Source organism: Centropristis striata, chromosome 6 (genome assembly GCF_030273125.1).
Source record: "Centropristis striata isolate RG_2023a ecotype Rhode Island chromosome 6, C.striata_1.0, whole genome shotgun sequence".
In the NCBI taxonomy this organism is placed as follows: Eukaryota; Metazoa; Chordata; class Actinopteri; order Perciformes; family Serranidae; genus Centropristis; species Centropristis striata.
The window spans coordinates 39,367,453-39,511,631 of NC_081522.1; the positions used below are offsets into that span (position 1 = coordinate 39,367,453).

Sequence of the window (144,179 nt, forward strand, 5' to 3'; positions counted from 1 at the left end):
AACGAGCAACAACGAGTTAAACGACGAGTCGACGAATCATCGATAAAAGCCTGGAAAAGTTCTGTTAATGCACTTTTTATAAGAACTTGTAACTGGTTGTCCTTCAGTGTTTCTGGACATGTTTCCTTTCTATTTCTGACCCACTTCCACCTGCACGTTTCTACTGGTATTAACCCCGTGAGGAGCTCTGAGGCGTGTTTACTGGTGCAGAACGCCTCCACTGCTCCCTCTGGAGGACTGAGCATGTCTGTCATATGAGCCAGCAGTCTGTCTGTCTGTCCACAGGGTCTCTGGTGCAACCAACACTTTATCATCATTTCAGTAAATATCCAAATAATGCATCGTTATGTATCAGCAGTGGAGAGTGTTTAGTGTGATGCTGAGCTGCCTGTGCATGTTCGATTTGGAGCAGAGATACAGAAAGTATCGCTGCTTTTAACGGTTACCAGCGCATGTTTACAGTCTGGAAACTCCTCCAAGAATCATAAAAATATTTTAAAAAACAGACAAAAAGGGCCATTAAATATCGCCATCCCATTCAGCACGACTACATGGGAATTAGGAATGCATATTATTGATTTATATACAACCTAAAATGCACTATTGCTGCTGCTGCCTGTTGCATATTTATACAATTTGACCCGAGTTGACACATCCACGTAGGGCTGCACCATTATGGCCAAAATGATCATCACGATTATTTTGATCAAAATTGTAATCACGATTATTAATCCTGATTATTCATCATGTTAGGGAAAACATCTGTATTTTTATTGCACTACTTTTAAACAAACAATAAGAACAGTTTTTAGTATCCGGTGCTTGTTGTAAACAAACAGAGATCGCTAAGTGAACACCTCCTGCAGCAGCAGCACATACACACTGTACTGCTACAGAGCTAACTGTTAGCCTGTTAGCACATACACACTGTACTGCTACAGAGCTAACTGTTAGCCTGTTAGCACATACACACTGTACTGCTACAGAGCTAACTGTTAGCCTGTTAGCACATACACACTGTACTGCTACAGAGCTAACTGTTAGCACATACACACTGTACTGCTACAGAGCTAACTGTTAGCACATACACACTGTACTGCTACAGAGCTAACTGTTAGCCTGTTAGCACATACACAATGTACTGCCACAGAGCTAACTGTTAGCCTGTTAGCACATACACAATGTACTGCTACAGAGCTAACTGTTAGCCTGTTAGCACATACACACTGTACTGCTACAGAGCTAACTGTTAGCCTGTTAGCAATTTGCAGACTGGACGCTAAGAGGTTAACATCCCCTCCGGCTCTGCAGCTGAGAGAGACTGCTGCAGGAGCCCCCGCGGCTCGCTAAGAAGAGTCAGAACGAGTCTCCAATAACATCAGAAGGTCGCTGGATTTGTCGCCAGTCACTTTTTTTGGGAAAAATAGTCGCCAAGGGGGTCTGAAAAGTCGCTAAATATAGCAACAAAGTACCTAAGTTGGCAACACTGCTTCGCCGGCTTTTTTCCATTTTAACCCATTTAAGGCGGGAAAGCATTACCGCATTTCTACCATTAAAACAGGGGGCGCTGTTGCGTTATTCTACCATTAAAGCCGGGAAAACGTATTCATTGTTTTGTAGTATTTGTAGTTTTTTTCCACCTATTTTCAGTCTCTTGGCCAATGAAATGCATCAGAATACCCTATGATATTATTAAAAAACTTTATTGAAGGTTTGGACAAATAAACTCAACTTCTCATGAAAGCCACATATAGCTATAAGCTCTCAAATACTTTATGAATTTCTTTTCTATCTGCTACAGAGGCTGAAAAATCTATTATTTAGTAGGAAGAGTTGACACTTCTGTTGAATTTCCAAAAAAACTTCAGGTTTTAGGGGCTTATTTTAAAATCGCACAGAGGTTTTACAGGCATTTTTTCCAGGCGTTTTAGGCCTAAATGGGTTAAAATGGAAATATCGCCAACGATCAGGTTAATTTAATCGTGATCATGATTAAAATGTGATTAATTGTGCAGTCCTACATCCACGTCTGGTACAGTTGTACAACTAAATGCTGCATTGAGTTTTATAGTGTTATCGGAACAAACACGTCTGTATTTCTGAGTATTTGAAGCCAAATTTTTTGCAGACTTTGCATGTTTTGTTGTTTGTACCGATTCCTCCATACGTGACGTCACATACTGTATTATAGACTGAACATTATGACATCGTGAGGTGGTTTGTTGTCACAGTTACATCTCTCGTGGCTCCGCCCACTCTATCTCTCTCTCTCTTTCTCCAACATGTTGGAACAATATTGTAACTAGATTATTTCAGTATGGTGCAAATGTCCACATCATATTCCAGCTGGTACCAGGGTCAATCTGACTTCAGTCAATCATGAAGTGGATTTTCTTCTTGTGACAGTTTTTATAGGTTATCTTGAGTAGAATATTTGAGAATGAAAGCTCTATCTGCCTGCCAACCTCCCAGTGAGTTCACATTTATCTTAATAGTTGAATGAATGATTGATTGCAGTGAAATGAGCCACGCTGGAGAACATGTCCTGCTGCAGGTGGATCTATAAAATGAGATGGAAGAATATGAATATAGAAAGATGTTTATAGTTACAATCACTGCATCTTTTTAATTAAAAACCATGACCTCACATTCTTCTTCCTGGATCTCTGAAACTGATGTTTTTGTCATCAAATAACCTTCCGTTAACGTCATTCCCATGTTTTAATTTATTAATCTTGTAGAAGTTGCCGTTTCAAACATTATATGATTTTGAATTCACATCTTTGTTACTGATCTTGTTTCGAGTCACCTTCTAGTTTTAGTTCTAGTCCAGAACTTTGCACACAAATTGTTTTGTTTTTTTCTCACGTCCTTCAAATGCACACACACAAACACACGAAGGCCACGGTGTTTTACTTTAATCGTTTTGTTTGATTGTAGTGGGAACATTTGTTGGAATATGTTTCTATAGAGAGGGCATGGTTTAGCATTTATGAATATGGTTTTTGTTGGTTTTGTTGTAGCCTGGGACTGCAGAGAACATGTGTATGTAAAAGTGGTTTAATAAAGCCTTGTTCCATTACTACACCGTCTGAACTGACTGGTTTTTTGTGTCGCATTTGTTGTTTAAACCCGACAATAACAAACAGACTTGTTCAGGTATTTACAACTAAGGGACTCTGCAACAAAGCATAAAGAATGGATTAAAATCCTAGAGCCCACCCCAATTGAAGAATTCTTGATAAAATTACAAATTGGTAATGAAAATAAGAAACTTATTGGCCATTTTTACAAAATAATTTTAAATATGAATTCCAAAGAAACTCTTCAGATTAAAGAAAAATGGGAAAACTAAATGAACATAGGTATACAGCAAGATGGACGGGAGGAAATATGTCCAAAAGCACACAAAGTAACTAACTGGAACACATGACAGGAATTCAGGTGGAAGGTTATAATCAGATTTGAGCCTCTGGCCCCCGCAGCTCGTTAAGAAGAGTAAGAACGAGTCTCCAATAACACCAGAAAAAAGTCGCTGGATTTGTCTCCAGTCAAAAAGTTGCTAAATATAGCAACAAAGTTGCTAAGTTGGCAACACTGCTTCGCCGGCTTTTACAAATGGCGCTTAGCGTTCTATCCGATCAGCAACCAGGCTGTTTTCAGGGGAGAAAAAAAGACCCTGCTCTTCTACAGGGACGAAGAAAGTCCAGAAAAAAGCCGGCTCCGGACAACTCATATTCAAATTAGGGACGTTTCGGCGAGTGAGACTCTCATTCTGGGTATTGGACTGTAGGGGAAACAGTCCTAATGTGTTGACTAAGGTTGTCAAAAGTATCGATACTCAAAAAAGTATCGATACTAAAACGTTGTATCCGGATACGATACACATTTTCAAAAGTATCGAGTATCTGAAGCTTGTTGTTGCAGTTTCTTTTTGCACAACTGTTTTTTATTATAAATATTTAACCTGTGGTTCTGTTCATTTTTACATGTTGCATTTTTCTTGTTGATAAAAATATTTCTGTTAAATTTTGGAGTCTTTGTTTTTATCTTTGTGGTATCGAAAATGGTTTTGAGTATCGAATATTTTCCTGAGTATCGGTATCGAGTTGAAAATCTTAGTATCGTGACAACCCTAGTGTTGACTGAGTTCAGACAATCTTACTAATATTGTGATACTGACTGATTCAAATATTCACATATTTATTAAGCACTAACCAGCCATGAAGTAGAATTTGGGACACACTGTGCAAATATAATACATTTATTAGATTCTTTAGTTTCAATAAAAATATTCTTTAAAGCTCATGGAAACCTTGAAACAAATTCAGATAAAAGTACAGAACATTTTCTCAGTAACTACACAAACTATATACACAATGTAAAGCACGTTTCCTCACATTAACGACTGGAAATCAATCACAATCACATTTTTTAACACTCAGGCTGTCCACTAAAGAAGTCGACTAACACTCATACAATTATGGCAAATAATTTGTTATTTGACAGATTTGTTGAACTGAGTTTTCTGTAAAGAATAATGCAAAAGCACCATTTTAAATATTGTGTTATGCAGAGATTTGCTCATACATTTTTTTGGAAGTAAGTAATTCAGCATTAAACAAGCAAATCTTAGTCCAAAACGACAAATTAGAATAATAAACTAAGAAGAGGCAATAAATGGTGAAGAAAGAAGCAAATAACCAGCAGATTTAACCCTCTAGGCTCACTTTAATTTAACCCTTTCAGAACCTTAAGGATGAAAATGCCGATAAAAACTTTACAGATTAATATTTTTTTCTACTTTTTTCTGCATAAACCTCTTAAAGAAAACAAATTCAAAGATTTTGAGGGTTTTAAACCTTTAAATGCCAGTTTGATTGCACAATGTCACTGATGTTTTTTAAGGGAGAAAAAAAAACACAAAAATTTAGTTACTTTCCATATAATAAATATTTTTTGGCTGGTGCATTTGTTTTTATCACAGCCTTAGATATGTCAAAGATTAAGCACAAAACAGATTTTGATGCATTTTTTGTATTTTGTGTAGTGGATATATACCGTATATCAATATTCAGACTAAGTATATCTGGATATGGCTTTTGGTCCATATCGCCCAGCCCTACCTAGTGGTCCCAGAGGGTTAAACAGCCGTCTTAAAATTCCTATTAATGCAACAGCGCCTCCTATATACTGTTCAATCTGTTCAATATTGTGCAATAAATCTAAGTGCATGTTTTTGGTCCTATTAACATCATATGAACTCTGATCTCACCTCTCAAAAGCCTCCAACAGCTGCTGGAAGGATCCCAGCTGGTTTTCACTGGAGGAAACTTCAGGAGGACCAGCAGCCGTCTGGGTTTGTTCAGTTAAACCAGGGATGGGCAACTGGAGGCCCGGGGGGCCGCATACGGCCCTCACCCTCACTTGAAGTGGCCCTCAGTACAACTACATGCATTTGAGCATGAAATCTTAAAAGTGCTGTGTAAAAATGCACAAAATTACTTCTTGCAATTAATGTTGGTCTGCTGATTATTTTTTATTTGCTTATAAACCTTTTGTATTCCTATTTATACTGTTATACATGAGCATGAAATGTTTTTGTGTCTTTTTGTGTCTTTTTTAGTCATTTTGTGTCTTTTTTGGGTCATTTTGAGTCTTTTTTTTTCTTTTTGTGTCTTTTTTAGTCATTTTGTGTCTTTTTTGGGTCATTTTGAGTCTTTTTTTAGTCATTTTGTGTCTTTTTTTAAGTCATTATGAGTCTTTTTTGAGTCATTTTGGGTCTTTTTTTGGGTCATTTTGTGTCTTTTCTTGGGTCATTTTGTGTGAAATGTCTTTTTTTTGGTCATTGTGTCTATTGTCATTTTTGTGTCTTGGTCCTTTAGTCCAACATAAAATGTGATTTTAAATCTTTTTTTTTCTGATCTTAAAAGTGCAGTGTAAAAATGCACAAAATTACTTCTTGCAATTAATGTTAGTCTGCTGTTCTTGCACTGAAAAATAAAGAAATCACAGTAAGTGGTTATTTTTTGTTTGCTTCAAACCTTTTGTATTCCTATTTATACTGTTAAACATGTATTTGAGCATGAAATATGTTAAGTTACTGCACTGTAAACATATTTAAAATTGCAGTTTCATCATATCTGGTTAAGTGCACGCTCCTATATGTGGCCCTGTGGTAGTGAACATGAAACATTGTGGCCCCCTGCAGCATTTAAGTTGCCCATCCCTGAGTTAAACAGTCACACGGTGAGTTTCATGTTTTCCTTCGTGTCCTTGTCTTCTTTGCTCTCTGAGAGCTTCACTGTGTGTCTGAAATGTTCCCACAGGGGGCGCTGTGCTGCTGCCCCCCCCGCTCCCTTTAGGTGGAGCAGCAGGTTTGAGTCCCATGGTGTCCAGGGTGAACCGGTGCCTGCAGACCAGCTCTGCTGTGGGCTGCAGCACGCTGTAAAGAGCCTGTAGAGCCCGAACGTCCTCCAAAGCATCATGGGCCTTGTAGTCCAGCCCCAGCAGCTCCCTCACCAGGTTCTCCTGCCGGAAACTCTGGAGGCCGCGCTCCTTCAGCATCTCGCGGGCCAGCGGTAGAGTGTCCACGTAGCCCGAGACCGCCGCCTCGAACTCCCCTCTGAGGTCCAGCTGGTCCAGAGCCCGGGCCAGCAGCGGGCAGTCGAAGCGCCGGATGTTGTGTCCGATGACGAGGGGGCGCCCCAGCATGTGGAGGAAGGCGATGAAGGAGACCAGGACCTCCCGCAGAGAGTTGGTGAGGACCAGCCGGCGGTGCAGGTAGAGTCGGTGTCTGCGGACCCTGAAGCCCGTCACTCTGGCTGCTCCTCGCTCCATCCGACAGCGAGGGATGACGTAGAGGTTGAGAGAGTGACCTCCGCTCACTGCAGCCAGCTGGACCATCTCACACGTCTGACCTGCTCAGAGACAACATCACGCCATGAGCTTCAGAGGGTTTTATTCACGGAGAGACACCGAGGGTTGAATCAAAAAAAACTTTGATGATAAGATCTTAGGCTGACTCACGAGCTGTGAGTACGATCATATAGGGCGGGGCGATATATCGATTAGAGCTGCAACTAACGATTATTTTCATTATCAATTTATCTGTCGATTATTTAAACGATTAATCGATTAGTTGTTTGGTCAATAAAATGTTGGGGAAAAAAATGAAGACATGAAAGGGTCACACTTTAATCCGTAACACCGGTGTCCAAACAAAAACCCACAAACAATGAAACTGTTTGGACAGCTCGTAGGATTATCACCATAGGAGTTAAATAAATTAGTGTCTGATGCTGTGGAAACTTTAAAACATTACCAATATAGTTTTAATCATCATTACGCTGGGGACCGGGGTGTTCTGGATTAAAAAGCGACCCTGTTAACAGGAGACTATTACCCAGATGTGCCTGTGGTTCGGTTGTCATGGCAGTTGATGAAAACAGAAGAGAATAACTTTACGTAGCTGTCTGGTTTTTCAATAAAAAGTCAAAATTAGTTCCAGTAATTCACTGGAGTCTGTTTATTGAGTACGTTTATGAGCCATCGGCCCGTTTAGACGTTAAAAATGCAGTTGTGGTAATCACCTTTTAACAGGGTGGCACTTTTATCAGTAACACCGGTGTCCAAACAAGAACCCACAAACAGTGATTATCACCAATTAAATACAGTTTTTCTCAATGGCTTTGGTGCATTTCTCACATCAATATTAACATTTGCACAACAGTTAGTTCAACCTTCACAACATTTAGTCATTAGTACACATCATAGCAGCAGTTTCTCCTTACAACAAATTACATATGCTTTTGGACAGTCATCAAGAGCTTTCATACAACTCTCTGCTGTTTTATAACTTTATCATTTGCTCATGTCATGTCAGTCAAAATTAACTATACTTGTGAATGCTGAATAGTCATTCCATATAAAACTAATAGTCCTCATTTCATTGCTTGAGTCATTACATACAAAAATGTTGAACTCGTTGTCAAAATCTGTCAAGCAAATTTTTTATATTTTTTCACAGAGACACAGAAATGGAAGGTCAGCCGCGTGGAGGAGGGGTGAGAGTGCGGGGAGGAAGAGGAAGAAGAGGCCAAGTACATAGGCAGATTACTGATGAAATCAGGGCTACAATTGTGGACCATGTTGTTAATCACGGCCTCATAATGGCTGAGGCTGGTTGAAGGGTGCAGCCAAATGTTGGGAGAACCACTGTAAATTCAATTATAAAAACATTTCGTGGGGAGAACGGGTGTGTATAAATGGACAGTAATTCAGCACTAAACAATTTGCACTGCACTGCTGTCATTGTGTCATTTGCCATTTTACGTAACTGTTTTTTACTCTGCACCACATAGGATTGCAAGACAACCTAGTAGAGGTGGAAGAGGGCCCACTTTTACTCCACAACAAGAGGAAGCCATTTGTGCAATGGTGGTTGCAAACAATGCAATAAGGTTGAGAGAGATACAAAGTGCTGTTAAAGAGGATGACATCTTTTAAAATCGCTACAATTGAAACAGAGTATACAAGAGTGTTCAGAAGAAATTAAATGAGCATGAAACAATTGTACAAAGTGCCATTTGAACGGAACAGCAACAGAATAAAGGAGACCCGTCACCAGTATGTACAGGTAAGACATGTATGTGTTCTATGCATACTCTAATGTTCAGTGCTGTAAACTGTTTACTTTGTGTAGTGTAATGCACTACAATTACATGACAGTTCTTTGTATGTGTATTTACACGACATACTGTACCATATGTTGACCAAAATGCATTATGTTACACAGGAAAAGTTATAGTTTTTCTCGCCCTCTCTTCTTTTATTCAAGCGTGTAGGCTGCTGGAGCTGGAGGCCAGGGAACCGCTGCACACATTCATATACCTTGATGAGGCAGGTTTCAATCTGGCAAATGGTAGAAGACATGGAAGGAATCTCATTGGACAGAGAGCAACCATCGATGTCCAACCAGGAGGGAATACTACAATGTGTGCAGCCATCTCAGAAAACGGCGTCCTATTGAGAACGTTTATGAGCCACCAGCCTCTTTAGACGTTTAAAATTAAGTTGTCGTAATTACCTTTTAACAGGGTCACACTTTAATCCGTAACACTGGTGTCCAAACAAGAACCTACAAACAATGAAGCTGTTCGGACAGCTCACATGATTATCACCATAGGAGTTAAATAAATTAGTGTCTGATGCTGTGGAAACTTTAAACCATTACCAATGTAGTTTTATCTGTCATTAATCTGGGGACCGGGGTGTTCTGGATTAAAAAGCGACCCTGTTAACAGGCGACTATTACCCAGATGTGCCTGTGGTTCATTAAAAAGTCAAAATTAATCACAGGAGTCTGTTTATGAGCCACCAGCCCGTTTAGACGTTTGAAATCTAGTTGTCATAATCACTTTTCAACAGGGTCACACTTTAATCCGTAACACCGGTGTCCAAACAAGAACCCACAATCAGGGAAAACGTTTGGACAGCTCTTATGATTTTCACCATAGGAATAAAAATAAATTAGTGTACTGATGCTGTGAAAACTTTATACAATTACCAATATAGTTTTACCTACAGATATATGACATTAATCTGGGGACCGGGGTGTTATGGGTTAAAAAGCGACCCTGTTAACAGGCGACTATTAACCGGATGTGCCTGTGGTTCAGTTGTCACGGCAGTTGATTAAAACAAAGGAGAATAATGTTACGTAGCTGCTCTCTGTGTTTCGTTTTATATTAAAAAAAAAATCAAAAATTAGTCACTGGAGTCTGTTTATTGAGTAAGTTTATGAGCCAAAAGCCCGTTTAGACGTTTAAAATGCAGTTGTCGTGATCACTTTTTAACAGGGTCACACTTTAATCCGTAACACCGGTGTCCAAACAAGAACCCACAAACAATGACGTAGTCGCCATTTTCACTTCCGGACAGCCATTTGGTAATCACGCCCCCTTAACGCGTCATCACAATCACGTGACTGAAACCAAGCTATTATCACCATAGGAGTTAAATAAATGACTGTACTGTTGCTAGGTAAACTTTATATCATTACTAGTACAGTTTTATCCGTCATAATATCTCATATAAAGCATAAATAGATCTTCTCACCGAGCCCGGTGGTCTCCAGGTCGAAGAAAACCAGCGACCGTTGAGACTTTTCAGCTCCGTCTGAATCATTATTTTGCATCCCGCCGCGGCCAAAGTGTCAATAATGTTTCTGAAATACAGCAGCCACAGTTATGTTTGTTTAATAAACCACACAGAGACACTTTAGAGACATTATTCAGCGTGAACACTGGACACTTTCCCTCCGTGTTTTTAAATACCTGCCGAGCCGGAAGTTCAAAACTCCTTTCAAAACAAAAGCCTCGCTGAAGATGAATTGAACAGGAGAAATAAATTGTAGTTTATTGCTGTTAAACATGCGCTGACTTAAACATATGTAGATATAATATCAATGGTGTATATTTGTAGTAAGTTAAAGTAATATTTTCCGACAAAAAAACAAGAAATACAGCTTCGAAATTTTATTTATATACAGTCTATGCTTCGAAATGATTTTTCTGTGAAATTATTTCTTCTTTTGTGAAAAATGAACCCAGTACAGCTGTCTCAAACACAGTGCTGCCCCCCGCAGGATACAGGTGGAAGTGCAACGAGCTGGTCAATAAAAAGCATGTTGTGTAAAACATTCAGTGTGCATTTTATTATGCATCAATCATTTTAAATATATACACAGCAGCTCAAAAGTCTGGGGTCACTTAGAAATGTCCTTATTTTTGAAAGAAAAGCACTTTAAAAAAGTAAAATAACAGTCATTTTATAAGAATTTTTTTTTCAAAATATTTTTATTGTCAATTTTCAGAGTAACAAAGAACATACATACGCAAATAATAATAATAATGATAATAATAAAAGGTAAATAAATAAAAACTTGACACAAACTATGATATTTTAAAACAAAGTATACACAATATAATGTAGGAATGTTGAATGTCCACTTGAGTGCATCAACTGTCACAATAGGTACTCTTCAAGAACACATGATAATAATAATAATAATAATAATAATAATAATAATAATAATAATAGTAGTAGTAGTAGTAGTAGTAGTAGTAGTAAAAAATAAATAAAATAAAATAAAAAAATAGATAAACAAATAAAGAAACAAGACAAAAAAAAACTTGACACATACCATAACATACCAAAACAAATTACACACAAAGAGGCACAATATAATGTCAAAATTGTCAATAAATATGTTAGAATAGGTACTCTTTGGGGGGGCTAACTAGAGTTTCCAGTGCTCCAGGTCCAATTATTCCTCAAACCCAATTTGCCCACGTCAGCACATAAAACATGTCCAATCATACACTAGACATGTCCAAGAACATTGAAACATGTTTGATGACACACAAAACATGCTCCTTAAACATACAGTATAGCCATAAGAGAGACATCTGAGCTACATGACTAGAATTATCCAAAAACCCAGGTTAATGTAATTTTTATAACAAGTCATACAGTGTAGACCAGGGGTCTCAAACTCAAATTACCTGGCGGCTGCTGGAGGTAGTATCAAAGTGCCAAAAAAAGACACAAAATGACAGAAAAAAAACTAAATTACTTAAAAAAGACACAAAATGACCAAAAAAAGACAAAATGACTGAAAAAGTACTGAATTACTTAAAAAAGACACAAAATTATTAGAAAAGACACAAAATTACAAAAAAAAGACACAAAATTACAAAAAAAACAACACAAAATGACCAAAAAAAGACACAAAATGACTGAAAAAATACACAAAATGACCCAAAAAATACACAAAATTACTTTAAAAAGACACAAAATGACCAAAAAAAGACACAAAATGACCCAAAAAATACACAAAATTACTTTAAAAAGACACAAAATGACCAAAAAAAGACACAAAATGACCAAAAAAAGACACAAAATGACTGAAAAAATACACAAAATGACCCAAAAAATACACAAAATGACCCAAAAAATACACAAAATTACTTTAAAAAGACACAAAATGACCAAAAAAAGACACAAAATGACTGAAAAAATACACAAAATGACCCAAAAAAATACACAAAATTACTAAAAAAAGACACAAAATTATTTAAAAAAAGACACAAAATGACCAAAAAAAGACACAAAATTACAAAAAAAACACAAAATGACCAAAAAAAAGACACAAAATGACCCAAAAAAATGCACAAAATTACAAAAAAAAAAAGACACAAAATTATTAGAAAAGACACAAAATTACCAAAAAATACTTTAAAAAGACACTTTTTTTTAAAAGACACAAAATTACTTTAAAAAGACTCAATTTTTTTTTAAAAAGACACAAAATGATTAAATGACAGGTCATAGAAACCTGGGTCTTTTGGTTCCTGGCAGCTTTATACTGTACTATAATTTGAAAAAAATTAAACTCTGACTGATAGCCAATTGTTTGTGGAGAGAAAGGATGCATGTGATGTAAGGACAGACTGGAAGATGCTGAACACAGACAGAAATTAATGCAGAGGAAGTTGATACATTTGAACCAAAATCTCCTGGACTTGAGAGGTTTAAGCATGTGTGCTATATTACTGATGTCCTGTTGTGTAAGTATCTGACAACACAAGGCCACAAAGTGAAGAAAGGAAGTGGATAACAGTTGTCAGTGATGAAACAGAGTAACTGCCTGCTTGTGTCAGTGTGAGAATAAGGAAGTGTTCACGTGTGGAGAGCATGAGATGTGTGACTGTGTTCCTGAAGGTGAAGAGGACCAATGAAGACGAGACAACACCTCAGAGTAGTTACTTCATGTTAGAATAGGTGGGACGGAGCGTATAAAAGGCTTCTGACAGTCTCCATACTCACTAATCCAGAACCAGAGACTCTGGTGCACATTTCTGACTCATTGTGATCAATAAAGTGGTGATCAGCTGTGAGCTGAGCTGCATCCTTTCTCTCATCAAAGGACGAGTGGAGTGGGTGTGTGGATTGAGGTAATTCTCTCTCTATTTATTGAAAATACGCGTTTTATTTACAGTAATAACTTTATTTATATCTGATATGTAGACAAGCTGAGAAAGCCAGTTAAAGTTCAATCATAGGAGCTTTCACAGTGTGACATTTATGTTTCTAGACCATTTTTAAAATGTCAAATTTCTTTCTACAATGAAAACTATTACTATTTTTAATTTACATGCAGGTACATTTCCATAGAAACCTGTGTCTTTTGTTTGTATTTTGGGTTCCTGGCAGCTTTATACTTTGTTAATTAAAATAAAATGAAAAATCAGAATGATAGCAAAGTTTGTGTGGAGAAAAAGGAGCCATGCATGTGATGTAAGGACAGACTGAAAGATGCTGAACAGAGACAGACATTAATGCAGGAAGTTGACAGATTTGAACCAAAATCTCCTGGACTACAGAGGTTTAATAGGCCACTCATTGAAATACTTGCAAATTCCAAATTTCAACCCGAGAATATTGGAGGATATTACAAACTGCCAGAATGTGGACTGTGTAAAAAAACACATGGACCCAGGGGAAAGGGGGGTCATATTTTTTTAGAAAAAAGTTTACAAGATTAAAGTGGCAAATCTACAAGAAAATAAGTTGCAGATTTATGAGATTTGAAGTGGCGAACCTGCAAGAAAAAGTTGCTTTTTTCTCGTAAATCTGCAACTTTTTTCGCGCAGATTTGCCACTTTAATCGAGTAAATTTTCAACTTTTTTTCTGGAAATATTACCCCCTGGGTTTGTATTTTCATTTTTATTCATACTTAATATGCCCTAATATGCCATCATAGTCAAGTTCTCCTCGTACAAGTCACTGAATAATAACTGAACTGTTTCTTGCAGATTTTTTTCTAAATTTTCCACTTTTACATTGGAGGTCCAGGTCAATAAAGTTAATATTATTATATTACTATCATACTGATTGGTAGCAGTTTGTAATAGTTTGATGTCCACTGAAGTTACCAAATATAGTTCTTCGCCCGATAAAGGGTTAAGTCCCTATTTAGGGAAGTCTGGAAAACATAGTAGATTGTTGGTACCCATAATTGTGGAATATTATTTAGAGTAAATTCTCCTCACACCTTCCTCCAACACATGACAGCTGAAATTTGGTGCAAACTGTAATTTAAATAAAAAAATTTCAAAGTTGTTGAAAAGAATCAAATGAAAGTTTAATGATTTTTTATGGGAAAAGGTGTGTTTTACATACCATACTGTTTTGAAATGAAATGGAATGAACTGAATTAGATTTTCATTTTTTTAGTAATCTCAGGTTGGCTTGTTAAATCGCTTGATGACGTCTTCTTTGTCAGGATTCCAACGATTGAACAGTCGCTCCAGCCTCTTGGCGTCCTCCTTTGCATCGTGGACATCGTAGGTCTCTCCCAGGAAGAGTTCGACCAGGTCCTGCAGCTTATGACTCCTCAGTTCAGGATAGAGGAACCTGCTTAGCGGCAAGGTGTCCACAAAGCCAGACACCACCTCCTGGAACTTCCACCAGTGATGGCAACTCCGCAGCACTCTGGCGAGAATGCGTGCATCAAAACTCCACGCGTTGTGGGCGGCCAGCCACACGGGGCGTTTGAAGGAGGAGAGGAACTGGATGAAGGACTTGATAGTGCGATAAAGACCAGTAGTTGGTCTACGTATCCCGTTTCGAAACAGAAGGCCATTGTGGACGGTGAAGCCGTTAACTCGAGTGGCGCCCTCATCGATGGGACGGAGCGGGAGGATGAATTTGTCAAAGACTTCTCCACCACAGACGGCCGACAGCTGGATGATGTGACACGAGTTAGTTTCTGAAAGCAGAAAAGGGAAGGGTTGAAGGAGGACAATCAGAATCAGAATCAGAAGCCTTTATTGTCATTGCAAATAGTAACAAGTACTAGTACAACGAAATTTGCCACCAACCCGTCCAAAACGTACAAAAACACACATACAATATGATGGAGGTGAACAGGACAGGAAGACAGAGATGAAGAAAAGAAATACAGCACAACGTGAGGAGAGGAGAGGAGGAAAAAACTATGAAAAAAACCTCGGCAACATAAGCACAATACAATACAATACTGGACGTAGACCAGTTTGTCTCGCTGGGGGTACGAAGCGTCGAAGGCGTGGGTTGGGGAGGTGGTTGGGGGGGATGTATGCATATCTGTATATGTGGAAGTTTGAGTGTGTAAGCCTGAGACCCACATTTGCCCAGTACTTAATCAGTCGCTGGAATGACAAAAAGCGATAACATAGCGGTTGCTATGGAGACAACCTTATAGGCCCCAGACAGTAAGACAATTCATCTCATAATTTTGACTTTTTATCTCATAATTATGACTTTTTATCTCATAATTACGGCCACGGGGCAATCGCACAGAGCACTTGCCCCTACAGCAATAGCTGTAGCCCCGAGCACTATTGTTATACTGTGGATTTTTTCTTCTTCCTCTTCTGGACACAATTTTGTCCCGCTACAAATTATACATCAAAATGTGCGGTTTGATCGGGATCGGTGTGCTATTACTTGTCTCTACGGAATACAAATTTTTCGCAACGTAAGTTGCGAAAAACTGCCCAAAATTTTGCATTGAAGTGAATGGGACGGCTGAAAAAAATTAGCGAAAAAGAACAATAATTGGAGATTTTTAAACGTCTACTTCTCCGGCATAATTTCACCTAGAGACTCCATTTACACTTTAAACAGTAGAGATACGTTTTGTGTATTGGTGTATTAATCCACGTTTTGATAGGTCATATAGTTTTTTATCAATCCCTGTTCAATGACCATGATCATTTTTGGAGAAATTCTGAGATTATAATGGGTGTGTATTGCACGGAATGTTCGTGTCACAGTGTGTGACATCATCGCCAGAGTGTAGAGGGAGAGAAAAAATTGTCAAAAAATAAATTTGAAAACTGCGCTCCAGGCCGCAAATTCCACTCTACAGAAATAATTTATACATAGAAACGAAGGAAAATTTGTCTTCTCACTCACAATCCTCTGGTAAAGCTGTCAGAGTTATAGTTTGGGCGTAGGACGTACAGATGCGCCACCAACACGCACCAACAGCCTCATTGACTCCCATATTAAAAACACAGGAAGATTTCTGTAAAAAAGCATATTTAACAGTTTTTCAGATCGCTCTTACAAAGCTATTTCTTCCTTTTTCTTCACAAAAAACATATGTAGACGTTCAGGAAGAACTCAGGACGCTCAAAGTGAAGTCGGATCAATGATAGGTATTATGGTTTTGCCAAAAATGCTTTCTGTTCGAGGCCAGAAATTCCAGTCTGTCCACCACTGGCTGCTGTCACTGTTCAGGAACATTGGCAGTTAATTCTGTTGATTGCTCTGCTCTGATTGCCTTTGATCTTTGCTCTGATTGCCTTTGATCTTTGCTCTGATTGCCTTTGATCCTTTGATGTGATTGCCTTTGATCCTTTGATGTGATTACAGTTACAGATACACGCACGCGCGCACACTCCTCCAGATACACGTTTCACACATTTTGAGGTTAAAGGGCATAGGTTGCTGTAAAAATAAATACTTGAAAAGGAGGTTTTTTTCTGCATTTCTCAGAGATCTACTGACTGTGTGTCGTAAAAGTAACTAATATGACAAAATGAAAATACCATGATGTGATAAACGTAAATAAAACTCAGACTCTAGTCTCGGATCGACTCTGAGTCCGAGTTTAATGATTTTTATGGGAAAAGGTGTGTTTTACATAAAATACTGTTTTTAAATGGAATGGAATGAACAGAATTAGATTTTTCTTTTTTAGTAATCTTCAGTCGGGTCGGTAAATTGCTCGACGTCGTCTTCGTCAGGATCCCAATAGTTGAACAGTCGCTCCAGCATCGTGGCGTCCTCCTTTGCATCGTGGGCATCGTAGGTCTCTCCCAGGAAGTGTTTGACCAGGTACGGCTGCTTATGACTCCTCAGTTCAGGATAGAGGAACCTGCTTAGCGGCAAGGTGTCCACAAAGCCAGACACCACCTCCTGGAACTTCCACCACTGATGGCAACGCCGCAGCACTCTGGCGAGAATGGGTGCATCAAACCACCTCGCGTTGTGGGCGGCCAGCCACACGGGGCCGTCGAAGGAGGAGAGGAACTGGATGAAGGACTTGATAGTGCGATAAAGACCGGTAGTTGGTATATAATTCCCGTTTCGATACAGATAGCCATTATGGACGGTGAAGCCGTTTTCTCGAGTGGCGCCCTCATCGATGGGACAGAGTGGGAGGATGAATTCGTTAAAGACTTCTCCATCACAGACGGCCGACAGCTGGATGATGTGACACCAGTCAGTGTCTGAAAGCAGAAAAGGGGAGAGTTGAAGGAGAACAAGAGGGAAGAAGATAGAAATAATTACAGGCTATCATATTCAAAAAATTATAAAACCATTCTATTTGTACAGACCGGTCAACACTGGGCGGATCCTCTCTCCCAAGCCACACCCATAGCGGCTCACTAGAGCAGTGATTCCCAACAGGGGGGGCCGACCCCCCAAGGGGGGCGCCAAAGATCCATGGGGGGTCGCAAAGCCCTCTTGATTTTAAGGGACCTAATGAATCTAATGTGTTAAATATAGATGAGTCAGCATTTAATTCATTAGTGGGACAAAAACAACTAAATAAGGGCTACATTAAACGTTTATTCATTTATTTAAATAGAAAAATCACTATAGAAAAATGTAAAAAATAAAGGCTATATCGCGAGAATAAGGACATGTGTAACATCCCTCCTGCAGTATACACAGGTAACCTCACCTAGTGGTAACCTCACCTAGTGGCAACCTCACCTAGAGGTAACCTCACCCAGCAATAACCTCAACTAGAGGTAACCTCACCTGGCGGTAACCTCACCTAGTGGTAACCTCACCTAGTGGTAACCTCACCTAGAGGTAACCTCACCCAGCAATAACCTCAACTAGAGGTAACCTCACCTGGCGGTAACCTCACCTAGTGGTAACCTCACCTAGCAGTAACCTCACCTAGAGGTAACCTCACCTAGTGGCAACCTCACCTAGCGTTAACCTCACCTGGCGGTAACCTCACCTGGCGGTAACCTCACCTAGTGGTAACCTCACCTAGCGGTAACCTCACCTAGAGGTAACCTCACCTAGTGGTAACCTCACCTAGTGGTAACCTCACCTAGAGGTAACCTCACCTAGTGGTAACCTCACCTAGTGGTAACCTCACCTAGCAGTAACCTCACCTAGAGGTAACCTCACCTAGAGGTAACCTCACCTAGCAGTAACCTCAACTAGAGGTAACCTCACCTAGTGGCAACCTCACCTAGCAGTAACCTCACCTAGAGGTAACCTCACCTAGTGGTAACCTCACCTAGAGGTAACCTCACCTCACCTAGTGGCAACCTCATCTAGCAGTAACCTCACCTAGAGGTAACCTCACCTAGTGGTAACCTCACCTAGCGGTAACCTCACCTAGCGGTAACCTCACCTAGCGGTAACCTCACCTAGCGGTAAACTCACCTAGAGGTAACCTCACCTAGCGGTAACCTCACCTAACAACAGAAACACAGAGCTAATAGAAAAGTGGCGGAACGTCAGGGAGACGAAAATGCTGAATATCTCAAAAATAAAAAGAGAGGGTACCATGAAAGTCACATTGAGTTCGGCTTCATAGAAGCAATGGACAATGGGGGGTCGACAAAGTTTACAATGGTAAAAATGTAGGACCCTCAAGAAAAAGGTTGGGAACCACTGCTCTACCTGATGGAAACACCTTATGAATTGTGCTGACCAACGGTCTGTTCTGTTGTTCAGGTTGAAGATCTGGTAGCTTTTTTTATCAGCAAACTGTTCATTGTTGTGTTTTTTTCTCTGCATTTTTCAGAGATCTACTGACTTTGTGTCGTGACAATCATGGAGTGACTGACGGCGATGGAAAATCGACTGGATCGATCCGGAGACCAGTATGGACATTTAATTATGGACAAGATGAGTAGCAGAAAGTTGTATGCTGCCACTTTCGTCTAAGCCCAAATTCCAGTCTTATCTGGCCTCCCCCAAACAGCCCTGGCTCAAGGCCGTTATGGATAAAATTCCCCTGTTGAGCGCTGCAGTGAGACTCTTTTTTTCATAGTTTTTTCCTCCTTTCCTCTCCTCAAGTTGTGCTGTATTTTTTTCTCTTCATCTCTGTCTTCCTGTCCTGTTCACCTCTTTCATATATATATATTTTTCTATTTTATTTGATAGGGACAATGCAGTTAGCATAGATACAGGACATGCATCTGATGTGCTGCATATAGATTTATAGCTTCAGCTAATTTTCAACTCCCGTCCCTAGTTGGGCTTTTACAACTACATACAAAATCACAATACTATAAAAATCCAATATACAATTACCCCATCTACAAAATAGTATAAAATTACAATTACAATATAGATTTACCCTGAGAAAAAATAGATAAATAAAAAATAAACCCTGAATAAATATAGCTTAGAGTTTAAGATCATCATAAATCTATACAACAATAAGGAGAAAGAAAGAAAAGAGAGAAAAGGAGAAAAAAAAAAAAACAATCTTACATACCAATCCAAGGTAACTACTAATACTAATATATACAATAATAATACAAAGGATAAAAAGAAAAACATTACAACCCAATGCAAAATAACTACTTTGACTATAAGACTTTAAGAATGGGTACAGCTCTGGTTTGCTTTAAGCCACATATATTGTATATGTGTTTTATACGTTTTGGAAGGGTTGATGGCAAATTTTGTTGTACTAGTACTTGTTACTCTGTGCAATGACAATAAAGGCAATAAAGGCTTCTGATTAAACCTCTGAAGTCCAGGAGATTTTGGTCCAAATTTGTCAACTTCCTATGCATTTGTTTCTGTCTGTGTTTAGCATGTTCCAGTCTGTCCTTACATCACATGCATGGCTCCTTTTTGTCGACAAACACTTGGCTATCAGTCTGATTTTTCATTTTATTTTAATTAACAAAGTATAAAGCTGCCAGGAACCCAAAATACAAACAAAAGACACAGGTGTCTATGGAAATGTACCTTTTTTTTTTTTTTGCCATTTATACACACAAAAACAGCAGAAAAAAATATAAATAATAAAACTACAACACAGTCTATGTGCATGTAAATTAAAAATAGTAATAGCTTTCATTGTAGAAAGAAAATTCACATTTTAAAAATGGTCTAGAAACATAAATGTCACACTGTGAAAACTCCTATGATGCACTTTCAACTGGCTTTCTCAGCTTGTCTATGATATGATATGTTATATAAATAAAGTTATTACTGTAAATAAAACGTGTATTTTCAATAAATAGATGGACTCCAGAGGGTTAAAGTGACTAATATGACAAAATGAAAATACCACGAGGCGATAAACGTTAATAAAACGAGTCTCGTCTACAGATTGTCTCAGAAACGGTGTGGCGTGTTCTCTCCTGTTGGGCGGTTGCTGGTTATGAGTCAGATGAGGCTGATTGTGGTTTTCATGAGAAGAGTGCCTTACAGTTGTCAAAGAGGGATTTACAGCATTTATTGCGGTTTCTAAATTCTTGTAGATGACGAGATTTTTGAAATTCTTCCAGAAACACAAAAGCTCAAACTCAGACAACAGGAACCCCGACGGACTGTTGAACAATAAAACTTTAGAGCATCCTCAGTTCCTAAAGAGTGAATATTAACAATAAACAACAAGGTTTATCAGTTTGAACATTAACTTATTGTCTCTGTTCAACGTCCCAGATTTTTTACAATCGGGGTTGAAGAATAATGCGTGTAATAATAATTAAATTTGAATGTTCCAGCTGTTAAATAAGTGTGACTCATCTCAACCTGTTCCACGGGATGTGGTTGGTTTGTGGTTTTGGGCAGAAATGATCCTCTGCTTATGAATCTGTTGACGTCTTTAATGCCAGCTCGAGTTAGACAATCACAGCCACCACCTTGAATAAAAAGACGCCTGTCGTCTCATCAATCGTGACGTCTTTGGAAATGAATGCGTTTAAAATTCCACTGACTCATGTTAGAATAATCAGTGATTCTGTCTCTGTGGATGTTGGTCACTGTCTATGCGTGCGTAATTCACTAACTGTGTCTGTAACTGTGTATGTAAAAGTAATTCACTAACTGTGCATTTATAGATGAATCATGTAAGATGCTTTGATACAATGCTCATGTGCTAATATTGTTTTAACACTGTGATTACTCTAAATACATCCATAATTAATACAATTACTCCATCTGCTCAAACTTTCTCTGTCCTACTTTGAGTAAGATTCTATAATCACAAAAATATATATTTTATGTTTTATATTTTATATACACATCGCAAAATCTGTGTCTCCAATAATATCTCTGTAAGTCATATCAAGGCAGGAAGTGGTGATTTGAAAGTTGGTTCCAGGTCATGGACATGGTGTGCTGAGCAGAAAGATAGCTGTCTTCTCTGCTCGGTGACATGCCGTGTCCACAATATTGATTAAAACTGACAAATCAATGGATCGGCGCAGAGAAATAGGTGAGGATTTTGTGTTGGAGTCAGATAATTTAAATTTAAAGGTTTCCTCAATGCATTTCTCTAACACTCAGTGGCTCAAAATCAGTTGTGGGAATAAATTCTCTCATACTTTGGATTTGAGTCACAAAATCAATCTGTGAACTGTTAGATGAATCTGAATTGATGCTTTCTCTAATAAACTTTAACCTCACAAGAGACAGATGCCTCTGTGAGAATAGAAGCCAATAAAAGTAGAAACTGAAACACACTGTTGTGGTAAATAACTGAAGAAACCATATTCAATGAGAACTCACCAAAATGAGAAGAAGTTGTCTTTTGTCAGTTTGTTGAATCTTGCCGGATTAGAGAGAGTTTCAACAGTTTACATGTCTAATTACAATCTGAAGTAAATCTGATGAGAGAAAGCAGTAAAAACGCTTTGGTGACACTCGACCTTAAAAGTCCATCTGTATTTTTTCTGAACTGTATTTTATTGTGAAGGACAGAAGTACGGTCCAGGTGTGTTAATAACGATGGTTGATAACGGTGATATTTATTTGGCTTACAGAAACATCCAATTTCCCCCGAAAAACTCAGCAGCCCCCATTGTTTAATTGTTTTATTGTTTTACAGTGTGGAGATCCAAGTGTCGGATTTGGGATAGCCTACAGTTAGCTCACGGCTAATTCACTGGCGTTAGCGTCCTTTAGCCGACTCCGGTAAACCCAAGGCTAACGTACACGGTTAAAACAATATACGGTTCAAAAGATAAGAAGTTAGACTTTAGTTTGACACCATTTAATTAATTGGAGGCATAACATGATCATTTATATTAGTAGTTAATGTGAAATTTTGATCGAATCTTAGCCGAGCGGTGTCCCAATTGGGAAACAGTTACGTTAACAATCCTAGCGTGGTAATGTTAGCGGCCGATCGATAGCATGCTAACGTTAGCGGCCGATCGATAGCATGCTAATGTTAGCGGCCGATCGATAGCATGCTAATGTTAGCGGCCGATCGATAGCATGCTAATGTTAGCGGCCGATCGATAGCATGCTAATGTTAGCGGCCAATTGATAGCATGCTAATGTTAGAGGCCCATCATAGTGTGCTAACATAAGAGGCTGATCAATAGCATGCTAATGTCTTTGCAGCACGTTTTCTAAATGCTGTGTTTTTGTTGTCAAATTGATGAAGATGTTTTCTCAATTTGCTTGTGTTTTGTGTATTTGCATGCGTTTTCTTAAGCTGCAGCGCTTATAGAGCTTTCAGGGCCACCGTAGTTTATTCTCCATGTGTCATTTAAAATAAATTGTTTGCACTAACCAGATCCTGTTAAAAACATTCAATTCTGCTCCTCAGAGACACTGTGAAGACATGATTGATTCTGCTGAGACCAACGGTCACGTGACAAATATTCACTGAGAATCTGTTTACACAGAGCAGAGAGGAGAGGACAGGAGAGGCTGTTTACACAGAGCAGAGGGGAGAGGACAGGAGAGGCTGTTTACACAGAGCAGAGAGGAGAGGACAGGAGAGGCTGTTTACACAAGTGTTTTACACAGAGTTATTACTTTATGCAACACGATGTGGCAAAAGGTTGAAGATGAAAGAATTATTATAACACTGACTGTTATCAAATAAGGTAGATAAAAGACTCTTTAATTTAATTGTGACTTATGAGAATGAACGTACTGAGCCCAGTGGTCTCCAGGTCAAAGAAGACGATGGTTCCATCATCATATTCCATCTGCAGGAGAATAAAGAGAAACAGACGTGAACACCTGAAATATCTGAAATGACACTATTGTCTTTTTCTGCTGAGTATTTAATAATAATAATAATAATACATTACATTTATATAGCGCTTTTAAAGGTACTCAAAGTCGCTTAACATGACAGGAAATTAGACACACACAAACACAAAATACATTTTATATAACTTTATACTTCTACTAAACTACATTTTAGAGGTAAATATTGTACTTTTTACTCCACTACATTTAGCTGACAGCTTTAGATACTTTACAGGTCGAGTTTTTTTTTGTTTTTTTAATTAAACTGTTATATTTCGATAATTATAATAAGATCATCAGAATTTATTTAGTTTAGACTAGAAATTTAGTCGTCACAGCAGCAGACACATAGATATAGAAAACAGAATAGAAAATATGCAATTCTGCTATTTGGCATTTATTATTAATATAAATATATATTTTTGTGTTTGTTTCTTTAACTGTCAGTACTTTACATTTCACAGATATTGCACATTGGAGAAAATATATTTTAGCGTGAAAAAGGTTGTTGCATGTAGTGGTATGATCATCAATGAATAAATATATTTAAATATATGCAGAGATATACACAGTAAGAGAGGTATTAGCAAATAAACAAGTAAAATATATAATAGTAAAGTATTGACAATTTACAATATAAACAAGAAGAAATAAAAAAGTATTAAAAATTAAAACAGAAATAAAATGTAAAAGTCTAGGAACATTAAATACAATGTTGACAGAGTCAGCAGTTGGATATTGACCATTGCACAGAGAATATTGCACATTAAATGAAATTATAGATATATTGTACAGAAATTAATATATTTACATTGTGGTTTCCAGTTGTTGTTGTCGTCAGAGGTGGAAAGTGGTGAAGTTTCCGATCAGTCCGTCCTCAGCAGGTTGGTGATGAGCAGCCTCGGGGCAGAGAGGAACCAGTGAACGTTGGTTTGCTTCTGCAGAACTTTCTGAGCAGTAAATGTTCTAAACACAGAGAAAAAATGTAGAAAAGGAGACGTTTGGACTTAATTAACACCAAACTGAGAATTTACACCACAACAATAAAAGTGGCGAGGTAATCAAAGACTCTCTGCTGAGTTCACTGACACCTCATGCAAGTCTCTACGACAAACGGTTCATTAGTTAGGAAAAGGGGCGTGGCTAATCAATAGGGGCGGGACTTTATGAAATATTATTACGTAGAACTGTTCAGTGATGGACCATCATCATGCATGACAAGTTTGACGCAGATTGGACAATGTATGGTCAAGTTATACAGTCTCGTGTTTTATGCAAAAACGCCATAATTAGCCGCAACGCCACGTCCACATAGTGTTACAGTCTGCAAAGCTTTTCATAACTTTTGATGTCAAAGGCCTTTTGATGGTACTGAACAAGTCTGAAGTGGATCGGATTAAATCTGTAGGAGTTTTATTAAAGTATGCGGCGTGGAAATGGCGAAAAACCTCTAAAAAAACGTCACTTTTCGATCCAAGATGGCCGACTTCCAGTTCGTTTTTGGGTATGGCTTCTTGAGACTTTTTGGTGCGTCTTCCCATGATACATGAATGTACCAAATTTCGTGTCTCTATGACAAACTTGTGCCAGGGGCTCAATTCTAGGGGGCGCTAGTAGGTCATTTTAGCCACATTTGCCCATTTATTGTCCGTTTGTTGTTATAATAGAGTGTCGATGATATAGTATCCTTCAAATTCAGCGGCAAGAGGGAGTGGCAGGATGTGAAACGACCAAAAGCACCAAAAAAAGCAATCATGACTTCTTCACCACATCCAGACACAAAATGACTAAAAAAAGAAACAAAATGAACAAAAAAATACACAAATAGACACAAAATGACATAAAAAAGACACAAAATGACACAAAAAAGACACAAAATGACCAAAAAAAGACACAAAAAGACAAAAAAAAGACACAAATGGACCAAAAAAAGATACAAAATGACAAAAAAAAGACACAAAATGGTTTTAAAACGACACAAAATGCCCAAAAAGACACAAAAAGACACAAAATGACTAGAAAAAGACACAAAATGACCAAAAAGACACAAATAGACACAAAATAACAAAAAAAGACACAAAATGACTAAAATGGACACAACAAAAGACACAAAATAACTAAAATAGACACAACAAAAGACACAAAATGACCAAAAAAGACACAAAACGACCAAAAAAGGACACAAATGACAAAAAAGGAAACAAAATGACCAAAAAAAGACACAAAATGGTTTAAAAAAAGACACAAAATGACCAAAAAGACACAAAAAGACACAAAATGACTAGAAAGACACAAAATGACAAAAAAAGTCACAAAACGACCAAAAAAAGACACAAAAAGACTAAAAAAAAGACAAAATGGTTTAAAAGAGACACAAAAAGACACAAAATGACCAAAAAAGACACAAAATGACTAGAGAAAGACACAAAATAACTAAAATAGACACAGCAAAAGACACAAAACGACCAGGACATTTTAGAGGAAACAGACAGCTTTAGTTACCTTTCAGGTGGAGATTTAAGATAAAAACATGATCAGTTTGAAGTGATTAGACATTAAATGAGCCGTAACTTGACAACATTCAAACACTGCTTATATAAATGCATCACCAATAATATTTTTTTTATATTTAAAACAGTGGGTTCACTCGGCATAACGAGTACTTTTACTGTTGGTACTTTGGAAACTTCAGGACTTTCCACCTCTGACGTGCTCGAGTATTTCTATTTAATTCTTCCTTTTACTTCCTTTTTTATTCCTTGTAATTAGACTCTGCTCTTGTTTTAGTGTTTATGGTTTGCTTTTATTTATTGTTTTTTAAAAGCAATTAAACTATTTATTTTTGTGTTTATTCCTGTTTTATTTGTTTTATTGTTCTTGTTTGCTTGTTTATCTACAGCACTTTGTTGCAGCTTTAGATACTTTTCAGGTCGAGATTTAACATAAACACATGAAACACATGAAAAATTAAATTTTTAATTCAACCACATTACAGTGTATTAAGTAGTTAAAATCAGCCTTAAAATATGACTTTTTATCTCATAATTATGACTTTTTATCTCATAATTGACTTTTTATCTCATAATTTCGACTGTTTATCTCACAATTTGGACTTTTGATCTCAAAATTTAGATTTTTTATCTCATAATTTACTTTTAATTTCATAATTATGGCATTTTATCTCACAATTGCGACTTTTAATCTCATAATTATGACTTTTGATCTCATAATTTCGATTTTTTTATCTCACAATTTTGATTTTTTAATCTCATAATTCCGATTTTTTTTTTATCTCACAATTTTGACTTTTTATCTCATAATTATGACTTTTTAAACCACATTACAGTATATTAAGTAGTTAATACTAAAAATCCAATGATATATTTAGAATAAATAAAACATTCTGCATAACGAGTACTTTTACTTTTGATAATCTGAGTACATTTTGAAACTTTTGTTTTCACTTCAGTAAGTTTTGAATGCAAGTAAAAATGAATAACGAGTATTATTATTATTTTATGTGACTTTATAGTTTTACTCCACTACATTTATCTGACAGCTTCAGATACTTTACAGGTCGAGATTTAACATAAAACATGATCAATTTAATTTTTAATTAAACCACATTACAGTATTTTGTTAAATATAACTTTTATCTCATCATTTCGACTTTTGATCTCATAATTTTGACTTTTTATCTCACAACTTCGGTTTTTAATCTAATAATTATGACTTTTTATCTCACAATTTCGACATTTGATCTCATAATTATGACTTTTTATCTCATAATTGGCTTTTTATTTCATAATTATGACATTTTATCTCACAATTACGACTTTTAATCTCATAATTATGACTTTTGATCTCATAAATATGACTTTTATCTTACAATTTTGACATTTTATCTCACAATTTCGATTTTTAATCTAATAATTATGGCTTTTCATCTCATAATTTCTACTTTTTATCTCACAATTCCGACTTTTGATCTCATAACTCAATTACTTTTTTTTTATCTCTCTTTGTTAGGTGTGTGTGTTTAAATAAAAAAATATTAGAACATCAATAGCTGTGCTTTTTTAATGTCTATGCTTTAGGTTTTTATAGGCATTTTCTATCTGCTTTATGTATCAGAGTGAAGCCAGTTAGAGAGTATCAGCGGATTTTACAACTGTAAAAACAGCAATTTATTGAAATTTAAGTGATATATGTGTTCAAATACAAATCACAAGTAATAACAGCGCTAAATTTGGCTGAATTATACGTATAAAGGTATAAGTAGTGAAAAAAGAAAAGCCATTTAGGAGCCGAAAAAGCTGAAACAAACGATCCGGATCACTAAAAAGAGATTAAATTCACATTTCTAGTCACTAGACCTCTTATAAAAACTATTGTTCCTCTTTTTTCCTGTAAGTCTAAATGACTAAATGTAAATGAGCTTTTACTGCGTTAAAGTTAAATCTAATATTATAATATTATTTTATTATTAACATTAAATAAATGGGTGTGCCGCGTCAGAGCGCTTCCGTCATATTCTGTGACTATAATGTTGATTTCGATGTCGAAGAAAGTTGGGAACATTGAGAATAAAATCCAGAGTTAGTTTCACTTTCATCCTGATTATTATTATTATTATTATTATTGAAAAATGAAGAAATAAATTGACTCACCGCGGCTCGCAGCTGTCGGCAGCTGTTTGATCTTCAGATTTCTTCAGAAACAATCAAACAGAGTTTCGTTTCTTAGTTTTTCTAACGGCTCGCCTTCCGCTGCTGTGTGTGTGTGTGTGTGTGTGTGTGATCTCCTAGACGTTGTGGTTAGTTTGCTCATTGTACGGAAGCCCGTTTCTGCCAATTATAAAAATAAAATAAAAAGTTGAAAGGACTTTTTATATCATAACTAGGACTTTTATCACATAATTTCAACTTATTCTCATAATTTCTAACCTTGTATCTCATAATTTCAATTTTTATCTCATAAATATGACTTTTATCTCATAATTCTAACTTTTTTATCTCATAATTATGACTTTTGTCTAATAGTTTCAACTTATTCTCATAATTTCTAACTTTTTATCTCATAATTTCTTACTTTGTATCTCAACATTTCAATTTTTTAACTCATAAATATGACTTTTATCTCATAATTCTAACTTTTTTATCTCATAATTATGACTTTTATCTCATAGTTTCAACTTATTCTCATAATTTCTAACTTTTTATCTCATAATTTCAATTTTTTATCTCATAATTATGACTTTTATCTCATAGTTTCAACTTATTCTCATAATTTCTAACTTTGTATCTCATGATTTCTAACTTTGTATCTCATAATTTAAATTTTTTATCTCATAAATATGACTTTTATCTCATAATTCTAACTTTTTTATCTCATAATTATGACTTTTATCACATAGTTTCAACTTATTCTCATAATTTCTAACTTTTTATCTCATAATTTCAATTTTTTATCGCATAATTATGACTTTTATCTCATAGTTTCAACTTATTCTCATAATTTCTAACTTTGTATCTCATGATTTCTAACTTTGTATCTCATAATTTCAATTTTTATCTCATAAATATGACTTTTATCTCATAATTCTAACTTTTTTATCTCATAATTATGACTTTTGTCTCATAGTTTCAACTTATTCTCATAATTTCTAACTTTGTATCTCAACATTTCAATTTTTTATCTCATAAATATGACTTTTATCTCATAATTCTAACTTTTTTATCTCATAATTATGACTTTTGTCTCATAGTTTCAACTTATTCTCATAATTTCTAACTTTGTATCTCAACATTTCAATTTTTTATCTCATAAATATGACTTTTATCTCATAATTCTAACCTTTTTATCTCATAATTATGACTTTTGTCTCATAGTTTCAACTTATTCTCATAATTTCTAACTTTGTATCTCAACGTTTCAATTTTTTATCTCATAAATATGACTTTTATCTCATAATTCTAACTTTTTTATCTCATAATTATGACTTTTATCTCATAGTTTCAACTTATTCTCATAATTTCTAACTTTGTATCTCAACATTTCAATTTTTTATCTCATAAATATGACTTTTATCTCATAATTCTAACTTTTTTATCTCATAATTATGACTTTTGTCTCATAGTTTCAACTTATTCTCATGATTTCTAACTTTTTATCTCATATTTTTTTACTTTTTATCTCATCATTTCAACTTTTGATCTCATAAATATGTGTCTTGTTTGTGTCTTTTTATGTCTATGTTAGTTATTTTGTGTCTTTTTAAGTCATTTTGTTGAGAAGTAAAAAATTACTTCTCGGTCTTTAACAGTTATTCAAAAGCCCAGTTGGAAAACAGCTCAAAAAAACTCTCTAACAGGTCTCGACAAAAAGTATCGAAAGTCAAATCAAAAGGTATCAAAAGGTATCGATAAAAAGTGTTGTCACAACACCTTGGACTCCTGCTTGAAGATTTTTGAGCACATATTTATGAGATCAAAAGTTGAAATTATGAGATCAAAGGTAAAAAATGATGAGATAAAAAGTAAAAAATATGAGATAAAAAGTTAGAAATGATGAGAATAAGTTGAAACTATGAGATAAAAGTAATAATTATGAGATAAAAAAGTTAGAATTATGAGATAAAAGTCATATTTATGAGATAAAAAATTGAAATTATGAGATACAAAGTTTATTATCGATAATAAAGTGTTGTCACAACATCTTGGACTCCTGCTTGAAGATTTTTGAGACCTGTTAGAGAGGTTTTTTGAGCTGTTTTCCAACTGGGCTTTTGAATAACTGTTAAAGACCGAGAAGTAATTTTTTCCAATTGGACTCCTTTAAAGACTGATTTAGGAGCTATTTGACCTACAACTTGGACCAGCAAATTACACGACACCAGTCTCACCAGGAAGTTCTCATCTCTACATTTTTCTGCGACTTCATACTTTTGCTCCTGCTCCAAAAACATTATTATTTGCTCTCGGAGTTCAAAAACTCGGGACAAGACTTTTCCTGGTGATGTGTGTTTGTGTATATATATATGTAATGTGTGTATGTGTATATATATGTATGTTTTATATTTTTTTACTTATTTTTTAATTATTTTATTTTATATATATTTTATAGCAGAAGACTTATAATTACAATTAACAGAAAAATACCACAGTAGACTGATGAAACAGAGTTCTCCATGATTGAAACCTGCTTGAAATCAAGTTACGGTAAGAACGTGTGTATGTGTGTATATATGTAATGTGTGTGTATATGTGTGTATATATATGTATGTTTTATATTTTTTACTTATTTTTTAATTATTTTATTTTATATATATTTTATGTATGGGTGTGTGTATGTATGTATGTATGTATATATATATATATATATATTTTTTTTTTATTATTAATATTTTTCTTTCTACACACTGTTGTTTTAACTGATCTGGTGTATTAACCTATTAATACAACGATGTAAGGGTCTCTAGGGGAGTGGAATGGGTGTTGGGTTATATAAGAAAATGAAAATATGTCTCTTCGATTGTACTGTTTACTGCAACTGTGAATCAATAAAAATATATATATATATATATATATATATATATATATATATATATATATATATATATATAAAAAGACTTTTCCTGGTGACAGCCACCTTCCTTCACTGTGAAACAACACGGCTTGATGTTCAGCTCCCATCTCGGCACAGACAGCAGAGAAGACTCTTGTTTTTAGTGCTCTGGTCTTTATGAAATTGACTACTCAAAATGTCAGTCATGACCTCATTTAACCCATTGACGCCGAGAAAGCATTAACGCATTTCTACCATTAAAGCCGGGGGCGCTGTTGCGTCACTCTACCATTAAGGCCGGGACAGAGGATACGTCATTTTGTAGTATTTGTATTTTTTTCCACCTATTTTCGGTCTCTTGGCCAATGAAATGCATCAGAACATGATCAGAATACATGCGGGAGTGTCGCAATGCATCATGGGACTTTTCCAGAACTTTAAATCATGGAGGAAGACGACTATAGCGGAGGAATATATATATATATATATATATATATATATGTATATATGTATATATGTATATATGTATGTATATATATATGTATGTATGTATATATATATGTATATATATATATGTGTATATATATATGTATATATATATGTGTATATATATGTATATATATGTATATATATATATATATGTATATATATATGTATATATATGTGTATGTATATGTATGTATATATGTATATATATGTATGTATATGTATGTATATGTATATGTATATATATGTATATGTATATATATGTATATGTATATATATATATGTATATGTATATGTGTATATGTATATGTATATATGTATATATGTATATGTATATGTATATGTATATATGTATATGTATATGTATATATGTATATGTATATGTGTATATGTGTATATGTATATGTATATGTATATATGTATATGTATATGTATATGTATATATGTATATGTATATGTGTATATGTGTATATGTATATGTGTATATGTATATGTATATATGTATATATGTATATGTATATGAGCGGAGGAGCTCAGCAGGAAGTGACGGAAGAGATCTGATGAAAACAGCACCGATGATTTTATTGCTGATCCGGACTTTGAACCCTCGGAACCAATCGACCGGCATTTATGGATGAGGAATATGTTTTTAGACGACATATTTTCACCGAAGAACAGACAGATTTGTGGCCATCTGGAGATAATAATATTATTAATGATATATTAATATTAATAATAATAATAGGCTGATTGATTGTGATGATGATATAAGAAATCATGACTGTTTATGTCTTATATCACTTTATGCGTCGTTGAGTACCCTGAAAAGTGCAATATATAAAATGTATTATTATTTATTATTATTATTATTATGATAATTTTTTTTTTTTATTACAGTAGGCTAATGAGAACTATGTCTTGTTCTTCCAGTGGTCATATCATGTTTGCATCTTGCTAATGGGCATGTATTAGTATTATGCATAGGATTTTTTATTCAGACAAATATAACATTTGCTGAGTTTGTTGATTTTTAAAAAAAATGTACTGAAGGTTTGAACAAATAAACTCAACTTCGTATGAAAGCCACATATAGGTATAAGATCTCAAATACTTTTTGAATTTAATTTCTATCTGCTACAGAGGCTGAAAAATCTATTATTTAGTAGGTGTTGAATTTCCAGAAAAACTTCAGGTTTTAGAGGGTCATTTGAAAATCGCCCAGAGGTTTTACAGGCATTTTTTTTCCAGGCGCTTTAGGCTTTAATGGGTTAATTCAGAGGAAAGGTGCTTCTCTGCAGTGGTGGAATGTAACTAAGTACATTTACTCAAGTACTGTACTTAAGTACAATTTTGAGGTACTTGTACTTTACTTGAGTATTTCCATTTTATGTAACTTTTTACTTCTACTCCACTACATTTTTAGGCAAATATTGTACTTTTTACTCCTCTTCATTTAGCTGACAGCTTTAGTTAATTTTCAGGTCGAGATTTAACATAATATATATGATCGATGTAAAGTGATTAGACGTTTTTTTTAATTAAATCTTAACAGTATATTAAGCAATTAAATGAGCCCTATCTTTAAAATTAAAACACTGCATACATTAAATCATCAATACAAATAATGTTATAATATATTTAGAATATATAAAACAATTATAGTGGGTCCATTCTGCATAACCCGAGTACTTTTACTTTTCATACTTTAAGTAGATTTTGATGCTGATACTTTTTTACTTTTACTTCAGTAAGTTTTGGATGCAGAACTTTTACTTGTAGTGGAGTAATTTCACAGTGTGGTATTAGTACTTTTACTGAAGTAGATCCTCACACCAAGGTTATAATAGTTTTGGATTTTTCATTAGTTTTAGTTTTAATTTCGTTGTGAATTTTTGTTTTCAAATTCAGTTAGTTTTAGTTAGTTTTAAGAGTGAGTTTTCTAGTTTTAGTTTAGTTTTTATTTTTTTGAAAATGCTTAGTTTTAGTTTAGTTTTTATTAGTTTTAGTGATAGTTTTAGTTTTTTTGTAATGGGCTATGTGTTGGGTGCCAGATTCAAAGTGGTCATAATAAATGTTTCCTTTATTTCCTTTGGTTTATCATCTCAGCCCCAATAAGGTTATTAACTGTTTTGTATTTTGGTTCTAGTGTAAACATCCCAGTCTCAGTAAACATATTCACCATGTGTTGCATGTTCAAATAGAAACACTGAATTATGAATGAAAAAAGTTGACAAAAACGAAAACTAAGGACATTTCCACTATAATTTTAGTTAGTTTTGTAACCACACAATACAGTTTCAGTTAGTTATCGTTTTTTAAAAACTCTAGTTTTTATTTTTATTTCAGTTAACGAAAATGTTTTTTCAATTCTGGTTTTTGTTATTTCGTTAGTTTTCGTTAACTATAATAACCTTGCCTCACACAGGGAGTCTGTCATGTCAAATGTGGAAAAATAGTTTTAGATTCTTGATATTTAAACAATAAACATTTCCACAACATTTAATTAAATCATGTCTCATGACAAATGGGCAAACAGGCCAACTGCAGGGGATTAACATGTGTATTGCATGGAAATTAACTGAACTGGTTCCCAATCTACGATTCTATTGTTTCTTTGAAGTTTATGTGTCTCACTACTTTTAATGTGTGGTTCCTGTATGTTAATCTCATTAAGACGCTACTTCACCTGTAACTTCCTCCTCTCTTTGATCATGTAAGGCTGAAATGTTGTATATAAGGAAGAAAGTTGACTTTGTGGAGAGAGATTGCTGAGGACTCTCTCCGTGTACGTAACTAAAAGCTCTGGTTGATCACACCGGCTCATTCCATTTTTCTTCAATATTTTGGGAAGAAACTGCATCTACACAAAACGTACATAAGCAATAAACAAAAATTAAAATATGCAATGATTAAGATTGAATAGTGGCATTAGAATGTGTGAGAAAATAAAATTAAACACATGTAGCTTTCAAAATAAGAGCACATGGACGTGTTAGCAGAATCCAACACAGAATTTGCAAAAAAGACTGTCAAAATATGACACCTTAAATAAAACATAGAAGAACCTTTATTCTCCTTTACAATAATTTATTAAAATATGCAATGATTAAGATTGAATAGTGGCATTAGAATGTGCGAGACCTGCCTTCAAAATAAAATTAAACACATGTAGCTTTCAAAATAAGAGCACATGGATGTGTTAGCAGAATCCATCACATAATTTCCAAAAAGACTGTCAAAATATGACACCTTAAATAAAAAATAGAAGAACCCTTATTCTCCTTTACAATAACTAATTTGAATATGCAATGATTAAGATGGAATAGTGGCATTAGAATGTGCGAGACCCGCCTTCAAAATAAAATTAAACACATGTAGCTTTCAAAATAAGAGCACATGGATGTGTTAGCAGAATCCATCACATAATTTCCAAAAAGACTGTCAAAATAAGATGCCTTAAATAAAAAATAGAAGAACCCTTATTCTCCTTTATAATAATTCATTAAAATATGCAATGATTAAGATGGAATAGTGGCGTTAGAATGTACGAGAGCCACCAAATTTAGACTTTTAGGGCAAAAATGTTCTCTAGGGGGGCATGCTCCTGGACACCCGGACTTTGTTTGGGTCCCCCATCATAGTCTCAGTAAATCCTGACAGACAAGAAATTTTTGAGTCAGCTTCAAGTCAGTAAATTTGTTTGGCTGCACTGGGAATTTCATGCACAAACTTCCATTTATTTATGTTAATATGTTGGTTGTTCTTTACACTGTAGTTCATTTAAATTTTTTTAAATAAAACATATTTGGGTTAAGGCATGGGGTGGAAAAATAAGTCATTGAGTAGAGTTATTTTGCTGACAGTTCATAAATCCCGTCTGCGGCCCTGACTGCGTCTGAGAAAAGCCTCAGAAATCAGCTGATCTAGCTGCTGTTCACACATCAAAAGGAGGAGTTCCCCCCTGCGGTGCCTCACATCCTTCTGATCGGTGATGTTTTCACACCGAGGTGCAATAAAAGCAAATGTAAATGCAAAACCAACATCACAGCAGGGGACTTGTGTGATTAACCAGAGACCAGGAGCAGGGAGGCTGTCTGAGCTGTTTGGTGGCTACAAATCCTGATGTTGGTAGAGGTTCTGCGTAAAACCTGTTTGTATATTTGTGGTTCAAGGCTTAATATATATAACCCTTTATGGCCTCCTCAAATTTACCACCCTCTAGTGACCCTTGTGGCCAAAAAAGGCCATGCACACTAAAACTGCTATTAAATCACCATACATCAATATTTTTTTCAGATTTTTTTTCATAAATCTCTTAAACAACGTCAGACTTGTTCAATACTACCAAACATTAAATCATTTTCAGAATTTTAACCCTTTATATGCTAGTTTATATATTTGAAAGATGATTGGATATGTCAAAGATTAGCAACAAAATTGATTTGATTGCATTAGTATGTTTCATGTAGTGCCAGATACTTGTTTTGTTCAAGTCTGAAGTTGTTTAACCCTTTATCAGGCAAAGAACTATATTTGGTAACTTTTTTAAGAGAAAAAAGTTGCAAATCTACTAGATTAAAGTGGCAAATCTACAAGAAAAAAAGTCGCAGATTTACGAGAAAAAAGTGAAAAAAGCCCAGATTCACCACTTTAAATCTCATAAATCTGCGCATTTTTTTCTCGTACATTTGCCACCTTAAACTCGTAAACTTTTTTCTCAAAATATTATTTTCGTATGTTTTTTTTTTTACACATTCTGGCAGTATGTAATATCCTCCAATATTCTCTAGGGTTGAAATTTGGAATTTGCAAGTATTTCAATGAGTGCCCTATTAAGGGTTAAAGTGGTGAATCTGGGAGAAAAAAGTTGCTTTTTTCCCACTTTTTTCTCGAAAATCTGCATCTTTTTTCGCGCAGATTTGCCACTTTTAATCTCTTAAATCTGCAACTAATCATATTTTAATTATCATATGGAAAATAATTCATTTTTTTGTGTGTTTTTGGAAATTATGGAAAACTTCAAATATATAAGCTGGCATATAAATGGTTAAAATTCTGAAAATAATTTGATGTTTGGTAGTTTTTAACAAGTCTGAAGTTGTTTAAGAGATTTATGAAAAAAAATCTGAAAAAAATATTGATGTATGGTGATTTAATAGCAGTTGTTGTGTGTGCGTGGCCTTTTTTGGCCACGAGGGTCACCAGAGGGTCGTAAATGCACCAATGGAGTATAAAAGTCATGTAAGGGTTAATGACAATGAATTTCAAAAATGCTACTAAAAAGAAAAGTCCCTGCAAAAATTCATGCCTCAAGCTGTAACACAGCCAAAATGATCAACAAATGAAAAAAAAAAGAAGAGCAAAATGGCCTTAAATGCCCGAGGAGGGCAAGTTGGTAAACTGAACAAATATAAAATATCAACATGTGGAGTCATGGACTTGGAGCACAGAGGCTCCTGCAAATCATTATTTATTTCCGAATGGATGCTTGGTGTTAGGGATTAATAAAAATAGCAATAATCACATTATGACTTTTAGCAAGAATGCTGCTTAGACACATTTATAAAACACATTTATATGCCAGGCACAGCACACAGAAATAAGGAGTATCGAAAGAAAGGACACACTGATAACGCTTTGCACATCGCCAAATAATTTGAGGGCAAGCAGATAAAAAACTGAAGCACTCTTTGTGCTCCAATTCAAGGCCACGGGCCCAGGTGGAGACAGCCACTGACCAACACTAGACAAGATACAGAAGTGGAGTTTTTTTTCCTTCCACAAGGTGGTGACAGGAAGCTGAAGCACCAAGAGGCTAGGACTATAGCCTGTGTGCCAACGTAATGGGCGGACCGAGTCTAAACCATGGTGCTGCCCCAACAGTTTTAACCAATCAGATAGCCGCACATTTACATTATAAAACTCTGTGTAAAAGTAAGTTAGGCATCCTTTTCTGGGAGGTGGTTACAGCTAACTGCTTAGCAGCCTGTGATTTCTGAACAGAGAAGGTCGATGTACATCATTTACTCTTCCATTATTGTCTTAAATAAATAGTCAAAAGGACATTTACTCTCCTCTCATCTGTTCTGCAAAAAAAAAAAGAACTCTAACAATTGGTTATTTTGTTATTTTGGGCCGTTGGAACATTTTGTTTTAGCCGTGAGTGTCCTTGGCGGGGGACCTGCCGTTCCTCTAACCTCGCAGGGGAAACACTGCAACATTTATCTTTCCACAGCGTCCAGTGGACGATGTAGCTCCATTTAATTTAGAAGTGCATGCCGTTCTTTTTGATTTGCTTTGTCGTGGAGACTGGGACAGAGGTTGTGGTTCTACTGTCCCTCTCTGGTTGTCCCTCCTTTACTGAAAGGTGACGAAGTTCCATCTGTTGGAGGTCCACCAGTAGAACAGGTCCTGCAGCACCGTGGCGTCCTCCACTGCACCGTGGGGACCGTAGTCATCGTAGTCGTATCCCAGGAAGAGTTTGGCCAGTTCCGGCTGAGAATAACCGTTCAGATTAGGATAGAGGCTCCTGCTTAGCTCCAAGGTGTCCAGAAACCCAGACACCACCCTCCAGAACCTCCATTCCAGGTTGAACCATCGCAGCAGTCTTTTGAGAATGGGTACATCAAACCGCTTTGCACTGTGGGCGGCCAGCAGCACAGGGCGGCGAAAGTCGCTCAGGAAGTCGATAAAGGAGGAGAGGGCTTTAGAAGGAGAGACCGTCTGCACAAACTCCCCGTGGTGAACCAGGCACCCATCACTGATGGTGAACCCGTTTAATCTCTGGGTCATTGGAGAGATCGGGCGGAGGGGGAAGACGTACTCATCAAAGATGTTCGCTCCACGGACGGCCGACAACTGGATGATGTGACAGTATTTACTGTCTGAAAGTAGAAAAGGAAGGGTGAAAGTTAGTTACTGTATTTCCTCAAATAGTAGCCGGGGCTTCTATTAATAAAAAATCAGTTTGGGATCCGGCCAATAATAGGGGCAGGCTATTATTTGAAGGAGGGTCTTATTAAAAAAGAAAATCAGAGCAGCTCTGACCGGCACTTTTTAGAGTGTTTTACACAGTACGTTGTAGCCAGTTACCAGGATGTCGGCCATATTGGAAGTACTGGGATGTAAACAAACAATGAACAGCACGCTGAATGTTCATTTTAAGCACGATTCAAAATGTCTAAACTACTAAAAAGCCCAGAAGAACGTGCGTAAACGGCTCGACTTTACAGAGAATGACTAGGACAGCGGGACACTTTAACAAAACACCAGTAAGACACCGGCTTATAAAAGAGGCCAGCTTTTATTTACTAAAAATTGTTTTTACACCCGGTTACTAAATGAGGCCGGTCATTAATAGGGGCCCGGCTTTAAATTGAGGAAATACGGTAGTTATCCTGCAGGATGTTCTGTTCTTTAAGTCTGAGAGCTGCAGTGAAAAGAAAGTGAAGAGTGACAGTTCAGACGTTTCATAAACCAGATGAAGGCTGAATAACGAGAACCTGCAGACGTGCATTCAACCAGCGTCTGACCAGTTCAGAGACTCCAGGCTGCAACCTACACTTCACTGATTCACTAATATTTACAACACTCGCTGCCTCAGGAAACACCTCCGGACACCACCTTTTCCAAGACACTCTCACTAACCCGCTGCACCTCCCCCTCCTCCACAGACACCTGCTGATTGTTGACTCTGTCTGGAACCCGACCAAGGCTGTTTCCATGTCTCCCCTCTCCCCAAGTTATGCTGTATTTCTTCCATTCCTGTCTTCCTGTCCTGTCCACCCCTTTGTCATATTGTATGAATGTTATGTATGTATATGTTTGGACGGGTTGATGGCTAATTTTTTTGTCCTAGTACTTGTTATTCTTATTGTGCAATGACAATAAAGGCAATTCTGATTCTGATTCTGTTTGCCCTGAAGGCCTCCAGAATTCTTTAAATAAGTAAAAATATCTAGACACTGGAAAAACCAATGATAGCTTGAAATTAATACAAATATTCTTATTTTGAGCAATTATGGCTTGAAAAGCCCAACTGTAGTAACATTAATATAAGCCAGCAATACTTGTTGGAGCCAATGTTTTAGGTAAAAACTCATCATATTCAACAGTTGAATAGCTTGAAAAGCATGAAAAAGCTCACAATGTCAATCCTAAAAAGAAGTCTTTAAACAATAAGATAATTACATAAGCACATAATAATAATACTAATATTTAAATAACCACATAAAGCTATGGTCAGTAGGTAAATTATACTCAAAATAATATAACTAAGATCCTATTGCCAGATATAAGAAGAAAATACTTAGAAAGCTTCATGTTGACATGTTGACAATATGAACCTCAAGAAAAGAGATGAAGACAGACAGATGCATGTTGTAAAAGCTAAATCAAAGACGATATTTAAATGAATGAATGACAATGTGACTGATGAGTTATAATCTTACTCCCGTCAGTGGTCTTCAGGTCAAAGAAAACGATGGTTTTGTGCTCATTCATCTGCAAGAATTTAAAGAAACATGATGATAATGTGAGTGTAAATACTAAAGCGGTCACTTGGGTGCAAATAGTACAAAATGTGACTGGTACAAAACAAGAAGTCACACAACGTGCAGACAACAATGGTGGGGGCCGTAACCACAAGGGCTTGCGATACATAGAACTCTCAAAAGAGGAAGAGTGAGTGAGACACGGAGTGTAAATGCAGCATTATGATAAACAGGACAGCTATAACATTATGATAAACAGGTCATGTAAAGGCCAGCTTCAGCAGGGTGATAAACAAGTCATGTAAGGACAAGATAAAGTTTAGAGAAGGGCGTAGCCGGCAGCGGAGCTGCTGGTTTTAATGTCAGACTAACACTCCACTGGCTCAATATGATTATTATAAGATTGTTTTCATATCAGAGGACAGATAATTAAAGATAAAGGACACTAATAATGATAGAACCATTGTGATTTAGATTTGGCTGCAGCTCCTTAGAGTGTTGTGTCAGCAGTCATCATTATAGGAAACATTCAGCTTGTACGTTAACCATTTAAAAGTTAAGTTATGTTGTAGAAAACTAGCAGATGAAGTGGAAAATGAAGAGTGTGAACTCACTGTGGACCGGCTGTGGAGTCTCTTCAGCTGTGTAACCGTTTTCAGAAGTCTCGGGAGTGAACAGAAGTTTTTTTAGAAGCAGCCCGTCATGAGTCAGAGGTTCACCATTGGTGGAAATGAAAAATGACGTTGGTCGAGTTTGAACTTTCTCATTGGCTGTTTTGTTCTTTGAAAAATAATCAAAAGTCAGCATCAAAGTTTCTGGTTTCACTTTCACTTTCTGGAGAGTGCAGCTGCAGAGAGAGAGACTGGATCCAAACAGAGAGAGACTGGATCCAACAGAGAGAGACTGGATCCAAACAGAAAGAGAGACCGGATCCAAACAGAGAGAGACTGGATCCAAGCAGAGAGAGACTGGATCCAAACAGAGAGAGACTGGATCCAACAGAGAGAGACTGGATCCAAACAGAGAGAGACTGGATCCAACAGAGAGAGACTGGATCCAAACAGAAAGAGAGACCGGATCCAAACAGAGAGAGACTGGATCCAAGCAGAGAGAGACTGGATCCAAACAGAGAGAGACTGGATCCAACAGAGAGAGACTGGATCCAAACAGAGAGAGACTGGATCCAACAGAGAGAGACTAGATCCAAGCAGAGAGACTGGATCCAACAGAGAGAGACTAGATCCAAGCAGAGAGAGACTGGATCCAAACAAAGAGACCGGATCCAAACAGATAGACTGGATCCAAGCAGAGAGAGAGACTGGATCCAAACACAGAGAGACTGGATCCAAACAGATAGAGAGAGACTGGATCCAAACAGAGAGAGACTGGATCCAAACAGAGAGAGACTGGATCCAACAGAGAGAGACTGGATCCAAGCAGAGAAAGACTGGATCCAAAGAGAGAGAGAGAAACTGGATCCAAACAGAGAGAGACTGGATCCAAGCAGATAGAGAGACTGGATCCAAGCAGAGAGAGACTGGATCCAAGCAGATAGAGAGACTGGATCCAAACAGAGAGAGACTGGATCCAAACAGATAGAGACTGGATCCAACAGAGAGAGACTGGATCCAAAAATAAAGACTAGATCCAAACAGAGAGACTGGATCCAAACAGGGAGAGACTGGATCCAAGCAAAGAGAGATTGGATCCAACAGAGAGAGACTGGATCCAAACAGATAGAGAGACTGGATCCAAACAGATAGAGAGACTGGATCCAAACAGAGAGAGACTGGATCCAACAGAGAGAGACTGGATCCAAACAGAGAGAGACTGGATCCAACAGAGAGACTGGATCCAACAGAGAGACTGGATCCAACAGAAAGAGACTGGATCCAACAGAGAGAGACTGGATCCAAACAGAGAGAGACTGGATCCAAACAGATAGAGAGACTGGATCCAAACAGAAAGAGACTGGATCCAAACAGAGAGAGAGAGACTGGATCCAAACAGAGAGAGACTGGATCCAAACAGAGAGAGACTGGATCCAATCAGAGAGAGAGAGACTGGATCCAAACAGAGAGAGACTGGATCCAAGCAGAGAGAGAGAGACTGGATCCAAACAGAAAGAGACTGGATCCAAACAGATAGAGAGACTGGATCCAACAGAGAGAGACTGGATCCAAATAGAGAGGCTGGATCCAACAGAGAGAGACTGGATCCAAACAGAAAGAGACTGGATCCAAACAGAGAGAGACTGGATCCAACAGAGAGAGACTGGATCCAAACAGAAAGAGACTGGATCCAAACATGGAGAGACTGGATCCAAGCAGTGGGAGGTAAAAATGTTAATGTGAGAGGTAAACTTGTTAATGTGAGAGGTATTCTTTGTTAATAAAGTGGGTTAAAGTGAAAAAAAAAAGTCAGATCATGTTGAAGTTGTGCTGAGAAAATACTAAATACCAGACATGAGTATATAAATATTATGTGGTGTATAAAGGGCAAATCTGCTCAGAGCCCAGAGGGTTAAAGAGCCCAGACAGTAGTTTATATGTGTTGTAGGTTTCTGACGTGACTCTAGATTACATAACTAACACAGATTTTATCTTTCCCACTTCCCTAATCTGCAGTAAGGGGAAAAGGTCAACCCCGTCTCACTCCCCCACTCTGTCACTTTTACTTCCCCTCTCCATGAATAAAGCTGACCCTCATCTGAACCTGCCGACCTCAGCAGAAACACTGGAACAAGGAACTCCAACATAGTGGCAGGGACACTTTCACTTTATATGATGAAAACATTGGAAAACCAGGTTGATACTCATTTTTATAACATTTCCCCCGTTTATACTTTTTAAAGACATAAAAGGTAATCATAAAGAACCTCGAGCCACTCTCTTCTTCTTCTCTTTTCCTTTTCTGAATACCAGCTTGTCTGGTTTTAGCTTCTATCAGCCACAGCTTGGCCTGTAATAGTTCCTTTTCTCCTTCTCACTAACAGCTTTTATTAGCTCTTCACATTCTTCTACATCTAATCTTCTTACAAAATCTCAAGAGACTATTTTATTTGGACAATAAAAATATTTTGAAAAAAAAAAAAGACTATTTTATTTGTGTCCAATTTTGGTCATTTTGTGTCTTTTTAACTCGTTTTGTGTCTCTGTAAGTCATTTTGTGTCTTTTTTTTAGTTATTTTGTGTATTTTTTTGGTGATTTTGTGTCTTTTTTTAGTCATTTTGTGTATTTTTTGGTGATTTTGTGTCTTTTTTGGGTCATTTTGTGTCCTTTTCTTTGTAATTTTGTGTCTTTTTTTTAGTCATTTTGTGTATTTTGGTGATTGTTTTTTTTTGTCATTTTGCGTATTTTTTAGTCTTTAGTGTCTTCTTTTAGACATTTTGGGTTTTTTTTAGCCAATTTGTGTCTTTTTTTGGTCCTTTTGTCTTTTTGTGTCCTTTTTTGGTCATTTTGTGTCTTTTTTTAGTCATTTTGACTTTTTTGTCACTTTTAAAATGTGATTTTGAATCTTTTTTCTACTTTCAAAACACTATCATTTGCTCTAAAAAAGTATTTTTGGATTTATCTTAAGACATTGTTTTATATATACATATATATATATATATATATATATATATATACATATATATATATATATATATACATATATATATATATATATACATATATATATATATACATATATATATACATATATACATATATACATATATATATATATATATATACATATACATATATATATATATATATATATATATATATATATATACATATATATATATATATATATATGTATATTTGTTTTTTTACTGGTGTTGGTTTTAACTTACTTACATTCCTGTTATCCTGAGATCCCAACTGGCCCTTTTATCTTTGTGCTACTGGAGTGTAAAGTTCCTCTTTTTTGCTGCACAAACTGATGATCAGGAGGCAACTGAAAAGGGGAATTTGATTAAATATTAACACAACTTTAATTTACAGCTGCATCTCAACGCATTAGAATATTATAGAAAGTTAATTTATGTCAGTATTTCACTTCAAAAAGTGGAAATAACACATTATATAGATCCATTACACACAGAATGAAACACAAATCTTACATTTAATGAAGACCTAAAATTCAGTGTCTCAAAAAAATTAGTATGTAAGTAAAATATTAGAGTATGTTTAATATGTAAATGTTGGCCTCTGAAAAGCATGTCCATCTTAGAATGACTATCTCAAAATAATGATTTTTTAAAATCTCATAATTATGACTATTTACCTTTTAATTTCAACTTATCTCATGACTTTTTTAAATTTCAAAATCTCAACTTTATCTCAAAATTATTTTTTATCTCATAATTTCAACTTTTTACCTCATAATTACAAGTTTTTTATCTTATGACTTTTTATCTCATTTCATTTTTTTTTATAAATCTCATAATTATGTTTTTATCTCATTATTTAAACTTTCTCATAATTTAAATTTTGTATCTCATAATTTAAATTTTTTTAAATCTCATTTCAACTTCTTATCTTTTTATCTCATTATTTCAATTTTTATCTCATAATTTCTATTTATCTCATAATTTTGGCTTTTCTCTCAAAATGTAAATTTTACAAAAGACCAATTTCAAAAAGTATGTTTAATATGAAATGTCCTCTAAAAGTGTCCATCTATATGACTCAATACTTGGTTGACTTGAACGACTGGAAATGGACTTTTATTTTGATATTCTAATGTATTGAGATGCTTCTGTACATACGAATGTTTGGCACCAATAATAAGAATTTTAAGCAACTGACATCATTTGTGCAAACTTGTACTCGGCTGAAGATAAAAGCTGCTGATTGGAGCTAAATAAAAACATTTCCATGCGGTGGTAGCGAGCACCATGTGAGCCTTTCTTGGCAGGATGGTTTTATTGATTTATTTCATTAAATGACAACAGAAGCAGACAGGATTTATTTCTTCACGTCCTCTCAGGAAACCATGTTGTGATGTCACCACTCGTCTTCCTGTGAGAAGAAAAAAACGCCGCTGCAGAAACGTCTCGCAGCTTCGCTTTGAAAACTGAAGTCCAGAGACGTTTGGCTGCAGCTGGAACAGATAAATCCGGTTTTATTTCGTCCATGCTGGAGACAAACTGCTGAAGGGAAACTTTCAGAGTAAAGTCCGAGCCACGTATCGTAGGAGACCGCCGTGTCGGAAGAAAATCACGTCCATGTCGCTGTCGAACAGAGCCGTGACCAGGAAGCTCCTCCCCTGGCTCGTCTGACAGACAAAACACATTTTATTTTATTTACGTGGATTTAACTTAAAGGAAATCTGCCCTTCAGTGGGCAAACTTCTTTATTATTATTATTATTATTTATTTTTTCACATTAATTATAATGTCCTGATACTAATAGGTGAATAAACATCAATATTACTATAAGTAAATTAATAAAATAATGCTGAAATGATTAATAATCCTGAACTTTAAATTATACAGATGCTAATAAAAAAAGTAATGCTGAATGCAAAAAATAGTAAATAAAATAAATTTAAAGTAAAAAATGTAAATTAAAAAAAAGAGTAAACATTTTGAATACATTTTTTTTTTAACTTAAAGGTGTCTTATGACAAACATAAATTATAGAAAAATATGAAGCTTTAATTTTGTTTTATTTTTTACATTAATGAACACATCAATATTACCGTAAGTAAATTATTAAAATAATGCTGGAAAAAATTATATGAATTAAATAATGGATGGATTAATGTAATAAAATGTCTTAACGAGGGATATGCCGTTTATTTTTTCATGAATTTTAACGGCTGAGATTAATAATCGTGACCTTTAAATTATACTGATACTGATAAAAAAAGTAATGCTGAATGCAAAAAAAAAGTAAATCAAAAAAATCAAAATGTGTCAAAAGACAAACATAAATTATAAAAAAATATGCAGCTTTAATTTTGTGAAATAATCTTAAAATATGGTCAAAAGCAGATAATTTCATCTTTCTTTTATTTTTTTGATTATCACTGTGCTAATAATTTAAGATTTCTTCCACAAAGAACAATTCACTTTCACCAGAATAATATAATTAATACATAATAATAATTAAGAAACATTAACGGGACATTCTTAGTCTACTAACATTTATATGATTTTGCTTCTGATTGATCTTAATAATAATAATAATAACAATAATAATAATAATAAGGATGATGATAATAATCAGTAATAGTAATAATAATAATAATAATAATCACCTTTACGGTGAGCTGCTGCCTGGGCGTCAGGCTGTCCGGCTGGATGACGGTGAACTTTTCCTTCCCGCTGAGCTGCAGCGAGTCGGCGCTGTCGCCGGGCAGAAACTGGAGCGGCATGATGCCCATCCCCACCAGCTGCTTCCTGTGAAGCTTCTCGAAGCTCTCTGCGATCACCGCCTGGACGCCCTGACCACCGCAACAACGGTTTAACAAGAGTTAAATATCATGTGTTAATCCCTGTTGTATGGCAGTTTACATTTTTAATTTAGAAATGATAGATATTCTACATTCTGAGCAAAAAAAAGAAACATGTCTGAAATGACTCATTTATAAAGGGGATAATAATACGAACTAGAACATTTCTAAAGAAAGTTTGAGTGTGCTTGAGTCTGGCCCGTGACTTTCACTTTTTGATTTGTTTTTGTTTCTTTCACCTTTGTTAATTCTGTATTTTATTGCTCTTTATGCGATGTTATGTGAAGCACTTTGGTGTGGCTCACTCTGTAAATGTGCTATAGAAATAAATTTGACTTTCACCCATACATTATTAATTTGCTTTGGTCGCTAAGCAACCAGGGCCAGTTGGCGGCCAACAATCATTTTTTCTCTCCCTCTGCACTCTAGCTATGATGTCATCCACTCTAGCCTCTCCATCAGGTAACATTGAGGGTATTTTTCGAAGTGTTTTTGCCAAATAATTTGAAAAACATTTGGCGAAACCCTTAGAAAAATCATAGCACACTTGTCATGTCTATTTTTTGGTCAATTTGTGTCTTTTTTGGTCATTATATGTCTTTTTTGGTAGTTTTATGTCTATTTTTTGGTCAATTTGTTTCTTTTTTGGTCATTTTACGTCTTTTTTGGTAGTTTTGTGTCTATTTTATGGTCAATTTGTGTCTTTTTTGGTCATTATACGTCTTTTTTGGTAGTTTTATGTCTATTTTTTGGTCAATTTGTTTCTTTTTTGGTCATTATACGTCTTTTTTGGTAGTTTTATGTCTATTTTTTGGTCAATTTGTTTCTTTTTTGGTCATTATACCTCTTTTTTGGTAGTTTTATGTCTATTTTTTGGTCAATTTGTCTTTTTTGGTCATTATACATCTTTTTTGGTAGTTTTATGTCTATTTTTTGGTCAACTTGTTTCTTTTTTGGTCATTATACGTCTTTTTTGGTAGTTTTGTGTCTATTTTTTGGTCAATTCGTGTCTTTTTTGGTCATTATACGTCTTTTTTGGTAGTTTTATGTCTATTTTTTGGTCAATTTGTTTCTTTTTTGGTCATTATACATCTTTTTTGGTAGTTTTGTGTCTATTTTTTGGTCAATTTGTGTCTTTTTTGGTCATTGCATGTCTTTTTTGGTAGTTTTGTGTCTATTTTTTGGTCAATTTGAATCTTTTTTGGTCATTGTATGTCTTTTTTGGTAGTTTTGTATCTATTTTTTGGTCAGTTTGTGTCTTTTTTGGTCATTATATGTCTTTTTTGGTAGTTTTGTGTCTATTTTTTGGTCAATTTGTGTCTTTTTTGGTCATTATACGTCTTTTTTGGTAGTTTTGTGTCTATTTTTTGGTCAATTTGTTTCTTTTTTGGTCATTATACGTCTTTTTTGGTAGTTAAATGTTTATCTTTTGGTCAATTTGAGTCTTTTTTGGTCATTATACGTCTTTTTTGGTAGTTTTATGTCTATTTTTTGGTCAATTTGTTTCTTTTTTGGTCATTATACCTCTTTTTTGGTAGTTTTGTGTCTATTTTTTGGTCAATTTGTGTCTTTTTTTGTCATTAAACGTCTTTTTTGGTAGTTTTGTGTCTATTTTTTGGTCAATTTGTGTCTTTTTTGGTCATTATACGTCTTTAGACCCTTAGAAAAGTCATAACGCACTTGTCATGGCCGAGCCGGTTGATTTGATACATTTTTAGCGTATGTGTATACTTCGATAAGTAACTGAAAGTGTAAAATATTGTAAGAAACTCAAAGAATGAATATGTTCTTTATGGTGTGTGTTTACCAGCAGGTAGGGCCCTTTGGCCACCCAGTCCCTGGAGTTTCCGGAGCCGTAGTCTTGTCCTGCCAGGATGATGAGCGGCGTCCCGTCTCTCTGGTAGCGCTCAGCCGCCTCGAACACATCCAGCTGATCAACAAACAGGAAGAGGACACGCTATTAGCACCAACCCTGTTTAATGTTTTAACTTGTACCTTTTTCTGTGCTCCCTTCTTGGTCATGTCTCTCTTGAAAGAGAGTTTTACCTGGTTAAAAATGAAGTATTTCTGTATAAACTCACCGTCTGGCCTGAAGGAATGTGCAGAGTCTTGGGGCCGGGTTTGCCGATGAATCGATTTTGGAGTTTGATGCTGGCGAACGTGCCTCTGGTCATCACGGCGTCGTTCCCTCTGCGGGCGCCGTACGAGTTAAACTCTCGCGGCGTCAGGCTGTAAACAGCAGCAAACACACACTGAGGTTCACACTGGGCTCCACATATTTCTCAATGAAGACTGTGACACATTATTATTGAGTTATTTTTCTGTTTTCTGTTGTACAGTTGCAAGAAAAAAGTGTGTGAACCCTTTGAAATGACAGTTTTCTACAGTCTTTTATCATAAAATGGGATCTGATCTTCATCTAAGTCCCAAGTACAGACAAACACAACGTGCTTAACCTAATACCACACAAATAATTATAATATGTTATGTTTTTATTGAATATATCCATGAAACATTCATAATACTGGTAGAAAAAGTAAGTATTAACTCTTTAGCTAATGGCTCCATTAAGAGCTAATTGGAGTCAGGAGGCAGCAAACTTGGAGTCGTTACAATGAAATGAGATTTGAGTGAGGTGTGACAAAAAACACTAGAGTTTGCTGAATACGAGAAGAATATGTTCATCAGTTAGAGGCTACATGGTAACCACAAAGACTTTAGGTATATTTGTCTATATATAGACAAATTGTCAACAAATTGAGACAATTTCGTACTGTGGCTACTCTCCCTAGAAGTCGGCGCCCAGACAATTTTTCCTCTCCCTCTCAACTCTAGCAATGATGTCATCCACTCTAGCCTCTTCATAAGGTGACATTTGGGGGATTTTTTGGCGTATTTTTGCCAAATAATTTGAAAATCGTTTGTCGAAACCCTTAGAAAAGTCATAGCACACTTGTCATGGCCGAGCCGGTCTTCTGCTTTACAAAGTCTAACTGCAGTAACTACATTTTTGGTCGAAATTGAGTTCTAACTAAAAATGAACTCCTTGATGTCTGTTTTATCTTGTGACAAAGTTTTAGATTTCAATTTTGCTTTAGTTCAGAGAAATAATGATATAAAACTTGCAGTAACTACAAAATCAAACTCTATACCAAAGCAGACCGCAGTAAGTTCATTTACCGCTTATAACAAAATCAGTTTTAAAACGTTTCTTCACTGAAAACAAAATATAAAAAGCTGAAAGAAGACAACTACATTGTAGCTACTGTACTCTATTTTGCATTACTATTAGAACCTTTTTTCTGCGATGCAAAACCAGAGTGCAGTAGCTACATTTTTGGATTCAAAGGTGAAACTAATGGTCATGATTTTTGAGCATATAAATAACATCATCAATACCTACCTATAACCCATTTGGCTGGCCAGTTAAAAAACTTTTAAAAATCTTTAAAGCAGTTTTTCTCAGTTTTACCCTTTGCTAGTTACTGCAGTTAGACTTTGTAGGGCAGAATACTTGGGACTTCAGATCAGATCAGATTTTATGACATATTAATGCAGAAAACTAGATAATTTCAAAGGGTTCGCTTACTTTTTCCTGCAACTTCTTACATAATCTGCTTGCTAATATTCTAGAGATGATTAAATGTCTGACCGTTTGCTCAGCAGGTACTTGGCGGCGGCGCTGACTCTGGCGATGCTGCCGGCGGGGGAGATGTGGTCCGTGGTCACTTTGTTCCCCAGGAACAGTAAGACGTGAGCGTTCTCGATGGACTGAGGAGGAGGAACCTCTTTACTCTGGAACACAAGAAGAGGCTCAAAGTCGGTTTGACCCATAAGAACCCAGACCCAGTAATCCTTAAAAGGAAAATTATGGGGGATCTACCACAGACCAAGTGGACCACGTAGAACACATTTATGATGTTTTCAGATTTGTTTTTAAGTAACAAAATAATAATAAATCAATAATAAATACATATAAATAACACTGCCTCATTGGACGGCTTCTCAACAAGCTACTGTAGCTGTAGAACACTGAAAAACACACTTATGTACTTGAGAAAACATACATGAACATTACTAGAACATTTAAAATGTTTGTGACACCGTGTCACCATAGGTTCTTATGGGTTAAAACTGTGAAAACCAGGAAACAGAGCGCTGCCGTTGCCGTGGGAGACGTACCAGCTTACTGAAGAAAGACGGAGAGCGGATATAGGTGGACTTGTGATCCCAGGGGAAAACCAGAGAATCTGGACACTCAATGCTGTTCCACAGAGAGTTCCCTTTCTGCAGAGGAAACAAACATTCATTTCAGGACAGAAAGCTGCGTAAAACCATGGGGAAAAAAATGATTAGACCCTTGTTTTCTTCAGTTTCTTGTTCATTTTAATGCCTGGTACAACTAAAGGTTCATTTGTTTGGACAAATATAATGATAACAACAAAAATAGCTCATAAGAGTTTAATTTAAGAGCTGATATCTAGACATTTAACATGGTTTTATTAATAATTATTTTGGTTATTTTAACCATCTGGAGTCCAGGAAAGCTCCGGTGCATTCAGCATTTTTTGTCTTTACTGTTTTTTGTCATTTCTTTGTGCGTTTTTGTATGTTTTTATCTGTTTATTGTGTGTTTTTTTGTAGTTTTTTTAAAAGGTTTTTGGTGTGTTTCTGTATTTCTGTTTTCTGTGTTTCTGCGTTTTTTGTAATTTTGTGTGTTTTTGTGTTGTTTGTGGGTTTTTTGTATTTCTTGTGTGTGTTTTTTTTGGTGTGTTTTTGTGTATCTTCTGTCTAAAGATGAAGATATTAAAGAGCTAATGTAAACAAACCCATTTGAATTATTTAATTCCTCATTTGATGAGAATCGATAATGGAATCAATATTACTAAACTCTTTACAGTTCCCATCTCTAGCCGAGGGTTTCAGCCTTCAGATGGTTTTTATTTCACGTCTCTCTGCTACAGAGGAAAGTTGACCTTCGACCTTCTGTACAGTTTCAGGTTGAGAGAAGCAGATATGTCGTTACCTCCATCCTCCCCCTGAGGTCGGTGAAGATGGAGGAGATGACGGTGTCCTCCTCGGTGTGTTGCACCTCCTCCCTGGACGGCCAGATGTCTCTCAGAAACACCTCCTTCCCCTCCGAGGTCTCACCTGCAGCAGCAACACTCAGCGTGACACCAGACATTTCTCTACAGCCTTCAGAAACTACAATACAGCTACTGTGTGAACTTTGCCCACATTTGTGGTTACTATAGCGCCCTCTGGTGGTCGTTTTTATGTTTATTTCAGTTAACAAAAATGTTTTTTCAATTCCAGCTATGGTTGTTTCGTTAGTTTTTGTTAACTATAATAACCTTGATTCAGACTCACTCCACGCCTTCAAAAGTCAAGACTCGACTCCTGCCGCCAAACCTGAACTCAGAGTTTATTATCCCTGTTTTGTTTTTTCTGCATTTTTTGTTTGTTTCAAATTTATGTTCAGCGACTTTGACTACCTTTAAAAAGCGCTATAAAAATCAAATGTATTATTATTATTATAATAACATTCACACCTGAGCCTCTTCTGAACACACCAAGGTTATTATAGTTAACAAAAACTAACGAAATAACGAAAACTAGAATTGAAAAAACATTTTCATTAACTGAAATAAAAATAAAAACGAGTTTCTAAAAAAACGATAACTAACTGAAACTGTATTTTGTGGTTATAAAACGAACTAAAATTATAGTAAAAATGTCCTTTGTTTTCGTCTTTGTCAACTTTTTCATACATCATCCAGTGTTTCTATTTCTCCACCGCTGAGTGTGTGTTTTCCTGCTTTGTGGGCTTCCAGGAGAAGCACGAGTAAAATAACCGTAATGACATGATGTTGGCTGTAAAGAGAAACTTCTCAGCTTTCAGAAAACATTGGAAGTTTACCGAAAGCGTAAAACTGTTTAGTTATTACGGTAAAAGTGATGCCGGTGCAAAACACACTTTGGATGTTGTACTTTCACTGTGTGCAAGTGAAAGTCTTCAATTCAACCATGAATCACATTTTTTTTGCAGAATACATATCAGGGCAACACTGCTAAATCCTTTTTGGTTGATATGAAATGTATTTATTTAGCTCCAACTAAATATCTGCTGGTTAGTGAACATGCAAGAACACATGGTGAATATGTTTACTGAGACTGGGATGTTACACTCCAACCTAAATTAAAAACACCTGGAACTGTAAGAGTTAATAACCTTATTGGGGCTGAGATGATAAACCAAAGGAAATAAAGGCAAAATGTATTATGACCTCTTTGAATCTTGCAACCAACACATAGCCCATTACAAAAAAACTAATAAAAACTAAACTTAAACTATCAAACTCTCTCTAAAAACTAATTAAAACTAACTAAAACTAAAACTAAAACTAATGAAAAATCCAAAACTCTTATAACCTTGGTTCCCACTCACCCAGAGGCTCTTTCTCGAAGTCGATCCCCACGGTTCCGGCCAGAGCGTACGCCACCACCAGCGGAGGAGACGCCAGGTAGTTCGCTCGCACGCAGTCACACAGACGACCTTCAAAGTGTCTGTTTCCTGACAGCACGCCGCACGCCACCAGCTCGCCCTGAAACACAGCAGCAGCAACGTGAGGGAAGAACGGCGTGGAACAGACGGACAGGAAGAGCTGAGCGTTAACGGAGGTTTTACCTGTTTGATTGCGTCTCTGACAGCGTCGGGTAGCGGAGCCGTGTTCCCCACACAGGTAGCACAGCCGTAACCAATCACCTCAAACCTGAAGAAACATTTCATACAAACACATCAGATTTAATGGTTGGACAACAACAAAGTGAACACAAACAGGAAACAGAAACAAGTAGTACAAGAACTCCTGATGTCTCACTACCACATCTGAGACAAAAACAATAATGTGAATTACTAAATTATATCAGTTCCTGTACTTTTAATAATCTATATTATTTATTGAGCTTGAGAAGACAAACCTTGACAACTTGGTTCAATTTTCACAAGGTTGATTTTATTTTACTTTTTCACCTTTTTGGCCTCTTCCTTAGTTTAATTCTTTTAACTTTGTTTTTTGAAATTATTTTGTAGGTCTTTAAGTTTATGAAGCCTGTGGACTTCGATTATTTGGACCTTGAAATGACTCAACAGAAAGAGTGTGTGTGTGTGTGTGTGTGTGTGTAGAGGTGTGAATCAGCGTATCGCCCCCATGATACGATTTTACCTCGATACTTGAGTCACGATACAATATTATTGTGATTTTAAGCATTTTGCTTGAATGAAATAAATGAAAAAAATAAATGGCATAAATTTGCCAGAATGAAACATAAAAATAGCCTAATTTTGCAGCGTTATTTCGACATGATATTCTGATGCACATGGTGCCAATAGGTTCCTTAGATTTTCTAGATTCATATGATACCAGTATCTCCAGTTTATTCATAAAAGCCCACCGGCCATTGTAACGCTAAATGTCGATAGTTGGCGGCCATGAATCAATATAATATTGCCACACAAAATATCACAATACTATGCTGTATCGATTTTTCCCCACACCTCTAGTGTGTGTGTGTGTGTGTGTGTGTGTGTGTGTGTGTGTGTGTGTGTGTGTGTGTGTGTGTGTGTGTGTGTGTGTGTGTGTGTGTCTCACCCCAGCTGGCTGAAGTACGGCAGGACTCCGCTGGTGTTCAGGTAGTGAGTGACCATCCCACTTCCAGGAGCTAGACTGGTCCGGATGTACGGCTTGACAACAAGCCCCGCCTCCACAGCCTTCTTGGCCAGCAGACCTGTCAATCAAAAAAAAAAAAAAGACGTTACTCTGACGGAAAAAGGTGAATAAAGTGGCACAAAACAGCCTTTTAACTTTGTCAATGACAGTAAAAATGAGAAAACATGGGCCATGAAAATTTTCTTACATATACTCTTTTTTTTTTTACATTTTGTGACGTAATAATTATTAAGTGGACCCAAATAAAAAGAGTAATAGTGGCTAATGAGGATGCAAGTAAACAAATGAAGTGCAGTGCTGACTCAAAGTTGAATTTAACTCTCTGGAGTCTCATAAAAACCATGTGGGAACACTGTTATATCATAGAGCTATGGTTACTCGGGGTTACCTGCCGTCAGCATCACAGACGGGTTGCAGTTGTTGGTGCAGCTGATGACGGCGGCGATGACCACGGAGCCGTGGACCAGCTGGTACTCCTGACCGCCGTGCAGGAAGGGAACACGCGCCTCCTGCTTCTCCTTCGACACGTGGAAACCTTTGAAGCCGACCTGCAGAGAAACCAGACATCATGAGATGATGATATGAGGTGTGATGAGGTGAGCAGCAACCTCCTGATTGGTCTGAGCAGGGAGGCAAACCAGGAAGTGCCTTAAGCTGCATTCTACCAAAGACTCCAGCAGGGGGCGCTGACGCATTTGGGTCCATTCATTTCAATACAAAATGAGAAAACTTCTCACTTGATTTATTCCCTCAGAAATGTTTTTCAGGACAACACTATGGTCTCAATCACTAGTAAAACATCTTCTTCAAGACAATCTGATGTTAATAGTGTAAATAATGGCCCCATTTAGAAGAAAATAGAAGATAAAGAATCGTATGATTTGGGGCGGGGCTACCTTTGATTGACAGGTCATTAACAAGGCGAGCCGTCATCAGGAGAGAAGCAGAACAATGCGTATCCACGGCAACGTGTCAATAAAGTTATATATAACGTTGTATAGACATAAAAAAAGAACGTTTAGCGGTTTGTAATTACTGGGAATTTTATGTCCTTTTTTGGTATTTTTAACATGTTTTTTGGTAACTTTGTGTCTTTTTCTTGGTCATATAATGTCCTTTTTGGTCATTTTACATTTTCTGTTGGTCTCATGTCTTTTTTTTGCTAATTCTCTGTCTTTTTTATGTCATTTTACACTTTTAAAAATATTTTCCTGGGTGTTCTGCTTGGGAAACGTCTTGGTAACTACGTCCATGATTTATCCAGTCTAAGTTGTGAGGACCGAAGAGAGTTACCTTCTCCTCCAGGCAGCGCTGGAAGTCCTGCTTCATGCTGCTGACCTCCACTCGGTCCTGAGGCCTCTTGGGTCCGCTGACATGAGGAACGATGGAGCTCAGGTTGATCTCTATCACCTGCACACAGATCATCTTTATTCTACCGCTGCACCACTGGCTCAATATTATATATAATATTATATATTATATCAGAATCATTATACCAGATCAAATATGGCTTTATAATATGCATTAGAAAAAAAGAGAAATGATCACACAAAATATTTAAAGAAAATGAAAAGCACAGAAGACAAATAAATACATGTTAAATAAATCCCGATTGGTTTACATTTCTTATTATTCTCCATAAATAATTATATATTATATAATCACTTTTCCTTATTTTGTATAAATAGTTTTTAATTTTATCTGTCACATAAAAATAGAAATGCATGAATTCAAAAAATGTAAATAATATAAATGTATATGTATGTATGTATGTATGTATGTATGTATGTATGTATATATATATATATATATATACATACATTTATACATAAATACATATATATAAATATATATTTATATGTAATTTATATATATTAAGAGTATTGTGTGTATATATACTGTATGGTGTGTGTGTGTGTGTGTGTATATATATATATATATATATATATATATATATATATATATATATATATATATAGTGTATATGTTACCTCAGAGTACTGTACATGTGTATTTATAGTGTATATATATATGTGTATTTTTACCTCAGAGTACTGTATATTTAGTGTATATGTGTATTTATAGTGTATATGTTACCTCAGAGTACTGTATATATATATTTATAGTGTGTATTTTTACCTCAGAGTACTGTATATATATATTTATAGTGTGTATTTTTTTACCTCAGAGTACTGTATATGTATATTTATAGTGTATTTTTACCTCTGAGTACTGTATATATATATTTATAGTGTATTTTTATCTCAGAGTACTGTATATATATATATTTATAGTGCATTTTTACCTCAGAGTACTGTATATGTGTATTTATAGTGTATTAATAGTGTATTTTTACCTCAGAGTACTGTATATATGTATTTATAGTGTATATTTTACCTCAGAGTACTGTATATGTGTATTTATAGTGTGTATATGTGTATTTATAGTGTATTTTTACCTCAGAGTACTATATATATGTATTTATAGTGTATTTATAGTGTGTATTTTTACCTCAGAGTACTGTATATGTGTATTTATAGTGTGTATATATGTGTATTTATAGTGTATTTTTACCTCAGAGTACTGTATATATGTATTTTTAGTGTATTTATAGTGTATTTTTACCTCAGAGTACTGTATATGTGTATTTATACTGTATTTATAGTGTATTTTTACCTCAGAGTACTGTATATGTGTATTTATAGTGTAGTTATAGTGTATTTATAGTGTGTATTTTTACCTCAGAGTACTGTGGATCTTCTGAAGAATCTTCATAGCTTCGGAACAGTTTCACAGCCTTCAGGTACGACTCCAACAATTCAAGTTTTTCCTGCGTAAAATCTGGAGGGAAAACCACAACAAGTCTGTAAACAAAGAACCAGAAGAAGAAGCAGGTGGTGCTGTACCTGACCTGTGGACTCACGTGTGTGTTTAAAGTGCTGTAGTGCGACGTGGTCGACGGGGAAGAAGCTGACGGTGGCGTTGTACTCGGGGCTCATGTTGGCGATGGTGGTTCTGTCTGGAGCCGACAGCTGAGAGACGCCGGATCCAAAAAACTCTACGAACCGTCCAGAGATCGCTGCCTGACGTAAGTGCTGCAAAATAAAACACACGTTAGAAAAATAGAGCGGAAACAGCTGATCCTGACACTCAGTGTATTCATAGAAAACATGCTTTGTTTTGTCCAAAATTCAACATTATAAAAAATTATTACATTTAGTCATTTAGCAGACGCTTTTATCCAAAGCGACTTACAGGAATAGTAAAGCAAACAATAGCTATTAGTCCATCATTATTATTAATAAAACTACTGAGTAGGTAAAAAGTAAAGCAGGCTGGAAAAATGTCTCAACAAGGATTTATCCCTCTGGGTCGGTTCAAATTTGATGCACACTTGTTCTGCTTAGCACATAAAATACACTTTTTAAAAGCAAGCTATAAAAAAATATATTCTACTTTTATTGTACTGATTTTTTGCCCCCTACATCTGGCCTAATTATTGATATCAAACACTAATTGATTTTTAAATATGATCCATTCCAAGGCCAAAGCCCAGATTGACATCAAGATTTAATAAAATATATTAAATCAATAATATAAGATATACACTACCGGTCAAAAGTTTTAGAACACCCCAATTTTTCCATTTTTTATTGAAATTCAAGCAGTTCAAGTCAAATGAACAGCTTGAAAGGGTCCAAAGGTAAGTGGTGAACTGCCAGAGGTAAATAAAAAAAGGTAAGCTTAACCAAAACTGAAAAATAATGTACATTTCAGAATTATACAAGTAGGCCTTTTTCAGGGAACAAGAAATGGGTTAACAACTTAACTCTATGGAGTCTTGGGCTATTTTGTCCATTTTTGAATTCTTTTCATGTCTTTGTAAGTCATTTTGTGTCTTTTTTTGTCATTTTGTGTCTTTTTTTGTCATTTTGTGTCTTTTTTTAGTCCTTTAGTCCAACATAAAATGTGATTTTGAATCTTTTTTTTACTTTCAAAACACTATCATGCTCAATAAAGAATTTTAAATGTTACAAATGTGCATTAATTTCAGAGTACACTGAGACATTAAACTGCATCATTTTCAATTAAATTCTGGAAAAGTTGGTGTGTTCTAAAACTTTTGACCAGTAGTGGATATAATATTAGACAGGCAGTTGGATGACCACCATGAACTGTACATATTATATTTTTTTTATGTTTCATTGTGTTTAAACTGTCTTGTTCCCCAATCTTATTTCTTTGTTTTTATCTTCTGTAAAGCACTTTGTGATTTTATCTGTGAAAAGTAAATAAACTTTACTTACTTACTTAAAAAATAGCATTTTGAATGTGTTTCAACGGCTCAAACTGAAGAGTAACTATTGTTTGTCCACAGTGTATTTTAGCCTTTTAGTTCCATTGTTCCCCTGTTTGAAATCCTCATATTCTACACTTGTTTTATGTAGCGAGTGACGAAGCGTTTCTAAACACCTCCGTCCTCCTCTGGTGACTGTGTGTAAGGAGTTGAAGTGGTGGTAACCTTGGTGATGCCGAGGACGATGTCTATGGAGGTGGTCAGAGGGTTGATGGTTCCCAGCAGCTTACAGCCCACAACCTGAGGCAGCGCCAGAGACACCGGCTGGCCCAGCATCACCGCCTCAGACTCTATGCCTCCTACACCTGCAGGAGCACACACACACACACACACACACACACACACACACACACACATTATTATTATTATTATTAATGGGAGAAGAAGGCAAAGCAGGTTTATCTGTATAGGAACTTTCAACAACAGGGCGATTCAAAGTGCTTTACACAATTAAACATTAAAAGAGTCTAAAAGAGAAGTATGTAGAATTACATTCAAATATAAAAAAATAAGATTAAAAGCGATCAGATAAAATATTTAGGAAAAAATATTTAAGTATTCAAATATAACATTTTAAAATTGAAAGCAAGCTGATAAAAGTTACAGAGCCCCAAAAAGACTAATATTTACCAAAATAAAAGACATAAAATTACCAAAAGACAGTTACCCAAAATGTACACAAAATTACCAAAAAAGAGACAAAATTACAAAAAATGATTCAAAAATACCCCAAAAGACATAAATTTACCAAAGTAAAAGACACAAAATGACAAAAACACAAAATTAGCAAAATAGACAAAAATACCAAATAAAGACATACAATTATATATTATAATATACTATTATTTTCATCTTTTTTATCTAGCTTCATTACTTTTTATTATTATTATTTACTTTTGTTTTTATTTTTATCTTACCTAACTTTTTTATTTTATCTAATTAATTTTATTTATTTATTTATTTAAATTCTAAATTAATTAAAAGACATAAAATTAACAAAATAAAAGACACAAAATGACAAAAAAAGACACAAAATTAGCAAAACAGACAAAAATACCAAATAAAGAAGAATGAATTATACTATAATATTATTTTCATCTTTTTATTATTATTATTATTATTATTATTAACTTTTCATCCTAAAAATAATATAATTATTATTATAATAATAATAATTCTTACCCAACTTTATCTTTATTTATTTTATTATTAAAAATATTAATATATTAATTTTAATTCTAAATTAATTCATGTGTTTTTTATGTTTTATTATTATTATTATTTCCCCCCTTTTTTTATGTGAAGCGCTTACATACATGTTATCTGACTTTCTTTTCTTCTGTTGTTTTGTTTATGTTATGGTGTGTATAAAGTAAACAGATGTTTACCCCAGCCGAGGATGCCCAGGCCGTTGATCATGGTGGTGTGTGAGTCGGTCCCCACGACGCTGTCGGGGAACACGAAGCCGTCGCTGAGCTGCACCACGCGGGACAAATACTCCAGGTTCACCTGGTGGACCGCGCCCACGTCAGGAGGAACCACGTTCACGTTCTGGAACGCTTTGGAGCACCACTGAGACGAGAAACACACAATAAACAACAACAAACAATAAACTGTCACATGACACCAGAAAACATGATGCACTTGTTTTGGTCTTGTCCCTGTCTGAAAGTTTACTGGACAGTTAGTTTTAAACATCTGGCAGAAGCTAAATATGAAGTTGACACCTTGTGCAGAATCCATCTTTGGAGTTTTATTAGAGCCTCAAACAATCAGGAAGAAGTTTAAGGAAAGTATCGCCTTTGCATCTTTATGAGCACGTAGAAGAATTTTGTTTGAAAAGGAAGTCGCCATTTGTCCCCAAAGTTTCTCTTTGGCTTAAGGACCTCATTCTGTATTTAGACCTGGAGGAAATTAAATATAATCTGAGGGGAACACCTGAAAAATTTGTTTCTGTTTGGGGCTGTCTGATTAGTTACATCATCATTACTGTAATAAAGTCTTTTTTGTTGATTTTGTGTCTTTTTATTGGTCATTATCCATCTTTTTTGGGTCATTAATGTCTTTTTTGGTCATTTTATGTCTTTTTTTGGTAATTTTGTGTCTTTTTTTGGTCATTATACATCTTTTTTTGTCATTTAACATCTTTTTTTGGTCATTTTACGTCTTTTTTTGGTCATTTTGTGTCTTTTTATTGGTCATTATACATCTTTTTTTGGTCATTATACGTCTTTTTTTGGTCATTTTTATGTCTTTTTTTGGTAATTTTGTGTCTTTTTAATGGTCATTAAACATCTTTTTTGGTCATTTTACGTCTTTTTTTGGTCATACTATATCTTTTTTTGGTCATTTTTATGTCTTTTTTTGGTCATTTTATGTCTTTTTTTGGTCATTATACGTCTTTTTACATCTTTTTTTGGTCATTCTATTTTTTTTTTTGGGTCATTTTATGTGTTTTTATTGGTCAATATACGTTTTTTTTGGTCATTTTACGTCTCTTTTGGTCATTTAACATCTTTTTTTTGTCATTTTGTCACTTTTTTGTCTTATCTAGACATTTTCCATGGTTTTATTCATAATGATTGTGGTTATTATTGCTCTCTGCTGTACCTTGAAGAACTGAAGTCTCTCTTTGTTTCTGATGAGTTCCATTTCCTGATTCTTCACCGCCGTTTCCATTCTGCAGAAACGAGAACAAACAAAGAAGATGATGAAACAGAAACTCATTTGACCTGTTTTAAAAGAGTTTGGAGACACTTCTTCCACTTCACTTCACTTCACTTCACTTCAACTCATAATCTACGAGTGTTTCAGGTGTTGGACTCACTCGGAGACGGGCTTCAGGTGGAACGGGCAGAGGAGCGGCGTGTTCTCGATCTGCTGCGGCGAGGCGCCGGGTCGGCCCGGCGAGGCCGGAGGGTCGCTGCAGGACGCTTTACTGCAGGAGCCGCGCTGACCGCCACAGTGGGAGCCTCGCCGCGAGGAGGAGGCGGCGGGGCGGGACGGAGCGTCTCCTCCTCCTCCTCCTCCTCCGGGGTTAGGAGCGTTCTGTATGGCACTGATAGATTATTACATATGTTAGATTACAGAAGATAATAGATAATAATAAAGATCCTCTGAACCCCACCAAGCTGTTTCAGGTTTTGGATCTTTTTTACATTCTCCTCTCTGTGTCTTTGTGTTTCATTCATATTTAAACCAAATAAGTCATAATAAGTCATTTTCGTATTCATCATTTAGTAATTATCGTGACAGGCCAATAAAAGGCAATATTTTAATTTCAAATTTGAGAAAAATGCGGTCAGCATTTTATAGAATGAAACAAAAAAACTTTCCTTTTACTCAATTTCATACATATAAATAATAAAAACCAGCAAACTGATCATTTTGCAGTGGTTTCTTAATTTTTTTTCAGAGCTATATATACCCAGTCATGGAAAAAAATATTAGACCACCGTTGTTTTCTTCAATTTCTTGTTCATTTTAATGTCTGGTACAACTAAAGGGTTCATTTGTTTGGACAAATATAATGATAATGACTCCAGGGTTTGAATAAGATAATAATAAAGATCCTCTAATTAAAAGTCTAATATGTGCCCACTTCACCCTCTGAACCCCAACAAGCTGTTTCAGGAAGTTTTTGGATCTTTTTACATTCTCCTCTCTGTGTCTTTGTATTTCACTGAGATATATAAAATCTTTATAAACATATAAGTCCTGCAGCTCTATCATTAAACTCAAACATCTCTTTGTGCAGAATAATACAGAAAAACTTTGAATTTCTCTGATTCATTATTTTTTAAAATGGGAATCAAATAGAATTTATTTATAAACACTTTTCACAAAAGTAGTGAAAAAACAACAGTTTTCTCCACATTTTGTACAGAATGAAGTATTGTCATGTTTCCAGCCTCTCCTGTCCTCTCCTCTCTGCTCTGTGTAAACAGCCTCTCCTGTCCTCTCCTCTCTGCTCTGTGTAAACAGCCTCTCCTGTCCTCTCCTCTCAGCTCTGTGTAAACAGCCTCTCCTGTCCTCTCCTCTCTGCTCTGTGTAAACAGCCTCTCCTGTCCTCTCCTCTCTGCTCTGTGTAAACAGCCTCTCCTGTCCTCTCCTCTCAGCTCTGTGTAAACAGCCTCTCCTGTCCTCTCCTCTCAGCTCTGTGTAATGTTTTTAACAGGATCTAGTTTATTTTAAATGACATATGTAGAATAAACAGATTGTGACACAAATATCAACATTTAAAACTAGTTTTGGTCACTTTTTATAACTGATGATGAGTTCAAAGACTGTCGGAAAGTTCAAACTGACAACAATAGTTTCTTTCTATGACACATGGTGGATTTTTGGCTATTTCTTTTTTTAAAAACATACTTTTCGAACCTGCTGGCAGGTTGACGGGGTTCAGGGTGAACTTTATATAAAAAGGTTGAAAATCTAAACACCAACACACCATTTGCTGTAATCGATCTGTAGCGAGTGGTCTACGATGAGGTCTGTGGGGCATTTAGGGTTGACCAGGCCGGGGTCCACGCCGTGTTTGGCCACGGCGTCCCTCATGGCGGCCAGGTCCACCATGGCAGGAATACCACTGTCAAAGAAAACCAGCACACTTATGCTACCTATACATCAGAACACTTTGAAAAGATTCGGAAAAGACTCCTGGAAAACTCTGGTGTCCCACCTGCTCACATCTAAAGACATTTAGTGTTTAGAGTTTCTAGTCTCACACTGAGATTTTAGACAGACTGTCAATCTAGCAGGGAAACTATTTTCAAGACTACAACTAGATTCTTTTCGCAGTTTTTTCCATCATGCTCTTAGTAAAAACTGACTAAATGGAGGAAAAGCAGCTTTTGGCTCCAGCTGCTCTAGTGTGTGACTCAGTGGTTTGTGTTGTAAACAACAACAACAACAAAAAGAGAAGAAGACGCCACAAAATGCCACTCACAAAGCTGACAAAGGGTTTCTGTTTCTATCACATGAAAAGTTGACTATTTTACAGTAAAAATAGATATAAGGAAGAATAAAGTAAAGGAAAGAAACGGTTAGAAATGTATTCATGATTTACATTTATGTCCTATTTAACTATAATTTATTTAATTGAATAATTATATTTATCAGCTCTATCAACTTTAATTTAGTTAATCACACATTAATCATTAATTATTTATGAATTATTTATGTCTACATTTATTGATATATTTTAACTGGGTCTCCTTACTGTTCTCTTTACTAAGAAACATCTAAATATATGACATCACTAGATTTTTTATTGAGGCATTATTGTGATGTTCCTTTTTCCTGTGGAAGTGGTTTTACTGGCCGGTCTGGAACCAGTCAGGAACCAGTCTGAACCGGGGACCTTTCCCCCGCTCATCTATTGGTTGGTGATTGTGTTACGTCACTGCTCCAAACCCAAGACGAGGAAAAGACTGGTATGAAACAGAACAGATTACTACCTTAAACTAACGATGGAGATGACTGGAGCACTGTGACTCCAGTAAAACTCCTAGATTTACTAAAGACTTTCACTTTTTAGTCTGGGACTGGGGACATCTTTTGGAGGAAGCCCAGCATTATCCAGGGTTTTACAGTAATATTCTACTTGTATGATAACAAGATGAAGATGAAAGAGGAGGATGACTGTGGTGAACTCACGTGAAGTCCTGCAGGAGGACTCTAGCGGGGGAGAAGGGGACCTCGGTCTGGTCCTGCTGCTGCTGCCAGTCCAGGATGTTCTTCACGTCTTCTTCTGTGGTGTAAAAGCCATCGCAGTGACGGATGGCCGCCTCCAGTAAGACACGGATGGACAGAGGCAGCTTGTCTGCACACAGAGACACAAAACACAAAACATCATGCAGGTTTATTTACCACAGTTCACAACGTTCACCACCGTTTTCTGTCCTTCAACTTCAGAACTCAGAGGGACAAATTACTTCAGCATTTCACCTTCATCCACTCAGAACAATATCATCGTTTTTAAAGTTCCTTCACACTGCTGTTTGAGACAAGTGTCAAGTGTCTCTGGACACGGACATGTGTCTCTAGAGAGGGACACGTGTCTCTTCAGACAGAAAATGTGTCTCTAAAGACGGAAGGTGTCTTTAGAGGGACATGTGTCTCTAAAGATGGACATGTGTCTCTAAAGACAGAAAATTAGACTAGATTAGATTTGACTTTATTAATCCCACAGCGGGGACATTTCTTTGTTACAGCAGACCACAAAATTTTCACACAAAATTATTTCCCTTTAAGATAAAGATAAAAAATAAACAATCTAAGAAAATGACAGTTAACAATATACAACTTAAAATTAAATTAAGTGAAAAATGTGCAGAGTGCAAATTATATTTTAAAAAAATGTGCAGAAAAGAAAGAAAGAAAATTCCAACACGTCAAAGTGCGTCTCTAAAGATGGAAAATGTGTCTCTAAAGATGGACACGTGTCTTTTATTCAGAGGTCCTGAACTCACCGTATCTGGGATCGTTGAGTTTCTGTGGACTGAAGAACTTGATGCCGTCCGTCAGCGTGTCGATGAGACGGCTGTACGGGTGTTCTGGGACAAAACAAAGACTCGATCAGGTCCAAGTCAAGATCAATCAGGTCCAAGTGTGTAAAGTTTGCTGTAATTTCTGGTCGTTACTAGTTTTGATCATTCCTGCTGTAAAAAGTTTCAGGGTTTTTAAACTGAACTAATTTTAGTGAAAGTCGATTTTCTCAAACTTCAGCTAACAGAGTTTTTGTTTTCCTCTAGAAAATGACTTTGTTTTTCATTATTATGCTATAATATTATTATTGCTTCGTTTTGCTGTGTGATTGTTAACTGTAGATCACGCTGCTCTAACAAGCTCTTGGGTTTGTTTTATTTTAGAGACTTTATTTTGGACTGAAAACACTGATTAGCAAAGCAGATAATTCCATATGACACTGAAATATTAATGTTAATGTTAATAATTAAAAGTTTTTAAAATGTGTTTTGTGTAAATTGTTTTGTTATATTAATAGACAGATTAATGGATAAAAACAATGGTTAGGTGTTTATGGACGGAGTCTCACCACGTCTGCTGAAACGTTCAAATTCTAATATATATAATATAATATAATATAATATAATATAATATAATATAAAGCAAACCTTGGTGATGATTATGAAACTGCACAGAACACACTACATTTGAATTAAGTAAAATATCATATATGTATATATTGTATTTCTGCGTTTTAAAGCATGCACTGTATTTATTGAATAAATATAAAAAGGAAGAAAGTCCTTAAAAATAATAATGCGACCCTGTGGTGCATCATACAGAGGAGAAACATCTCACAGAACCGGTTCGTCTTCACTCACAAATCTGATAAGAAACCAGGGTGAACTTTGTTTATCTTCCTCTGAACACGTTCACTAGAGCAGGATCCTGCTGCCACACACACACACTCAACTCAATTATGACATTCAGCTGGATTTTACTAAACAGGAACAAACCAGTTTAGACACAAAGCTTTTATCATGACAAAAAGGGTTGAACAGATCAAATATAATAAGGTCATGTATCATACGATATGTCGCCTGAATGCCAGAATAATCAGCAGGTTTTCCCTCCATAATGACAGAAACAAACAAATTTGTTTATGATTTAATCCCATCAAATGTTTATGTTCATCGTGTTAATAATGCTGCTCTAATATTTGTCTGTTTGTTTATTCACATGTTTATAATGCTGCTCTATTATTTGTTTGTTTGTCTATTTATATGTTTATAATGTTGCTCTAATATTTGTCTATTTGTCTCTTCACATGTTTACATTTCTGCTGTAATATTTGTCTGTTTATCTCTTTACATGTTTATATTTCTGCTGTAATATTTGTCTGTTTGTTTATTCACATGTTTATAATGCTGCTCTAATATTTGTCTGTTTGTTTATTAACATGTTTATAATGCTGCTCTAATATTTGTCTGTTTGTCTCTTTACATGTTTATATTTCTGCTCTAATATTTGTTTGTTTGTCTCTTTACATGTTTATATTTCTGCTCTAATATTTGTCTGTTTGTCTCTTTACATGTTTATATTTCTGCTCCAATATTTGTCTGTTTGTCTCTTCACATGTTTATAATGTTGCTCTAATATTTGTCTCTTTACATGTTTATATTTCTGCTCTAATATTTGTCTGTTTGTCTCTTTATATGTTTATATTTCTGTCCTAATATTTGTCTGTTTGTTTATTCACATGTTTATATTTCTGCTCTAATATTTGTCTGTTTGTTTATTTATTCACATGTTTATAATGCTGCTCTAATATTTGTCTGTTTGTTTGTTTATTTATTCACATTTTTATAATGCTGCTCTAATATTTGTCTGTTTGTTTATTTATTCACATGTTTATAATGCTGCTCTAATATTTGTCTGTTTGTCTCTTTACATGTTTATATTTCTGCTCTAATATTTGTTTCTTCACGTTTATAATGCTGCTCTATTATTTGTTTGTTTGTCTCTTTACATGTTTATAATGTTGCTCTAATATTTGTCTGTTTGTCTCTTTACATGTTTATAATGTTGCTCTAATATTTGTCTGTTTGTTTATTCCCCTGTTTATATTTCTGCTCTAATATTTGTCTGTTTGTTTATTCACATGTTTAAAAATGTTGCTCTAATATTTGTCTGTTTATCTCTTCACGTGTTTATATTTCTGTCCTAATATTTGTCTATTTGTCTCTTCACATGTTTATATTTCTGCTCTAATATTTGTCTGTTTGTTTATTCACATGTTTATATTTCTGTTCTAATATTTGTCTGTTTATTTACATGTTTACATTTCTGCTCTAATATTTGTCTGTTTGTTTATTCACATGTTTATATTTCTGTTCTAATATTTGTCTGTTTATTTACATGTTTACATTTCTGCTCTAATATTTGTCTGTTTGTTTATTCACATGTTTACATTTCTGCTCTAATATTTGTCTGTTTGTTTATTCACACGTTTATATTGCTGCTCTAATATTTGTCTGTTTATTTATTTATTCACATGTTTATATTTCTGCTCTAATATTTGTCTGTTTGTCTCTTCACATGTTTATAATGCTGCTCTAATATTTGTTTGTGTATTTATTAACATGTGTATAATGCTGCTGCAGTGAACTAAAGCTAATAAAGTGTATCTGGCAGCCTCCCATCCTCCCTCCAGGCTGGAGGAGAAGCTAGCTGTTATCATCAAACCCTCTCTAGTCGTCACTTATCGAGCTCCAGACTGAACATGTAGCCCAGATAAGACAGCAGCTCTCAGACAGTCAGAGCCCGGGTATCAGTCACAGTCTGTCGGCTTGTTAAAGTGTCTCTGAGCGGGTAAATAACAGTCAGAAGGAGGTTTTAAAGCCCCGGAGAAAGAGAAGCTAACAGCTAAGCTAGCTCCGGCTAGCTGCTGTTAGCTTCTCTTCCCCCGGCTTCCTCTCTTTATTTAACCCTATTTGAGAGCCGTTTTCGGGGCAGGCCGTGTCTCAGACTCGGCCCCGGTGTTTATGGAGCAGCTCGGGGCCGGTCCGGGCTCTCTGAGGGCGGGTAGAAGAGGCTTCTTACCTTGGTCCGGAGCGGTGAGCGCCATGATGACTGACCGCATCAACACGACGTTATTATCACTCACTGCAGGTCACAGCTAGACCCGCCCCCGCCGCGCTGCGATTGGTCAGCGCGGTGCCTTACGTGCTGCGTCACACAGAAACGTGTCGCCTCATTGGCTCTTCTTGTCCCCTTTGGGAGGAACCAGTCAAACTTATTTACAGTCTGTAAAACATGTAAACTAGAGGTCAACAACCTTTACTCACTAAAGGGACATTTTTGGCCAAAAAAAGAGGAAAATGTTTGTATTTGTGTATACACACACACACACACACACACACACACACACACGCGCGCGCGCACACACACACACACACACATATATATATATATACGTATATATATATATATATATATATATACATATATATATATATATATATGAAATGCACATATTTGCTGTATATTATCCCTATCTTCTTCAGAGAAATGATCTGTAAAATATCATAATATTTGATATTAGGTTTTTCTTTTATGATTTTTTTTCACACACACACACACACACACACACACACACACATATATATATATATATATACATATATATATATATTTGTGTGTATATATATATATATATGAAATGCATATATTTGCTGTATATTATCCCTATCTTCTTCAGAGAAATTATCTGTAAAAATCATAATATTTGACATTAGGTTTTTCTTTTATGATTTTTTTTTTCTTCACAGTGTAGCATGTGTGTGCACAAAACATTTCATACCACGGATATGCAATTCAAATAAATACATAACAAATCTATTAAATTAGATAATGACAGGTTAAAATAAATAATTAAATACATTAAGGTGCATGAACAGTCAATAAACATATGGTATTTGTACTTTTGACTTCAAGGAAAAAGGGCTTGAATATTACTTTTCCTTCTTTCTTGTCTTTCGTGACTGGAGCAGCTAGTACCTCACACGAAGCTCATGTATTTGCAGAATTAAATAATTAATTCAATAATGTGTATGCCGAAAAATTAATAACTGCACCAGTTATGCAAATTTTGTGTGTATAAAAAAAGAAGAAAAAAAAAGAGCCGTGCAGTTTGTGCAGGAATGTGCAAAAGTCAACACTATAAAATATAAAGAATGCGTGCAATGTTCAAAGATAATAATCGACAAAGATGTGCATGCATGTGACAGATGTGGAGACTTTTTTATGAATTTATTCATGGGAGGAAAAAGAAGAAGATGGAAAAAAAGAGAAAGAGACGAAGATAAATATATGTACACATAGCATAAATAAAGCGAGAAAGCTTCCTTATATTACCTGAGACCCATGTGCATAAAACCTTTTTCTTTTTAACATGTTTAGTTTTGGGAGTCAGAAGTCAAACTGTTAGTAACAAAAAGACACTTTAAACTTTATATTCAAACAAAGAGAAAAGAGGTTTCACAGCCTCCAGAAAAATAGACAGGAGACAAGAAAAAAAAAATAATAATAAAATAAAATAAATGAATAAATACATAAATAAAAAAATAGATAGATAATTAGATAAATAAATACATATTTAGATAAATATATAATTAGATAAATGTATAAATAAATGGGGTGAACGTATGTTACTGTCGCTTTAAGAAGTGAAGGTCCCACGTGACAGATGTTCGTGCTGCCTTCAGGGAACCTCTGACAGAATCTGAGCTGCATTCAGGTCCGAAATAGAAACCGTAATTGTCCGTAAAAAAAACTTCAGTTCTTTAAGTTTGTTGGTCTGAAATACAAGTTTTAGATCAAGTGAAAACATTAATGTGACGGTTTAACATAAAACAATAATTTCACTGGTTAAACTTGTTTTCAAGAGCTTCCACTTATTTATTTATTTATTTATATATGTATTTATATATTTATTTATTGGTATTTCCTTTTGAGGTTATTAGTAATAAAGATATTAAACCAATGATCAGTTTATTAAATATAGATTTAATCATTAAAAGGCTGTTCATATATATTAATGGATGGATTATTAATGTGCTGATTTTGGAAAAGGGTTGGTTTTGTGATGGAACAACTCAAAAGATTAAAAAATTAAAAATGTATTTAAACTATTTGCTGATTCTAAGAGAAATATATTTGTTAGATTAGAATATTATTCATGAACAATTATTGTTTTAAAAATTTAAATATTAATCGATGAACTATAAGATAAGATAAACCAGAAAGAAAGGTCAGAATATATAAAGATAACATATAACATAAATATAAACTAAACAAGGGGAGGAAATAAAAGTATAGAACAATATCAACAATAAGAATAATATGTGTCGATATAAACAATGTAAACAAGATGCAGGGAAATTTATATTTATATATTTATTTATTTATATATTTATATTAATATTACACATTGATTACATTATTAATATCTGTCAGTCGGTGAATCATATTTTTTAAATTAAAAATCATTCTTAAAAAATATATTAAAAAATGTATAGAAAGTAAAATAAAATATTTAAATAAAAATTATAGTATCACACATTAGTTACTTTTTTCATATATGTCAGTCTGTTGGTGAATAATAAAAAAAATATATTAGTAATTATATTTTAAAAATAAATAAATACAAATTAAAAAAAGATTTATATAATATTACACATTAGTTACATTAATATGTGATATTTCCATAAACTTCAGATACTTACTGTTTATGACATCAATATCTCTCTAATATGTGTTTTTATTTATAAGGTATATTCAGATCATGAGGCACTTTAAGACTTTAAGACTTTAAATTGAATTCTCAGCTCTTATCCAACGCCTCAATCTTTAGATCTTCATCCTCCAAGATTTCTGACACACAGAGGTCAATTTATTGTTAAATTTAGGGACTTAATTATGGAATAAATACCTTTTCCCATCTGCCTGTATTTATGTTTCTGTTTATCTGTTCTCTGGACTCCCACGGAGGCCCCGGGCCGTGAACGCAGCGTCACATTTCAGAGCAGGAACTCAGAGGTCAGCTGGTCGCAGCAGAGGCGCTGCTGCAGCTTCTTTATTTCACTTTATTTCTATTTTCTTTCACTCAGAAACAGACTGAGATGTTTTCAGCAGCGAGCCACGGCCCGTGACCTCTCCCCTCGGGCCGTGTAAGTGTCCGCCGTCTGTCGGACGGTGGGTTCGGCCCCGCAGCGGACCGAGCCCGGACAGGTGAGATACACCTTTAGTTTAACACTAACTTACTTTAGAACCCTGAACCAGTTTGTTCTGGTCTCATTTAGCTGCTGTTAGCGCGATAAACCTGGACGAGGACACGATGTGACATTGCACGTGCTTCCGCTTTCCTGCAGAAAAAACAACAACAAAAATATTTTTTTTTTACTTCCAAATGTTGTTGATTTTACCGAGAAGCTGCAGAATGAAGATAAAGCTGATATAAGTTAGCTGCAAACACGAGATCAGAGCTTTCTGCTCTTTGTTTTCTCTCACATGGAGCCGAGTAGAGCCGAGTAAGGCCGAGTCCAGCCGAACAGGCCCGAGCCGAGCAGGGCCGCTGCCAGGAAACAAAGGTCCCACTGGGCCCCAACCCCGGGGGACCTAACCCTGCTGCAAACTACAATAGGCGTGTTTCCACCGAGTAGTTTTTGGAAAGTGTCTGAGTGTTTTGGCTCCGCCCACTAGTTATTTCCCCTCTGCCTCTGTTTCCATACAGGTTCTTTTTTAGCGGCTAACCAACGGAGTTAATGTGACAACTAGTGATGGGATGATGATACTTCAAGGAGTGTATTGACACACTACACAAACTGTGTCATCACTGTATTGACACTGTGTTGGTCACTCAATAGTGCCCCCTGCAGTAGTTATAAAATCATTGGAGGTAAACAAAACGAAAATGAAATGGAAAAGCTAACATGCTGCAAACCCAACATCAGCCTGTGAAATATTTAATCGCCAGTCCTTTACTTAAAATATGATCTCATCATTGTATAATTTCATTTGCTGAGTTCAATTTGTTTGCTGAGTTAAGTTGTTCATGAGAAGAGTTTATGATTTGCTTAAAACCTTGTTTGTGTAAATGCTAAACTGAGTTGGTATGTAAAATATAGCGAATTAGTCTGTAATAAAATTCAGAGTTAAATTATTTCAGACTGGGGAAAACTTCTTGGAATGATCCATGAAGTCAGTGGAACAAGGTGAGGCCAAGCAAAAATCCAACAGCAACACTCCATCCAACAAACCCACAACATGTTGATACAGTTTGTTCCCTTGTAAACACACTTTAAAGCGATACACGCACCAATACGGGGTTTCACTCTTGTGTGCTCGGCACAGTGCTGACGCACCAGTGTTGTTCGTCCCATCACTAGTGACAACGGACCGAGGCAGCAAGCAGTGTTGCCGACTTAGTGACTTTGTCTCTATATTTAGCGACTATTCAGAACATAGATTGTATAAATAACAGACGTAGTCACGTCCCCTGTTGGTTTGTGGCCCGTTGGAAGCATCGAGCACCTCAACCTGACTGACATGTAAAATTATCAAAGAATAAGAAATGACCCCCAAAAAACCCCCAAAAGTCACAAAATGACCCCAATAAACATATAAAATTACCAAAAAAGATGCTAAACTTCCCAAAAAGTCACAAAATGACCCCCCCCCAAAAATGTAAAATTACCAAAAAAGATGCTAAATTGACCTCAGAAAACTGAGCAGCGACTCCTTGGAGTGTCTGTTAGTCCAACCAAACACTGAACAAGACATTTAATGAACAAAATGTTCAAATAAACTGTCATTAAGTCAAAATACAGTGAAAGGGTCAAAGTTATGAGACAAAACCGCTAAACGTCCTTTTTTATATCTATATAACGTTATATATAACTTTATTGACACGTTGCCGTGGATACTCATTGTTCTGCTTCTCTCCTGGTGACGGCTCGCCTTGTTAGTGACCTGTCAATCAAAGGTAGCCCCGCCCCAAATCATACGATTCTTTATCTTCTATTTTCTTCTAAATGGGGCCATTATTTACACTATTAACATCAGATTGTCTTGAAGAAGATGTTTTACTAGTGATTGAGACCATAGTGTTGTCCTGAAAAACATTTCTGAGGGAATAAATCAAGTGAGAAGTTTTCTCATTTTGTATTGAAATGAATGGACAAAAATGCTTTTGCAGCCACCGTCAGCGCCCCCTGCTGGAGTCTTTGGTAGAATGCAGCTTAAGGCACTTAAGCTTAACACCCCTGGGTTTGGTGGGGCCCCTGGTCTGGGGGAGGGTCCTCTGCCCCCCCTGCAGGCTTTTAGTTTGACGTGTTTTGCTGAAAACTTTCAGGTCGGTCAGGTTTTGACCTGCAGCTTTTTAAAGGCTCAGTTCACCACAGAGTCTCCTGCAGTTTCTCTGTGAGCTGTTTAATGACACGTTTCACCATTTATACTGAAAAGAAAATAGTTTTCCCATAAATGAATCACAACAAGATCTGTGGATACTTTGAGGTAGGTGAAGTTTTTCTTTATTTTTATTATTTACTTTTTGGCGATTTGAGCGTTGAACGCCGTTGGTGTCTCATGTGAAAACAAAAGTAAATACAAACATCACAGAAGGATCATCCCCTCTGATCCGTCTCTTCTCTAGATGAACTTTTTTTGTTTTGTTTCTGCTGCTGTGAATGCTCAAACCAACTCTGGTGGACCAAAGAAGCAACGTAAAATGACCAAAAACAGCCGTAATATAATCACAAAAGATGTGAAACAACCAAAAAATACATAATATTAACAAAGAAACATGTAAAATGAATTTTAAAAAAGGTGTAAAATGACCAAAAAGACATACAATGAACAAAAAAGACTTAAATTGACAAAAAAAGACAAAATTACAAAAGAGAATACATAAAATGAGATGAGAACAACTTTGGTGTCCCATGTGTATTAGTAATATTAGGAGTAGAGTTGTCACGATACTAAAATGTTCAACTCGATACCGATACTCAGGAAAATATTCGATACTTGATACCATTTTCGATACCACAAGGATAAAAATAAAGACCCCAAAATTAAACAGAAATATTTTTATTAACAAGAAAAATGCAACATGTAAAAATGAACAGAACCACAGGTTAAATATTTATAATAAAAAACAGTTATATAAATAAATACAATAAACAATAACAATTAGAACAATATTTTGAGGTTGTATGCTGTGCACAATATTGGGCAAGCTTGATAAAAAAAAAACAACAATAACTTAACTTAAGTGTTCATTCCTTGGCTAGGTATCGATACTTTTGAAAATGAGTATCGTATCCGGATACAACGTTTTAGTATCGATAATTTTTTGAGTATCGATACTTTTGACAACCCTAGTTGGGAGGCTAATTTAGATTTAGTAGGCTGTTTTCTCTTCATTGTAAGGCCCAAAATAAGGTCTGTGGCTCTATTCAGACGTTTTTCTGGCCAACAAAAGCTCTTGATCTGGTGTTTAACCCATTGAGGCCTGAAACGTGTGTAAAACCTCTGGGCGATTTTAAAATCAGCCCCTAAAACCTGAAGTTTTTCTGGAAATTCAACAGAAGTGTCAACGCTTCTACTAAATAATACATTTTCAGCCTCTGTAGCAGATAGAAATGAAATTCAAAAAGGATTTGAGAGCTTATACAAATACTACAAAACGACGTAAACGCTTTCCAGGCTTCAATGGGTTAAATGCGTCCTGACAGTCTGAGGATAATTGAATGATATTCTAGTGAAAGCAGCAGGTTCTTTACTGATGCAGAGTCTTGTTGTTTCCAGGTGTGATGGCGGTGGACTCGTGGCTTTAGCGGCACCATGCAGCAGAAAGGAGCCATCCAGATCATCGAGTGGGAGGACCTGGACAAGAGGAAGTTCTACTCGCTGGGCGTGTTCATGACCCTGACCACGCGGGCCACCGTCTACCCCGCCAGCCTCATCCGCACGCGGCTGCAGGTGCAGAAGGGGAAGGCGCTCTACTCCGGCACCCTGGACGCCTTCTGTAAGATCCTGCGTGCGGAGGGCGTGCGCGGCCTCTACCGCGGCTTCATGGTCAACACCTTCACGCTGATCTCGGGTCAGGCCTACATCACCACCTACGAGCTGGTGCGCCGCCAGGTGGCCCAGTACTCGCCCAGCAACACGGTGAAGTCGGTGGTGGCGGGGGGAGCCGCCTCGCTGGTGGCGCAGACCATCACGGTGCCCATCGACATAGTGTCGCAGCACCTGATGATGCAGGGCCAGGGCGAGCACCTGACGCGCTTCAAGGCCAAACCCAAGATGATGCTCGCCACCACCAAGCGCCGGCTCACCTTCGGACAGACGCGCGACATCACCGTGCAGATATTCGCAGCTGACGGTTTCAGGGGGTTCTACCGAGGCTACGTGGCCTCGCTGCTCACCTACATCCCCAACAGCGCCCTCTGGTGGCCGTTCTACCACTTCTACGCAGGTAAGTTCACAACCACACCCGCTGGTTTGATTCCCTCAGCTCTTAGTTTCTCTGAAACAAACTCTGTGGTTTTGTCTGAGAGTCCGGTTTCTGCTGCTGTGAACGCTCAAACCAACTCTGAAATAGGAAATAGAAATATGATATAGAATGCCCGAAAAAAATCCCTTTGGGCATCCTGGTTATTACCCCCTAACCCTTGTAATTAGGATTTGGTGTCTAGAGCCGTGTTTCCACTAGGGGGAAAAGTGTCCACCGGGCAAGTCTCAGGCCACGCCCTCTCAAAAGTCCACTCACTCTGCGTGTTTCAACTAGAAGTTAGTCCCCAGAGGGATTTAGAGAATCCAGAGGTGGCGTATGTTTATCCTGTCGCTAACTGTGCACAATGTCAGCGGCTGATTCTAAACAAAGCAGCATGGCTAATTATGCACAGCTTCTCCGCTGATCATAAACATAGTGATGGTGAATTAACCAGCATCACTAACTGTGCACAGAGTGTCTGGTGCTTGTTGTAAACAAACAGAGATCACTAGGTGAACACCTCCTGCAGCAGCAGCACATACACACTGTACTGCTACAGAGCTAACTGTTAGCCTGTTAGCACATGCACACTGTACTGCTACAGAGCTAACTGTGGCTAACTACCACTAACGGAGGCTCTTCTTAAGGAGCCGGGGGCCGGCTAGTTAAGCAGAGTAAGAAGGAGTCGCTGGATCTGTCTCCAGTTGCTTTCTTGAAAAATAGTCGCTAAGGGGGTCTGAAAAGTTGCTAAGTTGCCAACACTGCTTCGCCAGCTTTTACAAATGTCGCGTGTTGTTGAGTACTACGTCACATCCTGCTTAGTGTTCTATCCAATCAGTAACCAGGCTTTTTTCAGGGGAGAAAAACAGCCCTGCTCTTCTACAGGGACGAAAAAAGTCCCGTCAAAAGCCGGCTCTGGATGGCTCGTATTCAAATTAGTCCCCTCACAGACGGACCAATGTGTTGATCCAAATAAATGTCACTACAGACCACTAACACTAGGGTTAGACTAACCCTAACCCTGACCTGCCTCGTCCCCACAGAGCAGCTGTCCCTGATGGCGCCCAGCGAGGTCCCTCACCTGCTCCTGCAGGCGGTGGCGGGACCGATGGCAGCAGCCACCGCCTCCAGCATCACCAACCCCATGGACGTGGTGCGGGCCAGAGTCCAGGTACAGCTGGAACCTCCATTTACAGCTTTTATAGGGGGAAATTATATCAATAAATAAAACCTAAAAGATTTTATCACATGCAAACCTTTTAATAGAAATGTTTTTATCCAGTGACGGATCATCAAGTTATGAGGAGACTAACAAATAGGTTTAATAATTAAAATATTAAAATATTTTTGGTGTGTAGATGAAAACATCAGAATAAACTAACATTGTGATCAGGTTTTAATGAGTATTTAAATAAATAAATCCTGTTTGTAAACATTTTTTATAATATAATAATTTATATTCATAATGTTACTTTACTCTAAAACATCTTCAGCTCCAGGGAACGACCAAAACTAACAACAGTAGACATAAATAAAAAATAAATAAAATGTGTACATGTACAAAAATGAACTGGCAAAGCTTTATTTTAATTTTCTTATTTATTTATTAATTTCTAGGTATCTCATTGTTCCTCCTTCACACACACCTGGAGTTTATTAATAATAATAATTATAATAATAATAATCTGGTGTTTACCATCATCCGGCAGTAAAATAAATATATTTGTGAATAAATAAAGAGACGACTCACCCGTCTGTCTGTCCCCTGTCTGTCCATCTGTCTTTTGACCTGTCTGTCTCTCTACCTGCCTGTCTGTCTGTCTCCTCTGTCTGTCTCCCTACCTGTCCGTCTGCCTCTACCTGCCTGTCTCCCTACCCGTCTCTCTCTCCCTACCCGTCTGTCTGTCTACCTGCCCATCTACCTGTCTGCCTCTGTACCCGTCTGCCTATCTCTCTCCCTGCCCGTCTCTCTCTGCCTGCCTGTTCACCTGTCTGTCTGTCCATCTCTCTCTGCCTGCCCATCTGTCTCTCTACCTGTCTGTGTGTCGCTGACTACCCGTCTGTCTCTCTACCTGCCTGTCTCTCCACACCCATCTGTCTGTCCCTGCCTACCTGTCTCCCTGCAGGTGGAGGGCCGGTCCTCCGTGGTGGAGACGTTCCGTCAGCTGCTGGCGGAGGAGGGCGTCCGAGCGATGACGAAGGGTTTGTCGGCTCGGATCGTCTCGTCCACGCCGACGTCGCTGGTCATCGTCGTGGGATACGAGACTCTGAAGAGACTCAGCCTGAGAGCCGAGCTGGTCGAGTCCAGACACTGGTGAGACCCGCAGGAACCCGCAGGAACCCGGAGGAACCGTATTCCACCTCCACCAAAACGGGAACCAGTCTGTCTGTCGGACACTTTCTGCTGTTAAACTGAAGGAAAACTTCCTCTGGAGAGAAACAGAACAAACGTTCTAAACTGTGACTAAATGAAGTTTAACAGCAGCAGAAACCTCCCGTCTGCTTCACCGACGCCTCCTGAACTTTATGATTATTCAACAATGTATTTTTATTGCTGGTTGTTACGTTCAGGGTTTTTTACTGTGAATACTTCACGCTCTAAAGGATTCATTTCACCTTCAAGTGTTTTTTATCGTGCCTTCAAGAATAAAAGAAGAGACAGTAAATCTTTCATGGAATGAGTTAAATTGGGGCTGTAAGCATTATATATATATATATATATATATATATATATACATACACTCATGGAAAAAATGATTAGACCACCTTGTTTTCTTGAATTTCTTGTTCATTTTGATGGCCGGCACAACTAAAGGTTAATTTGTTTGGATAAATATAATGATAACAAAAAAATTAAGAGCTGATATCTAGACATTTTACATGGTTTTATTCATGATTTTGGTTATTATCAGAAATGATTTCATGACTGTAGATGTAAAAAATGACTAAAAAAAGACACAAAATGACCAAAAATAGATGCAATAATGACACATAATTACCGAAATAGAAACAAATTGACCAAAAATAGATGTCAAATGATAAAAAGACACAAAAACAACAAAAATAACTGATTTTTTAATTTAGAGCTGATATCTAGACATTTTCCATGGTTTTCTTGATAACCAAAATCATTATCAATTGTCTTTTTTGTTCATTTTGTGTCTTTTTATTGGTGATTTTACGTCTTCTTCAATGCATTTTAATGTCTGGAACAACTAAAGGTAAATTTTTTGGACAAATATAATAAAAATAGCTCATAAGAGTTTAATTTAAGAGCTGATATCTAGACATTTAACATGGTTTTATTCATAATAATTTTGGTTATTATCAAGAAAACCATCTAATTAATTTTTTCATGACTATATACATATATTTACTTCACTTCATGGTTCACTTGTTATTGGGATTATTGATCTACAGAAGGTAATTTATTCCTTTAATAACAAAGTTAAATTGTTTGAACCAACCGCTGATGTCTGTTTTCATTTCAGTGACGAGAAAAAATAAAAACGTACAGGCGACGGATTTAATTTAAACTGTGATGTTAAACTGTACAGATTGAATCTTTAGTGTAGAAGTGAAACCTGAAATATTCCAAAAGAATATTTAATAAAAAGAGAAATGTCCTGATGTGTTTGTGATGCAGAAGAACATACGTTATTATGATTTAATTTACTTTTTAAATACAGTTCAATGAGATAATTTACACTGTAAAAAAAGAAGTTATTTTACTGCTTTCTTGTTTATTCTACATTAAGTGCAAATGCAATAAAAAAGTTTTTTTTCATGACTTCTGCAGATTTAATAAATAATAAACTTAAGTCTTCAGTGCCACGATGTATTCACAGAAACCTGCCGAGTGTTTGAGAATAAAGAGTCTGAATCACTGCAACGACTGGTTTTATAAACATTCTGCTATAACTGTTATTTTACCTGCTCACACAAACAACAACCTGCTCTCTCTCACACACACACACACACACACACACACACACACACACACACACAGAAACACAACCTGCTCTCTCACACACAACCTGCAGACACAACAAACAACCTGCACATACAAACAACCTGCTCACACACTCACAAACAACCTGCAGACACACACAACCCGTACACACAAACAACAAACAACCTGCTCACACAAACAACAAACAACCTGCAGACACACACACAACCTGCAGACACACAAACAACCTGCAGGCACACACACAACCTGCTCACATAAACAAACAACCTACTCACACACACAACAACCTGCTTACACACAAACAACCTCCACACACAAACAACCTGAATGCATTTAATGAGAATAATGTGCAGTTGGACGCATGATTTTACTTGTGTTCGGATGTTTTTTTTTATTGTCTTTTTTATTTTTTACATACTGCAGACACTGAAGTCCAACGGAACAATAAAGTCTAATAAATAAAGTTTAATAAAGTCTAATAAATAAATAAAGTTTAATCAGAGTGATCTAATCTCAGTGAAGCTGCAGTTCAGCTGCTGGCCACCAGGGGGAAGCACCACATCACACTGCTGCTGCAACAAGTTCATTCTAACTGTGGAGCCAAAAGTTATTAATTTAATATTAATGTATTTTGTTTATGCCCTTGGTAATTTATTTTGAAACACTTTAATCCTTTTGATAACTTTAATCATTCAGGTCGTCTGAATGTGTTCACTGTCAAACGTATTATTTTGTTATATTATTCTATCCATGGAAGGACAAAATAATATTTAATGTTAATTAATTACCTAATTATATTTATCTATATAATATTTTATCAGTAATTTACAAATTCAGGAAAAATAATTAGTGTGTAACTGATTAAAACTATTAATTTTTACTTTTGGAGAATACGTTTTTCTTCTTCTCAGGCGACTAAAGAAACACACTAGAAACCAAAGTAGAAAAGAAACATTTTATTCACACGTGCAGCTCTGATTCATCTCTCGTTCTCTCTCTCTCTGGTCAGACCGGACAGTCGTAGATGTGGATCGCTCGGTCGTCTCCAGCTGAGATGATCTTTGATCCGTTACTGTTGTATTTTACACTCCACACCTGAAGGCACCACGAACATTCAAAAATTACAATTCATTATTATCACACACAAAAAATTTTTTAGCAAGGAAAAACTGACATGACCAATTTAAAAGTGGTCCTTTGACATCTGCAGATCTCCTCTTTAAATATCCCGTCAAGGGTGAGACAGAAAAGTGTGTCTGTGGGTATATTAATGTGAGTCTAACTTCAGTGTGTTAATGTGAGTCTAACTTCAGTGTGTTAATGTGAGTCTAACTTCAGTGTGTTAATGTGAGTCTAACTTCAGTGTGTTATTGTGAGTCTAACTTCAGGAGGTTTAATGTGTTATTGTGAGTCTAACTTCAGTGTGTTAATGTGAGTCTAACTTCAGTGTGTTAATGTGAGTCTAACTTCAGTGTGTTAATGTGAGTCTAACTTCAGAGGTTCAGTGTGTTAATGTGAGTCTAACTTCAATGTGTTAATGTGAGTCTAACTTCAGTGTGTTATTGTGAGTCTAACTTCAGGAGGTTTAATGTGTTAATGTGAGTCTAACTTCTGGAGGTTCAATGTGTTAATGTGAGTCTAACTTCAGTGTGTTAATGTGAGTCTAACTTCAGTGTGTTAATGTGAGTCTAATTTCAGAGGTTCAGTGTGTTAATGTGAGTCTAACTTCAGTGTGTTAATTTGAGTCTAACTTCAGAGGTTCAGTGTGTTAATGTGAGTCTAACTTCAGTGTGTTATTGTGAGTCTAATTTCAGAGGTTCAGTGTGTTAATGTGAGTCTAACTTCAGTGTGTTATTGTGAGTCTAACTTCAGAGGTTCAGTGTGTTAATGTGAGTCTAACTTCAGTGTGTTATTGTGAGTCTAACTTCAGGAGGTTTAATGTGTTAATGTGAGTCTAACTTCTGGAGGTTTAATGTGTTAATGTGAGTCTAACTTCTGGAGGTTCAGTGTGTTAATGTGAGTCTAACTTCAGTGTGTTATTGTGAGTCTAATTTCAAAGGTTCAGTGTGTTAATGTGAGTCTAACTTCAGTGTGTTATTGTGAGTCTAATTTCAGAGGTTCAGTGTGTTAATGTGAGTCTAACTTCAGTGTGTTATTGTGAGTCTAACTTCAGAAGTTCCGTGTGTTAATGTGAGTCTAACTTCAGTGTGTTATTGTGAGTCTAACTTCAGAGGTTCAGTGTGTTAATGTGAGTCTAACTTCAGTGTGTTATTGTGAGTCTAACTTCAGTGTGTTCAGTGTGTTAATGTGAGTCTAACTTCAGTGCTCCTCACCTGGTCCTGGTGGTCGAAGAAGGTGTTGATGCAGGCTCTGGAGCTGGCGTCCCAAACCTTCACACTCTTATCAGACGAACTGATAGAAACAGAGAGTTTTTGTTTTATATATATTATAAATACATCAAATAAATTATTCTATAAATCCTATAAAGGGGCTGTTGTTGTGTTCTACCTGGAGACGAAGTGCGTGTCGTCGGGAGAGAAGGCGACGTTTAGGACCCAGGAGCCGTGTCCGCTCAGCGTGCCCGCCAGGTTGGCGTGTTGCCTAGGAAACAACAACAACAGATCTCAGTTTATTAAATGGATTTTATTTGACTCTTTAACATCAGAACAAAGACAGAAGATGAACTCACACGTCGTAGATTTTAATGTATCCGTCGTCTGACGCTGTGACCAGCAGCTGAGAGTCTGGAGAGAAGGTCAGAGACCTGATGGGCATGGCGTGACCTGGAGACACGGGAAAATAAAATATTAATAGAGGATTAATGTCCTTCTTCATACTGAAACAGCTTCACTTCTTGAGTGCAGATTGATTGATTCAGTTTGTTTAAAACTAATCTTACAGAACTTTACGGGCTCTGAATATCTTCACATGTTCGCTATGAAATTATTAGAAACCTGCAGCAGGAAAGCTGTAAAATCTACGTCTCAAATCTTTCATTCATGATCACAAAACAAGATAAAACAGATAAAAAGATAAAAACACAAAATATGAATTGTTTTTATCATTAAAAGAACATTCAGTTATCGTTCATCATCATCAGAGAAAATAAACAAATATATTTTTTAACAAATACTGAAAGAAAACATTTCACATGAAGAAAAATTCTGGGGGGTATACCACAGATCTAGTGAACCACATAGAACACATTTCTGATGTTTAAAAATAAAATAAAAAATACTACCCCTGAATGTTTGTGATGGTTATTTGTTTTTGTTTTTTATTATTAGTTCTTAACCAGCACTATTAATGTCACAATTTTGATAAATTTGACAAATTTGTGTTTCTGTAAGCAGAAAATGTGTCTAGTTTATTTATTTAAAAAAAAAGAAATATCATAAACATAAATACCATAAACACCCAATGTATCGTGTATATATGTCATATCACAGATGTTTGACATGTAGGGGTAGTATTTTTGTTTTTTGTTAACATCATTATGCGTTCTATGTGGTTCACTTGGTCTGTGGTATTTCCCCATAATTTTCCTTGAGGGATAACTGGGTCTGGGTTCTTATGGGTTAAACAAATAAATACTGACATAAAACATTTAACAAGTAATAAAATATATTTCTGCCCAAGTAATCCACTTATTTAAAAATAATTACGACACTTCTAGAATGACTAACGCATCATTTTTAACCTAAATAAATAATGAATATGAATGTGAGGACCTTCCAGTGTGTGCAGCAGTTTCCCCGTGGCGATGTCGAAGATGTTGATGATTCCATCGATGGCGCCGCTCGCCAGATATTTACCATCTGGACTCTGAAGGAAAAACAATAAAAGATAAAAATCTGAAAATCTGGATCACAATGCCATTTATCATAATGGTGATGACTGTTGTAATGTGCTGTTGAAATGTGATTCTAAATAAAGACAAAATGTTAAAAAAAATAATTAAAAAAAACGAGCCCCCATTTCTGCTGTGTGGACATTTCAATTTATTTTGTAGCTGTAAACTTTACAACATGCTGGACATGTTCTGTAGCTCATTTTGTCTCAGTGGAAATAAATGTCAGCTGCTGGACTGACTGATGGGTTGTCATCTTCAGAAGTGTATGATTCAACTTTTGAATCATACACTTTTGTTTTTTAAGAAGGAAAAGAAAATTGCAATTATTGATTATATCAAATCGCAATACTTGTAGAATCGAAATGATCAAGAATTATGATACAATGGAATCATGAGGAGTCCATATCGTCCCACCCCGATTAAAAACAACGATTAAAAACCACGTTTAATCTCTAATGTTTTTTGCTTGTTTTTTTTGTTTTGTTCTGTTTTTCTGTAAAATTCTCTCCTTTTTATGCTTATTGATGTCCTCTTTTGCAACATACTTAACTTATATTGTCTTAGATTGAGTCATCTATTAATCATTATTATTATTGTTGTTGTTATAAGTGTTCCTGTATGTCTGTGTTTTATTGTGAAAAAACTTAAACAAAGTTTAAAAAAAAAAAACACGTTTAAAAACGAGCTTCAGACCTGAAACCAGAGAAGAAGAGTGTATCAGGATATTATTTCTGGATCCTTACGTAAGCGATACTCAGGATGAATTTCCCTCTGGTGTCCAGAGAATATTCCTTCTTTCCGCTCTCCACTCCGAAGATGTTCACCTTCCCCAGGTGACTTCCTGTAGCGATGTACTTAGAGTCTGGAGAGAACGCCACCGACCAGGCGTCCACTGAGGAAACAACAAAAAGTTATTATTATCACATAAAATGTCTTTTTAATGCATCTCTTCTCCAACACCAATAACACATTTACTGCAGGAGAAACACTGGCTGTTATCAGCATAAAGTATGTCTGTAAAGAGGAGACTCGGGGTTATCAAGAATGGCAGACATCCATTTGCGGCAAAATAAAAGAACATTAATGAGTAAAAAGCGCGCCCACCTGGTCCGGCGTCCATGGACTTGATCTGTTTCCCAGACTCCAGGTCCCAGAGTCTGATGTGAGCGTCCAGAGAGCTGGAGGCAGCGATGGCTCCGTTGTGACTGATGTCCACCGACACCACGCCCAACTGGTGACCCTCCAGAGTCCACTGCAGCTCCAGCTTCTCATCACACCTGCAGGAGGCACAGCATGTCAACAACAACAACAACAACAACAACAACAGGATCAGGGCAGGTAAAGGTCATTTCTGGAGCAAATTCAACAAGAACAGAACCAACAGCTGGTCACGGTCAAAGTTTTTATGAATGGACTAAAAACATCAAGTGTTGTAATATTTACTGTATAACAGCAGTGGAGACTCAGTCTGTCACAATAACATTTTAAAAAACCTGCAATGGACTGAAAAGCACAACTCACTGCACATACAGTCATGGAAAAAAATATTAGATCATTTCTTTCTTCAATTTCTTGTTGTATGTGTGTGTATATATATATATATATTATTATCATATACTCTTTTTGTGGACACATTGTTTAGTGTTGGGAGATGTGCTGCTGTGCTGTTTCTCCGTGAAGGAATGTAAGTGACTTCATAGTCTGTTGTTAAGTGTTTATATATATATATATATATATATATATAAATATATAAAAATCACTGATGATGTTGCGCTATCCGTGCTGTTTATATACAGAGAAAATGTGTTTCTCATCTCTGTGTTTCAGCATGAACCTTGTTCAGCCTGTAGGTAGCGCCATTGTACTGTGTGCTAGGCTAATGATAGCTTGCATTTTTCAGCTGTTTGGTTCCCTGAACTATTAGTGTTATTATGTGGATATTGGTGACTGCCTGCCTTGTAGTATTTCCACATGCATATGTGATTTAAATGTAACTTGGACTTACTGTTGTTACATCCCTATATGTGTAGATTTCCCTTTGTTTATATTTGAGATGGTTATGGCCTGTAATTATTATTTCTTTATTAGGTAGTAATGGAAATGTAGTTTTCTTGTTATTACAGAACTAACTAAAATGCTAAAGACAGTAATGATTCTGATGATCTTGGAGTGGAAATAAACTGCAGCATACAGGTATATGCATTTTTGTTTTTATTCTGTGTATTTTTGTTTAATATGGCTGATTTGTTTCTGTTGAAGTTTGACGTCTCTTGTATGATGTTTGACATATCAGGAATTGAATAAAAACTTTTAAAAAATCGGAGAATCTGGATGTGAGAACAGAAACTAACGCACCATTTCCAGACCTTCACCATATCATCCAGTGAACCGGTGACGATGGTTTCTGAGCCGTCCGCCTCACTTTTCCCCCACGCCGCCGTCCAGATGGCGTCATCGTGGGCTGAGAGTAAACAAACAAACAAACAATCAGGTTCACCTCTGATGAGCTCACAGGACTCAGTAGATCTACATTACTCTGTTTCAGTTTCTATAAAAGGCAGAATGAGAAAGAGTCAGAAACTACAAAGAGTAAATGAAAGTGAGAGTGAGGTCTGTTAGTTACTCACCGTGTTCTTGTTTGAACAGAATGCTGTACTGAAATAAATAAAACATAAAACAGTAACAGTTAATCTTTGAGCTTTTTCACACAGAAAACTAACAGAAACAGCATTTAACTGTTTTATTTTCTCATTGTTCTCTATGCACAGACACAAAATACATCACAGCTCAGAACCAGAAACACACAGTTCCATTAAAAACCACCATTATATACAGTTTGTGTACATAGAAAGGTGTATAAATATAACTTTTTATTAATAAAAGCACCATTATATACAGTTTGTGTACATAGAAAGGTGTATAAATATAACTTTTTATTAATAAAAGCACCATTATTTACAGTCTGTGTACATAGAAAGGTGTATAAATATAACTTTATACTTAAAAAGCACCATTATATACAGTCTGTGTACATAGAAAGGTATATAAATATAACTTTATATTAATTAAAGCACCAATGGCCAGCGACAATAAAAAAAAGAAATGTCAACGATGAGTGTAAATATGAAGCTATTAAACAGTTTTTAAATTAACTTTGATGTTAAAATAAATAACTGAAACATATAAAACATAAAAGGATCAAATGTGAACAGAATGAAGAAACTGAACCATCACAAGGTTCAAAATACTGAACATTAAATTAGGATTCACTCTATAAATTAGAACAATAACTAATAAAAACGGTCATTAGTTCCACCAAACTTAGAAATAAGATAAGATCTATATACTTAAAGATTCAAATTAAAAAAATTTAAAAAATCAGAGAAATTCAACTTTTTCTGGTTTCTGTCATTCTAACTGAGTCATTCTGCCCAAAGACTGTTGGAGTTGTTCTGACTGCACAGAGCTGCAGGATTTATAGATTTATAGAGATGTTAGGGGTGTTTTTTGTGTGATTTTGTGTCTTTTTCTGGTTATTTTACATATTTTTTGTCATTTTAATGTCATATTTGAGTTGTTCTGATTCCACTAATAGATTATATAGATTTATATTTACTTTATAAGGTTCTTATTTCAGTGAAATGCTTGTTAATAAATCTGTTTCTTACCTGAGTGCTCATGTTGTTTTTGGTCCTTTGAGTCTTCAAATGATTTCAATCTAAAAAAAATAATAAAAAAAAAACATTAAATTAAAGATATTTTCATCATCTTTTAGAGGTTTTAAAGCTTCCAAAGTTTGTGGGACAACAGAGGAAATAATAACAAATAAAAACAAAGCGCGCTGTTTAACTAAATATTTATATTTATATCTTTTTAAAACATTTCAATGAATTAAAAAGCTGAAACAGTCAGAGGGCTAACGGGAGCTAACGTTAGCTTAGCATGTTAGCGCTGCAGTTTTTCTGCTTTAACAGATTATCAGATGACTCGTCGGTTCTCCGGACTGACTCTGTTGTTGCTAAAGTATTTAACAGAAATATAAAATACATTAAACGAACCTTCAAACCTCCTGAAAACAGTCTGAGTTTAATTCAATGAAGCTAACTGTTAGCTGCTTTAAATGCGACACGCCATGACAACATCCGCTCTGCGTCTTCTTCGCTTCTTATAAAACGGCTGAGGAATCATGTCTGAAGCGCACCAGCGCCGCCAGAGGAGCTGTGGCGGGAAATAGCAACTGCATTAAAAAAAACACTGGGAATTATCATTTTAACCCTTGGGGGTTTTGGACTCCTTTTCATTCTGCCTGTATAAACCACTTACATGTTTTTTTTACCACGACCTGTTGGTATCATTGTTTTCAGCACAGCCTCACCTATATGACCTGAATATTATTTTTTTCATTTTGACTTACTGGATCAACATTTTGAACACAAAAAAATACAAAAAACAGACAAACACATAAAAAAGACAAAAATGTCAAAAACACACACACATAATAACACATACAAACTCACACACAACAAATACAAAAAACACACACAAAAACAAAGAAACACACAAAAACACACAAAGAAATTACAAAAAACAAACAAAAAAAACGAATTAAAAAACATAATAACACATAAAAACACACCTAAAACACACACAAAAATACAAAAAATTAGGAAAAAAAACACACGAAAACACAAATAAAAACACACAGAAACACATGAAAAAACATAAAGACATTACAAAAAACAAAAGTAAAACTGGACACAAGCTCAAATAGATTTAGTATCAAATGATAGAACTGGATGGAACCCTCTTATATGGTAGATTTGACACCTTTGGTCACATTTGCAACATTTAAAATTCTTTATTGAGCATGATAGTGTTTTGAAAGTAAAAAAAAAAGATTCAAAATCACATTTTATGTTGGACTAAAGGACTAAAAAAGACACAAAATTACCAAAAAAAGACACAAAACAGACACATAAAAGACACAAAATTACCAAAAAAAGACACAAGATGACTAAAAAAATACACAAAATGACCCAAATTGTTACACTAATCACACAAGACCCAAATAAAATCAAGTCCCACTAGAATAAAAAACAGTTTATGTTGGTTTTTCTTTGTTTCTTTTTGGTCCTAAATGTTGATCCAGTAAGTCAGAATAAAAAATCAATTATTATTATCAGGTCATATAGGTGAAAAAAATATACCAACATGGTATTTAAACATGTTTTAAGTGGTGAATACAGGCAGGATGAAAAGGAGTCAGACATGGAGGAAATAGAACAAAACTACAGAGAGTTAATAATAAAAGCCTGAAGTAAAACCGCAGAGAGAAAAACAAACATGATGGAAACAACGAACAAAAAGAAGCTAAATAATTCATGATCAGTTCAACAAACTGTTTCTTTGATCCATATTTGTGTTGCAGATTTGGTTTGAGGCTAATTTAATCATAAGCAAATGTAATATATTGTATTTATTTACTCATCTAGTCAGAACAAAGAGGAAACTTCAACACTGCTACCCCAAATAATCTCACACAATAATACATAATTAATACAATAAATACACATTTTCTTGTAAATGTCGACGTAGAAACGTTCAGCAGCATGTTTCCTGCTGTCAGCTCAACTCTAAAGTTTTGGCTTTTACACAAGTTTCCATGTTCAATTTAATGCATCAACCCTTTTTCAGCAAAGGTAAAAAAAACACCTCGACCAAGTGGAGTAACATGATTTTGTAGTTACAGAGATTTTTTATAATTCTGCAGTGTGCATTCAGCATTTTTAATGCAATCTTTTGTGTTTACTTTTCGTGTTTTTGTGTGTTTCTTTGTGTGTTTTTGTGTGTTTTTTGTAATTTTGTTGTTGTTTTTCTTTGTAAATTTGTGTGTGTGTTCATGTGTTTTTTGTAATTTTGTTGTTGTTTTTCTTTGTAAATTTGTGTGTGTGTTCATGTGTTTTTATGTGTGTCTTTTTGAAATATTTGTGGGTTTTTTTAATGTCTTTGTTTTTTTGTGTGTTTTTGTGTGCTGTTTTTGTATTTTTTGTGTGTTTTTTGTTATTTTGTGTGTTTTTTGTAAAAAAAAAAAAAAAAAAAGTGTTTTTGGTGTGTTTTTATGTGTTATTATGTGTGTGTTTTTTATGTTTTGTGTTTTTTTTGTAATTGTTTTTTTTGTGTGTGTGTTTTCTGTTTTTTGTGTGTTTTTGTGTGCGGTTTTTGTATTTTTTGTGTGTTTTTGTAAAAAATAAATTGTATTTTTGGTGTTTTTTCATGTGTTATTATGTTTGTGTTTTTTTGTGGTTTTTTTGTAGTTGTTTTGTTTTTTGTGTGTGTTTTTTGTATTTTTTTGTGAATTGTCAAAATGAAAAAAATAATAACCAGGTCATATAAGTGAGGTTGTGCTGAAAACAATGATACCAACACGTCATGGTAAAGATGTTTAACTGGTTTATATACAGGCAGAATGAAAAGGAGTCAAAAACCGACAAAATAGCCCCAAACACCAAAGGGTTAATAATAAAAGCTTGAAGTAAAACTGCAGAGAGAAAAAGAAACTGGAGCTAGAAGAATAAAAAATATTCCGATACTTTGACAGTTTTGCTGCTGCAGCAGTCTGAGCTACAGACAGAAAATAACGATTGTCAAGATAAAGTTTTCAGAGAATTCTTCCAAGTGGAGGAAAGTAAATAAAGCGGGTGTGTTTAAAATAACTCCGGAGGTAAAAGCTGAACCTGCTGACAGTCTGAGTGGACGAGATGAGACACAAACTATTTACAGCTGCGTTTGTTTTATGATTCCTTTGAATTTCTCCTCCAGCAACTCACAGAGACTTTTATTATTGTTGTCTGGGTGGAAAAGTCTTCAAAAAGAGGCTAAAACTCTCCATTAAACCCAATAAAAATAACATTTATTCTATGTATTATAATGTCATCACTTATATTCAACAGTCAAGTTCACGTTCTTTTAGAAAACTGATTGTTTGTCTCTCAGCCTGCTTAAAAATAAATTGGTTTATGAATTAAGTTGAGTGGATTATAAAATGTCTGAACATGAAGAGACGTGTTTAGATTAATATGCATCATGTTTAATACAATATGATGGAAACAACAAACAAAAAAAGCTAAATAATTCATGATCAGTTCAACAAACTGTTTCTTTGATCCATATTTGTGTTGCAGATTTGTTTTGAGGCTAATTTAATCATAAGCAAATGTAATATATTGTATTTATTTACTCATCTAGTCAGAACAAAGAGGAAACTTCAACACTGCTACCCCAAATAATCTCACACAATAATACATAATTAATACAATAAATACACATTTTCCTGTTAATGTCTGGAAGGAATAAACAAAAAAACACAGAGATGATTAATTATTGGAGCAATAATGCACTCTTTGATCTGTTTTGAGGTTCAGTTTGGGGCTAATTTACTTTTGAAGTAATTAAGTCAACAGTAAAGAACAAAACAGAGCAGAAAGACCCGGAAAACCCACAAGTCTCTTTACTGACATGCCCACTTTATGTTAATAACCCACGAGTCTCCTCTTTACTGACATGCCCACTTTATGTTAATAACCCACGAGTCTCCTCTTTAGTGACATGCCCACTTTATGTTGATAACCCACGAGTCTCTTCTTTGCTGACATGCCCACTTTATACTGATAAACCACAAGTCTCTTCTTTACTGACATGCCCACTTTATGTTAATAACCCACGAGTCTCTTCTTTACTGACATGCCCACTTTATGCTGATAAACCACGAGTCTCCTCTTTACTGACATGCCCACTTTATGTTGATAACCCACGAGTCTTCTCTTTACTGACATGCCCACTTTATACTGATAAACCACGAGTCTCCTCTTTACTGACATGCCCACTTTATGTTGATAACCACGAGTCTCCTCTTTACTGACATGCCCACTTTATGTTGATAACCCACGAGTCTCCTCTTTACTGACATGCCCACTTTATGCTGATAAACCACGAGTCTCCTCTTTACTGACATGCCCACTTTATACTGATAACCCACAAGTCTCTTCTTTACTGACATGCCCACTTTATACTGATAACCCACAAGTCTCTTCTTTACTGACATGCCCACTTTATGTTAATAACCCACGAGTCTCCTCTTTACTGACATGCCCACTTTAAGTTAATAACCCACAAGTCTCTTCTTTACTGACATGCCCATTTTATGTTAATAACCTACGAGTCTCCTCTTTACTGACATGCCCACTTTATGTTGATAACCCACGAGTCTCCTCTTTACTGACAGGCCCATTTTATGTTGATAACCCACGAGTCTCCTCTTTACTGACAGGCCCACTTTATGCTGATAACCCACGAGTCTCCTCTTTACTGACATGCCCACTTTATGTTGATAACCCACGAGTCTCTATACTGACATGGCCACTTTATGTTGATAACCCACGAGTCTCCTCTTTACTGACATGCCCACTTTATGCTGATAACCCATGAGTCTCCTCTTTACTGACATGCCCACTTTATGTTGATAACCACGAGTCTCCTCGTTACTGACATGCCCATTTTATGTTAATAACCTACGAGTCTCCTCTTTACTGACATGCCCAGTTTATGTTGATAACCACAAGTCTCCTCTTTACTGACATGCCCACTTTATGTTGATAGCCAACGAGTCTCCTCTTTACTGACATGCCCACTTTATGTTAATAACCCACGAGTCTCCTCTTTACTGACATGCCCACTTTATGTTGATAACCCACGAGTCTCTTCTTTACTGAGATGCCCACTTCATGCTGATAACCAACAAGTCTTTACTGACATGCCCACTTTATGTTGATAACCCACGAGTCTCTTCTTTACTGACATGCCCATTTTATGTTGATAAACCACGAGTCTCCTCTTTACTGACATGCCCACTTTATGTTAATAACCTAATAGTCTCCTCTTTACTGACATGCCCACTTTATGTTAATAACCTAATAGTCTCCTCTTTACTGACATGCCCACTTTATGTTGATAATCCACAAGTCTCCTCTTTACTGACATGCCCATTTTATGTTGATAACCCACAAGTCTCCTCTTCACTGACATGCCCACTTTATGCTGATAACCAACAAGTCTTTACTGACATGCCCACTTTATGTTAATAACCCACGAGTCTCCTCTTTACTGACATGACATAATTCTGTGTCTGTTTTTGGTAATTTTGTGTCTTTTTAAAAAATAATAATTTTGTGTATTTTTTGGTAATTTTGTGTCCTTTTTTTGTCATTTTGTGTCTTTATTAAAGTAAGTTAGGGTTTTTTCAGTCATTTTGTGTCTTTTTTGGTCATTTCGTATAAGTTTTTAGTAATTTTGTGTCTTTTTTAATTATTGTGTGACTTTTTTAATAATTTTGTGTCTTTTTAAAATAATTTTGTGTCTTTTTAAAAAAAAAATGTGTTTTTTTTTTGTCATATTGTGTCTTTTTTTGGTCATTTCGTATGTTTTTTTTTGTAATTTTGTGTCTTTTTTTAATAATTATGTGTCTTTTTTAACAATTGTGTGTCTTTTTTGAATAATTTTGTGTCTTTTTTAACAATTTTGTGTCTTTTTTTGGTCATTTTGGGTCATTGTGAAGCACTATAAATACGCTCTAAAAGGATGAATTTAGTCCTTTTCGGTCCCCAGAGAGAGCCGGCTCGTCAGACTCGTTCTACTGTATTAATGGGACAGCTTCCAGGGGGGAGGGACCTCTCCGACTCCCATTAAAGAACAGAAGCTATAAAAGAGAGCAGACTGCAGCCGGCACTCTGAGGCGCTCGGACCACACCAGACCAGACCGACACCAAGGAGCCGGGGTGAATAAGGCAGAGCAGAGGAGACAGATCAAGAGGACGATAAGGAGACGATAAGGAGACGATAAGGAGGCGATCATCAGGAGGAGGTGACACAGAGTCAGAGAGCATCACAGCGAGGAGGAACAGGTCCTTTCTGCAGCAGACATGCCTAACTTTGCCGGCACCTGGAAGATGAAGAAGAGTGAGAATTTTGATGAACTTCTCAAAGCCCTGGGTAAGCCCCTCTCTCTCTTTTTACTGTAGCTCCTTATAAAAAAAGGCTTTTCTGCTCCTGCTGACTTCCAACAACATGCTATTGTTGGGAGAAGCTCCCTGGGAAAGAGGAGGCTGCAGGAGATGCTGCTGGAGGGGAAATCCCGTCGGCTTTACGGGAGATATGAAGCTCTGGATGCTGAATTCAGCCCAAACAGACGTGGTATTGTTACACCGGAGAGAAAGAAGGGGAGGGGGGGCAACATTATTCATGTAAAGCGTTTAAGTAGGGCATGCATTAGCCATGCCAGGGGAGGTCTCCGGAGCCCGCCGCTGCTCCCCCGTGTCCTATCTTCTCTCGCTCTTTTTTCACCCTTAACTGATGATTGTGATGCTTCAGATCTGGACCAGTTTTAACTGGGTCACTCGATTGTGTTGCAGCGTTTCGTCACGCCGGGACGAATGAAACAGACCGGACACATCAAAAGGCTGTGTGTCTTTAGAATAATGTCCCGCTGGGAGGACAGCTTCCACAAACTCTCCAGGAACTGTTGATTATTATTAATATTAACCCCTCCATCAAAGGGCAACGCTGACTTTTCTCAGTGAAACACAGTCCAGGTTCTACTGTTTATCAAGAAGTTCCAGATTTATACTAAATTATTCCTGTCTGGGGCAGTTTAACACTTAATTTTGATAATAAGGTCTGTTTCAGTGCTTGTTTTTACATATTATTATTAATGTCAATGATACTTTTATAGAGCTTTTTCACACAATAGATGTAGCTTCTTTACAATTAAAAATAAAAATGGATGGATGGATAGAGCAAAAGCAAATTAAATTATGAAATACATATCAAAAACGTGACAAATATTCACTAAAAATCTGTTTACACAGAGCAGAGAGGAGAGGACAGGAGTGGAGAGGCTGTTTACACAGAGCAGAGAGGAGAGGACAGGAGAGGCTGTTTACACAGAGCAGAGAGGAGAGGACAGGAGTGGAGAGGCTGTTTACACAGAGCAGAGAGGAGAGGACAGGAGAGGCTGTTTACACAGAGCAGAGAGGAGAGGACAGGAGAGGAGAGGCTGTTTACACAGAGCTGAGAGGAGAGGACAGGAGAGGCTGTTTACACAGAGCAGAGAGGAGAGGACAGGACAATATGTGGAGCAACTTGTTGATGAATGTTTGATTCACCAAAATAAATCTCGTTTGTTTATAACAACAAGTGTTCCTGGCGGTATTTTAGCACGTCGTCCATCCGTGAACACGTTGAGTCACATCTGCCGCAGCAGATCACTCGTCTCTCGCTCTGACATCAGCAGCTCGCTGACGGTAACACGGCCACAACGATCTGTTGACTGGGAGGTTTCTGCTGTAACCAGGCAGCTGATCTCATCTGTGTGTGTGTGTGTGTGTGTGCTGATGATAATTTTTAATCCAATAATTGGTTTGAGCAGCAAAAATAAGAGTTTAAGAGCTGATATCTAGACATTTTCCATGGTATTATTGATAATAACCAAAATCCTTAACAAGAAAACCATGGAAAATGTCAAGATATCAGCTCTTAAATTAAACTCTTATTTTTGCTGTTATCATTATATTTGTACCTTTAGTTGTACCAGGCATTAAAGTGAACAAGACATTGAAGAGAACAAGGTGGTCTAATAATTCTTTCCATGACTGAACATTTAGTTTATGTTTAGATCTCCGTCCTCGCTGCTCTACAGTCTGATCTGCTCTCTGCTGTTTCAATAAACAAACATGGAGACAGACGTAACACCGAACTTGATGCTTCAAACTTCCACAAACCAACGTTTCCGAGGTTCCCAGATGACTGAGCAGAAAAATAAAAAAAATAAAATAAAAATATGGATAATATAGAGTAAATATCTGTATTTCAGTTAAGAATAAATTATGTTTTTTCTAGCGTAACTGTATCCCAAATCGGACACCGTTCAGCTAAGATTCTATCAAAATTTCAAATTAAATACTAAATAAAAATGATCATATTATGCCTCAAATTAATTAAATGGTGTAAAACTAAAGTCTAACTTCTTATCTTTCGAACCGTATATTGTTTTAAGCTTGTACGTTAGCCTCAGGTTTAACAGAGTCGGCTAAAGGAAGCTAATGCCGGTGAATTAGCTGTGAGCTAACTGTATCCCAAATCGGACACAGTTCGGCTAAGATCCTATCAAAATTTCACATTAACTACTAATATAAATGATCATGTTATGCCTCCAATTAATTAAATGGTGTAAAACTAAAGTCTAACTTCTTATCTTCCGAACCGTGTATTGTTTTAACCGTATACATTAGCCTCTGGTTTACCGGAGTCGGCTAAAGGACGCTAACGCCAGTGAAGTTTGAAAAGACAGTTTGAAAGATCCAATTAATGCCCCAAATAATGATTTTCAGTCTCAATGAATCTGTTGACTGTTGTTTTAATGAATACCTTTTGGTGAAAACGCTAAAATCTGAACTCACGTTGCAAATAGAACATATAACAGGTAAAATGAGGATAACATCTAGACCAGGGGTCTCAAACTTGCGGCCCGCGGGCCAGTTGTGGCCCTCGTGATGATATTTTGTGGCCCCCACCTTGATATGAAAGTTTAATGGGAGTTTTATAAGAATGGCACTTTACCTTGCTGTGTGTGGAAGGTCCCTTTACGTAATTACTTTTTTGGGTAATTTTGTGTCTTTTTAAAAAAATAATTTTGTGTCTTTTTTAAATAATTTTGTGTCTTTTTCGCCAAAAAAATAAATAAATACAGTGTAAGGTTAGGGCGAAAAGCTTTGAGGTTCGGCAAAAAAAAGTCTGATTGTTAAAATCCAAGCCAATCTTTTGAGACATCAGATGCTCATCCATATTAATGCTGTAAAACACAGGATGGCGTGATGAAGGGCGGGGTCGAGCCGTCTCAGAGCGATCTCTCAGGACGAGGTGGGGAAACATTATATGCAAAGATATTCTGATATTTCTGGTGGTAAAATAAAAAAGATTCTGGCAGGACATGAAGCCAGATGGCCTTGCAGAGTGAAACCGGGCATGACAAAGTGTGACCAGGAGCCGGGCGGCGCCACCCGCAGGACCGCCGCCGCCCCGCCAGACAAAAGGCGAGCCGGCGCCCACCTGCCCCGACATCCTCCACACTTTATTTTAGGTTTTTTGGGGGCGAAATAATCCCTCACACAGACTTCAGCGCCCAAATTCCACAGATTTCTGTCTGTAAAACATCTGCTGTCATTCTTTGTTAGAATTTCAGGTTCCTGTTCCCAGAAACACAAAGAGACGTGCAGCCAGCACGTGCCTCTATATTTAAGGTCTGGAGTCTGATCGGAGCTGGCATGAGGGCCTGCAGAGGTCTGAGACTGGGAGGGGTCGAGGGGAGAGCAGCAAAACAACAGAATGCTCTGGAAAATTTTAGCACCAACAGAACAAAAAGAAGCCTCATCTCTCGCTCTCTTTTCCTGCTTTTAGTGCTGATTTGTGTCAGAGATGCAGCTGTTTACATCCTTTATTCCACATTCATCTCTCATGATTAAAGTTGATTTAAGGAGGAATTATCTACAACTCTCATTGACCTCAGTCTGCAACCATTAAAACAAGCCCCGTGTCTTTAATCTGTGTTAAAATTACACAAAATTACACTTTTAAATTACGTGCAATGCAAAAAAAACTAGTTCTGCTGCATCTGATATTCACAAAAATAAAAGCAGCGCCCCCTAGTGGCTGCATGACATCATAAGGTTCACTGAATTGCAGTTTTTGGTACTACCGCATTATAGGCTTCACAGCTCAGGACTTCTCAGGAGGTTGCCGCTTGGGTTGCCGTTTGGTAACCTCTCACGCTTCCAGTGGACGGAGACAAAAGTTAACACTGCAGGTTTAATCCTCAAACACTTGGATCTCCTCGCGGTAAAACAATAACACAATTAAGTAATGGGGGCTGCTGAGTTTTTTGGGAGAAATTGGATGTTTCTGGGTAAGCCAAATAAATATCACCGTTACCAACAATCGTTAACAAAATGACCGTGAAAACACTTTTAAATTACGTGCAATGCAAATAATCTAGTTCTGCTGCATCTGATACACTCAAAAATTAAAGCAGCGCCCCCTAGTGGCAGCAGGACATCGTAAGGTTCACTGAATTGCAGTTTTTGGTACTACCGCATAGGCTCCACAGCTCAGGATTGGGAGTGGATGGAGACAAAAGTTTACACTGCAGGTTTAATCCTCGGGTCACATGACCTGATGATGTCATCACGCTGTGAAACCCTCAGCAGTGTTTCCTGCCGTCAGCTTCCCTCTAAAGTTTTGCTTCAGTTTGTGTTTGATGATGAAGTAAAACCGGAGATAAGCTCAAATATATTTAGTATAAAATATAGAACTAGAAAATTTCCTCTGGGGAAATTTTGAAAGGGCCACGGGGGCTACTGCCGGTGTGTGTACACTATGATGAGACTCTTCAGAGATTTCAAACTATGCCCTTTAACCTCAAAATGTTTGTGTGTGTGTGTATGTGTGTAGCGAAAATCGCATAAAGTTACCTGTGTGTGTGCGTTTGTGTGTGTGTGTGTGTGTGTTTGTCTGTGTAATTAAAATCACATAAAGATCAAAGCAATCAACAGAATTAACTGACACCTGTGACAGCAGCCAGTGGACAGAGGTCCAGGACTGGAATTTCTGGCCTCGAACAGACAGCATTTTTGGCAAAACCATAATACCTATCATTGATCCGACTTCACTTTGAGCGTCCTGAGTTCTTCCTGAACGTCTACATATGTTTTTTGTGAAGAAAAATTTAAAAATAGCTTTGTTAGAGCGATCTAAAAAAACTGTTTAATCTCAGACAGCTCAGACATCTTCCTGCGTTTTTAATATGGGAGCCAATGAGGCTGTTGGTGGTGTTGGTGGAGCATCTCTGCGTCTTACGCCCAAACTATAACTCTGACAGCTTTACCAGAGGATTGTGAGTGAGAAGACAAATTTTCCTACGTTTCTATGTATAAATTATTTCTGTAGAGTGGAATTTGCGGCCTTGAGCGCAGTTTTAAAATTTATTTTTTGACAGTTTTACCTCTCCCTCTACACTCGTCACACACTGTGACATGAACATTCCGTGCAATACACACCCATTATAATCTCAGAATTTCTCCAAAAATGATCATGGTCATTGAACATGGATTGATATAAAACTATATGACCTATCGAAACGTGGATTAATACACCAATACACAAGACTTGTGTCTACTGTTTAAAGTTTAAATGGAGTCTCTAGGTGAAATTATGCCGGAGAAGTAGACGTTTAAAAATCTCCAATTATTGTTCTTTTTCACTCATTTTTTGTCGCCCGTCCCATTCATTTCAATGCAAAATTTTGGGCAGTTTTTCGCGACGCAAAATACGAAAAATTCGTATTCCGTAGAGAAAAGTAATAGCACACCGATCCCGATCAAACCGCACGATTTGATATGTAATTTGTCCTGCAACTCTTCAAGTTGTAGGACTAGTAGCGGGCCGAAATTGCGTCCGGAAGAGGAAGAAGAAGAAATCCACAGTATAACAGTAGTGCTCAGGGCAAAGTGCTATATACTGGTCCCCTACAGCTATTGCTGTAGGGGACCAGTGCTCGGTGCGATTGCCCCGAGGCCCTAATTACAAAAAAACTAAAACTAACACTAAAACTAATAAAAACCAAACTAAAACTAAGCATTTTCCTAAAAAATAAAACTAATTAAAACTAGCAAACTCACTCTAAAAACTCATTAAAACAAACTGAATTTGAAACTAATGAAAAACTATTATATTATCACCTCGTCCTGTACTTAGAGGCAGTAAACCCTGTGTACTAACGTGATGATGATGTTCTCCGCTGGTTCCTCTCAGGAGTGAACACCATGCTGAGGAAGGTGGCGGTGGCGGCAGCCTCCAACCCTCACGTGGAGATCCGTCAGGACGGCGAGCAGTTCTACATCAAGACCTCCACCAGCGTCCGCACCACCGAGATCAACTTCCACATCGGGGAAGAGTACGACGAGGAGACGGTGGACGGGAGGAAGTGCAAGGTACGACTCAAACTACTACAGTTTCACTCTCTGGAGCAGGGGTCTCAAACTCAAATTACCTGGGGGCCGCTGGAGGCAGTATCAAAATGACCGAAAAAAGACACAAAATGACCAAAAAAAGACACAAAATGACCAAAAAAGACACAAAATTACTAAAAAAAAAGACACAAAATGACTGAAAAAAGACTAAATTACTTAAAAAAGACACAACATTACCAAAAAGACACAAAATTACCAAAAAATACACAGAATTACCAAAAAGACACAAAATTATTTTAAAAAAAAAAGACACAAAAAAATAGTAATTAAAGGGACCTTCAACACACGACACGGTAAAGTGCCATTCATATAAAACTCACATTAAACTTTCATATCAAGGTGGGGGCCACAAAATATCGTCACGAGGGCCATAACTGGCCCACAAGCCACGAGTTTGAGACCCCTGCTGTAGATGTTATCCTCACTTTACCTGTTATATGTTTCTATTTGCAACGTGTGTTCAGATTTGCAACATTTAACAATCCTTCATTGAGCATGATTGTGTTTTGAAAGTTCAGATTTTAGGGTTTTTTTTGGTTCCTTTGGGTTCAAAATGTGAGTCAAGTGAAATAAATAATAACCAGGTCGTACAGGTGAGGTTCTGCTGAAAAACATGACACCAACATGGCATGGTGAACATGTTGTAAGTGGCAGAATGAAAGTATTAAAAAATGGACAAAATAGCCGGAGATGGGTTAAATACATAAATAAATGTCTAAATATAATATAAATGCAATAAATATATAAAATTCTGCATAACACGTACTTTTACTTTTGGTACTTTAAGTACATTTTGATGCTTTTGTTCTTTACTTCAGTAAGTTAGGTTTATTTATTTATTTTCACAGTTATAATGACATAAAATGACAAAGATAACATAATGTAAAGTTATGCTCCTCCTCCTCCTCCTTCTCCTCCTCTCTCCTTTCTCCTCCTCCTCCTCTCTCCTCTTCCTCTCCTCCTTCTCCTCTCTCTCTCTACTCCTCTTCTCTCCTCCTCTCTCTCTCCTCCTCCTCCTCTTCCTCTACTCCTCCTCTTATAAGTTAGTTATAAGAAAGTAATAACAAACTAATAGAAAAAACACACATATAACATCAACAACAAGCTATAATGACAATAACAAAAATAACAATATAAAAACAAAATTATGAACATGATATAAAAGTGTATTTATGTGTGAATTAGAGTTTTAAAACAGTGTCTATTAGTTCTTTTACTGCAGTATTTTATTTATCTGACTGGATTATTCTGCAGAAGAAGCTTCCAAAAAAACTGATGTAATACAAGCAGCTGAAGTGTGTGTGTGTGTGTGTGTGTGTGTGTATGTGTGTGTGTGTGTGTGTGTGTGTGTGTGTGTGTGCAGCACAGATATTCTTCATGAAATATAAACACAATTCCTGGACGTGTATTGAACCGTTTTCTTGTGATGATGTTAAATGTTAAATCTGTTTTAACAGCCGAGAAACTTCAACATCTGCAGAACTCTAAAGGAGTCTTTCACACACTCTGTATTCTGTGTGTGTGTGTGTGTGTGTAGGTGTGTGTGTGTGTGTGTGTGTTAAAGGTCTTCAAAGCGGTCTGAGTGTTATCGTTGAAGAAGGGTGAATGAAATATTAATCCGTGTGTGTGCAGAGTGATCATTGGTAGCGTGGTCACGTCGTCAGCTGGATCAGAGTTTCTGTGTGAAGCTGTTAGAGCCTGAGGGACCAACCTGTCTCACCTCCTCACAGACAGACAGACAGACACACAGACACACAGACAGACAGACAGAGAGACAGACAGACAGTTACTCTTTTTATTCTTTATCCTTCAGGAACATCAGGGGATCTCGAGGCTCTCAACTCATTTAAAATTCTGAGAAGATACGTGCAAAACTCTAACATGACGGGACTTTAAAAACAGGAAAAACACAAAGAGTGACTATAGTATATAGGTGTATATATATATATATATATATATATATATATATATATATATATTCACTATACTATATGCACTCTGTGTTTTTTATATATATATTTATACACACACACACACGGAAGAAATAGAAATAGATGTACATTTTTCAAAACACTATTTTTATTTATGAAATCAAAGTCCCTTAAAATAAGAAAACTGAGCCATTAATATATACTTTTTACTTTTATCTATGAAATAAAGGTCCCTACAATAAATAAATGCCAATAAAAGTGCTGAAATTAATAAAGCAATAAATATAAAAATTTATTCTAATTGTTTTTAAGTGACTTCTTTTATTTATGAGATAACAGCCCCTTAAATTAATTAAATACATTTGAATTATGAAATAAAAGTCTCCACAGGAGCAAATATATATATATATATATATAGACCTTTATTTCATAAATAAAAGTTACAAAAATATAAAATAAACATTAATGGCTTCTTTTTCTTATTTTAGGCGACTTTTATTTCATGAATAAATAGTGTTTTGAAGAATGTACATATATATTCTTCCTCAGTAAACATATGGAGGAGATATGTGAGTTGAGTGAAGAAGAAGAAGCTGCTGCTGATTCACCACGACATGGTTTACATTAACATCTGTTTATCACCGCGTTGCCTAGCAACCAGACAGAAGGAGACACTTTGTTTTGGTCTCAGTGAGGTAAACAACAACAACATGTCCCCACACACAGCAGCAGCTCATTGACTGATAAACTACATTAGTTTAATTAGTTTAATCAGGTGGTTTGTCTACAAACTGGATCTTTTAGGCCAGAAGGTTTCCTGCAGAGACGAGCGCTGCTGCAACCAGACCTGAATAATTTCTTGATGGGAATGCACAGAGTAGGTTATGTCAACTTTTAGTGAAACTTATGTTTTGAAAACATTGTCCGTTTTTAGATGTCAGCAAAAAAAAGAAAAAAAAATCACACCTGTGGTCATATTCAGGTTTTATGTATTTATTTTCCTCTTGAAATGAGGCCTAATTTTGTATATTTGACTAAAATTGACCAATAATAATGAAAAAAATATGAAAATTATATATCAATTTTTTGGTCATGAGTTGCCTTAAAAGGTGAAAAAAAAAAGTTGGTAATAATTTTTTTCTACATGTCCTAAAACCAGTCTGCTGTCATGGGGTTAACTCTCTGGAGTTTTGTTCTGTTTCCTCCATGTCTGAATCTTTCCATCCTGCCTGTATTCACCACTTAAAACATGTTTAAATACCATGTAGGTATATTTTTTCACCTATATGACCTGATAATAATAATTGATTTTTTATTCTGACTTACTGGATCAACATTTAGAACCAACAATTTTGGTCATGTTGTACATTTTCTAAATCATTTTGTGTCTTTGTAAGTCATTTTATGTCGTTTTTGGTTGTCTGAATGGACAAGATGGCGCCAGTATGTTTGGCAGCTCGTCGGTCGCGTCAGACGCTGTTGGTTGTATTGTTTGCTGTTGCCCTGTTCATCTGTTTCTGCTGTCCGAATGTGTCGGCTCTACTTATTTATGATCGCCAAACTCTTCTTAACATCCGAGCCTCTGCTGAGACGGAACTGAGAAGACACGATCCGGCGGACTGGACCGCAAATCTCCCTCCCCTGCTGGCGGATATCCCAGCTCACCTGCGCCGCACACCTTGCGCCACTCCCTGGAAGAAGCGGCAAAAAAGACGAGGGAAACGGGCCGGTGTGCTGGTGAAAGTTAAGGCTTACCTGTCGGCTTCCTGTGTGTCCGACCCTCGCCTCAGACGTGAAGGTCTGTGTTATTCCTCTGCTGTGAGATGTTCACTGCAGCTCAGGAGTCCCTGGATACGAGCTGTAGCTCCCAGCCCTCCTGCTGGTGCCTCCGAATGGACGTTTTCTGCCGGCCCGAAAAGGATCTCTCTACCTCAGGGCCTGCTACTGATGCAAAGCTACTCTTCTCCCGGTCTGACGCTGTCGCCCAGTCCGCTGCTCTTCCCTGCTGCTTCACCCGGACCCCCGGTGGCTCCAGCCGTCCATGGCCTGACGTCGGCGTTTTCTCCTGGACACCACCGAGCGCGCAGAAGCGGCGTTGTGCGCACAAACCTCCGCCCGCTGAGCCGTGCCGCGACATCGACCACCGTGACTCCCCAGGTCACACTGAAGATAGCTTTGATTAATGCTAGATCGCTAGCAAACAAAACGTTTCTCCTGAACGATTTTTTCACATCCCGTGAACTGGATTTTATGTGCCTGACGGAGACGTGGATACATGCTGGTGAGTCCATAGCCTTCTCAGAAATTCTCCCTCCTGGCTTTACTTTTCTTAGCTCTCCGCGGACGACTGGGAAGGGTGGTGGAGTAGCTTGTGTATATAAATCCTGTTTCCACTGTCGGCAGATTCCATCTGTCACATTTGCCAGTTTTGAGCTGCAGCTTTTTGAACTTAATTGTTCTCCTCCAATGTTGTTTGCAGTAGTGTATCGTCCTCCGAAACATAATAAGGAGTTCATACAGGATTTTGAAAGTTTCCTCTCTGGTGTTATGGTTGACTATGAACATGTTTTAATTCAAGGTGATCTGAACATCCATGTGTGTTGTGAGACCAAACCTCTGGTAAAGGACTTCCTATCTCTGATCGACTCTTTTAACCTGACCCAGTGGGTTTCTGGCCCAACACATGAAAAAGGACACACATTAGACCTAGTGTTGTCTCTAGGAGTGCCTGTTTTTGTGGACGAGATCTGTAGTAGCGCTTGCATTTCTGATCACCTGCCTGTGTTGTTCTCTGCTACTGTCCCTTGCTCTGTTGTTGAAACTCGTCCTGCTCCTCGTCGTTACCGTGTTATAAACTCGGATACTACACTGATGTTTTCCATGGCTTTCGATGATTTTGTAAGTTCACACATGGATGAGCTGGGTTGTCTGTGTCCTGAAGAGCTTGTAGCTATTTTTGACACAAAATGTACTAGCATCCTGGACTCTATCGCCCCTATGAGGAAAAAATCTGTCAAGGCCCTGTCTGAACCGTGGATAAATGACTCTATCCGAGCTCTCAGGCGCTCCTGTAGGCGTGCTGAAAGGAGGTGGAAGAAAGATAAGCTACACGTATCTCGTGGAATAATGCAGGACTGTCTTCTGGAATATCAGAATGCTGTTAAAGCTGCCAAAGCAGGTTACCTCTCAAACCTTGTCTCAAACAACATCAACAGGCCAAAGGTTTTGTTCAATGTTCTGGACTCTCTTGTAAACCCATGCACCACTGATCCCATTGTGCCATCACCTGCTCTCTGTAACAGTTTTCTTGATTTCTTTGTCAACAAAATCTCTGCTCTGCGATCAGTACCGCCTCTTGTTGCCTCTGACCCCTCCAGCTCCCCGATGTGCCCTGCTGTTTTTGACCAGTTTAAACCTTTATCGCTGTCTCAGCTGTTGGATGTAGTGCAGAAACTACGCCCCACAACTTCCCCTTCTGATAGCTTTCCCCCTCGTCTCCTAAAAAAGGTTTTTAATTCTGTGGGCTCATTCATTTTATTACTGTTTCATGCTTGTTTTAGCTCAGCCTGTTTTCCCGCTCCTTTTAAGCATGCTACAGTGCAGCCACTTATCAAAAAACCTAGCCTTGACCCATCCATCCTTGCTAATTTTCGGCCTATCTCTAAACTCCCCTTTCTGTCCAAGGTGTTAGAGAAGGTAATGGCTACCCAGCTGGTATCATTTCTGGAAAAAAATGACATTTGCGAAAAGTTCCAGTCTGGTTTTAGACCTCGTCATAGTACAGAATCTGCCCTTTTAAGAGTTTTTAATGATCTTATTTTAACTGTTGATTCTGGATGTGCTGCCATCATGGTGACATTGGATCTGACTGCTGCATTCGACACGGTAGATCACAGGACCCTGCTCTCACGCCTGGAGCATCATGTTGGTATCAAGGGTGCTGCCCTCATGCTGCTCCAGTCCTACCTGACCGATAGGAGTTTCTCCGTGCATTTGGGAGATTTCTCTTCTAGTGTGACCCCTCTTACTTGTGGGGTGCCTCAAGGGTCTATTCTAGGCCCTTTACTGTTCACATTGTACATGTTGCCCCTTGGTTCCATTCTCCGCAAACATAATGTGTCTTTTCATTGTTACGCTGATGATGTTCAGATTTATCTTCCTTTACAAATGAATTGTAAAGACTCTGTACACTCTTTACTGGACTGCATAGCTGACATCAAGACTTGGATGAGCCTCAGCTTCCTAAATCTGAATGACAGCAAGACAGAGGTCATTGTGTTTGGGCGTCATAATCATTACAGTGACTGTGCTGATGCTCTGCCCCCCTCCTTGGTTTCAAAAAAGTGCTCTGTCATTAAGAGCCTTGGTGTCACTTTCGACAGTGATTTTAAACTAGATAAACAAATCGGCTATGTGGTCAAAAGTGCCTTTTTCCAGCTGCGACTTCTGGCCAAGGTAAAACCGTACCTCTCTTCTAGTGACCTGGAGAAGGTTATTCATGCTTTTATCTCTACAAAGCTGGATTTTTGCAACTCGCTGTATGTCGGTCTAGACCAGCGCTCTTTGCGACGCCTGCAACTCGTACAGAACGCTGCAGCGCGTCTTTTAACAGGCACAAAGAAACGGGAACACATCTCCCCAGTTCTGGCCTCTCTACACTGGCTTCCTGTCCGTTTCAGAATAGATTTTAAAATCCTGATGTTTGTTTTTAAAATTTTAAACGGATTGGCTCCAGCATATTTGACCGAGCTGATACAGATTCACAGACCGACCAGAGCTCTGAGGTCTGCAAATGAGTCCTACCTGGATGTGCCTAAATGCAGGCTAAAAACTAAAGGCGATCGCTCTTTTGCAGTGGCTGCCCCGAAGCTGTGGAACAGTTTACCGCTGCATATCCGGTCGTCAAAGACACTGGACAATTTTAAATCTTCTCTCAAGACGCATTTTTTCTCCCAGGCCTTTGAACCTGCGTGAGAAGAAAGTTTGTTTCTGTGTGTTGTGTTGGATTGCACATCTCATGTCATATATTATTAGATTAAATTGTCTTTTATTTTTATTTTGTGAGTTTATTGTTATTCAATTATGTATCTTGTATTGCATTGGATTTTTTGTTGTGATTCAGTTATGTAAAGCACTTTGGTCAACCTTGGTTGTATATAAAGTGCTCTATAAATAAACGTGACCTTGACCTTGACCTTTGGTCATTTTGTGTCTTTTTTTAGTCATTTTGTGTCTTTTATTGGTCATTTTGAGTCTTTTTTTAGTCCTTAAGTCCAACACAATTTTTTTTTTTTACTTTTAAAACACTATCATGCTCAATAAAGAATTTTAAATGTTTCAAATGTGAACAAAGGTGTCAAATCTACCATATAAGAGGGTTCCATCCAGTTCTATCATTTGATACTAAATCTATTTGAGCTTGTCTCCAGTTTTACTTGGTATATCATCATCAAACTGAAACTGGCCTCATGGAGTTTACAGCCAGAACTTTAGAGGTAAATGTACAGTAGGGCTCCACGCTGCTTTGTTTTATACTCTGATGGAGGCAACAAGTCTTCTGGAGACTCGGGAGCGATAACTAAACGAGAGTGAAGTGTAAAGAAGAGACTTTGGGTCACATCAGGCTGAAATCCATCTTCTTGTCTTTATGTTTCCTGTGACGGTGTGAACTCAGTCAGAGGACAGACGTGACCTATTTCTGGTCCAGGGAGACAGAGTGTCTGTGCCCCGGGGCATGCTGGGTAATGGGCAGGCGAGACGACGCCTCCAGTCCACTTGTCACCACACATCGACTTGTTGGGTTTGAGCGTCGTGGAAGGTGTTGAGACCGAGTCGTTGTCGTGGTGATTTAAATCTGACAAAGGTCAGTTATCAGGTGATTTATTACAGACAGGGTGACGGTTCTGACGCTGCAGAAATGAGGTTGATCAGGAAAAATGTGTCAATCATGGTGAGATGAGGAGGAGAGCATAGAGAGCTGCAGTCTGAGGTCACAAACAATGAATTCACAACATTAAAACGTCTTTGTGTGGGTTTAAACAAATTATTCTCAAATTATTCTTTAAATCAACACTGTGAAGTTGAGGGACAGAAAACTGAAATGAGCTGAATGAAGCAGTAAACAAGTTAGTTTACACATCATTTCTTTAGAAAATATGGTTAATATACAGCGTATTTAATTTACATATATATAATTATATTACACACATACACACACACACACACACACACACACACACACACACACACACATATATATGTATGTATATATTTACATACTGTATAAATTTACATATATATGTATATATGTAAGTTAAATACACTGTATATTAACCATATTTATAAAGAAATTATGTCTATATATTATATATGTTTGTGTGTGTGTGTGTGTGTGTGTGTGTGTGTAAAATGACTTCACTGCAATTTAATTTATTTAATTTTAATTTTTGTATTTTTAAAAATATTACAGTGCATTTTTTTTTACAGTGTACTAATTGTTTACAATATTCATTTAATAAAATAAAAAATCCAAATGTTAAAAAATAAAAATAAAATGGTGGCTTTAGTCTGATAAAAATAGTTGTGGATGATTAGAAAAAAGAGACACAAGTGAAAAACTAAATATTTTTTTTTTCTTTCTCTTATATCTGTTTTTTAATTATAATTGTATGTGAAACCTACTTGGCAATAAACACAATTCTGATTCTGATTCATATATTATATTATTTTTTTTATTTTTTTTTACATTTTCTGAAACCAAACAACGTGTGACTCTGATCTGTCGGCTTCTGATCAGATTAAACTCTTTCTCCAGAAAACAAGTGTCACGTTCATCTTCACCGTCACAGTTCCATAATCTTAACAAGATCTCACTGTAAGATTGATTTGGTTTATTATTCTGAGCCGAGATGAAATCTGCGGCGTCGCTCGGCAACAAGCACATTGTGCTCCTGTGTGGCGCTCACACGCAGGACTGGAGGCGACCTGCAGGAGGTGACCTGCAGGAGGCGACCTGCAGGAGGCGCCGCCCGCCGGCTCTGGCGCTGGTCAGACGGGTGTTGGCGGACTCTCAGGTGGAGCGGTTGCCGAGCACTCGGAGGGTTTTGGCCTCAGCCGGCTTCCCGCGGTTAAAAGGGATTACACGCTGATCTGAGCCTGGCGAGGAGCCGAGGGCTGATTAACGGCGCCACGAGGTTAAAAAGCTCCGGTTGATCTGAGCGAGGGCGCCGGGGCCACGGGAAGAGACGGACGGGCGCCATGATGAGGTCACGGTGTCGATAATGGATGCAGAGTTTAAAAAAAACAAAACTTTTTCATCTTAATTCACCAACAAGACAGCAGGTCACTTCTGGGCAGAGAGACGCCAAAAATATCAAACATTTATCAGAGAAAAAAACTGTAAAAACAGTGTTATCGTCAACGGTCCTTGGAAGAGGTCAAAGGTTACACAAGTTTGTTATAAACGGTGTCGTAGAAAATCTTTAAAGAAAAACACTTGACAACCAGGTAGATTCAAATTACAGCCTTGTGCGGGATTTATTTTTAAGTATCGAAAACAGATACAGATGCCAAAGGTGACAGACAACTCTGAGGAGACAACGCTTTGTGTTTCTCTTTTTTAGTTTTCAGGTTTGTGCGTCATTATTTCTGTGTAACTAAAGTTCAACATCCTGTAATTTCCTGTTATGTTCCACTTTTGATGTAAGAGCACACTTGGGAGGTCAGATCCCGATTCTAATGTTATCGTATCAACCAGAGCATCCGCTACAGATATGCTAGGCTGACTTGTCTAATGAGTTTTTCCTTTCCCATAAAAACTGAAATCCTACCTTGTGCCAGGTCATGCAATCATGCATTAATTTCTTTATATTACATATATATTTTCAACGGATTTACACTACAACGGGAGGCTGTGTTGAAGTTTAAAAACAGGGAAAATGCAAACGGGTCAGAAACAGAGCTTAACGAAGAGTTAAGGAGCAGGACTTGGTGAAGGATCCATTAGTGCCACAGCTTCTAATGGAAACAATCAGTCCAGAAACTGGGAGTTCTGCACTTGGAGATTTTTTCGTTGCACTTTTGTGTCGCAAAAAAGTCTGCCTCCAACGGCCCGAGTCTGCCTCCAACGGCCCAAGTCTGCCTCCAACAGCCTCGAGTCCGCCTCCAACAGCCTCGAGTCCGCCTCCAACAGCCTCGAGTCTGCCTCCAACAGTCCAAGTCTGCGTCCAACAACCCAAGTCTGCCTCCAACAGCCCGAGTCCAGCCAACAACCCAGAGTCTGCCTCCAACATCCCAAGTCTGCCTCCAACAACCCAAGTCTGCCTCCAACAGTCCAAGTCTGCCTCCAACAGTCCAAGTCTGCCTCCAACAACCCAAGTCTGCCTCCAACAGTCCGAGTCTGCCTCCAACAGCCCGAGTCTGCCTCCAACAGCCCGAGTCTGCCTCCAACAGCCTCGAGTCTGCCTCCAACAGCCTCAAGTCTGCCTCCAACAGCCCGAGTCTGCCTCCAACGGCCCGAGTCTGCCTCCAACAGCCAGAGTCTGCCTCCAACAGCCCGAGTCTGCCTCCAACAGCCCAAGTCTGCCTCTAACAGCCCGAGTCTGCCTCCAACAGCCCGAGTCCAGCAAACAGCCCGAGTCTGCCTCCAACAGCCCGAGTCTGCCTCCAACGGCCCGAGTCTGCCTCCAACGGCCCGAGTCTGCCTCCAACAGCCAGAGTCTGCCTCCAACAGCCCGAGTCTGCCCCCAACAGCCCGAGTCTGCCTCCACCAGCCCGAGTCTGCCTCCAACAGCCCGAGTCTGCCCCCAACAGCCCCAAGTCTGCCTCCAACAGCCCGAGTCCTCCCCAACAGCCCGAGTCCAGCAAACAGCCCGAGTGTGCCTCCAACAGCCCGAGTCTGCCTCCAACGGCCCAAGTCTGCCTCCAACGGCCCGAGTCTGCCTCCAACGGCCCGAGTCTGCCTCCAACGGCCCGAGTCTGCCTCCAACAGCCCGAGTCTGCCTCCAACGGCCCGAGTCTGCCTCCAACAGCCAGAGTCTGCCTCCAACAGCCCGAGTCTGCCCCCAACAGCCCGAGTCTGCCTCCACCAGCCCGAGTCTGCCTCCAACAGCCCGAGTCTGCCCCCAACAGCCCCAAGTCTGCCTCCAACAGCCCGAGTCCTCCCCAACAGCCCGAGTCCAGCAAACAGCCCGAGTGTGCCTCCAACAGCCCGAGTCTGCCTCCAACGGCCCGAGTCTGCCTCCAACAGCCAGAGTCTGCCTCCAACAGCCCGAGTCTGCCCCCAACAGCCCGAGTCTGCCTCCACCAGCCCGAGTCTGCCTCCAACAGCCCGAGTCTGCCCCCAACAGCCCCAAGTCTGCCTCCAACAGCCCGAGTCCTCCCCAACAGCCCGAGTCCAGCAAACAGCCCGAGTGTGCCTCCAACAGCCCGAGTCTGCCTCCAACAGCCCGAGTCTGCCTCCAACAGCCCGAGTCTGCCTCCAACAGCCCAAGTCTGCCTCCAACAGCCCGAGTCTGCCTCCAACAGCCCGAGTCTGCCTCCAACAACCCAAGTCTGCCTCCAACAGTCCAAGTCTGCCTCCAACAGCCCGAGTCTGCCTCCAACAGCCCGAGTCTGCCCCCAACAGCCCCAAGTCTGCCTCCAACAGCCCGAGTCCTCCCCAACAGCCCGAGTCCAGCAAACAGCCCGAGTCTGCCTCCAACGGCCCGAGTCTGCCTCCAACAGCCCGAGTCTGCCTCCAACGGCCCGAGTCTGCCTCCAACAGCCAGAGTCTGCCTCCAACAGCCCGAGTCTGCCCCCAACAGCCCGAGTCTGCCTCCACCAGCCCGAGTCTGCCTCCAACAGCCCGAGTCTGCCCCCAACAGCCCCAAGTCTGCCTCCAACAGCCCGAGTCCTCCCCAACAGCCCGAGTCCAGCAAACAGCCCGAGTGTGCCTCCAACAGCCCGAGTCTGCCTCCAACAGCCCAAGTCTGCCTCCAACAGCCCGAGTCTGCCTCCAACAGCCCGAGTCTGCCTCCAACAGCCCAAGTCTGCCTCCAACAGCCCGAGTCTGCCTCCAACAGCCCGAGTCTGCCTCCAACAACCCAAGTCTGCCTCCAACAGTCCAAGTCTGCCTCCAACAGCCCGAGTCTGCCTCCAACAGCCCGAGTCTGCCTCCAACAGCCTCGAGTCTGCCTCCAACAGCCTCAAGTCTGCCTCCAACAGCCCGAGTCTGCCTCCAACGGCCCGAGTCTGCCTCCAACAGCCAGAGTCTGCCTCCAACAGCCCGAGTCTGCCTCCAACAGCCCAAGTCTGCCTCTAACAGCCCGAGTCTGCCTCCAACAGCCCGAGTCTGCCTCCAACAGCCCGAGTCTGCCTCCAACGGCCCGAGTCTGCCTCCAACAGCCCGAGTCTGCCTCCAACGGCCCGAGTCTGCCTCCAACAGCCAGAGTCTGCCTCCAACAGCCCGAGTCTGCCCCCAACAGCCCGAGTCTGCCTCCACCAGCCCGAGTCTGCCCCCAACAGCCCCAAGTCTGCCTCCAACAGCCCGAGTCCTCCCCAACAGCCCGAGTCCAGCAAACAGCCCGAGTCTGCCTCCAACGGCCCGAGTCTGCCTCCAACAACCCAAGTCTGCCTCCAACAGCCCAAGTCTGCCTCCAACAGCCCAAGTCTGCCTCCAACAACCCCGAGTCTGCCTCCAACAGCCCAAGTCTGCCTCCAACAGCCCGAGTCTGCCTCCAACAGCCCGAGTCTGCCTCCAACAGCCCGAGTCTGCCTCCAACAGCCCAAGTCTGCCTCCAACAGCCCAAGTCTGCCTCCAACAGCCCAAGTCTGCCTCCAACAACCCCGAGTCTGCCTCCAACAGCCCAAGTCTGCCTCCAACAGCCCAAGTCTGCCTCCAACAGCCCAAGTCTGCCTCCAACAGCCCGAGTCTGCCTCCAACAGCCCGAGTCTGCCTCCACCAGCCCGAGTCTGCCTCCAGCAGCCCGAGTCCTCCCCTGCAGCAGTTCTAATGGAAGCTGCAGCTTCTGCACGTCTTCACTCTAATGTGACGTTTGGAGTAGATTTGCCGCTGTGCCTGATATTTGTGTCCTGCTGCAGCGAGTGGGGAAATGACGAGGGAGATAATGTGATCAAACTGTGGAAAGAGATGAATCCGAGAGGGAGGGAGTGTGTTATTTTGGGCTCTGAAAGAAATGTTGTATAAATCCAACATAAAAACTTTAAACCGAGCAGGAAATGAGACGGACGCACTGTTTGTGTCTGATAATGGAAAGCCTGAACTAGAGCCAAAGGCTGCAGATGTTCTGATAAGAAAAACAATATAAAAACAAAGCAGAATTATTCTTGTTCTCAGATGTGTGTGCACAAGCTCCGGCGTGATTTTCTGGAAGAGAAAGACGATGGGTGAGAATTAGTCTGTGACTTAATGCGTGACAGAGAGAATGAGAGAAAATCCATCCGAGTCAGAGGCCGAGACGGATGCTCAGGTTAAAATGGAGCCGTGGCGAATCGACTCTCTGGGTCTCGGGCTTTATTAGTGGAGAGAAATCAGAGGGAGCTCTGCAGAAAAGCCCTGCTGTTGTTCAGCTTGGCAGCCTGCAGGGATCCGTGATGGCTTTCCTTACCTTTGATATGGTGATTAACATTTGCCTCTGAGAAACTGAGGCTGCTGCTCATAAGATACTGAACCCAACCACCAGGAAAAGTCCTCCAACCATCAGGAAAAAGTCCTCCAACCATCAGCGTGGGCGGATTCAGAGATGTGTGGGCTTTGCCTATTTTATTTTCCTGTTTTTCATCTTTTAATTGTGTGTCTTTTTTGGTAGTTTTGTGTCTCTTTGTAGGCAGTTTATGTCTTTTTTCATTACTTCATTACTATTTTTGTGTGTCTTGTTTGGACCATTTTGTCTAATTTTGTGTCTTTCTGGACGATTTTTCTCTCTATTAAGTCTTTTTGACATTTGATGGTATACAACCATCAGGAAAAGTCCTCTAAACTATCAGGAAAAGTCCTTTAAACCAGCAGTAAAAGTAATCTAAACCGTCAGGAATAGTCCTTTAAACTATCAGGAAAAGTCCTCTAAACCATCAGGAAAAGTCCTTTAAACCAGCAGTAAAAGTAATCTAAACCGTCAGGAATAGTCCTTTAAACTATCAGGAAAAGTCCTCTAAACCATCAGGAAAAGTCCTTTAAACCAGCAGTAAAAGTAATCTAAACCATCAGGAATAGTCCTTTAAACTATCAGTAAAAGTCCTCTAAACCATCAGTAAAAGTCCTCTTAACCATAAGGAAAAGTCCTTTAAACCAGCAGTAAAAGTAATCTAAACCATCAGGAAAAGTCCTTTAAACTATCAGTAAAAGTCCTCTAAACCATCAGGAAAAGTCCTCTTAACCATCAGGAAAAGTCCTTTTAACATAAGGAAAAGTCCTCTTAACCATCAGGAAAAGTCCTCTTAACCAAAAGGAAAAGTCCTCTTAACCATCAGGAAAAGTCCTCTTCTCTAAACCATCATGTTGAAAGTTTAATGTGAGTTTTATATGAATGGCACTTTACCTTGTTGTGTGTGGAAGGTCCCTTTAATTACTTTTTTTTGGTAATTTTGTGTCTTTTTTTGTCATTTTGTTTCTTTTTTGGTCATTTTGTGTCTTTTTTTGAGTAATTTTGTGTCTTTTTGGTAATTTGTGTCTTTTTTTAGTCATTTTGTGTCTTTTTTAAAATAATTTTGTGTCTTTTTTTGGTCATTTTGTGTCTTTTTTGTCATTTTGTGTCTTTTTTGGTCATTTTGTGTCTTTTTAAATTAATTCAGTTTTTTTCTGTCATTTTGTGTCTTTTTCTTTTGCAATTTTTTTGTCTTTTTTAATCATTTTGATGCTGCCTCCAGCGGCCCCCAGGTAATTTGAGTTTGAGACCCCTGGCTTAGCGTAAAGATTCACCGACCAGCTCCTCTAAACTCCACCGATTCCTTTGTTTATGTTTAATAATCAGACCAGATAAGGTTCAGGTCTTTAAACTGCCTCCAGCTCCATGTTGAACAAAGACCTGACAGTATGTAAGTCCTGTCCCCTCACACAGCGGCGCTGAGCTAATGAGATATGAGCAGTTAATGGACCCTAAACTCACCCAGATGATAAATCCTCTCCATTAACACAAATTAGCGCCACGGGGTCACCTTTGTCTCGCTCTTTTATGATTTCAGAGCTGTCTGAGTCAGTGACTTCAGGAGGAATTAGCCCTGAAGTCAAAGTCTGACTAATCCTGTTGAAGTCATCTGAAATATTGTTGAAGAATTATCAGAAGGGAGACCCCGACAGACCGGCCCACCACAACACTAATCATGTTTTTCTTTCACTCGGCTGCTGATGGCCGGCCAGGGAGGAATCAGCATCAAACACATGCTATTTTTAAAGGACTGTGATATTATTTGAGTCATTAATTCTGCCATTTTTTATGCCAAGATCTGTTAAAAATGTATAAAACTCCTCCAGAATCCCATATTCAGACCCCAAGACCTTTAGAACACCAGAGAATAATTCATGCTGTGATCTGGTTTCAGAAACGTTTGACATTTAGTGGATTTGTGCATTTTGTGTGATTGTATGTCAGCACTTGTGTTGTGTTGCTGCTTATAGTGAGTCCAGTGTGTCAGCCATCCATCCTCTGAATGCTCCAGGTCTCTAGTTGGTGGTTGTAAAGCAGGGGTCTCAAACTCAAATTACCTGGGGGCCGCTGGAGGCAGTATCAAAATGACCAAAAAAAGACACAAAATGACTGAAAAAAGACAAAATTACTTTAAAAAAGACACAAAATGACAGAAAAAAACAAATTACTTAAAAAGGAAACAAAATGACCAACAAAAGACACAGAATTACCAAAAAAAAGACAAAATTATTAAAAGGACACAAAATTATTTAAAAAAGACACAAAATTATTAAAAAAGACACAAAATTATTAAAAAAGACACAAAATTATTAAAAAAAGACACCAAATTATTTAAAAAAAAAATTAAAGGGACCTTCCACACACAACACGGTAAAGTGCCATTCATATAAAACTCACATTAAACTTTCATATCAAGGTGGGAGCCACAAAATATCATCACAAGGGCCACAACTGGCCCGCGGGCCGCGAGTTTGAGACCCATGTTGTAAAGTTTCATGAGGCTGTGTGTCAACAATTCAATTATTCATCATTTCTTTAACCTCTTCTGCTTCATCTCTCAGTTTTAATTTGGGTGTTTAGGGGGAGACAGTAGGTCAGCAGTAGATGTCTCATACAAGTGGTTTATATCATCTGAGATTATTCTGAGATGGAGCTCTGCATCTAGTTTTTTTTGTAAGGTGGCTATTCAAACGTTTAGAGGGGGGGAAAAGTCTTACAAAATTATGATATGCATATATGAAATCAATGTAGCAATCGATTTATGCAGCTTACAGACTGTTTAGGGACCCAGGATGCACAAAGATTAACTCTATGGAGTCTTGGGTTATTTTGTCCATTTTTGAATCCTTTTCATGTCTTTTCGTCATTTTGTGTCGTTTAGTCATTCTGTGTCTTTTTTGGTAATTTCTGTCTTTTTTGTGTCTTTTTTGGTCATTTGGTGTCTGTTGTGTCTTTTTTAGTTATTTTGTGTCTTTTTTTAGTCATTTTGTGTCTTCTGTGGGTTTTTTTTGGTCATTCTGTCTTCTCATTTTGTGTCTTTTTTGGTAATTTTGTGTCTTTTTTTGTCATTTTGTGTCTTTTTTTGGTCGTTTTTTGTCTTTTTTAGTCCTTAAGTCCATCCATTTTTTCTACTTTCAAAACACTATCATGCTCAATAAAGAATTTTAAATGTGTCAAATGTGACCAAAGGTGTCAAATCTACCATATAAGAGGGTTCCATCCAGTTCTATCATTTGATACTAAATCTATTTGAGCTTGTCTCCAGTTTTACTTGGTATATCATCATCAAACTGAAACTGGCCTCATGGAGTTTACAGCCAGAACTTTAGAGGTAAATGTACAGTAGGGCTCCACGCTGCTTTGTTTTCTAGTCTGATGGAGGCAACAAGTCTGGATTATTTGGAGCTTTTGGACACTCCACAGGGTTAAAGGATAATAGGCCAGATTTTGGTGCAACTACAAGGTATCTGCATAAAGTGGGCATGTGTGAGCCTCGTGGGGACCCTGGAGCCTATTTTCCCATTCTAACAGTGTTCTCCCTCCCCCTGCAGAGCCTGGCCACCTGGGTTTCAGAGAACAAGATGTACTGTAAGCAGACTCTGGTGGACGGCGACGGCCCCAAAACCTACTGGACCCGAGAGCTGAGCGGCGATGAGCTCATACTGGTGAGACACGGCCATGACTCACCATCCGCCCAAAGCCTCTTCATAGATTAACAGAGAGAGAGAAGACAAAAGGCTCCGTAGATTAATGAACTCTCATTTACAGCTCTGATCAACAAAAAATAGATTTAAAAAGTTTTCTCCGAAGGGGAGAGTGTGATGTGATGGTTTCTCTGAGGCTGTTATAGTGTGTTTCTGTGTGGGAAATGTTTTGTGTCTCTTTGTGGTTGTTTTGTGTCTCTTTGTTGACAGTTGGTGTCTTTTTTAAATCCTTCATTACTATTGTTGTGTGTCATTTTGTCTAATTTTGTGTCGTTCTGGTCGATTTTTTCTCCAGATGAAGTCTTTTTCTTGTCTCTTTGTAGTTGTTTTGTGTCTCTTTGTGGTTGTTTTGTGTCTCTTTGTGGTTGTTTTGTGTCTCTTTGTGGTTGTTTTGTGTCTCTTTGTTGACAGTTGGCGTCTTTTTTAATTCCTTCATTACTATTGTTGTGTGTCTTTTTTGTCTAATTTTGTCTTTCTGGTTGATTTGTCATTTTATGGTCTTTTTCTGTTTGTGGTTGTTTTGTGTCTCTTTGTAGACAGTTTGTGTCTTTTTTCATTCCTTTATTACTATTGTTGTGTTTTGTTTTTACCATTTCGTCTCTCCGTCGTAATTTTGTGTCTTTCTGGTCAATTTTTTTCTGTATGAAGTCTTTTTTTTTGTCATTTTTTGGTCTTTTTCATGTCTGTTTGTGGTTGTTTTGTGTCACTTTGTGGTTGTTTTGTGCCTCTTTGTTGACAGTTGGCGTTTTTTTAATTCCTTCATTACTATTGTTGTGTCTTTTTTGTCTAATTTTGTGTCTTTCTGGTCATTTTTCCATGTTATGAAGTCTTTTTGTCATTTCATGGTCTTTTTCTTGTCTGTTTGTGGTTGTTTTGTGTTGTTTTGTTTGGTAGACAGTTTGTGTCTTTTTTCATTCCTCCATTACTATTGTTGTGTTTTGTTTTTACCATTTTGTCTCTCTGTCGTAATTTTGTGTCTTTCTGGTCAATTTTTCTCCCTATGAAGTCTTTTTTTTTGTCATTTTATGGTCTTTTTCTTGTCTGTTTGTGGTTGTTTTGTGTCTCTCTGTAGACAGTTGCCGTCTTTTTTAATTCCTTCATTACTATTGTTGTGTGTCTTTTTTGTCTAATTTTGTCTTTCTGGTCGATTTGTCATTTTATGGTCCTTTTCTTGTCTCTTTGTGGTTGTTTTGTGTCTCTTTGTAGACAGTTTGTTTCTTTTTTCATTCCTTTATTACTATTGTTTTGTTTTGTTTTTACCATTTTGTCTCTCCGTCGTAATTGTGTGTCTTTCTGGTCAATTTTTTTCTGTATGAAGTCTTTTTTTTTGTCATTTTTTGGTCTTTTTCATGTCTGTTTGTGGTTGTTTTGTGTCACTTTGTGGTTGTTTTGTGCCTCTTTGTTGACAGTTGGCGTTTTTTTAATTCCTTCATTACTATTGTTGTGTCTTTTTTGTCTAATTTTGTGTCTTTCTGGTCATTTTTCCATGTTATGAAGTCTTTTTGTCATTTCATGGTCTTTTTCTTGTCTGTTTGTGGTTGTTTTGTGTTGTTTTGTTTGGTAGACAGTTTGTGTCTTTTTTCATTCCTCCATTACTATTGTTGTGTTTTGTTTTTACCATTTTGTCTCTCTGTCGTAATTTTGTGTCTTTCTGGTCAATTTTTCTCCCTATGAAGTCTTTTTTTTTGTCATTTTATGGTCTTTTTCTTGTCTGTTTGTGGTTGTTTTGTGTCTCTCTGTAGACAGTTGCCGTCTTTTTTAATTCCTTCATTACTATTGTTGTGTGTCTTTTTTGTCTAATTTTGTCTTTCTGGTCGATTTGTCATTTTATGGTCCTTTTCTTGTCTCTTTGTGGTTGTTTTGTGTCTCTTTGTAGACAGTTTGTTTCTTTTTTCATTCCTTTATTACTATTGTTTTGTTTTGTTTTTACCATTTTGTCTCTCCGTCGTAATTGTGTGTCTTTCTGGTCAATTTTTTTCTGTATGAAGTCTTTTTGTCATTTTATGGTCTTTTTCATGTCTGTTTGTGGTTGTTTTGTGTCTCTTTGTGGTTGTTTTGTGCCTCTTTGTTGACAGTTGGCGTCTTTTTTAATTCCTTCATTACTATTGTTGTGTGTCTTTTTTGTCTAATTTTGTCTTTCTGGTCAATTTGTCATTTTATGGTCTTTTTCATGTCTGTTTGTGGTTGGTTTGTGTCTCTTTGTGGTTGTTTTGTGTCTTTTTGTAGACGCTTTGTGTCTTTTTCTCATTCCTTCATTACTATTGTGTTTTGTTTTGACCATTTTGTCTCTCTCCGTCATAATTTTGTGTCTTTCTGGTTGATTTTTCTCCCTCTGAAGTCTTTTTATGGTCTTTTGGTGATGTGATCGTTTCTCTGAGGCGGTTACAGTGTGTTTCGGTGTGAGAAATGGTTAATAAACGAGGCGGGGAGCGTATGAAGTCGCCCCGGAGATTCATCTCTAAAGGAAATGAGAGAGTTTGTTTCCCAAGGAGCCCAGCTTTCATCCTCCCCGCGGAGAGACGCTGAAAGAGAACAAGAGGAGCTGCTGGGCTGACGGGGCAGGGAGACCCCCGCCATCACACACATTAATATGGGCACAAGTCAACGGGTCCAAAGCCCCTCCAACCATGAGCAGGGAGCCGTCCAGGACCAATGGACGGACTTGGAGCGTTCTCACGCTCGCCTCTGTTGTTCCTGCTCTGCTGAGGAGATGAATGTCCGACGGGCCCAAAGCTGGAACAACAATACGGAATATGTAGATGCTGGAACAGTAATCGCACATGATCACAGGATGTTAGTGGAGCTTTGAGGCGTGGGCCGATTCACAGACCGAGGGGGCTTCGCCTCTTTTTGGTTTAGTTTTGTGTCTCTTTGTAGACAGTTTTTCATTCCTTCATTTTTATTATTTTGTGTCTTTTTTGGACCATTTTATCTCTCTGTCTCTTTGTAGACATTTGGTGTCATTTTTAATTCCTTAATTACAATTGAAGTGTTTTTGTCGTTTTAGTCTTTTTCTTGTCTCTTTGTGGTTGTTTTGTGTCTATTTGTAGACAGTTTTGCCTTTTCATTCCTTCATTACTATTGTTCTGTGTCTTTTTTGGACCATTTTGTCTAATTTCGTGTCTTTCTGGTTGATTTTTCTCCCTATAAAGTCTTTTTCTCATTTTATGGTCTTTTTCTTGTCTCTTTGTGGTTGTTTTGTGTCTCTTTGTAGACAGTTTGTGCCTTTTCATGCCTTCATTACTATTGTTGTCTTTTTTGTCTAATTTTGTGTCTTTCTGGTCAATTTCTCTCCCTATGAAGTCTTATTGTTGTTTTAGGGTCTTTTTCATGTCTCTTTGTGGTTGTTTTGTGTCTCTTTGTGGTTGTTTTGTGTCTCTTTGTCTTTTTTCATTCCTTCATTACTATTTTTATTGTGTTTTCTTTTGTTTTTACCATTTTGTCTATCTCCATCGTAATTTTGTGTCTTTCTCGTCGATTTCTCAAGATGAAGTCTTTTTCTTGTCTCTTTGTGGTTGTTTTGTGTCTCTCTGTCTCTTTGTCTCTTTTGTCTAATTTTGTGTCTTTCTGGTCGATTTTTCACCCTATGAAGTCTTTTTGTCGTCTTTTGTTGTTTTAGGGTCTTTTTCTTGTCTCTTTGTGGTTGTTTTGTGTCTCTTTGTAGACAATTTTTCATTCCTTCATTATTATTATTTTGTGTCTATTTTGGACCATTTTATCTCTCTCTTTGTAGACATTTGGTGTCATTTTTAATTCCTTAATTACAATTGTTGTGTGTCTTTTTTGTCTAATTTATGTCTTTCTGGTCGATTTTTCTCCCTATGAAGTCTTATTGTTGTTTTAGGGTCTTTTTCTTGTCTCTTTGTGGTTGTTTTGTGTCTATTTGTAGACAGTTTTGCCTTTTCATTCCTTCATTACTATTGTTCTGTGTCTTTTTTGGACCATTTTGTCTAATTTCGTGTCTTTCTGGTTGATTTTTCTCCCTATAAAGTCTTTTTCTCATTTTATGGTCTTTTTCTTGTCTCTTTGTGGTTGTTTTGTGTCTCTTTGTAGACAGTTTGTGCCTTTTCATGCCTTCATTACTATTGTTGTCTTTTTTGTCTAATTTTGTGTCTTTCTGGTCAATTTCTCTCCCTATGAAGTCTTATTGTTGTTTTAGGGTCTTTTTCATGTCTCTTTGTGGTTGTTTTGTGTCTCTTTGTGGTTGTTTTGTGTCTCTTTGTCTTTTTTCATTCCTTCATTACTATTTTTATTGTGTTTTCTTTTGTTTTTACCATTTTGTCTATCTCCATCGTAATTTTGTGTCTTTCTCGTCGATTTCTCAAGATGAAGTCTTTTTCTTGTCTCTTTGTGGTTGTTTTGTGTCTCTCTGTCTCTTTGTCTCTTTTGTCTAATTTTGTGTCTTTCTGGTCGATTTTTCACCCTATGAAGTCTTTTTGTCGTCTTTTGTTGTTTTAGGGTCTTTTTCTTGTCTCTTTGTGGTTGTTTTGTGTCTCTTTGTAGACAATTTTTCATTCCTTCATTATTATTATTTTGTGTCTATTTTGGACCATTTTATCTCTCTCTTTGTAGACATTTGGTGTCATTTTTAATTCCTTAATTACAATTGTTGTGTGTCTTTTTTGTCTAATTTATGTCTTTCTGGTCGATTTTTCTCCCTATGAAGTCTTATTGTTGTTTTAGGGTCTTTTTCTTGTCTCTTTGTGGTTGTTTTGTGCCTCTTTGTCTTTTTTCATTCCTTCATTACTATTGTTGTGTTTTGTTTTGTTTTTACCATTTTGTCTTTCTCATCGATGTTTCTCCAGATGAAGTCTTTTTCTTGTCTCTTTGTGGTTGTTTTGTGTCTATTTGTAGACAGTTTTTGCCTTTTCATTCCTTCATTACTATTGTTCTGTGTCTTTTTTGGACCATTTTGTCTAATTTCGTGTCTTTCTGGTTGATTTTTCTCCCTATAAAGTCTTTTTGTCGTTTTAGGGTCTTTTTCTTGTCTCTTTGTGGTTGTTTTGTGTCTCTTTGTTGACAGTTGGCGTCTTTTCTAATTCCTTCATTACTATTGTTGTGTGTCTTTTTTGTCTAATTTTGTGTCTCTCTGTCGTAATTTTGTGTCTTTTGGTCGATTTTTCTCCCTATGAAGAGTTTTTGTCGTTTTGGGGTCTTTTTCTTGTCTCTTTGTGGTTGTTTTGTGTCTCTTTGTAGACAGTTTGTGCCTTTTCATTCCTTCATTACTATTGTTGTGTCTTTTTTGTCTAATTTTGTGTCTTTCTGGTCGATATTTCTCCCTATGAGGTCTTTTTGTTATTTGATGGTCTTTTTTTTGTCTCTTTGTGGTTGTTTTGTGTCTCTTTGTAGACAGTTGGTGTTTTCTTAATTCTTTCATTACTATTGTGTGTCTTTTTGACTAATTTTGTGTCTTTCTGGTCGATTTTTCTCCTTATGAAGTCTTTTTGTCATTTCATGGTCTTTTTCTTGTCTCTATGTGGTTGTTTTGTGTCTGTTTGTGGTTGTTTTGTGTGTCTTTGTGGTTGTTTTGTGTCTCTTTATGGTCAGTATGTGTCTCTTTCCGTGACATCTTACATGTGAAGGCCAGGCGTCAGTAATCCGTCCCTGATGACGTCCTGGGGAGGAGATCTTCAGCCTCCTCACTGAGAGGAGGACAGGAGATGTTTGGGTGATAAAAGCGTCCTGGAGGAGCTGAAGGCTCTGATGGAGATTGATCTGTTTCTGTTTCTCTTCTCACCTCCGCCCTCCTCGCTGTCACACCGTCACACAACCTGCAGATAAACAACTCACAGAGCAGCTAGAGTCACACTTTCACTTCAGAACCACAGGAAAAAGGAGCACAAAGAGCCACGTTTTACTGGCCACGACAGAATGTGGAGATTCAAAATGAGTGTGTCCAGTTCAGATCAACTTAATTTCATTTATATAGCCCAAAAATCACAAATCACAGATTTACTGCAGCGTATAACCTGTACTGTACTGTAAAACAACCAGAACCTCTGTCTTCTCAGCGTTGAGCTGCAAGAAGTTTTCTGCATTAAAACAGTCTAAGAGTCTAGATAACTTAAAAACTTCACTGGGTTTAAGCCTTTGGAGTCTGGGCCTCTTATGTTGGTTTTGGACTCCTTTTCATTCTGCCTGTATAAACCACTTAAAAAGTGTTCACCCTGCCACGTTGGTATCATTGTTTTCAGTACAACCTCATCTATAAGACCTGATTATTATTTTTTCATTTTGACTTACTGGATCAACATTTTGAACACAGAAACACACAAAAAAAACCCCATAAAAAACACAAGAAAATTACAAAAAACATTTAAAAAAAACACACAAAACACATAAAAATGACACAAAACATTACAAAAAAACGCACAAAAATTACAAAAAACACATAAAAACACACAAAACACATTAAACACAAAAGATTGCATTGAAATGCTGAATGCACACTGCAAAATAAAAAAAAAGCTCTTCAAAAACTTCAGTAAAGTCATGTTAGACTTGGTCGAAGTGGTTTTAACCTTTGCTGAAAAAGAGTTGATGCGATAATGGGACATGGAAACTTCTAGAAAAGCCAAAACTTTAGAGGGAAGCTGACAGCAGCAGAGCTCTCCGGCGCTTTCGTGGACTCCAGAGGGTTAAATGAGAAAAAGAGTTGGGTGTCGTCCGCATATAAATTTATAAGAAATGTTTAAACTGTTTATGATCTGTCCTAAGGGGCAGTAAGTACATGGAGAACACCAGGGGCCCCAGAGCTGAGCCCTGTGGGACCCCACAGGACAGTGGGGAGGAGTCGGAAACAAAATCACCAATAGAAACAGTAAAACTTCTGTCAGTAAGATAACAAGAAAACCACTGTAATGCTGTAGCTGATCTGCCAACACAGTCACATTACCTCTTGATCAAAATGTGATGGTCAACTGTGTCGAATACAGAACTGATAACCTTTACTGCAGCTCTCCACCAGGGGGCGGGACTTATAACGTGTACTGCAGCGACCAGGGGGTGCTCCAGATGTTTTGGTCTCACTTGTGGGAAGGTGTCATGACTGTCATCTTTATAAATAGGATAAATAGGGGCCTTAGTTTCAGAAATACTGAATATTTGAACAATTCTATAACAATCTACCAACATTTTCCTCCATCTTCAGACTCATCAACAACATGAAATCCTTGAAGGGACAATGAAATGTAAAGCACGGCATATTGAAGAGGAGCTGTACTAGTTGATTAATTTCAGATAAAAACCTGCGACATGTATGACGGCACATATTTATAAGACACTCAGCTTTGACTGCAAGTAGAACTATTATTTACCTACTCGAATGTGCAAAGCTTCAGTATGTGACACTGATTGAATTCATTCTGTATCACTTAAATTAAATAATACAAAAAGTATTCCAATCACAGCAAGAAAAACCAAAACAAACCCCTGAATCTGAATCATAACCTGCGACATGTATGACAGTACATATTTATAAGATACTCAGCTTCGTCTTTTATTCAAAATTTGACTGCAAGTAGAACTATTATTTACCTACTCAAATAAATGTGCAAAGCTTCAGTATGTAACGCTGATTGCATTAATTCTGCATCATAAAAATAAAGAAGTAATTCAATCACAGCAGGAAACACCAAAACAAAACCCTGCATCTGAATCCTGTCTGTCTAAGACACAGGCGGTTCACACTGTAAGCAGGGAACATTTCCATACAAACTGCATTATCAGTCTAATTGGTTTAGTCTGGGAAGACTTTCAGAGGCGAAGTCGTGTGGATTTTCTGCAGCTGCATCAGCCTGAAGTAAAATCAAAAATCAATCAGTTCTGAAGCGTTTCTTCTGGTTTCATCATCATCAGTCTGCAGGACGACAGCAGCAGAGTTTATCAGACGCTTCACGCTGGAAACATGTTCACAGTGAGAACACAAAAATCTTTAAACCCAGCAGCTCGGTGCAGACAGAAACGTTACCTGAGCCTTCACTTACTGCTCAAGTCTGTTTGTTTGACAATACACATATAAATGTGTGGTTGATGCCCAATGACAAGCCATAAAAAGCCACAGAAAGATTTAATGAACAAAACCTTCAAATAAACTGTCATTAAGTGGAAATACAACATAAAATTACCAAAAAAGATACAAAATTACACAAAAAGACACCAAAAAATTACCAAAAAGAAAGATGTAAAAAGATATAAAAGACATGTGAAATGACAAAAAATGACCAACAATAAACCTTTAAATGTTTCTCAAGCAGAACACCCAGGAAGACATTTAAAAAAAGGAGGTGTAAACTGACATAAAAAAGACAGAATTAGCAAAAAAAGACATAAGAGACCAACAAAAAATGTAAAATGACCAAAAAGGACATAATATGAACACGAAAAAGACACAAAATAACCAAAAACTGATGTAAAATTACAAAAAGAGACACTAAATTATCAAAAAAAACCACAAAGTTACCCAAAAACTTGTTAAAAATAACAAAAATTACAAACTGCTAAACTTCCTTTTTTATATCTATATAACGTTATTTATAACTTTATTAACACGTTGCCGTGGATACGCATTGTTTTGCTTCTCTCCTGATGACGGCTCTCCTTGTTAGTGACCTGTCAATCAAAGGTAGCCCCGCCCCAAATTATACAATTCTTTATCTTCTATTTTCTTCTACTCTATTTTTTACTAGTGGTTGAGACCATAGTGTTGTCCTAAAAAATATTTCTGAGCTAATTAATCAAGTGAGAAGATTTCTCATTTTGTGTTGAAATGAATGGACCCAAATGCTTCTGCAGCCTCCGTCAGCGGCCCCTACTGGAATTTTCACTAGAATACAGCTAAAAGCACTTCCTAGTTTGCCCCCCTGCTCAGACCCGGAGGTTGCCGCCTGGGTGAGACTTGTTTTTAAACATTTCTGAGGTAATAAATCAAGTGAGAAGTTTTCTAATTTTGTATTGAAATGAATGGACAAAAATGCTTCTGCAGCTGCCGCCAGTGCCCCCTGCTGGAGTCTTTCCTGGTTTGCCTCCCTGCTCAGACCTGGAGGTTGCCGCCTGCTTCAAACATGTTGAGTCCTCTGTCTGCAGTTGACTGTCCCAATAAAACAGCAAACAGCTTTAAAATGTGAAGCTAATTCAACACTTTCTGGCTGTAACTCTCAGGTGTTTTTTGTTTCTTCTCCTCAGACTTTCGGGGCGGACGACGTCGTGTGCACACGGATCTACGTCCGGGAGTGAAGCTCTGCAACCTCATCAGGACAAGACAGACACCCACAGCAGCACGCTAACACGCTAACACGCAAACATGCTAACAGTATCCTGTGTGAGCTCTCAGCATCAGTATCATAGTCTCCATAAACACTAGCAGCGTCTCTGTAATCTGGTTTTTCGTAGTGAATTTTGTGTCTGCAGCTCATATCCGCTGCGTACGTAGGATCTAGTCCTCAGTGGCATCAAGTATTCATGTTCAATGACAGGAAACAATAAAATATGGAACAAACGGTATCAGAGTTTCTTACTTTTCTTCATAATTACATTAAATACATGTTCAAATACACTTATCATATACAGGTGCATCTCAATAAATTAGAATATGATGGAAAAATCGATTTCCAGTAGTTAGAATGAATTAATCCTCACAACCTACGTTCATTTAATTAGTTATCACAAGATAACGGTGCATAAAAAAAAAAAACGAGAAAAAAGAGAGAGAAAAGTGAGAATTTTTCTCATTTTGTATTGAAATGAATGGACCCAAATGCTTCTGCAGCCGCCGTCAGCGCCCCCTGCTGGAATTTATGGTAGAACGCCGCTTAAGGCACTTCCTGGTTTGCCTCCCTGCTCAGACCAGGAGGTTGCCGCTTGGCCGTTACCAACGCACGACAGCAACGTTAACCCTTAATAGGACACTCATTGAAATACTTGCAAATTCCAAATTTCAAACCTAGAGAATATTGGAGGATATTACATACAGTCAGAATGTGGACTGTGAAATGTGTAAAAAAAACAACAACATACGGACCCAGGGGAGGGGGTAATATTTTGAGAAAAAAAGTTTACGAGATTAAAGTGAGTCGCAGATTTGTGATGAAAAAAGTTGCCTTTCCCCCACTTTTTTCTCGTAAATCTGCACCTTTTTTTGCACAGATTTGACACTTTAAATCTCTTAAATGTGCAATTTTTTCTTGTAGATTTGCCACTTTTTTTCCGTAAATGTGCAACTTTTTTCGCACAGGTTTGCTACTTTAAATCTCTTAAATCTCCATCTTTTTTTCTTGTAGATTTGCCACTTTAATCTAGTAAATTTGCCACTTTTTTCCTCAAAATATTACTTTTATTTTTATTCATACTTGGCCCTAATATGCCTTCATAGTCAAGTTCTCCTCATACGACTGTTTCTTGCAGATTTTTTTTCTAAATTTTTCATTTTTACATTGGAGGTCAAGGTGAATAAAGTTAATATTAATATATTATTATCATACTGATTGGTAGTCTGATCTTTGCTGATTATCTGGAAGAAATCCATGTGGTTCTAGGACCTCAAAGAGACATAGGGACCCAGTTTGAAATCCACTGAAGTTACCAAATATAGTTCTTCGCCCGATAAAGGGTTAAGAGCTTTCACTCTCCTCAGTGGGTTTTAACCTCAGATGAGACTTTGTGATGTTGCTGCATGACGTTAGTTAACAGAAAGGAGGAAAGTTGTCCTCGGTTCCCCTGGAGGCCGTGACTGGAGCAGCGTTATTGGACGCCGTGGTCACCTCATCGTTCTGACCTCTTTTGCTTCACTGGCCTTTCTAACCTGATTGCCCAGCGGGCCTCGCTGCCCCGAGTTTCACCGCCAAGGTGGTCGGACACGTTCAATACAGAGTCCAGTCAGCAGGAAGGCAGAGCAGCAGACCGCTGCAATAAAAGACTAAAGAGGAAGGAAAGAAGTGACCTGGAAGTGTTAAAGGGAATCCTCCAGTGACCAGGAGCTTTTCATCGAGTCACACAGTCTTCATCAGGGGAGGGGTCATATTTTGAGAAAAAAGTTTACGGGATTAAAGTGAGTCGCAGATTTATGTGATGAATCTGCAAGAAAAAAATTCATTTTTTCCACTTTTTTCCCGTAAATCTGCAACTTTTTTTGCGCCGATTTGACACTTTGAATCTCTTGAATCTGCAACTTTTTTTGAGTCACACAGTCTTCATCATTCATCTCCAGTTATGGGATTGTAAATATTAAGATTTTTCGATCAGACGCAGTAACAAACAGAACGGATGTCTCCATAATGCTGTCAGACTCTTATTTAACAACGTTCACATTCAGAGTCACCACCAAGGTTATTACAGTTAAAAAAAACAACTAGTAAACTAATGAAATAACGAAAACTACAATTGAAAAAACATTTTCTCTAGCGATGATGTCATCCACTCTATTCTCTCCATAAGGTGACATTTGGGGGATTTTTTGGCATGTTTCTGCAGAATAATTTGAAAACTTTCTCAGTTTTACCCTTTGTGTAGTTACTGCAGTTAGACTTTGTACCAAGGTTATTATAGTTAACGAAAACTAGAACTGAAAAAACATTATCGTTAACTGAAATAAAAATAAAAACAAGTTCTTAAAAAACCCGATAACTAACTGAAACTGTATTTTGTGGTTACAAAACTAACTAGAACTAACTAAAATTATAGTGAAAATGTCCTTCATTTTCGTCTTTGTCATCTTTTTTCATCCGTAAACCTTTTTGGTTGATATGAAATCTATTTCATCTATCTGGTTTTATGACTTAATAAACTTATTGGGTCTGAGATGGATCAGACAAAGGAAATAAAGGAAACATTTATTGTGACCGTTTTGAATCTGGCACCCAACAAATACAGTCAGTTTTCATCATATCTGGTTAAGTGCACGGTCCTATATGTGGCCCTGTGGTGGAAAATGATGGAAAATTGTGGCCTCCTGCAGCATTTAAGTTGCCCTTCCCTGAGTTAAAGGGTTAAGGGAGAGAATAAACGAACCTAAACACACAAGCTGGAGTCAGAAACCGACTAAAGAAGGCAAACGAACTGAAATCTGAACTTCCAGACCAATAATTCAGCTTTTGTTGTATTTAAAGTGTTTCAGGCTGAGCCAGGCTGCTCCGCCACCACACTAATAAACTGTAACCCATCAGGAGCTCATTCAGGTCGTTCCCGAGCAGGTGCAGCCTCCGGGGCGTGTGGTGGCGGCCAGCGCCGGGCGCCTTGGCGAGGGCCGCGGCGGCCTCGGGGTCCTCGGGGTTGGACGTGGCACGACATCAAAAACAAAAAGCAAATCTGTCTCTGTCCTTCACGGCTGCCAGAGATTAAAGGTTGTCCTTTCAGCAGCACGGCGGCGCGGCGAGCGTTCCCATTCCTCAACGCCAAGGCGGCCGGGCCGGGTCCTCGCCAGCCTGCTTTCTGACCCGGACCCCCTGAAAGAATGAGTTTCCTCCTCAGTGCACCACAATGCTGCGGGAAGCAAGGGCCAGGGCGCGCGCCTGCTGTGATGTTAATTTAATGACAAGCCGCTGTTCAGATGGCAGGTCCAGACCGCGGATAAAGGGATTGTTGTGTTTATGCTCCAGTTTGTGGGAAGGGGGCCCCTCCGCCGCTCCGCCCGGGCCCAAACACTGGAGCCTCTGTGAGGACCGCGCAGCACAACGCCGCTCCAACAAAAAGTCTCCACTTGGTGTCCCGGTCCAGCTCGTCCCTGAGGCTGAGTGGGACCGCGGACAAAAGTCCAGTGCTGCAAAAACAACCCTTCAGACTAATTAGTGCACTTCAACTTCCTCGTTTTATTCGTTTTCTAACCACCATTCCGAACGCTAATGTTTTCTTTTCAAGATCGCCAAAAACCCCAAAAAGAGTTCATCACAGAAAGAAACTGTAAAAACAGACATTCTCAGAGTTTGAGCTTTCCGACGGTCCTTGAATGGATCATTGATTACGTAAGTTTCCGTTATAAAAAGTGACGAAAACTTGTGTTAAATGTTGATATTTGTGTCAGAATCTCTTTATTCTCCACGTGTCATTTACAATGAACCAGATCCTGTTTACACAGAGCTGAGGGGAGAGGACAGGAGAGGCTGTTTACACAGAGCAGAGGGGAGAGGACAGGAGAGGCTGTTTACACAGAGCAGAGAGGAGAGGACAGGAGAAGCTGTTTACACAGAGCAGAGGGGAGAGGACAGGAGAAGCTGTTTACACAGAGCAGAGAGGAGAGGACAGGAGAGGCTGTTTACACAGAGCAGAGAGGAGAGGACAGGAGAGGCTGTTTACACAGAGCTGAGAGGAGAGGACAGGAGAGACTGTTTACACAGAGCTGAGAGGAGAGGACAGGAGAGGCTGTTTACACAGAGCAGAGAGGAGAGGACAGGAGAGGCTGTTTACACAGAGCAGAGAGGAGAGGACAGGAGAGGCTGTTTACACAGAGCTGAGAGGAGAGGACAGGAGAGGCTGGAAACATGACAATACTTCAATATGTAGGGCAAACTAATTATGTGTCATTTTTGATAATTTATGAATTTTTGGTCTTTTTGCTCTTTCTTTAATGTCTGTTTTTAGTAAATGTTTGTCTTCTTTTGGTAATTTTGTGTCTTATTGGTCATTTAGTGTCTTTTTTGGGTGAATTGTATGTCTTATTCTACTAATAATCATATTTTTCTTCATGATTTCTGTCATTCTAACTGTGTTATTCTGCACAAAGACATGTTGGAGTTGTTCCCACTTCTAGCCATGATTGAGCTGCAGGACTTATAGATTTATAGAGATTTTATTAGAATTAAAAAGAATGAACTTTAGTAGTATTAGACCTCCGTCTGAAGCTTCAACAGCTTCAACAGACGTCAGAAACAGTGAAGAGGTCGACTGTTTCAGATGGAGCTGCAACAAGCAGAAACACACACACACACACAGGGAGGAAAAGGTCAAGTTCAGCCAAGTGTGTGTGTGTGTGTGTGTGTGTGTGGAGAGGTGCTGTCACATTAAATTACCCAGCATGCTTTGTGCCTCTGATGCCCCCAATGACTTTCATCTTGTGATATATTTAGTCACGCTCAGGTCTCAATAAACTGAGTTCTCAGGAGAAACACGCTGAAGGAGGAGATGTTTTTATTTTTATGCACCGTTATCTCGTGATAAAAAATTAAATAAACGTTGGTTTTGAGGCTTAATTAATTAATTAATAAACACTGTTTAACCCAAGTCGGCACTTATGCACAGTCCCATTATGTTTACAGACATTCGTAGTTAACTAATAAGGTAAAACATTTTGTTTGTGCTGCATTTTGCTTCCCTTTGTATCGTGGATCAGGCATTTCCCTCAAAACAGCCTAATTAAGCCTCAAAACCTAAGTTTTATAAATTCATTATCTCGAGAAAACGATCTTTGTTAGATCGAGATAACGTAATAATAAGTTATCACGAGATAACGGTGCATTAACATAAAAAGAATGACATGGCTGTTCTCAGCTTTCGAAGAAGAAGAAGAAGAAAAAGAACTAGAAGAAGAAAAAGAAGAAGAACTAGAAGAAAAAGAACTAGAAGAAAAAAAAGAAGAAAAAGAACTAGAAGAAGAAAAAGAAGAACTAGAAGAAAAAGAAGAAGCAGAAGAAGAAAAAGAACTAGAAGAAGAAAATAAGAACTAGAAGAAGAAAAAGAACTAGAAGAAAAAAAAAGAACTAGAAGAAAAAGAAGAACTAGAAGAAGAAAAAGACAAAGAAAAAGAAGGAAAAAAGAACTAGAAGAAAAAGAACTAGAAGAAAAGAAGAACTAGAAGAAGAAAAGAAGAACTAGAAGAAGAAAAAGAAGACAAAGAAGAACTAGAAGAAGAAAAAGAAGACAAAGAAGAACTAGAAGAAGAAAAGAAGAAGAACTAGAAGAAGAAACAGAAAAAGAAGAACTACAAGAAGAAAAAGAAGAAGAAGAAGAAAACTTGTCATAATATGCAGATGCAATTTAGTGCATTTTATAAATCAACAGGCTCTTTGACTGTTTTCCAGCAGAACTGAACCTCTGGATGTTTCTCGCTTGTGGAAACCTCGAGGGAAGTTTGGATGACGGCAGGTTTTTTAATATTAATGGTGCTGAATCAGCAGATTTAAACTGTGATGTATTTTTGGAAGTGGTTTTAATTAAAGCATGCTATAAATAACACAAAGCACTCGTCATTTTCCATCCGTCTCTCGTCTCCGTGGCGGTTTCTGCTGCTTCCTTTAAGGACGTTGTGATGGATCTGAGAGTGTGTGTGTGTGTGTGTGTGTGTGTGTGTGTGTGTGTGTGTGTGTGTGAGTGTGTGTGTGTGTGTGTGCGTCTCCTTCAGGCTGATGAGACGCCCTGCAGCTCCTCTGCTCCTCTAAACGGATTAGAGGAGTCCGGCTCTGTTACATAACGCTGCTGAGCATCACACCGTCTCCAGCTCAACCAGGAGAACAGCTGCTTCAACCTTTAACCCTTTAGAGTTTGGGGATATTTTGATGGTTTTGACTCTTTTTCATCCTGACTGTATAAACGACTTAAAAAAAATGTTTGTCATTCCATGCTGGGATCATTTTTTTTCAGCACAACCTCACCTGATTATTATTTTGTCATTTTGACTTAATGGATCAACATTTTGAACACAAAACACACACACACACGCGCACACACACATAAAAAACACACAAAATTACAAAAATCACACGTAAAAATCACAAAAAATACACACAAAAACACACATAAAACAAAAACACATAAAAAAATTACAAAAAAAACACATTAAAAAAAAAAACACAGAAAAACACAAAAAATTTACAAAAATACAAAAAACACAGAAAAACACAAAATATTACAATAAACACTTATTAAAAAACAAAAGATACACAAAAAATGACAAAAAAAAAACAAAAAAGTACAAGAAGCACACATTAAAAAACATTAAAAAACACACAAAAAAACAAACACAAAAAATTGCATTAAAAATGCTGAATGCACACTACAAAATTCAATAAAATCTCTGCAAAACTTCAGTAATATCATGTTACTACACTTGGTCGAGGTGTTTTTTTTACCTTTGCTGAAAAAGACTTGATGCACTAAATGGGACATGGAAACTTTAAACTTTAGAGTTCATCTGACAGCAGGAAACATGCTGCTTTGCTTTTATGTTGCAACTCTGGTGTCCTCCAGAGGGTTAAAGGCTCAGCAGACCGTCAGCTGGACCAGGTCTGGGTTCAGAACGCCGTGCAGCTGTTTACTGAAGTCTCTCTACAGCGACCGGACGGTTCGCCATGAAACCGCTTCAGTCTTCAGCCAACTTTAAATAAAAAATCTGAGGGGGGAAAAAGGGCAGAGAGGAGAGGCTGTTTACACAGACTAGAGAGGAGAGGACAGGAGTGGTTAGAAACATGACAATACTTCAATATGTAGAGCAAACTAATTCTGAGTCATTTTTGATAATTTATGCTTATTTTTGGTCTTTGAATATCTGTTTTTGGTAATTTTGTGTCTTTATTGGCCATTTAGTGTCTTTTTTTGGGTGAATTGTGTGTCTTTTATTCTGATAATAATATTTTTCTTCATGGTTTCTGTCATTCTAACTGTGTTATTCTGCACAAAGACATGTTGGAGTTGTTCCCACTTCTAGCCATGATTGTGCTGCAGGACTTATAGATTTATAGAGATTTTATTAGAATTAAAAAGAATGAACTTTAGTAGTATTAGACCTCCGTCTGAAGCTTCAACAGCTCGACTGTTTCAGATGGAGCTGCATCCATGCTGAGCACAATAATATTTCAATATGTTCTATATGTGAAGAGAACTTTTTGGCCATATTAAAGTATATAAGTAAGGGATCTGAGTACTTCTTCCACTCTGCCGAGGAGCATTCAGAGGTTTCAGGTTTTGTTCTCTGCTGTAAAGGAGTGGAAGTGTGTGTTGAGTGTTGAGTCCAGCAGCCGCAGTGTGTCCTCCCTCTCCTCCTCCCTGCAGGACTAAAGGACTAAAGGAGTAAAGGAGTAAAGGACGGAGGAGGACGTGGTCGCTCTACTGAGTTAATTGCTCAGCGCTGCGAGTGCCAAGGACTCGGAGCGCCGGGACAATCGGCGCTCTGTGGCCCGGACAATAACTCGCTCCTGCAGTCAGAAGTTGCGGAAGTGGCGACATCATCGAGCTGAAAGCTGCTGAGAGTCCAGGAGCGTGTTCTCCCCAGGAGGAGCCATGCACAGGAGCTCTGGGGAGGAGGAGGAGGAGGAGGAGGAGGGGAGGAGGTGATTGTTGGCTCTGCAGGCTGGACGTGTCGACTCGCTCCTCGTCAGCCAACTGGGTGAAGGGTTCAGCTGTCCCGCTCTGAGGTCACCAGAGAGCCGCCTCAGCACTTTTACACCATCTAGGGTGAAGTTTTCTCCATTTAACGTCACACCAGACGGATCTTCAACTAGTTCTCTCCATTTAAGGACTTCCTGGGACACTTAATCAGCTTTCTATTTTCTATTTTTGTGGTGGAACAACCTTCCAAACTCCATACGATTTTAAGAAGAAGAAGAACATTACTTTATTCATCCCACAATGGGGAAATTCAACCTCTGCACTTAACCCATCCATTTTTTTTTTTTTTTTACACACAAGTGCAAGGAGCCGTGGGCAGCACATTACTGCACCCGGGGAGCTGTGCAGGGGGGTTAGGTGCCTTGCTCAAGGGCACTTCTGTCAGTACCGGGATTCGAACCGGCGACTCTCCAGTTACAAGCCCGATTCCCAACCTCTAGGCCACGGACTTGCTGAATCCCTCTCAATTTTCAAAAAGAGGCTGAGGCCAGATCTTTACTGATCACCTACACACAGAAAAAAAAAAAATCTGTACTCACTACTCAAAAGCACTTACGTCCCAAAGAGACTTTTTTGCAAAGAACATTCTTCAAACACATTTGAAAAAAAACAATAACAAGTGCATAACAAGAGAATACTGCAATTAGTTTGTTGACCACTTCGTAGTTTTTATACAGACGGACAGACAGTATTTAGTATATTTGGAATATTTAGGACCATTAAACTCTTATCAGATATTTTTATTGTTTTTGTGTCTTTTTTTATCATTTTTACACCTATTTTTGGTCAATTTGTTTCTATTCCGATAATTTTGTGTAATTTTTGCATCTTTTTTTGGTCATTTTTACATCTACAGTCATGAAAACATTCTTGATAATAACCAAAATTGAATAAACATGAATAAAACCATGTTAAATGTCTAGATATCAGATCTTAAATTAAATTCTTATCAGCTATTTTTGTTGTTATAATTATATTTGTCCAAACAAATTTAACCTTTAGTTGTACCAGACATTAAAATGAACAATAAAATGAAGAAAACTAATACTTGGGCTAATATTTATGTAGATGACTGTATATCATGTGAAGAAAACTATATTTGAAATATTGGTAACACTTTGTGTTTCCATGTTCTTTTTGTTTACATTAGTTACTTTGCAGATTGATCTTTTTTTAAAAATATTCAGAGGAAAGCAGCAGCTCATAATAAGATGTTTCAAAAACTTAGCTTTCAGAATATTGTAATGAAATAAAAGAACATTTCTCTAGAAAAATAAAGTAAATACTCCAGTAAAGTTCAAGTAACTGAAAGTTAAACTGACATTCGGAGTTTCATTCACCTCTTCTAGTAATGATTCAGCTCATTAGTAATTAATAAGCTGTAAATTTGTTTAGAAGCTGCAGGGCGCCCCCTGCAGGCAAAACAATTAAATTACTTCTTTAAAAACACATTAACAGAAGTTACAGAAATATTAAATTATGATTAAACAGTCGGAACAACGTGACCTAGAATTATTCCCAGCACCAATTATCATCATAATGAATAATAATAATCATGCTAATGATATAATTACTTCAATTAATGTGACCTGGATCCAGATAATTATGAGGAAATGTTTTTCATTAAAATTATTAATTAAGTTAAGTTCAGATACTTACCCGTAATGAGACGATGAGACGGAGTTCACTGCAGGAAGAAATATTAAAATAACAAAGTATTTACAATATAATGTAATACAATATTACAAAATATTCAAAACAGGAAATTTTTATATCACAGTCACTTCAGAATGTGTCTTTATTATGAAGAACAGGTTTTATTTTATTCCTATAAAACACATGAAAGAAATGAAATATAGAAAATATAAAAAACATCAACACAAGTTGTATTTTCTTTGAATAAAATATTTAGTAAGTGGGAAATGTTGACTGAAGGCTTTTCAGAAAAAGAAGATCTTCCAAAGATGTTGCACAATTAATACAAAATGCAATTAATTTACTTTGATGCTGGTGAATCTGTCACTGTCATTAATCAATCAATAATTAATCAATAATTATATTTGAGACAAACTGGAAGTGAGTAGCATCTGTTTGTAAATAATAACAAGGAAATTATTCCCATTATCCTTATATTTATATTGGATATATATTGTTCTTATTTATGGTATGTTTATGTTAATTCCATGTTTGTATTGTTTATGTTGACAATCATGAATAAAGTCTGTTTTGAATGTTTTGGCGCCCCCCAGTGGCCGACAGCAGTCAGGACTCATTAAATCTAAACTGATGATTAAACTCTCTGTAGTTTTGTTCTATTTCCTCCATGTCTGAATCTTTCCATCCTGCCTGTATTCACCACTTAAAACATGTTTAAATACCATGTTGGTATTTTTTTCACCTATATGACCTGATAATAATAATAGATTCTTTATTCTGACTTACTGGATCAACATTTAGAACCAAAAAGAAACAAAGAAAAACCAACATAAATGTGATCTTGTGATTGTGTGATCCTGTCATCAACTCTGGTTTTATTCTAGTGGGACTCTGTTTGATTTGGCTCTGGTGTGTTTAGAGGAACAATTTGGGTCATTTTGTGTATTTTAGTTATTTTCCGTCTTTTTAGTTATTTTGTGTCTTTTTTGGTCATTTTGTGTCTTTGTTAAAGTAATTTTGTGTCTTTTTTGGTCATTTTGTCTTCTCATTTGTTTCTCTTTTGATAATTTTGTGTCTATTTTTAGTTATTTTGTGTCTTTTTTAGTTATATTGTCTTTTTTTTGCTCCTCATTTGTTTTTTTTTAAATCATTTTCTGTCTTTTTTTTGATCATTTTGTGTATTTTTTTTAAGTCATTTTGTGTCTTTTTTCGGTTATTTTGTTAACCCTATAAAGCCAAGTGTATCATATTTGATACATAAGTTTTTGGGACCTCTACATCAAAAACCTGATGAATACATGAATTGATGATTAAAAAAACTGAGCAACAAATTTCACAAAAATACCAGATGTAACAAAAATTATTTGCTGGTTCCACTGGTGGATCAGTCATTGCTGCGTGAAAACTTCATATCAGCAGATGTATGATGTTGTTTTATATGGAAACAAATATTTTGTATGTTTGAGGAAAATGTTAAAAGGAAAGTCAAAGTTTTATTTGGTTAAAAATATTAGGTTTTATGTGATTATGTGAGTTTAAGAAAAGCAAATTGTGAGCAACAAATTGCACAAAAAGACCTGATGTATCAAATATGATCCAAATTAAATTCATATATGAAAATTAATATTGAATTAAAAAAAAGGTTAGCCGGTTCAACAAACACTCCAGTTTTGAAAATTTAGAATTTTCTGGCAATTATTTCACGGTTCAGGCTTTATAGGGTTAAGTTTGTCTCCTCATTTGTGCCTTTTTTTAAAAAGTCATTTTGTGTCTATTTTTGGTCATTTTGTGTCTTTTTTAGTCCTTTAGTCCAACATAAAATGTGATTTTGAATCTTTTTTTTAACTCTATCATGCTCAATAAAGAATTTGAAATGTTGCAAATGCGAGCAAAGGATTCAAATATAACATACTCAAACTCATGCTGCTTTCTAACCCTGTAAACAAATGAAGATAAACTGAGTTTCTGTGAAATGTTTCTCTTTTTTGATTGTTTCTCTTTCGTAAACAGCTATTTGCAAGATAAATAACTCATATAATTATGTTGAAACTAAATAAAACTTGCAATAATTCTCATTGATGTTAAACCCTATTAAATATTATCATGAATAAATTAAAGACTTCACGTACCTGTGGAGGACGAAGACGATCATCAGTTATTTTTCTTTTTGTCTGATCTGAGCTGCTTCATCGCTTCACCACATTAAAAAATCTACCTCTTATCACTCACGACTTTTCTTCTTCATAATGTCGGTAGAAAAAAATGTCATATCGGTCAAGGCTCTGGGTCTTTTCTTCTTCTTCGGGCCGGGTCGCGGGGTCAGCAGGCCAACCATGTTTCTCTGCACAGCAACAATTTCCAGCTCTTCTGAGGACCACGGCAGATAAATGACGTCTGGAGAGCGACTCCGTACCGAGGAAACTCTGCCGGTATGGAAGAAATATATATCCTTTCTATCTTTATTCAAGACCATACAATTTCAGTTTGAGAGCATAATTTCTCCTGCTCAGATTTATTCTCCTCATGCTCACATTTTGTGCTTGCGTTTCAATAAGAGAATCAGCTGGTTGCACGGATTCTATAACTGTAATTGTAATTTACCAATTAAATTAAATTAAAAATCATAATATGACATGCAGCGAGGGTGCTGCGTCCCATGGTTTAAAAAGCTATGGTTAGCAATTTCCTTATCCATTCGACAAACCAATCAGAGTATTTATAGTGTATAAAATATATGGCGCCAATATAGAATTAGAAAAAAATCTAAACTACAATAACTCTTTAGGATTACTTAAGATTAATTATACATAAACATGCTGCGTCTTAAACAGATGACGATTCAAATGGCTGCCAATATGGTAAATTGGTGTATTTTAAGAGAGAAGCAGTTTTACAAACAGGATATACTACCCGCCCCTACGGAGCCTCAAAAAGGGCGAAGGAACGCACCCAAGACACGGCATCCCTCATTTGATTGGTCCACACTCTAGCTGTCTCCCTATTGGCTGGTGAAACACACTATTTTAAGCTCAGGGAGAGACATCTTCAGTCTGACAGCTACCTCAACCTGAGAGGACGAGCTGGTTCTAAGTGTGTGCACATTACATTTGAGCGTGGAGACTTTAGATCTGATCGCACACAGGACATATTTAAATGTCCAAGAAGAAGAAACGTGAGCACAAGCATGTGACTTTTGAGTTCAAGGACACATTTTGAAAGAAAGCAGCAGAAATCTGAGTGCGAGCACCAAATGTGAGCATGAGGAGAATAAACCTGAGCAGGAGAAGGAGCTGTGTCACTGAAAAGGAATAAATTCATGCTCTCAAACTGAAAATCTACGCTCTAGAATAAAGACAGGATATTTCTTCCATATTCCAGCTGCTTGTGTCCGACGATGAAAGTTAGTGTGAAGAGAATAAATGAGTCAACAACTGCAGACGGCTCCGTAGGCTACAAATGTTGTTTTTATTATTACTTTAAATAATGTCTAAATAAAGGGACTAAAGACATGCTCGTGTGACTTTTTCCATTATCAAAAATACGGGGCGTGTGTGTGTGTGTGTGTGTGTGTGTGTGTGTGTGTGTGTGTGTGTGTGTGTCACAGGGTGATGATGTATCTGGCGTCCTGCCATCACACGGACGGTGTCGAGGGGCAGTGATTCAACCAAACGTCACATTCAGAAGAAAAACAATATTCTCATATATAAAAACTGAAAAGACCTGGATACATTTTCTACTTTTCCACTTTTTACTACAAAAATTAAAAAGAAAAGGACATAAAGGAACACACAAAGGGGGAAAACGGCTATTTTTTATAATCAGCTCCCTTTGGTAAAAACTGTAATAAATGGTCTTTTTCATTTACATCCTAACTTTAGTTTCTTCACTAAAGTCCAGTCAGCTGAAAGTTTTACTAGCACAACAACACAGATCTGTCATAAAAAGTCTGAGACTATATACAGTGTATTTACAAGGTGTGTGTGTGTGTGTGTGTGTGTGTTTGTGTGTGTGTGAGCTGGTGTATTGGCGGAGGGCGTTTTAAAAAGGTTGACGTCCAGGGCGGCGAGGATCCTCTGTGTTAATAGAACTATATATAATATATATACACACACAAACACAGGAACATGTCAGAGTCTGACACTCACACTGTACAGGTTCCAGTCTGAGGCCGGACACAGCTGACGGGAGCTGCAGGTGTTTACACAAACAGCTGCAGGTGTTTACAGAAACAGAAACAGCTGTATGTGTTTACACTGTAAACAGCTGCAGGTGTTTGCAGACACAGCTGCAGGTGTTTACACTGTAAACAGCTGCAGGTGTTTACACTGTAAACAGCTGCAGGTGTTTACACTATAAACAGCTGCAGGTGTTTGCAGAAACAGAAACAGCTGCAGGTGTTTACAAAAAGAAACAGCTGCAGGTGTTTACAAAAACAAACAGCTGCAGGTGTTTGCAGAAACAGAAACAGCTGCAGGTGTTTACAGACACAGTTGCAGGTGTTTACACTGTAAACAGCTGCAGGTGTTTACAAAAACAAACAGCTGCATGTGTTTGCAGAAACAGCTGCAGGTGTTTACACTGTAAAACGCCTGCAGCTGTTTGTTTTTGTAAACACCTGCAGCTGTGTCTGCAAACACCTGCAGCTGTTTTTGTTTCTATAAACACCTGCAGCTGTTTGTTTTTGTAAACACCTGCAGCTGTTTATAGTGTAAACAGCTGCAGGTGTTTACACTGTAAACAGCTGCAGCTGTTTGCAGCTGTGTCCGGGCTCAGCCACAGTCTAATAATGCTGCCATGTGTTTCAGAAACAGAAAGTAACTCTTGTTCAGGTTCAGAATCGGCGCAGGAATGTCAGCAGGTCAACGTGGACCTTCACTCTTCAGAATAAGTGCACTTTGTCCACCAGAACACTCTCCCGGGTGGTTGATGGTTCGATGGCGCTCTCGCTCGCCGGGGAAACGCAGAATGTTCGGTTTGAAATCTAAACCGAAGCTCGGCTGTGTGATAACGTACAAAAAGCACCACTCTCTCTCTCTCTCAGTGCTGGTGTGAGCTCGGGTCTGCTGCTTCCTGACTTCCTAAGTTTTGGCACCAAAGGCCCTGCGAAAAAATGGGCCCAGCTAAAAACGCTGGTAAAATCAGTATCCCGCCGCCCCGGCGTGCAACACACACGGCGGCGAGCTTAATGGCGCTCCGTATCAGCCTTAAAAACACATGAACGAGCCCCGCCCCTACCTCGACTCCAGACCTGTCTGACCTGAACACGTATCAGTCCCTGGGCTACGGCGCCTTGCTGGGCGGCCCGTATTTCACGCGGTACTTGTTGATGTTGACGTAGTGGAGGATCTCCGGCTGGCGGCTGGTGGTGCAGGGGACCAGCCCGTCCCGCGTCTCGCCCATCAGCCACCGGTTGGTGTCGGCGCCCATGTCGCGGGTCACGTGCTCCTTGGCCCACGAGTCGACCCAGGCCTGGAAGCGCCGGTGCAGCCGCGTGCTAACACGCTCGTGTGACTGCAGACAAACGGACGCCGTTAGAAACTCAACAGGCAGACGGAGATCCTTAAACAGTCAGTCAACACGTTCCACATCCTCTAACATTATCAGAAAGTTCTGACTTCTGATTTGGATTTATTTTTTTATTATTCTTTATTATTATTATTATTATTATTATTATTTAACCTCTTGGTGATTTTAAAATAAGCCCCTAAAACCTGAAGTTTTTCTGGAAATTCAACAGAAGTGTCAACGCTTCTACTAAATAATAGATTTTTCAGCCTCTGTAGCAGATAGAAATGAAATTATTTGAGAGCTTATACAAATACTACAAAACGATGTATCCGCTTTCCAGGCTTCAATGGGTTAATAGGACACTCACTGAAATACTTCCAAATTCCAAATTTCAACCCTAGAGAATATTGGAGGATATTACATACAGCCAGAATGTGTAAAAAAAACATACGGACCCAGGTAAGGGGGGTAATGTTTGAGAAAAAAGTTTACGAGATTAACGTGGCAAATCTACGAGAAAAAAATGCGTAGATTTATGAGATTTAAAGTGGTGAATCTGCGAGAAAAGAGTTTTTTTCCCACTTTTTTCTCGTAAATCTGCGACTTTTTTGTGCAGGTTTGCCAATTTAAATCTCTTAAATCTGCAACTTTTTTTCTAGTAGATTTGCCAGTTTAATCTAGTAAATTTGCAACTTTTTTCTCGAAATATTCTCAAATGTCATGGTGTCACCGTCTGTGACGTAGCCTGATCTTTGCTGATTATCTGGAAGAAATCCATGTGGTTCTACGACCTCAAAGAGAGACAATGGGACCTAATTTTGATATCCACTGAAGTTACCAAATAAAGTTCTTCACGAAGCTCTGATATAAACCTGATGTTCCTCTGAGTCTTCAAACTGAAGGAAATGATTGTAATGATCTGAAATCATCTTAAAACGGCTCATAACCTGCTTCATGTTGCATTCAAATACTAGATTTTTTACCTTTTCAGTCACAGATTTTTTGTTACTTTTGTTATTTAGAGGTCTATAAAACATTTCAGATGTTAAAAAAGTTGCAGAAATCTTTGCTAATTTCATCGTTTCTTCTGTCTATTTTTGGCCAGATGCATTGTGTTTATTAAAGTTAACCCTTTATCAGGCGAAGAACTATATTTGGTAACTTCAGCGGATATCTAAAATGAGTAATAGATGAGTAATAAATAAAATAATATTTCGGGAAAAAAGTTGCAAATTTACTAGATTAAAGTGGCAAATCTACAAGAAAAAAAGTCGCAGATTTAAGAGATTTAAAGTGGCAAATCTGCACGAAAAAAGTTGCAGATTTACAAGAAAAAAGCAACTTTTTTCTCGTAGATTCACCACTTTAATCTCATAAACTTTTTTCTCAAAATATTTACCCCCCTCCCCCAGGTCCGTATGTTTTTTTTTTTTTACACATTCTGGCAGTATGTAATATCCTCCAATATTCTCTAGGGTTGAAATCTGGAATTTGCAAGTATTTCAATGAGTGCCCTGTTAAGGGTTAAAGTAGATGTGATGTGAATACCTGGTGAGCTCTCAGCAGGGCGGTGCGTCTGTACATGTAATCCTCAGACTTGAACACGTAGACCATCTTGTAGGAGTTGAGTTTGAACATGCACTCCATCTTCTCCTTCTCCAGGGACTTCTTGCCGCCCTCGCAGGCCTCCTTGTCCAGCTGCTCCCGCCCCTTCTGGTACTTCCTGATCCGCCTCAGATTCCTGCACAGATCAAAACGGGATGAGAGCGGGAACGATCGGAGTTTGTTTAATCAAAAGGATTTTTTTGTTATGGGTGGGCGATATGGCCCTAAAAGATTATCATGATATTTCAGGTTATTTTTGCAATAACGATATTCTTGACGATATCACAAAATACTGAAAAATATATAGAAAATATGATTTTTTTTAAAATTCTGTATAAATAAATAAAAAACATTCAAGAAAATATAAAATCAATTATAAATCTCAAATGTAGTGTAAACTGCAAAATCTCAACAGAATACAAAAAAATTACTCGTTTACGAGTTTTAGCAAATAATAAAAAATAACCATCTAGGGGGTCCGGGGGCAAATTATGTAACACTTCTAAATCTAAAGTTTTCTTAATCTTGGTAAGAAACAAATAATCATCAGGTCACTCTGCTCGGGCCAGTTCATCGCTGCTGGCAGCTTTAATTTGATCTCTTTTGTACTTTTTTGTGTCCAAAAGAAGATGTAAAAAGACACAAAATGACCAAAAAAGGACACAAAAAAGACACAAAATTACCAAAAAATGACACAAAAAAGACACACAGAGACACACAAAAAGACGTAAAATGACCAAAAAAGAAACAAAAGGCATAACATCACAAAAAAGACATAAAAAGACAAGAAAACACCAAAAAAAGGAAACAAAAGACATAAAATCACAAAATAGACAAAAAGATGTTTAAAAAAAAATCACAAAAAACACACACAAAAGACACAAAAAGACATAAAATAACCAAAAAAGAAGCAAAGGACGTAAAATCACAAAAAAGACATAAAAAGATTAAGAAAACACACAAAAAAGACGCAAAAAGACAAAAAAAACCACCAAAAAAAGACACAAAAAGTTTTTTTTATCTTGGTAAGAACCAAATAATCATCAGGTCACTCTGCTCGGGCCAGTTCATCGCTGCTGGTAGCTTTAATTTATCTTTTTTTAAGAGTTTATTTCTTATTTTAAGTGTTCAACATGCTTATTTCTAGATTTAATCATTTTAATTGAATAAATCTTGTCAAGGTAAATTATCTGTCCATGCAGCAAGATCATTTCCCTCAGATTTACTGTTTTATCTTGCTTTTAGACACCTTTTTTGCAAGTGCAATATCAAGATATGCATTTTTTTTACTCATTAAATCGTGAACTATGCAACACGGCCCAGCCCTCCTGTCTGTCTGTCCCGTGTGAGTCTCACCTGGGCAGGAAGACGGGCTTCTGAGCGAGGTGCTCCCTCAGCTCCGGCGTGGTGGAATCTGGGTTTAAGTAACGTCC

At 37.5% G+C, this 144,179-nt stretch overlaps 9 protein-coding genes across 11 annotated transcripts in view; 3 read left to right on the forward strand and 6 right to left on the reverse strand.

Moving 5' to 3' along the window:
• mpi (mannose phosphate isomerase) overlaps positions 1-3,085 on the forward strand; it is a 15,350-nt gene extending 12,265 nt beyond the window's left edge. The window contains exon 8 of the mRNA XM_059335049.1: positions 1-3,085. This exon is cut by the window's left edge and continues 1,323 nt beyond it. The gene's annotated coding sequence lies outside the window, so the exon portion shown is untranslated.
• Positions 3,086-5,756: 2,671 nt separating this feature from the next.
• Positions 5,757-10,534, reverse strand: plex9.2 (PML-like exon 9.2). Its single transcript, XM_059335629.1, has 3 exons — positions 10,338-10,534; positions 10,120-10,228; positions 5,757-6,920 (listed from the first exon to the last, which is right to left on the reverse strand). Exons 2-3 carry the CDS (start codon positions 10,196-10,198, stop codon positions 6,235-6,237), a joined length of 765 nt encoding a protein of 254 aa, XP_059191612.1. The 5' UTR covers positions 10,199-10,228; positions 10,338-10,534; the 3' UTR covers positions 5,757-6,234.
• Positions 10,535-13,746: 3,212 nt separating this feature from the next.
• On the reverse strand, positions 13,747-28,118 carry LOC131973920 (DNA polymerase III PolC-type-like). 3 transcript variants are annotated; one of them, XR_009394595.1, is made up of 5 exons: positions 28,000-28,118; positions 24,141-24,295; positions 23,229-23,283; positions 16,028-17,349; positions 14,699-14,837 (listed from the first exon to the last, which is right to left on the reverse strand). XR_009394595.1 is itself a non-coding variant. In XM_059336057.1 (4 exons), the coding sequence occupies exons 3-4, from the start codon at positions 23,281-23,283 to the stop codon at positions 14,308-14,310; spliced, it is 585 nt and encodes a 194-aa protein (XP_059192040.1). In that variant the 5' UTR covers positions 24,141-24,295; positions 28,000-28,118; the 3' UTR covers positions 13,747-14,307. The 3 variants fall into 3 exon arrangements, 2 of the variants coding, with proteins under 2 accessions (XP_059192040.1, XP_059192039.1); XM_059336057.1 differs by lacking the exon at positions 16,028-17,349 and having other exon boundaries at positions 13,747-14,837; XM_059336056.1 differs by having other exon boundaries at positions 14,697-17,349.
• Positions 28,119-36,266: 8,148 nt separating this feature from the next.
• Positions 36,267-40,704, reverse strand: LOC131972740 (DNA polymerase III PolC-type-like). Its single transcript, XM_059334433.1, has 3 exons — positions 40,488-40,704; positions 39,832-39,883; positions 36,267-38,265 (listed from the first exon to the last, which is right to left on the reverse strand). The coding sequence occupies exons 2-3, from the start codon at positions 39,881-39,883 to the stop codon at positions 37,739-37,741; spliced, it is 579 nt and encodes a 192-aa protein (XP_059190416.1). The 5' UTR covers positions 40,488-40,704; the 3' UTR covers positions 36,267-37,738.
• Positions 40,705-44,751: 4,047 nt separating this feature from the next.
• On the reverse strand, positions 44,752-68,065 carry ireb2 (iron-responsive element binding protein 2). The gene is made up of 22 exons (XM_059335592.1): positions 67,982-68,065; positions 64,885-64,968; positions 64,070-64,235; positions 62,862-62,999; positions 61,239-61,469; positions 61,022-61,091; positions 59,800-59,983; positions 58,577-58,716; positions 56,978-57,149; positions 56,795-56,895; positions 55,348-55,464; positions 54,443-54,602; positions 53,977-54,112; positions 53,013-53,097; positions 52,773-52,929; positions 51,351-51,475; positions 50,507-50,611; positions 49,977-50,119; positions 48,406-48,553; positions 48,132-48,254; positions 46,130-46,315; positions 44,752-45,142 (listed from the first exon to the last, which is right to left on the reverse strand). The coding sequence occupies exons 1-22, from the start codon at positions 68,019-68,021 to the stop codon at positions 45,032-45,034; spliced, it is 2,922 nt and encodes a 973-aa protein (XP_059191575.1). The 5' UTR covers positions 68,022-68,065; the 3' UTR covers positions 44,752-45,031.
• A 2,872-nt stretch (positions 68,066-70,937) lies between these two features.
• Positions 70,938-79,326, forward strand: slc25a44a (solute carrier family 25 member 44a). The gene is made up of 4 exons (XM_059335597.1): positions 70,938-71,170; positions 74,747-75,416; positions 76,478-76,605; positions 77,561-79,326. Exons 2-4 carry the CDS (start codon positions 74,783-74,785, stop codon positions 77,750-77,752), a joined length of 954 nt encoding a protein of 317 aa, XP_059191580.1. The 5' UTR covers positions 70,938-71,170; positions 74,747-74,782; the 3' UTR covers positions 77,753-79,326.
• A 1,028-nt stretch (positions 79,327-80,354) lies between these two features.
• skic8 (SKI8 subunit of superkiller complex) lies at positions 80,355-87,425 on the reverse strand. The gene is made up of 11 exons (XM_059335598.1): positions 87,319-87,425; positions 86,929-86,978; positions 85,888-85,915; positions 85,616-85,721; positions 84,365-84,537; positions 84,004-84,152; positions 83,139-83,232; positions 82,097-82,190; positions 81,916-82,008; positions 81,741-81,819; positions 80,355-80,502 (listed from the first exon to the last, which is right to left on the reverse strand). Exons 2-11 carry the CDS (start codon positions 86,938-86,940, stop codon positions 80,413-80,415), a joined length of 918 nt encoding a protein of 305 aa, XP_059191581.1. The 5' UTR covers positions 86,941-86,978; positions 87,319-87,425; the 3' UTR covers positions 80,355-80,412.
• Positions 87,426-92,959: 5,534 nt separating this feature from the next.
• Positions 92,960-126,171, forward strand: crabp1a (cellular retinoic acid binding protein 1a). The gene is made up of 4 exons (XM_059335599.1): positions 92,960-93,304; positions 99,176-99,354; positions 116,518-116,631; positions 125,854-126,171. The coding sequence occupies exons 1-4, from the start codon at positions 93,235-93,237 to the stop codon at positions 125,902-125,904; spliced, it is 414 nt and encodes a 137-aa protein (XP_059191582.1). The 5' UTR covers positions 92,960-93,234; the 3' UTR covers positions 125,905-126,171.
• Positions 126,172-140,344: 14,173 nt separating this feature from the next.
• The window catches only part of sin3aa (SIN3 transcription regulator family member Aa), a 26,226-nt gene continuing 22,391 nt past the window's right edge, over positions 140,345-144,179 (reverse strand). Inside the window, 3 exon segments of the mRNA XM_059335591.1 lie at positions 140,345-141,144; positions 142,690-142,882; positions 144,103-144,179. The exon segment at positions 144,103-144,179 is cut by the window's right edge and continues 18 nt beyond it. Of these exon segments, the coding sequence (XP_059191574.1) occupies positions 140,914-141,144; positions 142,690-142,882; positions 144,103-144,179 (501 nt within the window). The 3' untranslated portion in view covers positions 140,345-140,913.

Coding starts and splice junctions, on each gene's coding strand:
- plex9.2 (XM_059335629.1), bottom strand. CDS start 10,198: ATGCAAAATAATGATTCAGACGGAGCTGAAAAGTCTCAACGGTCGCTG. Junction 6,921..10,119: donor CCTGGAGACCACCGGGCTCG/GTGAGAAGATCT, acceptor GTCTCTGAGCAG/GTCAGACGTGTGAGATGGTC.
- LOC131973920 (XM_059336056.1), bottom strand. CDS start 23,283: ATGGAATATGATGATGGAACCATCGTCTTCTTTGACCTGGAGACCACT. Junction 17,350..23,228: donor CCTGGAGACCACTGGGCTCA/GTACGTTCATTC, acceptor TTCTGCTTTCAG/ACACTGACTGGTGTCACATC.
- LOC131972740 (XM_059334433.1), bottom strand. CDS start 39,883: ATGAATGAGCACAAAACCATCGTTTTCTTTGACCTGAAGACCACTGAC. Junction 38,266..39,831: donor CCTGAAGACCACTGACGGGA/GTAAGATTATAA, acceptor TTCTACTTTCAG/ACAGTAAATACTGTCACATC.
- ireb2 (XM_059335592.1), bottom strand. CDS start 68,021: ATGCGGTCAGTCATCATGGCGCTCACCGCTCCGGACCAAG. Junction 64,969..67,981: donor GCTCACCGCTCCGGACCAAG/GTAAGAAGCCTC, acceptor GTTTTGTCCCAG/AACACCCGTACAGCCGTCTC. Junction 50,120..50,506: donor CGTCTTTCTTCAGTAAGCTG/GTACGTCTCCCA, acceptor CTTGTGTTCCAG/AGTAAAGAGGTTCCTCCTCC.
- slc25a44a (XM_059335597.1), top strand. CDS start 74,783: ATGCAGCAGAAAGGAGCCATCCAGATCATCGAGTGGGAGGACCTGGAC. Junction 75,417..76,477: donor GTTCTACCACTTCTACGCAG/GTAAGTTCACAA, acceptor TCGTCCCCACAG/AGCAGCTGTCCCTGATGGCG. Junction 76,606..77,560: donor TGGTGCGGGCCAGAGTCCAG/GTACAGCTGGAA, acceptor GTCTCCCTGCAG/GTGGAGGGCCGGTCCTCCGT.
- skic8 (XM_059335598.1), bottom strand. Junction 85,722..85,887: donor TCTGTTCAAACAAGAACACG/GTGAGTAACTAA, acceptor GTTTACTCTCAG/CCCACGATGACGCCATCTGG. Junction 82,191..83,138: donor ACTGCTGCACACACTGGAAG/GTCCTCACATTC, acceptor CCGTGTCTCCAG/GTCACGCCATGCCCATCAGG.
- crabp1a (XM_059335599.1), top strand. CDS start 93,235: ATGCCTAACTTTGCCGGCACCTGGAAGATGAAGAAGAGTGAGAATTTT. Junction 99,355..116,517: donor TGGACGGGAGGAAGTGCAAG/GTACGACTCAAA, acceptor CTCCCCCTGCAG/AGCCTGGCCACCTGGGTTTC. Junction 116,632..125,853: donor GCGGCGATGAGCTCATACTG/GTGAGACACGGC, acceptor TCTTCTCCTCAG/ACTTTCGGGGCGGACGACGT.